The 116,658-nt window shown below is 44.4% G+C and overlaps 3 protein-coding genes across 5 annotated transcripts; 2 read left to right on the forward strand and 1 right to left on the reverse strand.

The window, feature by feature from the left end:
• Positions 1 to 12,069: 12,069 nt before the first annotated feature.
• LEXM (lymphocyte expansion molecule) lies at positions 12,070 to 53,236 on the reverse strand. Of its 2 annotated transcripts, XM_031969052.1 has the most exons (10): positions 53,101 to 53,236; positions 47,552 to 47,642; positions 45,882 to 46,046; positions 41,392 to 41,514; positions 35,160 to 35,297; positions 28,550 to 28,693; positions 18,284 to 18,445; positions 15,362 to 15,490; positions 14,113 to 14,246; positions 12,070 to 12,516 (listed from the first exon to the last, which is right to left on the reverse strand). In XM_031969052.1, exons 1-10 carry the CDS (start codon positions 53,151 to 53,153, stop codon positions 12,396 to 12,398), a joined length of 1,260 nt encoding a protein of 419 aa, XP_031824912.1. In that variant the 5' UTR covers positions 53,154 to 53,236; the 3' UTR covers positions 12,070 to 12,395. The 2 variants fall into 2 exon arrangements, with proteins under 2 accessions (XP_031824912.1, XP_031824914.1); XM_031969054.1 differs by lacking the exon at positions 45,882 to 46,046.
• A 10,290-nt stretch (positions 53,237 to 63,526) lies between these two features.
• TTC22 (tetratricopeptide repeat domain 22) lies at positions 63,527 to 89,752 on the forward strand. Its single transcript, XM_031969055.1, has 7 exons — positions 63,527 to 64,494; positions 80,394 to 80,449; positions 82,252 to 82,367; positions 84,530 to 84,648; positions 86,706 to 86,867; positions 87,429 to 87,581; positions 88,694 to 89,752. The coding sequence occupies exons 1-7, from the start codon at positions 63,853 to 63,855 to the stop codon at positions 89,222 to 89,224; spliced, it is 1,779 nt and encodes a 592-aa protein (XP_031824915.1). The 5' UTR covers positions 63,527 to 63,852; the 3' UTR covers positions 89,225 to 89,752.
• Positions 89,753 to 97,446: 7,694 nt separating this feature from the next.
• PARS2 (prolyl-tRNA synthetase 2, mitochondrial) lies at positions 97,447 to 102,879 on the forward strand. 2 transcript variants are annotated; one of them, XM_031969057.1, is made up of 2 exons: positions 97,447 to 97,666; positions 99,396 to 102,879. In XM_031969057.1, exon 2 carries the CDS (start codon positions 99,423 to 99,425, stop codon positions 100,848 to 100,850), a length of 1,428 nt encoding a protein of 475 aa, XP_031824917.1. In that variant the 5' UTR covers positions 97,447 to 97,666; positions 99,396 to 99,422; the 3' UTR covers positions 100,851 to 102,879. The 2 variants fall into 2 exon arrangements, with proteins under 2 accessions (XP_031824917.1, XP_031824916.1); XM_031969056.1 differs by lacking the exon at positions 97,447 to 97,666 and adding an exon at positions 98,018 to 98,100.
• The last annotated feature ends 13,779 nt before the right edge of the window (positions 102,880 to 116,658 follow it).

Raw genomic sequence — 116,658 nt, forward strand, 5'->3', positions numbered from 1 at the left:
TATAAAACCTGTCTGCCGGAGCCAGTGCATCTTTGTCAAAAATCAAGAAGTTAATAGTATAAAGGGCTAGATTTAGAAGTTCTCTAGGGTTACCTGTGGCTCCCCCTTTCTTTTGTTTTTGGAGGAGTGTCTTAATGCCTCTGTTTCTCCTTTCTACTATTGCCTGTCCTTGAGGATTAAAAGATATGCCCGTGGTGTGTAAAATCTTATACTGTGCACAAAAGTGTGCAAAATGTTTAGAAGTATATGCAGGATCATTGTCTGTTTTTATTGATTGTGGCACACCCATAATTGCAAATGCTTGTATGAGGAATTCAGTAACCACTCGGGCTGTCTCTTTTGCTGCTGGTATTGGAAAAGTAAATCCTGAAAAGGTGTCTACCACAACGTGGATAAAAGACAGGCGACCAAAAGATTTATAATGGGTCACATCCATTTGCCAGATTTCACTGTCTCAAACCACGAGGGTTCTTCCCTGGAGGGAGTGTAGGAGCATGGAAAGGAAGGCAAGCTGTACAGCAATGGTCCTCAAAGTGTAGTCCAAAGAATTGTTGGGGTCTCTGGAATCCTTTCAGAAGGTCTACAAATTCAAAATTATTTTTTATTTCTAATATAGTAAATAGCTATAAATATAACCCATGTGAACAGAAACTCTTTGAACAGATCCTCGATAGTTTTTTTTAACAACATGAAGATACTGAGAACAAAGGTTTGAGAACCACTGCTGTACAGGCTTTTACTATGCTCCTAGCTTCCTCTCGTTATTCCACATTGTAAACATAAAGCTTGAGCAGCCTGATGATATTTAAAATGAGATTCTTGGGTTTCTTGAAATAAAGGAGTATTGGCCAACAAAAACGGGACCCTCTAGTCCACTATGAGAGTGGACATGCAAGATATAAATCTTACCTGGATGCTTTCTCACTTGCTTTTGAAGTTTCTTAAAGAGCTGATATATATTAGAGGCTACAAATTTTATTTGGGCTGTGGCAATTCTTTGTACCACACCTACTGAATAGGCCGAATCAGATATTATATTTATATTTCCTGGATAATAAGTAAGAGCTAGAATGATTGCATACAATTCATTCTGCTGAATGGACTAAACAGGAATTCTGACTACTCTATAGTTAAGTCACGAGCACAAATATTATGTTTGGATGCATCTGTAAAGACAGTTGGTCCTTTAAGAGGAACCTTAGAAACCTTTTCTTCAAGAATCCATTGCCAATTATGTAATAGTGTGGTTATCATTAATGGATACCCGGGTGTAAAATTTGGAGCCATGGCCAATAAACTTTGCCACTCTGGGATGGTCTCAGAGTACACATTAATTTGTGAATTAGTATAAAAGGTGTATATCTTATCAGGTCTTATCCCAGATAATTGTACTGCTTGCTTAATGGCCTTCAATAAAATCCTAGCCACAAGCATGGGTAAGGAATAAGGTTTTGTTCTGGTTGTGCTGAGAGGTTCACCCACTCTGTCACACTGTCTCCTTGATGAAGGACTGCTATGGGTGCCTCTTGTGTAGCAAAAACTGATGTTTTCAAGGTTTTTGAGTTACTCTTTCAACCACATTGGATAAAGCCAGTTCAACTTCTCTTAAAGCTTTTTGAGCTTCTTTTGTAAGCTGGCATGGTGAATTTAAAGCACTGTCTCCCCCTAAAATGTCATATACTGGTTGCAAACGATAAGTAGTAAGTTTAACACTGGACACATCCATTGGATATCTCCTAACAATTTCTGAAAGTCATTTAAGGTGTTTAGCTTCTCTGTTCTTAAGGACAGTTTTTGTACTGGAAGCATCTTAGGGTATACTTCATATCCTAAATACTGAAAAGGAGCGTGCCTTTGATTTTTTTCTGGAGCTATGTGCAATTTGTGATTCCTTAGTGTTTCCATGGTCTTTTATAGACATGCTTCTAACATTTGTTCCTCAGGTACACATCCCAATATATCATCCATGTAATGTAATAACATTACTTTTGGAAATGCTTTTCTTACTGGAGCAAGAGCAGCAGCAACATACATTTGACACATAGTAGGGCTATTTTTCACTTCTTGTGGCAAAACTGTCCATTCATATCTTTTATAAGGCTCAACTAAGTTAACGCTGGGCACTGAAAAGGCAAATCTTTTTGTATCCTCCTTATCCAGAGGGATAAAATAGAAACAATCCTTAATATCTATAACCTAAAGAGGCCATTCTTTAGGTAACTGAGTAGGAGACGGAAGTCCAGGCTGAAGAGTTCCCGTGTTTTCCATCTGTTCATTCACCTTTCTTAAATCAGTCAACATCCTCCATTTGCCAGATTTCTTTCTTACAACAAATACTGGGGAATTCCAAGGACTTAGAAAAGGTTGTAAGTGTCCTTGGTCAAGTTGCTCCTGTACTATATCTAATAAGGCCTGAATTTTATTGCTACCTAAGGGCCACTGTTCTATCCACTGGTGTATCAGTTTCCCATTGGATACGAACAGGTGAGAGTGTTGGCAGGCCTTCAACAACAGCCCTCCCTAAAAAACCGAAGTACTCATTTTTAACCTAATTGTTGTAAAATGTCTCTTCTCCACAGATTGATGGGGATTTTTTCAACTATAAAATGAAAAAAAACTCCTGTTTCACCTTCAAATTTCCATCTCAAAGGGGCAGCACTAACTTCAGCTGCTATTGATCATCCTATGCCAGGCATGTAGATGTTTGCTTTAATCTTTGGCCAGTGACTGGGCCAGTTGGCACTCTAATGACTGTATGATCTGCACCAGTGTCTACCAATACTTCCAATGGCATGCCATTTATATAGATTGTGAGCATAAGTCGGTCAGCTGTCACAGCTGACCAGAATATTCCTGGATTTTGTGGCTTGGAGTCAGAATCTGGGCGACTATCACCAGGTTGCTTATTAGGAGTCTGTATCAGTAAACCTGATGCTACTACTTCTCCTGGGTAATAAGTCACACATTGTCTACCTGTCTTAGTGACTGGGATGTTATCTACACATTCCTCAGTTTCCCACATCAGTGTGTGGATGGACAATCTTTTATACATACTCTCAGGAGGTGAAATGGTCAAGCCTACTGTGCCTGGAGGCAAGGGATCTATAGGCTGGAGAGGAACAGATTTCACCTCTCTAGAGAGTATCTCAGTTGTTCCAGCTGCACACAACTCTGTTCTCCCCAATTGTAATCCTTTTCTCTCATCAGGTTGCTTTCTGGCTGGTTGATTGTGTAATCTTCTCCCATCAGATGGCTTCCTGACTGATTGGTCACGTCTGGGTGCTGGACTTCTAGGCATTCTCTGTGTGTAGCATCGGCTGCCATCATGCCTCAAGTGTTTTTTGCCTTGAGTCCTGGGGCAGAGCCGGGGCTCTTGTTTCCCCAAGTCAACCTACATTCTGAGGCTCAATGGAAGCCTCTGTTGCATTTTGGACACAGGGTTTTGGATCTTGTTCTCCTACCCTGTTTTCTCTCTCTATGCCAATATTGAGCTTTCAGATGCCCTTCTTTACCACATTGAAAGCATTGAGAAGTCTTTCTGGAAGTCCCTTGCCAAAAGGGACTCTGTCTTCCCATGTTGGGATCTTGGGAAGTCTGCATCATAGCCTGGCTATAAAAGGTATTTGTACCCACTATGGCAGGGCATCTTGTGATCTCCTCCAAAGGAGCATCATTTTGTATAATTCTTCTATAAATCTCATTAGCATTTTCTCTAGCAAGTTGTGTTATGGTTTCTGTTGCTGCATTTTCCCCAATAATTCATATGACAGCTGTCTGCAGACGTACCACGAAATCAGCAAAGGGTTCATTTGGACTTTGAGCTATTTTTGTGAAGGCTTTCTCTTTATTTTGCCTTCCTGGGAGGATGCCCCATGGTTTGATAGCAGCAACAGCAATTTGCTCATGTGCTATCAAAGGGTAATTAATCTGTGCTGAAGTGACTGCATTCTGACCTTCACCTGCTAGCTGGTCAAAGGTGATTTATATATTAACTCCGGTTTGCCTATTTTGTTGGGCTTGTAGTCTATATAATTCACTATACTCCAAAAGCCACAACAAGTCTTGTCCAGGTTCTAAGCATGTTCTTGCTATAGATTTCCAATCACTAGGGGTTAAAATTTCATAAGCCAGATTTTCTAATAGCAAGATGATGTAGACCCATAAAGAATGCAAGTCTTTTTCAGATCTTTGATAATTTCTAGATTAAAAGGAGTATATCTACTTTTTTCTTGACCTGAAGCGTTAAGCTGTTCAATCACAAGATAAGTTTCTATTCTCAAAATCAGCTGTATTTTCCCTTCCTCTTTGGCTTTAAGTGGTGCCTTTTGCAATGGAGTCATAGTGGGGTGGAGGTAGTTTAGTTGGGGGGGGGGGGGGGGGGAAGATGCTGGTTATATCACTGCCCTTCTCACTTCTCCTCCTCCCTCCACCCAGCAAGGTGAAATTGATGGGGGAAGGTCAAGAGCCTGCTCAGGTGTAGGCAGAGGTGAAGCTGAGCTGTGAGAGTGAGAATCGCCACACCCTTTAAGTTCCCTCAGTTCCCCATGCCTTTTGGTTATTTTATCAGTACCATCCCCCTTCTCTTCCTCTTTCTCCTCATGCTTCCTGTCTGGCTGTTCTCCTTAAAACTTTTCTTTTTTTTTAGAACTTGTGGGATTCTTTTAAGGCCAATTGTATTGTGTTGTTCATATAGAATCTTTCCATAGAAATTGAATCAGGACCATTATCATTGTGATATTCACTTAGTTGCTCTTCTACTACTTTCCATATATCTGCCTCTATTTCCTCTTCCTTGGAGAACCAAGGGGATGTGTATTCTAATGTTTCTAAGAGTCCACCAATCTGCTCCTAAGTTAGAACAAACTTTGCCTCTTTATTAGCCTAAGTACGGTTTCTGTAGTCTTCCCTCAGGGTGGGTGTGGGTGTGGGGAGGCTCTTTTCCTCATATCTGCCCCATTTCAGCCCTTAATAAAGTTTCCTGCTTGTCTATTTTAATACTCACCATATTTCCTGGTCACAGGGACTTCTTCACTGAAATTACAATCAAGCTTCATGTATGTCCTTAGTCCACATTGGGGTGCCAATGTATAATGTCTGGGCTAGCTCTCTGGAGGGTTTCAGGATCAGTCAGAGTCAGGATCAGTCAAAATCCTTGGTCTTTTAGGGGGAGAAGTGAAGGAGGCAGGCAAGTTGCCACTCGGCTTACCAAAAATAAATCCTGGACTTTGGAGTCTGGAGCCTTAAGTCTCTCTCCTCCTCCTGGGGCAGGGTGACTCTGACCTCTCTCCCTCAGCCCTCCAATCCTTGTCTACAATTACCTCACCACCACAAATTCAGCAAGTACCGATGGTGAGGAGAGCCATCATATCACCATCTCATCTAAATATATGTATATAGAACCATTATCTCACATCAAATAGGTAATTAGCCTTAAGTGCTCTGCTGTCCGATTCAAGTACACCTTTTCAGAGTTTTAGCCCTCTACACCTAATGGGCATCATGATGGTAGTGAAGAGGAAACCAAGCCGAGCAGCTAGTGCCAAATAAAGAGAGGACAGGAATTTGGAGCCCTCTAAAGAGGTAGGCTCTTGGAAAAGATTTTTTCTCTTCTAATAAGAAATGAAATGAGCTCTTCCAATAAGAAAAGAAATGCTAAAATGAGCCCACAAAGATAAAATAGATAACTCTGATTCTTAATGGAATTGAAAAACTTCAGCACAGACAAAATTAATGCAGATAGCATAAAAAGAGAACTGCTTGAATGAGAGAAAAAATGTGTCATTTTCTATGATAAAGGCTTGGTACCAAAGATATGACATATATACTCATATATTTTTTGTCACTCATATATATGGATATCAATATTCACTCATATATATGTTTATACATATATATATATATATAAAAATATATGACTAATGACTATGCCCACTAAATAATTTGAGAGTACGGCCACAGGGGGAGAGGGGGCAGGCCAGGGCTCGCAGGGCCATGGTGACCGCCACCCACACAAGGGCCTCCTGGGCCAGTTGGTGTGCATATGCCAGGGGACCTACAAGGGCTACATCAGGCACATGAAGGATGTGAGTGAAGACTTGGCCCACAGGGAGCTGCACTCCAGCTGTCAGACCATTTCCTTTCACCCGCAGAAACTCACCCCCATGGGCACCACGCGCCTGGCACTCTGGCCTGCCAACTTGGCCACTGCCCCCAGCTCTAGCTCCCAGACGCCCACCTATGGCTCTGGCCCCTTCATCCCCATGTATTCGGGCAGCAATTCTCCAGTCCACATGGGTGGATCTTGAGACCCCAGCAGCAGCAACACCCCCTCCTGCCCATAGAGGAGGAGGTGGTCCTGGTGCTGCTGGTGGTGGTGGTGGAGCAGGAGGAGGAGGAGGAGGATATGAATGAGGAGGAGGTGGTAGTGGTGGAGGAGGAAGAGGAGGAGGTGGAGAAGAAGGATTACACGAATAAGAATTGCAAGAAGAAGAAAGTGAGGAAAGAGGAGGAAGAGAAGGAAAAGAAAGATAAGAATTTCAAGAAGAAGAAAAAGAAGAATTGTAAGAAGAAGGAGGAAGAGAAGGGGAGGAGTAAAAAGAGAAGAAGAAAAAGGATAAGAAGAAAGAGGAGGAAAAAGTGGAGGAAAGGAAGAGAAAGAGGAAGAAGGAGGAAGTGAAAGAGGAGAGGAAGAAAAGTAAAAGGAGAAGGAGGAAGAGAAGGAAGAAGGGAGAGGAGAAGAGGAAGAGAAAGAAGGAGGAGGAGAAAGAGAAGAAGGAGAAGGAAGGAGTAACACATGGAAAAGAAAGAAGGAAGAGGAAGAAGGAGGAGGAAGACAAGGAGAAGGATAATTACAAGAAGAAGAAGAACAAAAAGTAGGAAAAGGAGAAGAAGAAGAAAAAAGGAGAAAAAGAAGGAGAAAGAGGAGAAGGAAAAAAAGAAGGAGAATGAAGGAGGAGGAGGAGAATAAGGAGAAGAATTGCAAGTATAAGGAGGAAGAGAAAGAGGAGAGGGAGGAGGAGGAGGAGGAAAAGGAGGAGAATGAGAAGAATTTCAAATAGAAGAAGAAGAAAAAGAAGGAGGAATAAGAGGAGGGAGAGGAGGCGAGAAACAGAAAGACAAAGAAGAAGGAGGAGGAGGAAGAGAAGGAGGAGGAGAATAAGGAGAAAGAATTACAAGAATATGAAGAATTGCAAGAAGAAGTAAAAGGAGGAGAAGACAAGGAGAAAGAGAAGGAGAATAAAAAGGAGAAGGAAGGAAGAGGAGAAGACAAGGAGAAAGAAGGACAAGGAAGAGGAGAAGGGAGGAGGAGAAGGAAGAAGGAAGAGGAGGAGAATGAGAAGAAGAATAAGAATTACAAGAAGAAGAATTTCAAAAAGAAGGAGGAGGAGACGACAAGGAGAAAGAGAAGGACAAGGAGGAGGAGAAGGAAAAGGAGAAGAAGGAAAAAAGGGAGAAGAATTTCAAGAAGAAGGAGGAGGTGGTGCTGGTGGTGCTGGTGGTGGTGGAGGAGGAGGAGGAGGAAGATATGAAGAAAGAGGAGGAGGTGGTGGTGGTGGAAGAAGTGGTAGTGGTGAAGGAGGAAGAGGAGGAGATGGAGGTGGAGGAGGTATTGGAGGAGGTGGTAGAGAAGGATTACAAGAATAAGAATTGCAAGAAGAAGTGGGGAAAGGCAAGGGGAAGGAGGTGGTAGAAGAAGAGAAGGTGGAGGAGGTGGTGCAGGAAGAGGAGGAGGAGGAGAATGAGAAGAATTCTAAGAAGAAGAATTTCAAGAAGAAATAGGAAGAGGAAAAGACAAGGAGAAAAAAGGAGAATAAAAAGGAGAAGGAAGGAGGAGGAGAAGACAAGAAGAAAGAAGGACAAGGAAAAGGAGAAGGGAGGAGAAGGAAGAAAGAGGAGGAGGAAAGTGAGAAGAAGAATTGCAAGAAAAAGAATTTCAAGAAGTAGGAGAAGACAAGGAGAAAGAGAAGGAGAATAAAAAGGAGAGGGAATGAGGAGGAGGAGGAAAAGGAGAAGAAGGAGAAGGAAAATTATAAGAATAAGAATGCAAGAAGAAGAACAAAAAGTAGTAGGAGGAGAAGAACAAAAGGAGGAGAAAAAGAAGGAGAAAGAGGAGGAGCAAAAAAGGAGGAGAAGGAAGAAGGGGGAGGAGGAGAATAAGAAGAAGAATTGCAAGTATAAGGAGGAAGAAAAAGAGGAGGAGGAGGAGGAAGAGGAGGAGGAGGAGGAGGAGGAGGAGGAGGAGGAGGAAAAGGAGAACAAGAAGAATTTCAAGTAGAAGAAGAAAAAGGAGGAGGAGTTAGAAGAGGTGGAGGAAGAGGAGGAGGTGGTGGTGGTGGAGGAGGAAGAAGAGAAGGAGGAGGAAGAGGAGGTGTTGGACAAGGTGGTGGAGAAGAAGGAGGAGGAGGAAAAGGAGAACAAGAAGAATTTCAAGTAGAAGAAGAAAAAGGAGGAGGAGTTAGAAGAGGTGGAGGAAGAGGAGGAGGTGGTGGTGGTGGAGGAGGAAGAAGAGAAGGAGGAGGAAGAGGAGGTGTTGGACAAGGTGGTGGAGAAGAAGGATTACAAGATTAAGAATTGCAAGAAGAAAGAAGTGGGGAAAGAGGAGGGGAAGGAGGTGGTGGAGGAAAAGGAGATGGAGGAGGAAGAGGAAGAGGAGGAGGTGGAGGTAGAAAAGGTGGTGGAGAAAAATTACAAGAATAAGAATTGCAAGAAGCTTGGGACCCCAGCAGGGGCAACACTCCCTCCCGCCCATAGACCAAGCACTGAGGTGCCTGGCACCACAAGCCCTCCCTTCCCCTGGACTCCCAGAATCCTTTCCCCATTCTGAATGGGAAAAATTGCGTCTTCATTAACTTATGTCCTCCTCTGTATTGTTTTATATATTTAGAAATGGGATTTTAAGAGGGGAGGGGATCTCTAGGCTTCCCCTGATTGTCAATGGGCTCCAGGAAACCAAAAAATTAAGAACCCTGTGGGAAGACTAGAATAAAAACCAGAATCCTAGAAGGGGTGAGGTCCACCAAGTTTGGGATTGGAGTGTCATCCTCCATCTGGGGGGTCTTCTCTGCTAAATAAATGACCTTGTATTCATCTGTAGCTGTTCTTTCTATATTAATTAATGTAGGCACTTTTCCAATAGAATGGAAGCTCACTGAGGAGAGGGAATGTTTCCTTCAAGTACTTGACAATGGTTGTGTGTGTCCCCCTTCCTCCAGAGCCTTCTCTGCTCCAAGCTAAAACACCCAGTAAGGCAGAAGTTAAAAACCTTGTTCAGGGTCACACAGCTAGTGTGTGAGCTTATATATGAACCAGCTTTTCTGCTCTTTGTCCACTCAGTCTGCCCGATAGTCTACAAAACTCCCTCTGGCTCTTGCTCTCTGTCTCTCCCTTATCTCTCTGTCTCTTGCAGGGCAGGTAGGGTTGAACCCTAACAAAAACCCAATTTTTGTGTTTCTTTATCTGTGTGTGGAATGGAGAGATAAAGTGAAGAACTTACAGGAGTGTCTAAATTCTTTTTCTGTATTTTTTATTATTTCTATGTCTCTGTGACCTGCACAAGTACGTCGTGTGCAAGCCAATATTTACTTCAAACTTTAGCTATATTTACTTAATCAGAAATGATGCCATTTCTCCTTGTTCAATGTTATCAATATTTAGATTATTCAATGCCGTCAGCTCAGTAATCTGAAGTCTGAAGGTCCGACTGATGATTCCTCTCGGAATCAGGGAAACAAAGCATTCCGTTCTAACATGCCTTTGGCACCAACGTTTAACATTCAATTAGGGGAGAAGGCCCCTATTTCTCAATGCTCCCCAACCTATGATGTAATCCTCTGTAACCAAACCTGTAAAAATTGTATTTCTTTCCTAAATCTTTGGCCCTTCTACTGCGAGCTTTCTCTCTTTCCCTCCTCGCAGTGGAATTGCTCATTCTCATGAGAATTTATTTAAATAACTTCTGTTTTCTACTGAGTGATCTCTGAGTAATCATTTTGGGTAAGGGTCTTCTGCATCCCTCACATCTAGGATCAAAGATCAATCCCTAAGTGTAATGAACTGGTCCTTAGTAGATGGAGTAGATGTGGGGGGTTGCAGTCTTGGTAATAATTTCTGGAAGGATACAGATAGAAGATCAAATTGATATTTGATTAAATTGATTAAAAAATTAAAATTGAGCATATTTTGTATCCCTGGCCACATTGTGTTTACTTCTCAAGCCCGGTTTCCTTTTGTCTCAGAATTGAGCTCTGAAGTTCAGCTTTCCTAAGTCAGAAATTCAGTTTTCCTGCTAATCACTGTCCTATTCTTCTGTCAATGAAATTGTTATCCATGAAGGATGCAGGTGGATGCTGGGAATCTGCTCTATTATCTCTGTAACACTGATGGGAAGCCTGATCTATTATCACTGCGACCTACCAGTGGACCCCACCAATGAGCTTTCCATAGTGATGAGATGGAAGGAGGGAGTGCTGCTAGTCCCTCATTTCAAATGTCTAACTAATCATATTGTTCGGGGGCAGCTAGGGGGCGCAGTGGGTAAAGCATCAGCCCTGAAGTCAGGACGACCTGAATTCAAATCTGTCCTCAGACACTTAACATTTTCTGGCTGTGTGACCCTGGGCAAGTCATTTAACCCCAATAAGAAAGAAAGAGAGAGAGAGAGAGAGGAGAGGAGAGGAGAGGAGAGGAGAGGAGAGGAGAGGAGAGAGAAAAGAAAGAAAGAAAGAAAGAAAGAAAGAAAGAAAGAAAGAAAGAAAGAAAGAAAGAAAAAAAAAAAGAAAGAAAGAAAGAAAGAAAGAAAGAAAGAAAGAAAGAAAGAAAGAAAGAAAGAAAGAAAAAAGAAAGAAAAAAGAAAGAAAAAGAAAAAAAAAAGAAAGAAAGAAAGAAAGAAAGAAAAGAAAAAAGAAAGAAAGAAAGAAAAAAGAAAGAAAGAAAGAAAGGGAAAAGAAAAAAGAAAGAAAGAAAGAAAGAAAGAAAGAAAGAAAGAAAGAAAAAAAAAAAGAAAGAAAGAAAGAAAGAAAGAAAGAAAGAAAGATAATATTACAGGCTTTGGAACTAGTCATATTGTTTCTCCATCTATGATACTGCCTTTTAACTTTTAGATGCTTTTTTTTGTCTGTAGAAATGATCTATAAAAACGATCTCATTCGAGGTCTTTGTGCTTGCTGAAGAGCTGAAGATCCCTTTTCTTAATCACTGGGGGCTTTACAAATAAATTGCTCTTGCTCAGAACTTTGTGCCTCAGTTTGCCTTGATTTCAACTGGGACAACATTTAGTCAGAAGATGGGTACGGAGGATTGGAGAATATCCTTTAAGACACAGTATTCGGTATCTCCCTTCCTTCCCCCCCCCCCCCCAAGCTGTACCAAGAGACAGCGTGGCATAGTGGAAGGAGCCACTGACTTGGAGCTGAGAACGCGGAAAGCCACAGATCCCAGCGTGAAAACTGAGCCGCCCAATCAGCTTGGAAAACTAGCATCTGGGACATCTCTTGGCCCTTTTTTCTAAGCTTCAGTTTCTCGTTTTGGGGTAGCATTCAGAGGCTCACAAACGCTTTGCTCACATGAGGCAGAGAGCTTTTGTTCCCTGGCTTGCTGAGGCTCAGGGGTGACTTACCTGAGGTCACACAGGTAAGCCCCAGAGGCAGAACTCACACCCAGGACTCTGACTCCCAAGTCAGCACAAGCTGCCTCTTGAGCCCTCCCTGTGGAACTCCTTACCTGTTTCCTTCCCCGCTAATTCTGCCCTTCCTTCCTCCCCGTGCCCCCAAGCTCAGCTTGGGTCATAAGATCTTAGTGAGGGGTCATGAATTGCACACTCACACACACACACTCACACTTTCACACACATTCACATTCACACACATACACACACTCTTCATTCACACACACATATACACACACACACTCATTCACACACTCATTCTCATTCACACACACTCACACTCACACACACTCTCTCACACACATACACACACACACATTCTCATTCACACACACAAACACACACACACACTCACACAGTTTTGCCCGACGCTCTGCTCACTCCTTTTTGCACCTGCCTAGTCCCGACACAGACTCTTTGCATTCCCCTCAATCTACACTTTAATGTACCAAATCCCAGAAAATCTGTTTTGAGAGCGGATGGCCTCTTCCCATGGACCACCAGCAGTTTGCTTGGTTGACCTTCTTTCCCAGTTAATCCCAGGGTTCCCTTTGGACTGTCCAGTCCACCGATCTCTTGAAGCAAAAGTGTGTCCCAGGGGTCCCAGCCAGTCTGGGGGGCTGGCGCCAGGCTGATGTATCGAGATGAAGTCCCAGCTTCACAGTGTCCTCTCTCTCTCCTAAATCTCCCTCCCTGAGTCCCCACATCCCTGGCTCGCCTCCTGCTTCGTACGTTAAGCCTTCTCCACAGGCCCTGGTTGAGGACATTTTTGCCAGGAAATTGAAGGAGGGGACTCGCAACTGTGATCAAAAGGCTGAAAATCCTTCCCTTTGGTGAAGGGGGTGAGCCGCTGCCTAAGAGAAACAGAGACAGAATGAAGGGAGGGAGAACACGTCAGCAGACCGGGACCACTGGTGGCCTATAAATGTTCGTTATCCTATAATGGTGCCAGTGTTTTAGAGCGGGACAGGACCTTAGAGAAGTCCCTTTTCACAGATGCTGAAACTGAGACCAGAAAGAGACCAGAGAGGTTCTATAGTCAAACACGGTAGTAAGAGGTGGGGCAGAATTTGAACCCGAGACCTCTGACTCCAACACCAGGACTCATCCATTAGACTTGGGTGCCTTCTGGCTCTATCCACCATGGCATTTTACAGAAGAACATCAGCGATAATCATCCCCTTTGGACAGAGGAGGACAACAGGCAGAGAGGTCTGGCTGGAAGCTAGGCTCAAAAAAGTGAGAAAAGCCTGTTTCTGCCAGGCAAATTCAGCAAATATTAAGTGTACACTAAGCAGCTAAGAGGAGCACAGACCTGAAGGCCCGAAGGCTCATCTCCCTGAGTTCAAATACCAGGTTCAGACACTTACCAGCTGTGTGATCCTGGACAAGTCACTTAATCCTGTTTGCCTCAGTTTCCTCATCTGTAAAATGAGCTGGAGAATGAAATGCCAACCAAATACACTGGTATCTTTGCCAAGAAGACCCCAATAGGGACACACAGCTGAGAAATGACTCAATAGCAATAACGACAAACCAGGGAGACAAAGATCCCTATTCTGGGACTTCTACTACCTACATCATATATAGACTTGGTTTTAACATGTAATATTATCTCTGATGTTTTATTTATTCTGTGGATAAAGCATCAGGCCTGGAGTCAGGGAGATCTGAATTCAAATCCAGCCTCCAACACTTTCTCAGCACATGGGCAAGTCACTTAACTCTGTTTGCCTCAGTTTCTCATCTGTAAAATGGGGACACTCTATAGAAGAAAATGGCAGACCACTTCAGAATCTTCGCCAAGAAAATCCCATAAAGTGCATGGGGTCCCATGGAGTCAGATGGGAACGAACAGCAAAAACTACATTTTAACTTGGTTCGGTGGAATTATGGCAGCAGGAAGGTAGCAGCTGCTACCAGTAATTCTAATGAGGGCACCAGCCTCTCTCCTAGTCTCTGGTTTCATGTAGGCCGCAGATAAAAGGAGGAAGAACTCGTGCCTTGTAGCTGGCGTTCTTTAGCTGGCATGTCGGGACTGACTGTGTCACCAAGGAAGAGAGTAAGATGAAACTTCCCTGTCGTACAGCAATATATTTCCTTTCCTTTCCAGAGCCCACAAAACTGCCCAAATCTGCAACCACCTAGAAGTGTGCCACGATGGACAGAGTAACGGCCTTGAAGTCCTAGTCTCAACTCTTCCAGGAACTTGCTGTCACTTGGGTTGGGTTGTTCAACCTCTCAGATATAAGACAAGGTCCTTGGACATGATGACCTTTGACTCTCGGCTCTGACAATCTATGTCCCTTGCTGGTCTAAGATTCCGTGACTTAAATCATCCCACCCGAAAGCCGATCTCAAGAATCTAGCCTCCCACCCCGCACGTTCCTCCCACGTACACCCACCCCATCACCGAGCCCAAATTCCCAGGGGCTCCGGGATTCACTTACTGTAGGACTAATTCCTTTGTACGGTGATCCAACGGATAGCGGTTCTGCTTGGACAGGTAGAGCGAGCGGTACCTTTGCCGTTTATCTTTTCCCTCGTGTTTTGTGTGGTTGTAGCGTCCGACGCCCACTGGGTTCTAAAAGGAGCAAGACAAGCTCAGGGTCTGCAAAGCTGTCGGATGCTTACGCTGCCAACGTGGACGTCCCCGGAATGACAGATTCCGAGATTTCAGGAGATTACGGACCTGAACTTCTCTTCTGGCTCCTGTTTGGCTTCTGAGGCAAAACTGGGAACCATGAATGTTCCCGTGGGATTCGGTGGGTGGAGCTGCCCAGAGGCAGGTAGATGGCTGGACTTCCTAGCAAAGAGTCCTCCCATGGCAGTACTTTTATTTGGGGGCAGTTCTAATATGCCAAGTTCTTTCCTCACATCAAGCTCGAGTATAATTCTCTAAAATCCTACTTTCTACAGGAGCCTCCCTAATTCTAGGACCTTCACTGTGTTGATTATTTTTTAATTTATCCAATCTATATCTTTATATATCCTATCTATATATCTATAGCTCAACAATCTATAGATTGTAAATTCTTTAGGAGGAGAGTCTGTTTTTTACCTCTTTTTGCATCCCTAATATTTACATAAATATTACATAATATTACATAAATAAAAATTTACATAAATAAATAAATCCCTAATTTATTTACTTGGAATACAGTAGGTACTTAATAAATGTTTACTAATCCATTTACTCTCTGCAATTCTCATACATTGTATCTGGTTCTGCTCTTCAAGGTCAAGCAGGATAAAGCTCTTTCATAGAACAAGCAACCCATCCATCAGTAAATAGTTAGGGGACCACAAATCCTGACTCAACAACCATTCCACTGCTTTATTTTTCCAACACACCAATATCCCACCTTCTTATTTCCTGACCCTTTTGAATCTGAATTGTGGGACTTTTGGCAAAGGTTTCAGAAGGACTCCCCAACTCAATTACTTTTCTCTCGGTTATTAAGAGGGTGAGGTGGTTGATGTTTGATTTCCCTCATGGAAAACAAGAATGAGAGGATTGGTTTTTGAAATTCTCCTTTAAAAGGTTATGGGATGGCTTGCCCGTTGGGGCAAATTTAAAATAGTGGGATGGTATCAAATATTCCTGGAAAGGAGTGGGATGGCTCATTCTGCGTCCCGGCCACAGCAACTTAGTTTTCTCCTTGTCCATCCACCCTCCCCAAAGTGATCCCCACTTACTGTGTTTCCAATAAAATGCTGGTAGTATTTCAGGTCCACTCTCTTAGAAGATGATCCAAATGGATGCTGGTTGGTTAACTCATATCTTGGTATAGGTTTAGGGTCATAGGTACCAGGGCCCAGGTTAGACTAGGAAGGAGAAATGGTTGATGAAGCCAACTTGGAGAAGGTTCCAAGAGGATGCTTCCCTTCCCTCCTCCCTCCTTCCTCGACAGGAGGTTTCCCACCATTGGGAGGCAACAGAAAAGTTCAGCACAGCGACTTAGGGGAGTGGGAGAAGATGAAGAAGCTAGACACATGGGAGTAACCTGATGATGGGGAGAAGAACAAATCCCCTCATGGCACATTCTAGTACACGTGGGTCCTGCTATAGAGGTTTGCTCACCACAACCCTGAGATGGACAGTAAACATATGACAATGACCATTTTAGGGGTGGAAAAACTGATGCTTTAAGAGTTATCTCTATTTTATTGATGAGAAACTGGGGGCTCCGCTTTCTAGGACTGAGGGTGATACAAGTCCATCCTCAAACATGGACCAACTCTTTCTGGTGGCATTTCCCCCCCTCTCAGTGCACAAGCTAACAGGTCAGAACTATGACAGTCGGTTAGTTGCCAAGGCTTGGCCATCATAACCAAGAGAAGGCCATTGTCTTCATCCTCAAAGCTCTTCTGCAGCATACTTCAAAGGAGACTAGCGTGGGCGATGTAATGTAGCAATGATTTGTGGGGGCTTCTGGTCCAACAATAAGTCAGTAATCCTAAATCCTCTGGCTTTGGAGTCTGCCTCAGGAAACTCCCACGTCCAATGTGTCTGACTGATAATCTGATCAGTGAGAACCAAATTTGGGAGACCTCTCCTGTGGGCCATGGAATTAGCATGCCAGTGATAGAAGCTGCATAAACGTGTCTTCGTTTCTGTTTCTTTGCTGAATTCTCTTGGCCTTTAGAATTACAATAAACTTTGCCCCTTGACAAGGAAATGGGTTCACACCTGCAAATTCTTTTTAAGACACCTTGCCACACCGGTCCTGTGACCCCAAAGTTTTGGGGTCCCCTTCCCCACCTCAACATAAGGAACGAGCTTGTGATTCCACTGATACTAGGGAAGGCCCAGATTTGGCCCTCCTCCCACCAACATGGGCTGGCACATTCTCTGTAACATAGACCGTCAGACAGCTAGCTGTCTGGAACATGCAGGGCCACAGCCAGAATCTGCCAGAGGTCCAAAGATGCTTTTTATCCATCACACCCAAACGTGGAACCTGGGCCCTCAACATTCCTTGGTGCAACTTGACCCTGATAAACATATAATTGGGAAATATTTTAAAATATAATAATAATTATAATATTATATATAATTATAATTATAAAATATAATAATAATTTAAAATAAAATTTAAAAATAAAGATACACTGACAATGTTACATTTTAAAACGTAATTCCCAGGGATCCCTCGGTACAGATTAGTGACCCCGATTTTAATCTGAGTTGGACAGCACTGCATTAACTGGCAGTTTCCTCCAGATTTAAAGTCAGAAGTGAGCCAAGAGGCGATCTGGGCCAACCTCCTGATTTTAAGGAGGAGGAAACTTTTCTGCCTCCCACAGTGTGGTCATAAGGACCTTGAGGGCATCCTGAACTGCTACCCCCTCAGTCCAAACAGAATCCACTCAGAGGAGCTGCTGATCTCTCCTCCTCCCTCACCTCCCTCTTCCCAGTGTTACCCCATCTCAGTCCCACAAAATCTGCTCCACCTCCACCCTCAGTTACAAAATCCCCAGCCATGGCTACACCCAAACTAACTATGATGTAAGTGTCAGGGGGATTGATGCTCTCAGATGTTGGGGAGGTGGAGGAAGGGGGGGAAGAGCCATGCAAAGCTTTCTATAAAGAGAAAGGAGTTAGACCCTGTGAGGAAGAAGAACCCATTTGTAGTCCACGGAATTAAGGTGCAGACCATGAGTCGATCAACAAACATTTGGTAAATACTGTGCGCCAGGTAATAAAAACAAGAGCAAGTATGTATTTAGCTTTCAAAGTTCAAAAAACAGCTGACATGTGTTATCTCATTAAATCTAGAGAAGGTGAGATTAAGGAGAAATGGCAGCAGTTGGTGACTCCTTGCTGAGGGGTGGACTAGAAATAACAGTAGGGAGTCCTGCAATTGGGCCCTTATCCAGGAAGGGAAGGAGGGTCCCCCAAGCAAAACTGGCTACTGTCCACTTCTGGGAGGGTCTTTCCAGGCACTAATGTCATGTGGTTCAGCAAAGAAGTGGGGGAACCCTGTTAATGTGGAAAAAACTCTCTCAATAAGGGCACCACAAGGGGCGCCCAAGATAATCCTTTGGCTGATGTGGTGTCTAATGAGGATGGAGGAAGGAATTGGAAGGGCAAGATGGGAGGACTGGATCTCTGATTTCACACCTTGTGTGGAACATGGCTCTGGTGATGGAGAGCGCCAATTCTTCTATAATTTCCCAGCCCAAGGTGCTGAGGAAATAAAGGGACTCCTCCAAAGTCACTCAGCCTGCCGAATCCCAAAGCCAGTCTTTTATCATCAAGCCATATTGTCCCTCACTAGCAAATTAAAGAATAAAAATATACAATATTTTGTATATTTTTGTTTGTATATTTTTATTCAAACCAGCATAGATGAGAGAGTTCGATGGAACAGTCAGGAAAAACTGAATTTCAATCCAACCTCAAGCACTCACTAGCTGTGTGACCCTGGTCAAGCTAATTTCTGCCTGCCTCAGTTTCCTCAACTATAAAATGGGGATAATAATAGCACTTGCCTCTCAGGATTGTTGTGAGGGTCAAATATTCTTTTTCTCTCTCCTGAGTTGCGGGAGGGACCCTGAAGCATGGACTTACGTGACAAGGGAAGGAAGGAGAAAAGGGCAGCAGAGACCACTGACCTGTTTGATGGGCCACTGGCTGGGAGTAGAACAGAATATCCTCTCAGAGGGGACAGTTGGATTTCGGATTAGCTTTCCAAAGACTCCATGTTTCTTCCTGGCATTTGAATTTAGCTCGTCCACAAAGCTCTTGAAGGAGTACAGCTCCAATGATGGTTTTTTCTAGGGTTCAAGAACAATGCCGAGAAATTATAATAAAGAACGGATACCTTTCCCTATAGTGAGAATGTGATATAAATAAATGGAAAAGATGCAAAAACCTGATAGATGTCAAAGCTCATGGTGTTTGGGGTCCTGGGCTTCCCTTCTCTTTCTAAATTTTCTTTCTTGAAGGCCCCATCAGCTTCTACAGGTTTAACTATTATCTCTAGGACTATGACCACAGACCAAAGTGTCCTTCCTAAATGGCTCCAAGGTCTGACCATGCTCAATTAACACCAGTGATTTCCTGTCACCTCCAAAACCAAATATAAAATGCCATTTGTCATCTAAAGACCTTGCTCATTTGGACTTCTATCTTTTCCGTCTTTTTATCCTTTAACTGTACTCTACATAATCTGTGATCCAGCAATGAGCCTCGTTATGCATTGTACTTGGTCTCCCATTTCCTAGCACTTTCTTTTTTATTTATTTGTTTGTCTTTTTGTTCCATTTTGAGATGAGTTCTCTCCCTCTTCCCTTATATATGTAGATCCATATACCACATACTTCTCTATGTCAATTCTTTCTCTGGAGGTAGATAGCATCTTCCTTCATAGGTCTTTGTAGTTGATTCAAGTGATCATATTACTCAGAATAGCTTAGTCATGGTTATTCTTCAAAAAATATTGCTGTTTGTGTATATAGTGTTTTCTTGTTTCAACTCATTTTACTCTTCATTATTTCATGCAAGTCTTTCCATGGTTTTCTAAAATCAACCAGCTCACCATTTCTTACAGCACAAGAGTATTCCATCATAATCATATATCACAACTTGTTTAGCTATTCCCCAACTGAGGGGCAGCCCAGCAATTTCCAGTTCTTTGCCACTACAAAAAAATAAATATTGTAAAACATAGAGGTTCTTTCTTGTTTTCCCTCTCACCTTGGGAAACAGATCTAATAATGGTATTGCTAGGGCAAAAAAGTACACAGAGTTTTAGGACAATTTGGGCATAATTCCAGATTGCTCTGGGAAATGGTTGGATCAGTTCTCAGTTCCACCAACAGGGTATTAATGTCCCAAGCTTTTCACAACTTCTCCAACATTTGTCATTTTTTTTCTTCTATCATTTAGCCAATCTGATAAGTGTGAGATGGTATCTTACAATGTTTTAATTTGCATTTCTCTAAACAATAACGGTTCAGATCAATTTTTCATATGAATATATATATATATATATATCTTTGATTCCTCCCAAAAATCACTTATACAAATTATTTGACCATTTGTTGTTGTTCTTGTTATTTGGTCTTTGTTCTTGTAGAAGACCTTGACAGTAGGGAGGTGATGTCATGACATGCAAGTGAATTGGATTTAAGTGAGGGAGGACTGGCTGTGCAAGGTCACCTTGCCTCACTTTCCCCTCCAGAGCCATCTGGGTCCAGTGGCCAAATGTAGATCAAAATGACTGGAAATGGCCCTAGATGCAATGGGAGACCTTGGCCTTTTTAAGCTAGGATCTTCAACAGGTCTCAGTTTGACTGAGGCCGCACCCATTCAATGATTAAGACTAGGTAGCAATTGAGGCAAAGAATCTCCTCTTTCACCTAGTTCAAAAAAATCTAAATAAATGAATAATTGAAAGAATCTGGGAAAGGAAAACCTCAGGGTTTCTGGCCAAAGCAAAAATAATTGCTATTTACATTCAATCTGAGTCATTCATAACCCAAACAATGACCAAGTGGGGCTTGGTCTAAAAACCCATTTATCAGTTAAGGAATGACTCATATTCTTATAAATTTCACTCCATTCTCTATACATTTGAGATATGAAGCCTTTTCCTTAGAAACTAACATTCCCCCCCCCCAAAATTTAGTGCTTTTCTTCTAATCTTGGCTACGTTGGGGTTTGTTGTTACACTTTTATATTCAATGCAATGAAATTATCCACTTTATAACCTACAATAAATTGTTCTATTCATAAATCTGATAGATAATATGTTTCACATTCTCTTAATTTTTCTCATGATGTCTTCCTTTATATCTAGGTCATTTTGACTTTCTCTTGGTATATTTTGTAAGACTGATGCATATATCTAGTTTCTGCCAGACTGTTTTCCAGTTTTTTCCAGCAATTTTTATCAAATATTGAATTTCCCCCCCAAACTTAGATCTTTATGTTTATCAAATATAAAGTTATAATCATTTGCTACTATGTTTTGTATATCTCTTCTATTCACTGACTCATTTATTCTGTTTCTTAGCCAGTAGCATATAGTTTTGATAATCACTACCACAGAATACAGTTTAAACCTGATTACTGTTAAACCTCCTTCCTTTACATTTTTTCATTAATTTCTTTGATATTCTTGACCTTTTGTTCTCCCGAAGAAATTTTGTTATTATTTTTCCCATCTCGGTAAACTAATTTTTTGATAGATTAATTGGAATGGTACTAAATAGATTAGTTTAGGGAGAATTGTCATTTTTATCATATTGGCTCAGCCCATCCATGAACAATTAATATTTGTTCAATTATTTAAATCTGACTACTTGTATAAAAAGTGTTTTATGATTATGTTCACATAGTTTCTGGGTTTGTCTAGACAGTATAATCCCAGATACTTTATATTGTCTATACTTATTTTAAATGAAATCTCTCCTACTAACCTTTCTTGGTGATATGTATATATATAAATGTTGCCAACTTATGTAGATTTATTTTATATACTGTTATGTTGTTAAAACTATTGTTTCAACTATTAGTTGGATCTCTAAGATTTTCAAAGTATAACATCATATTGTCTGAAAAAAGAGATGGTTTTATTTCTTCATTTTCCATTTTGATTCTTCGAATTTCTTTTTCTTAATGATATTGCTAGCATTTCTAGTACAATATTGTATGATACTGATGATAGTGAGGAATCTTGTTTCACGCTCAATCTTACTGAGAAGGCTTCTAGTTTATCCCTAGATTATGCTTGCTGATGGTTTTTTAGGTAGATGCCTCTTTTCATTTTAAGGAAAAATCCACTTATACCCATGTTTTTAATGGGAATGAGTGTTTACATATATATAATGGAAATGAGAGTATTATATATGAGGTGGGTTTTTTGATATCCTCATATGATTTTTGTTGCTTGATAGTCAATTATACTAATAGTTGTTCTAATATTCTTGGTATAAGTAATGCTACTTGATCATGGTGTGTGAGCTTTGTGATATATTGCTGTAATCACATTACTAATATTTTATTTAAAATTTTGGCATCAATATTAATTAAATAAATTGGACTTTAGTTTTTTCCTCTGTTTTTATTATTTCAAGTAATTTACTTAATATTGGAATTAGTTGGTCTTTAAACATTTGCTAGAACTTACTTGCAAATTCATCTTATGCTGATGCTTTTTTCTTAGGAAGTGCTTTTGTGGCTTGTCTACTTTCTTTTTTCTAAAACAGATTTATTTAAATACTCTATTTCCCTTTCTGTTAATCTGGGCAGTTTATATTTTTGTAAATATTCTTTTATTTCATCTAAATTGTTACATTTTTGGCATACAATTGGGGAAAATAACTCTTAATAATTACTAAGAATGAAATCTTTAATTTCATCTTCATTAGTAGTAAATTTACCCTTTTCAATTTTGATACTAGTGAATTGGTTGTCTTCTTTTTTAAAGATCATGTTAACTAAAGACATTTTATTGCTTTCTCCCCCAATCTCCAATAAAACCAGTTCCTAGGTCCATTTATTACTTCAATGGCTTTCTGACATTCAGTTTTATTAATCTCACTTGGATTTCCAGTTTGGATTTCCAGATTTGATGTTGAAATAGGAATTTTTAATTTGTTCTTTTTTTAAAAAAAAAAATTGAATATCCAATTTATCAATCCCTTCTTTATTTTATTGATGTAAAAACTTAGAGATATATATTTTCTAATTATTATTGCTTTTGATACATCCTACTTAAGTTTTGGGTATCTTGACTTATTATTATTCTCTTTAATAAAATTGTTTCTATTAGTTTTTGACCCATTCATTCTTCAAGATTAGGTTATTTAGTATCTAGTTAATTTTTTAATCTGTGTTTCCATGGTCATTCATTAAATGTAATTTTTATTGCATCATGATCTGAAAAGGATACATTTAATATTTCTGCTTTTCTACATTTATATATATATAACTACTTTCTCCATTTTATGCCTTAATATGTGATCAATTTTTGTAAAGATGCTATGAACTACTGAGAAAAAGGTATAATCCTTTTTATTTCCACTCAGTTCTCTCCAGATGTAAATCTAGCTTAACTAAGATTCTATTCATCTATTTGACTTCTTATTTATTTTTGGTTTAGGTGTATCTAATTCTGAAAGAGGAAGGTTAAAATTCCTACTATTATAGTTTTGCTATCTATTTCAACCTACAATTCATTTGGCTTTTCCTTTATTAATTTAGAAACTATACCATTTGGTACATATATGTTTAGTATTCATATTACATCAATATCCATGGTACTTTTTATGTAATGTGATTTCTCTGCTTATCTTTTTAAATTAAAATTATTTTAGCTTTAACTCTGCCTGAAATCATGATTTTAAAAAATTTATTGAAGGATAAAAAAATTCTATTCCAGCATTTTTTTTTACTCTATATGTGTGTCCCTCATTTTAAAATGTGAATCTTATAAGCAACATATTTCTGGTTTTTTGATCTATTTGCTATCCATTGCTGTTTAATAGGGTGAGTTCATACCACTCATGTTAAAAATTATAATTGGTTATTTTGTGCTCTCTCTCTGTGTCTCTGTTCTTTCTCTGTTTATCTGTGTCTATCTCTGTCTCTATCTTTCTCTACCCCCTTTTTCTCTCTTTTCTCTCTCTTTCTCTTCCCCCCTCTCTCTTTCCCTCTGTCTGTCTCTGTCGCTATCTCTCTCTTTGCCTGTCTCTATTTCCTCTCTTAAATCTAATTTACTTCTGAAAACTGCCTCACTAATCAAACACCCTTCTAAGAGTCTCTCCCTTAGCTTATCTCCTTGTTCTTCTATTTCTCTGTAAGTTAAGTAGACTTTTACAGCTGACTAGATATGTTATGCCCTCTTTAACCTAGTTCTGATGAGGATCCATGAGTATTCCATGCTGGTCACTCTCTAAGCTCTCCACTTCCATTCACACTTCTTTTGTATGATATAATTTGCTCTATTTTACTTCTCTCTACCCAATTTTAATTTTAAGATCATCCCATCACATTCAAGCCTTCCATCTATGTATACTCTTTCTAATTACCTTAATAATGACAACTTTTTCAGAATTATAAAATATCAGTTCCCCAGTTAAGACAGTAAACAGTTTAACTTTATTAAATCTCTTATGATTAGCTTTTCATAGTTACCTTCATATGCTGCTTCTGATTCTTATATTTGAAAGTCATATTTTTCAGTTTACTTCTGGTCTTTCCCTCGAGAATATTTGAAAATTCTTTAATTCATTAAATAGTTTTTCCTTTGCAGAATTACAATAAGCTTTGTTGTAGATTATTCTTGGTTGCAATCTCTGCTCTTTTAGTCTTTGGTCTTTCAATGTAAAAGTGGCTAAATCTTGCAGCAACACAGTATTTGAATTGTTTCTTTTGAGTTGCCTATGATTATATTTTCTCCTCAACCTTGGAGTTTTGAAACTTAGCTATAATGTTCCTGTGAGTTTTCATTTTGGGATCTCTTTTAGGCAGTGATCAGTGGATTTTTATTTTCAATTTCTATTTTACCCTCTACTTGGAAAGCTTTAGGGCAATTTTCCTTATTAATTTCTTGAAGTATAACGCCTAGACTTCTTTTGGTCATGACTTTCAAATAGTCTAACAATTCTCATATCTCTCCTTAATCTTTTTCTGTTCAATTTTTTTTCTAATGAGATATTGTGTTCTCTTCCATTTTTTCAGTCTTTTGATTTTATTATTTCTGGATGTCTTATGAAGTCATTAATTTCCTCTTGCCCAATTGTAGTTGTTAAGGAGTAATTTTCTTCAGAAAGTTTTTAAATCTCTTTTTCCTCTTGGTAACTTTCTTTTGATATACATATATACATATACACATGCATATATATATATATATATATATATATAATTTTCTTGAATTTCTCCATTTTCCCTCTACTTCTCTTATTTGATTTTTTAAAACTCTTCCAAAAACTTTTTGGGGGGGCTTGTGACCATTTTACATTTTACTCTGAAGCTTTACCAGCAGCTTTTCTGATTTCATTGTCGTCTTCTGAATTTTAACTCTGATCTCAATCACCAAGTTTTTTTCATTGTTTACTCATTTTTTAAACTGCTTATTTCTTTGTTGTTAACTTTATGTTAGGAGTCAGGTTCTGCTCCCCGGGTGTGGGAGATAATGTTTCAGGCTTCAGGGTGGTTGTTTTTTTTAATGCTGTTTTCAGAGCTTGTCTGGGGTGTCTTTGGCTTCTTGATTCTTCCATTGTGCTATGATCCAAGGCCAGGTATGCGCACTGCTCTTCCTACTTATGCCTTGGTTTATGAATGACCACAAATACTTCCCTACACCCCTGAGCCATGACCAGGGCCCCCACCTCATTGCTGGCACCACATATACTCTCCCTTGAGCCATCAATCTTCATCTTCCACAAGCAATAGTTTGCCCCTCTGCCCTAGAACAAGGGACTCAGCTCTCCCATGGCCTACTGCAGCTGATCTTCTCTATCTTGGAACCAGGAGCAGGGTCCCACCTCTCTGCAACCCTTACCTGGTATATACCTGCTCCTCTTCACCTGTCAATAGCCCTGAGCCCCAAGTCCAGTGGCAGTGGAGGCCTCCTACCCAGTCTTCCCCCAAACAGCCACCTCATCCCCCTCAACCATCCACGGGGTGAAAGATCCAGAAACTGAGGCTGCCACTGCCACAGCTGCCTCCTTATTTTTTGACAATGCAATTTCTCTACTTACTCCTAACCAAACTACTACCTTGTAGGTCAGATCTCTCCTCAGTTATCATGATGCTGGACAACTGTTTTACGGTGACTTTTTATTATTTCTACCCCTCTAAAATTCAAATTGAGGTAAGTTATTTGGGAGACCCAAGTAATTTCCCACTTTATTCCATCCTCTTCCCACAATCCCCTTCCTCCTAGCATTTTCAAGGGCTGCTCTCTAGACCTGGAATGTTCTCATTCCTCATCCCCAAGTCCTGGATTCCCTGGCCTATAGCAGTAGCTGTTTTCTAAGCAGGAAGCAGAGATGAAGGAGAACATTCTGAGTTTGAAGAAAAATCAGAGAAAATGCAGAGTCACTGGATCATAGATTATACAGAGGGGAATTAAAGTATAGGAAAAAGATGGGAAGAGCTTTAAAAGCCAAACAGAGGATTTTCTATTTGGTCCCAGAGGTAATAGGAGACACTAGAGTTTATTGAGTGGGGGAGTTTATTGACTAGATGCATAAAAAGCCTTTCACAAGAAACAGGCGTAGAAGGGCATTTTTGATAAAAAAAAAAAAATACAAGTATCTTTTTAAAACCCAAAGCTGACATTATATGTAATTTGGAAATACACCATCCCAATAAAAATAAAGGTAAAGCAATAAGGTCCCTTTTCCCCACTGCTCTTGCTACTGGCCATATATCTCAAAATGTTATCAACAGCCATAAGAAAAGAAAGAAATTAAAGGCATAAAGATAAGAAAAGAAGAGATGGTATTATCCCTAGTTGCTGGTAACATAACGGCTTATTTAGAATATCCTAGAGACTCAGCAAAGAAACCAATTGAGATAATTAATAGCTTTACTGAAGAGGCAAAACCCAACAGCATTTCTATATTACAATAATAAAATCCAGGAGGGAAGACGAGAAAGGAAGTCTCATTCAAAATAATCACAAAATTCATTAAACATCTAGCAGCCAATCTACAAAAGTCAGCTGGGGGTGCCATCCCATAGTGCAATGAGCCCAAAGCCTGTAGTCAGGAAGACTCATCTTCTTGAGTTCAAATCTGACTTCAGATACTTATTAGTTGTGTGATCTTGGGCAAATCACTTCTGTTTGCCTCAGTTTCCTCATCTGTAAAATGAGCCGGAGAAGGAAATGGCAAACCACTCCAGTATCTCTGCCAAGAAAACTCCAAATGGGGTCTCAAAGAGTTGTGCATGATTGGATAACAAGAAGTTAGCATATCAAGGCGTACGCCATACAACAATAATAAATGCAATCATAGAAGACATAGAATAAATACCATCATAGAAAACTCCCCAAAGAAATAAAGACAGGATAAACAATCATACTTGAGCCGTACCAATATAATATAAATGATAATGTTATCTAATTTAAGATTTAGTGCTATAACAATCAAATTATCAAGGAAGAGTATAATAATATCATTGATCTGAAGAATCAACAAACATTATTTCAAGGAAAAAAAGAAAAAACACAGGAATGAAGAGGAAATAGCATTTTGGACCTCAAGTTATATTACGAAGCAGTAATCATCAAAGCTATTTGAAAATGGTTAAAATAATGATTAATGCAAGAAATCATCGACAAGAAATAACTGAACTTTACGACTCAAATGCAATAAACTTAAACCCAAAATTAGCTAGGGAAGAGCTCCTCGCTGATAAGGATTTGGGGGACAACCTGAAAACAGTCTGGGCAGAAATTATTTGTAGATCAATATTTTATACCATCTGTAATTAGGTGGCATAATGGATAGAGCGCTCGATTTGGAATCAGGAAGACCTGGATTCAAATCCTGAGTCTGACATTTGCTAGCTGTGTGACCCTGGACGCATCATTTCACGTTTCTTGCCTCAATGCCATTATCTGTAAAATGGGAGTAGTAATAGTACTTATTTCGAGGGGTTCTTGAGCAGATCAAATGGGATAATTGATGAAAAGTGCTTTGTGGCCCTTAAACCTAATTGAAAAGCTTAATGTCGGGTTAATTCATGACTTCCAACAAAGGATAATCCACTCACTCGTGGTTCACTCATTCAGTAAAGAACAACTCTTCATGACCCCCTGGACCATAACATGGCAACAGTGTCCAGGGGGTTTTCTTGGTTAAGGTCCTGGAGTCATTTGTCATTTCCTTCTCCGATGGATTAAGGTGAACAGAGATTAAGGGACTTGACCAGGATCACACAACTAATTAGTGTCCAATATGAGACTTAAACTCAGCTTATCCCGAATCCAGGTCCAGTGCTTTATTCACTATGGCGCCACCTAGTGACCGCAATCACTTACTACCTCGCCAGGTAACCCACTGAAAGAACTGAGGAGGTCCCCACTGAAGAAGAAACGTGGCAGCTTCCTCTAAGTGTTTGGGTGGAGGTCACATTGAAGAGGAATCAGACTGCTCAAGCTGGGCCCCAGAAGGCAAAGTCCAGACCAGTCCATGACAGTCGTAAAGAGGCAACTTAAGATGATGGTAAACATTTGATAGCAATTTGAAGTTGGCAAAGCACTTGATAAATATTATCCCTGATCTTCACCACAGCTCTAAGAGGGAGGAGTTATTATCTCTTTTTTACAGGTAAGGAAACTGAGGCAAACAGAGGTAAGCCACACTGCTAGGAAGTGTCTGAGGCTGGATTTGAACCGACTCCAGGCCTGGGCTCCAAACACTGGCACATACCCCAGAAGCTTGATTTTAGCCTCCTAACAAAAGTGGAAAGTGTGTGTGTGTGTGGGGGGGATTTCTGATTCAATTAACAACAGTAACTGGCTCCCAGAGGACACATAATTCCACCTAGGAACCTCCCCGGGAATGAGACACTATCATCGTCACTACTGCATTTTCATAGGTGGGGAAACAAGCTCAGACTAACTTGATCGTGGTCACACAGCAAGTAAATATTGGAGGCTGGATTTGAATCCAGGTCTCTCCTTACTTCAGCATCCCACTCTGATGCTAACATTCAATGCTCTGGAGCTCATAACCAGGGCCTAAAGAGGGGGTGATGGGGCCCATTAATCCCTCCTGACTCTGGCCAGACCTTACCGACTTCAGAGGGAGATGCATTTCAGAAGCCCAACCATAACGAGCTGAGCCCTCCTCCTCGCCCGTTCATGAGGATGCCCTGCAATGAGTTACCTGCCCATCGAAGGCCAGAATACCCACCGGGGTAGCGAAATGCCCGTAGGCGATGGGCATAGACCGGTCTCCTGAGAAAAGGTCATAGGGCCCACGCTTGCTGACAGTCCGAGTCAGGAATTCTTCCATTCCGCTTTTGAAGGTGTAGGTCCCCGGGGATAAGCCGCTGCCCTGGAAGCAGAGAAAGGACCAAGCTTTAGTGGTCACACCAAGGAAATGCACCGTTCGGTCTGCCATGGCCAGTGTAATCTGATGAGCATCAATTAAACATCTGCTGTATGCAAAGCTCCATGCTCAGATCTGGGACCAGGAAGCTTAAAAATGAAAGCCGCTCTAGCCCTCATGGAACTGCCAGCCCAGCCAATGTCAGGATCCCTCGTGTTGGTTCCAGACCAGTGCATTTGGGAAGGACCTGGGAGTTGGAGTCAGACACGTACAGCCAGGCTTCGGGGTCACATGGAGGGAGGCCCCCTGCAAGAACTCATCCATCAGTCATCTGATAAATAAATCTTTGTTAAGCACCTCTGTGTGCCAAACTCTGAACCAAAGACCGGGGACACAAAAATAAAACAGATCCTACCCTCAAGAAGCTTCCATTCTAGCAGGACAGACGACTCTCTCTCTGTATACATATATACATATGTGTGCATGTATGTTTAAGTATACATGTGCATATTTACATATATATATACAAATACATGACATACACAGGGATACTTATAAAATAAATATGAGATAATATGGTAGAAAGTAGGGAGGAAGAGAAACCAACATTATTTTGTTAACATATGTATATATGTGTATGTACAAATGTGCTTTTTAGCATGACGTTTTCAGCAATGTTGTCAGATACCATCAATAAGGGCAAAAGTGGATCAAGGTCAGCTACTGCACTCACGGTGAATTATTTACCATGAAAAGGCTGCAAACTAAGACTAAAGTTGAGGGAGAACTGCCGCGTGTTTTTGTTTGCGGATGATTGTGCGCTCCACGTAGCCTCTGAAGCTGAGATTCTCTGCTGCTTGTGCTTGTTTTTGCCTAACAATTCTAACCAAGAAAACAGAGGTTCTCCACCATCCAGCACCACGCCATCCACACTGGTTACAGCAGAAATAAAGAAGGGTGGAATGCTGTGGAAATGATCACTTACCTCGGCGGGATACTTTCGGGCGCCGTCCACATTGATGATGAGGACTGCTCAGGGTTGCCAGAGCTAGCTAAGGGTTTGGGAGGCTCAGGGGAATATGTGGGGGAGGAAAGGGATTAGACCGACCACCAAACTGAAAGTCTAGAGAGCCTTTGTGCTGATCTCCTTGCTGTACACCTGTGAAACTTGGACAGTACGCCGGCGCCATGTTGAGAAATGGAATGACTTCCATCTGAACTGTCTTAGGGAGGTTCTGAAGATCACCCGGAAGGACAAGGGACCAGACACGAGGGCCTTTCTTGAACTTAACTGCCAAGAATTCAAACTCTGCTTCAGAGAGCGCAGCTCCATTAGGCTGGCCATCTCAAATGGCAAATGATTATTTTATGGAGAACTCCCACAAGGCTAAAGCTCACACAGAGGTCAGAAAAAGCCTCACAAGGATGTTTCCAAGCTCTAAGAATGTTGGGATTGATTTATGACATGGGAGACACTGGCACAGGACTGCCCAACATGGCGTGCCTTCACCAGAGAAGGGACTGTGCTCTCTAAGCCAAACAGAAGTGAATCAGCTCAGAAGAAATGCGAGAAGTGCACATTTAGCGCCATCTCCCTCCCCCCCGCAGTGTTCACATGGACTGTTTGTGTCCCACCCGTGGTAGAGACTTCCAAGCTCATATTGCTCGGATCAGCCACGGTCAGACAGTGGGCCTTGATCCCAACATGCTAGTGTCATGTAGGGCCTCTTCAAGAACAAAGGATTCCAAACATCCACATCCACATATCCACACACACACGTATATTTATAGATGTTCATGTACACACGCAGCAACACACAACACAACAAACACAGATGTGCATACATGTGTAGATATAATACATATACACATGCATACATAAATATACACACAGTATATTTATAGATGTGCATACACACACAGTATGTACACATATACAACACAAAATTTCATACATGTGTACGTGAAACACATATATACACATGCATACATAAATATATACATACACATATATTTATAGATGTGCATACACATATACAACACAGATGTACATATAACACACACATACACATGCATACATAAATATATACACATGCATATATATTTATAGATGTGCATACACATGCAGTATATGCACAATACAACACAAATGTGTACATGCATGTACACACAATACACACATACATATACATAAGCATATACTTATAGAAGTGCCTGCACATGCAGTACATATACATATACAACATAAATTGCATGCATGTGTACATGTAATATACACATACACAAATATATACATGCACATGTATATGTATAAATGTGCATACACACATGCAGCAATACACATATACAACACAGGTGTGCACATATATATACACACAATACACACATGCATGCATAAATATATACATGCACACATATATTTATAGATGTGCATACACATATACAACACAGATGTACATATAACACACACATACACATGCATACATAAATATATACACATGCATATATATTTATAGATGTGCATACACATGCAGTATATGCACAATACAACACAAATGTGTACATGCATGTACACACAATACACACATACATATACATAAGCATATACTTATAGAAGTGCCTGCACATGCAGTACATATACATATACAACATAAATTGCATGCATGTGTACATGTAATATACACATACACAAATATATACATGCACATGTATATGTATAAATGTGCATACACACATGCAGCAATACACATATACAACACAGGTGTGCACATATATATACACACAATACACACATGCATGCATAAATATATACATGCACACATATATTTATAGATGTGCATGGACACATGCAGCATATACACAAACACAACAAAGATTGCATGTATGTGTGCACACATACACATGCATACATAAACACACATAAGCATATATTTATAGAAGTGCATGCACATGCAGTATATACACATGTACAATGCAGATGTGTATACACATGTATACACAATACACACATACACATGCATACATAAATACATACTCACATATATTTATAGATTGCATGCACATGCAGCACATACAGGCACAATACAGTGCTATATGTGCATACACATATACATGAAATGCACACATATACACATGCATGCATAAATATATACAAATGAATATATTTATAAATATTAATGCATGCATGCAATCTATCCACATATATTACACATGCTTATATTTCCATACATGTGTCACACAATACACACATACACACAAATATTTAGATATGTAATGCATGCATACAGTAATTTACAATATATACATGTACTTATGCATGCATTACATATATAATATACACATGCACACATAAATGCATATGCATATATTTATAGACGTTCATACATGTATGCAATGTATCACATACATTACACATGCATAAGCATGCACAATACACATATACGCACATGCACATATTTATATACAGACATGCATACAGCGCATATGCAATATACCTATATGTGCAAACATGTGTATATAATGCACACATAAATGTATACATGCACATATATTTAGACACATGCATGCTTGCAGTATATCCACATGTACAATACACATGCATGTATGCATGCATGTATACATGCACTACACACAATGTAAACATGCATATATTTGTATATGTGAATACGTATTTCCATGTATATGCATACACATTCATACATGTGCATATGTAAAATGTCCATATCCCCACATGCAGACATGCATATGCATATGTATAAATGTAGGTGAGTATGTATGTATGTATGTATATGCAGAGTAGTATCTGATCTAAGTAGTGAGGGAGGTGACTTGGCCCTAGTGAGGGTCGGTGAATCAGTGGAGCTGAGTGGGATGTGGGGTTGGGGATGGAGATTTCTATCTTGGGTCTCCTCAGAGGGAGAGGTGAGGGCGGGAAGGGAGCCCTCCAGGGGGAACAGCCTGTGCAGTCGCAGAGATCAGAGATGCAACATTGCGTGTGAGGCACAGGGAGAAAGTCACTTTGGCCGGACTAAAGGCTGCATACTTTGTTGTCTAGCTGAAAAAAGAAACTGAAAAAATGGAAGTATTTCAGTAAAAAGGAGTATTGGGTCATAATGCGGTCTAATGAGGCTGACGAGGCTGGACGGGCCCCTTTTGAAGGTATGAAGCGTTTTAATGTCAAATGGAGCACTGGGTCTGCATTGGGTTTGGAGAGTTTTAACAGGCATCCCTGGAACGGATGAATGAGGTGACATGCTTAGCCCTGGAAATTCCCACCAACACAGTAAATTCAACACTGGCAAATGATGCCAAAGGAGCTGTTTACATGCCCGGTAAGGTTCCGTGGCCCAGCTTGAACCGCCAAGGAACATTAACAAGGAGCAGGGGGGAGGTTATTGTTATTCTGAGAGGTCCTCAGCTGGGCCCTAGATTTGGGAGTCTTCATCCTCAAGTCCAGAAGGAGGAGGAAGGAAACTGATATCAGGGTGAGAGGTGCCCTCGGTTTGTTGGTATGGGACACAACGGGATCCATGTGTCCCCAGCAAGGAAGCAGGAAAAGTGGGGTCTGACTGATTTCCCACCACAGATGTCAAAGGTAGGGATTTCCCAGTTAGGAAAGCTGAGAGGGAGATGGAGATTTCTAATCCATAAATATTTCTTAGGGATCTAGTATGTGTTAGCTTGGAAAAATTAATTTCGACATCAACTGATTCCAATCAGATAGTGCTCCCCACCAACGGTCCCCTAGTTCTGCAAAGAATGTTGGTCTCTGAGCCCAAGGACGGCCATTACAGTGTATCATCCCCCAAACCTTTTAACAAATTGAAAGCAGTTTGTCCAGAGGGACCTTCCAGAGCAGTTAGTCTAATGTCTTCATCCAAAGGGTGAAGTGATTTGTCCACGGAGATTCAAATTCAGCCAAATCTGGGGCAATTTCCTCTCTCCCATGACCCCTTGCCTCACAGGTGACCTACCACACCCTTTACCCCAATAGACATGAAAAGGTAGACGGGATTGGTGAGTGATTTGCAGGAGATCAGGAAGACCTGGGTGAGGGGACAAGTACTGTCTGGACCTAAAGAATAATAAGCAATACAATGCAATTAAAAAAATGCTTCTGTACCGCTTTCAAGGCAGTAAGAGTTGGTTTTCTAAGGAGGGAAATGGGGGGAAGGTCCTTGAAGGCTATGGTGCCTTCCATCTGTCATCTGCAAGGAGTATGGGACCACGTGGACCGGGACATGAAATGACTACCTTTCACATCCCAGAATTCCCCTCTTTTCTATTCTTCCCTCCGTCTCCACTCTCCAGGTGAATCCTCCCTGCATCTAAGTCATACAAGGTGGTGAGGACATCCAGAGTCCTATTATACCCACCCTGGGTTTACTTAGTATACAGTGGTGTATACTTATGGGTGACCCTCGCCATGGGAGATTTCACAAAGATTGGAACTAACCTTGGGCATGTGAAAGGAAGTTTGAGAGTCATATCGGCTAGGGGATGCTACAGTGCACAACTCACTGAGCCTGGGGTTTGGACAGGTCATCTTTGTGAGTTCAACTCCAGCCTCAGATACTTCCTAGCTATGTGAGCCTGGGCAAGTCACCTAACTCCATCTGCCTCAATTTCCTCCTCTGGAAAATAAGTTGGAAAAGGAAATGGCCAAACACCATTTCTTGGTGTTTGTATCTTGGCCAAGAAAACCCCCAGTGGGATCATGGAGAGTAGGATGTGACCAAACAGTGACAGTTCCTGTCCCCTCCCTCAACGCATGCTGACTTCCCCTTCTCCCTAGTTCCTTCTCTACTTTTCTCAGAGGAGGGGACAAGAGAGGTGACCTATGAGGCGTAATGGGGGAAAGCACTGATGGATTGGACTGGACCCGAGTTCCAATCTCACCCTGCTACTTACTTGGGAAGCCTGAATTGAGTCACCTCTGACGGCCACCATTTTCTCTTCTGCCAAATAAGGAAACTGGACCAGTTGCTCTCCAAGGTCCCTTTAGGTGCAGGCATTCTCTGATCCTCATCTCACTTTGTAGAAAGGAGTGTGAGATGCTGCGTAATTACAGTGACCCCAGAGAAGGGGAACCATTCTTTGAAGAGGTGGGGGAACATTATACCGAGACATTCCGTGTGTGTGTGTGTGTGTTTTATGAATTTCCCCTTTATTTGTTGTCACTCAGAATAAATTGGGAAATTAAGATAATACAATAAACAACTTTTAAAGAGCAATAAACAAATTTTAAAACAACAAAAACAGAGGTATTTGAGCATGTACTTTGAGCCTTCATGTCCACATCCCGAGCCTCGGAGAACAACTGAGGAACATACAGCTCCCCTCCCCCTCTAAGGGCCTTACTTCTAGTGCTAGTGCTGGGCCACGGGCCTCATACTGGGGGACATTTCATAAGCATTTGATGAGGAGTAGATGCTGAGGAAAAGAAATGGGGACTCAAAGCCCGCAGACTCACCCCAGTAGAGAGTTCAAAGCTCTTCTTGGCCTTGGTACACATAATTCCTTTGGTGTGAGATCGATCCCAGGCCTTCTCCTCCATCTCTGTATAGGGGTTCCCCCCTTTTCCATAATTCCCAGGGCCAGGATAATTATTCTGCGGGAAAGAGAAGGAACAAGTGTCATGGTGTCCCAGGCCTAGTTACTCCTTTTATTTTCATGCCAGCCGCCTGCTTTTCCACAATCAGTTGTTTCCAGGTGCCCTGTCCTCCCTTAGACTAAATGGAAGCAAGGACCAAACTAACCAAGATTAAACAACGTGGAAAGTTATGGTGTAAAGAGAATGGACTTCTCCCCTGAATTTCTGGTCAAGTCATTTCCACTCTGTGTGCCTCGGTTTCCTCCTGTGTTAAATGAGGGGCTGCTCAGATGCACATGGAACGTGTTACTCTGGGCCAGTCATTTCCCCTCAGGGGGATAAGAGCAGCACCAACTTCCCAAGGAAGCTGTGAGGATAAAAGGTGCTGAGTGAAATGAGCAGGACCAGGAGATCATTATATACTTCTACAACAATACTAGATGATGACCAGTTCTGATGGATCAGGCCATCCTCAGCAACGAGATCAACCAAATCATTTCTAATGGAGCAGTAATGAACTGAACTAGCTATACCCAGAAAAAGAACTCTGGGAGATGACTAAAAACCATTACATTGAATTCCCAATCCCTATAGTTATGCACACCTGCATTTTTGATTTCCTTCACAAGCTAATTGTACAATAATTCAGAGTCTGATTCTTTTTGTACAGCAAAATAATGTTTTGGTCATGTATACTTATTGTGTATCTAAGTTATATTTTAATATATTTTAACATCTACTGGTCATCCTGACATTTAGGGGAGGGGGTGGGGGGGTAAGAGGTGAAAAATTGGAACAAGAGGTTTGGCAATTGTTAATGCTGTAAAGTTACCTATGTATATATCCTGTAAATAAAAGGCTATTAAATAAAAAAAAATTAAAAAAAAAAAAGAGGATAAAAGGAAAGGACGTTTACAACACTCTGCAAAGCACAATGTGCAGGCTATTATTAACTATGATGGAGAAAAACATGAAATCATGCTTGTCCTCAGGGAGCTTTCATTCAGCCATTAAGCATTACCTTAATTTTCACTGGGGACCACTAGGGGGTACCGCAGTACGCAGAACCCAGTCCTGGATTAGGGGGACTCATCTTCTTGCCTCAGACACTTATAGCTGTGAGACCTTGGGCACATCCCTTCACCCTGCCTGCCTCAGTTTCCCCATCTGAAAAATGAGTTGGAAAAGGACACGGCCAACCACTCCCGTGGGTGGGAGTGGGAAAACCCCAATTGGGGTCACAAAGAGTCAGACATGACTTAACAGTAACAAAAAACACAAGCTACCACCCCATTTCCTTTGTGCATCTTTGGAAATCCAATCCTGGGACCCAGTCTTCTTAAGTTGACAACTGACTTCACTCTTCCTTCAAACCTCTCTCTATATTTCAATCACTGAAGCAACTATTCAAGCACTTCAACCACTTAGCCACTGTATCAGAAACTAGAGACAGACACCTTCTAAGTGCCTACTCTGTGACAGCCACTGTATCAGGTGTTAGAGACAGCCACTGTATCAAGCATTGGAGACAAGCACCTACTAAGTGCCTACTCTGGGACAGCTACTGTATCAGATATTAGAGACAGGCTCCTACTAAGTGCCTACTCTGTGACAGCCACTGTATCAGGTGTTAGAGACAGCCACTGTATCAAGCGGAGACAAAACCCATAATTCCTGGGACAGCTACCACGATACTAGAGACAGGCCCTCTGGTTACCCGGACACCATGATGGTGTTGGGGCAGCCACTGTATCAACATTGGGACAAGCACCTACAAGTCCTATGGGACACACTGTATCAGATTGAACAGGCTCCTACAATGCCATCTGTGACAGGCTGATCAGGTTTAGCGCCACTGTATCAAATTGGAGACAAGCACCACTAAGTCCTACTCTGGGACCTCTGTATCAGATATTAAGGGCTCCCTACAAATTTCCTCCGACACCCTTATCAGGTGTTGAACACCACTGTATCAAGCTTGGAGACAAGCACCTCTTACCTATTGGGCACACTGTACGAAAAAGGACAGGCCCTACTAAGTCCTACCTGTGACAGCGCTATCAGGTGTTAGAGACCCAAACTTATCAACATTGGAGACAAGCACCTACTAAATCCTACCTGGGACAGCCACTGTATCAGAATTAGAGACGGCCTACAATGCCTACCTGTGACACCACTGTATCAGGTTTGGGGCCCACTGTATCAAGCTTGGAGACAAGCACCCATTGGGCCCTACTCTGGGACAGCTATGTATCAGATATTAGAGACAGGTCCTACAAGTCCACTCTTGACACCACTGTATCAGGTGTTAGAACAGCCACTGTATCAAGCATTGGGCAAAGCACCTACATCCTACTCGGGACACTACTGTATCAGATACTAGAGAAACCCTACTAATCCTACCTTTGCAGCCACTGATCAGGTGTTAGAGACACCCTGTATCAAGCATTGGAACAAAGCACCACTAAGTCCTACCGGGACAGCACGATGATATTAAGACAGGCTCCTACTAATCCTACCCACACCCGTATCAGGTGTTAGAGACAGCCACTGTATCAAGCATTGGAGACAAGCACCTACTAAGTGCCTACTCTGGGACAGCTACTGTATCAGATATTAGAGACAGGCTCCTACTAAGTGCCTACTCTGTGACAGCCGCTGTATCAGGTGTTAGAGACAGCCACTGTATCAAGCACTGGAGACAAGCACCTACTAAGTGCCTACTCTGGGACAGCTACTGTATCAGAAACTAGAGACAGACACCTACTAAGTGCCTACTCTGTGACAGCCACTGTATCAGGTGTTAGAGACAGCCACTGTATCAAGCATTGGAGACAAGCACCTACTAAGTGCCTACTCTGGGACAGCTACTGTATCAGATATTAGAGACAGGCTCCTACTAAGTGCCTACTCTGTGACAGCCGCTGTATCAGGTGTTAGAGACAGCCACTGTATCAAGCATTGGAGACAAGCACCTACTAAGTGCCTACTCTGGGACAGCTACTGTATCAGATATTAGAGACAGGCTCCTACTAAGTGCCTACTCTGTGACAGCCGCTGTATCAGGTGTTAGAGACAGCCACTGTATCAAGCACTGGAGACAAGCACCTACTAAGTGCCTACTCTGGGACAGCCACTGTATCAGGTGTTAGAGACAGGCACTATATCAGGCACTGGAGACAAGCACCTACTAAGTGCCTACTATGTGACAGTCACTGTGTCTGGCATTAGAGATATTAAAGACAAAAATGAAGGAATACTGGGGAGAGACCTTGGACCACTGATTCCTCTAATGAAGGAATTCCTCCTACTATGCGCTAGTCAAAGGGGATGCAGAAACAAACTGAACTCCTCACCAATCCCCAAGATCTGGGGCCGGGATCTGGCATGTGGCTGACACAATGCAGAGAGCACTGCCCACACACAGTCAGGAGTTCCGATTCTGCCTCAGAAATTTCCCCGTGAGCCTGGGCAAGTCAGTTCCCTTGTACCCATTTCCTCATCTGTAAAATGGACATAATCACATTCTCTCCCTTGGGGAGTTGTCAGAAGGATAAAATAATCTGTCCGGGGCTTTGTCAGCCTTGCGGTGCTACACGAAAGCTGGGGGGGAGGGGGGTAGAAATCTCAGAGCAATGCTCCTGGGTGGGGCAGCCGCTGCCCAGAGCCGGCCCCCTCCGCTGGGGGCTTTTAGCCCGGGCCCGGCGCTCCGGGGGATGCTGGGGGCAGGTTTCTTGCCGCTCCGGGTTCGAGCCCCACCCGGTGCCGTCGCCAGCTGTAGGGGGCCCTAGCCCGGAGCGTGAGGGGCGGTCCCGGCAGCCCGGGGCCCTTCGCCTCCAGGGCGCCGCTGTCTGCTTCTCAGTGCACTGGCCGAGGCTGCTCGGTCCTCCCTCACTCTCCCACTCGCCATCCTCCCGGCGCCAGCTCACGCCCTCAGAACCAAACGGTGTCTCCGCCCCCCGCGGCCCGGGCCTGCTCTGGGCACCCTGTCCAAACGCAGCGTAGAACGTTAGAACACGGGAACCGGCCGCTGCCGGCCGTCCCCCAAACCCACCCACGGGCGACGGGGAGCTCAGTCCTCCTCGCGTGGGCTGCAGAAGCCATGGAGGGGAGCCCGGCTGCCTCCTCTTCTTCCTTACCCCTCCCAGCTCTGCCATTCCCGGTTCGAAGGCTCTCCCATCCCTGACGTTCCGCGTTCTAAGCTCTCTCCCCGGACCCTCCGTCCGGCCCCTGGCCCCTTTCGCTTTCTCCCCCGCTGCCGCTGGCCGCCCACGGGGGCTGGAGGCGGCCCTGCTGGAGAGCATCCCCGGCCCCGGGCCGGCCTCGGGTCCCGAGCGGGCAGAAGGCGCCACTTTCCGGAGCCCGGGGGAAGGAGCGGCGGCCCCGGGCCGGCCTCCTCCGCGCCTGCCGTTCCCTCCATCCCCACTGCAGGTCACTGCAGCCTCACAGACCAGGGAGGCGGCACCGGCCTCCCGCCCAGCGCCGGGGAGCACGGAGAAAGGGACAGCAGCAAAGGGGGGTGGGGGTGGGGGGTGGGGAGCGGAGACCGGGGGGAGAAGGGGGGAGGCGTTAGAACGAGGAGCAGAGATTGGGGGCGGGGCGCCGCGGAGGGCCCGCTGCCTCTGAAACCCCGCCACTCTTGGGAAAGTTGTCTGACTTTGGGGAGGCTCGAGGGCCGCAGGGGATCGTGGGAGTGCCGGCCCCGACGGCAGGGAATTGGAGGGAGGGGGGCTGGCCAAGGGCACCACTTTCCCCTCCCGAGCCTCTGGGGCCAGAGACAGAGCCGGACACCTGGAGGTGACCCCAAGCAGTGGGAGACCCTGGTCTTGTCAGGCTAAGGGCTCAACAGGTCTCAGGTCATTGAGGCAACACCCATCCAGTGGTAAAGAGTGCACAAGAAATAAGGTGGAGAATGGCCTCTTTGCCCTCGTCAGAAACAAACAAATAGGGAATGTCAGAGCTGGGAGGGAGCTTAGAACAGGGGATGTCAAGGTTGGAGGAACCTTAGAACAGGGGATGTCAGAGCTGGGAGGGAGCTTAGAACAGAGAGTTAGAAAATAGAAGTCAGTTCACCAAAGAGGAAGTTTGCCAGGCCCTCGGAGTCCCAGACAGCAGCCGGGAGGGGCTGTGGTCCTTCTTTAGTCTGACCCCTTCATTTTACAGATGAGGAAACTGAGGCTGAGGGAACTCAAGGGATGCCCTAAAGGTCACAGAATCACCGGTGTCCTCTCTGTCCTCCTCTCACAGAAGGGGGAGGAAATGAGGCCCAGGGAAGTTACAGGTGGTGACTCAGGTTGAGATGCCAGAGCTAAGGACAAGATTTGAATCCAGATCCTCTGACACCAAACATGTCACTGCACTGTCTCAAGAGGCCTGAGTTTGGGATCGTCCCTTCCCAGAGAGAGGAAGGGGCTCATCCAAGGTCAGAGGGGGTCTCCTATACCCGCCTTGCCTCCCCCAAGCCATCTCTTCCCAGCATACAGTACCAGGTGGAGCTGGCACACCCTCACACTCACACTCACACTCACACACCGTCACACAGTCACACTCACACATACACTCTGCTGGTGTTTACAATGCAATCCCATATGGGAAGAAAGGCTGACTTTTCCCAGCATTCAAGGCTCTGCAGAGCGAGGGCAGGCCGGCTGCTCCGTCCAGTGGTCCATCTGTTCAGAGGCAGCTCTGGCCCTCTCCTTCTCACTCCCAAGGCTACGTGGCACTCCTGGATGCAGAGTTGGGAGAAGGGAGCTGGGTGCCAGGCTTATAGCTGCATGCGAGGGAGCTGGAACTGCTCAGAAGCCCTTCAGAGGCCACTGAGTCTCATTTAACAGAGGAGGAAGAAGAGGCCCCAAAGTTAGAGAATATGGTTTCCAAGCCCCGCCAACCATCCGTGTCCCACAGAGATTCTGGAGCCCTGTCTTAACTCCCCAACCAGCACCCTGACCACTGCACTGCCCTGCCTCTTATACCAAGCCTTCCCTCTCTTTGGTGTGGTCTGCTGCAGCATGAGAGTGGGGGTGGAAGCCCAAGTGACCCCCGAGGCCCCTGTTCCAAGTCTGGCCGGTTGTGCCTGAGAACGGAGGGCGCCGTCCCCGGAGGCTCCGCTTACCCCAGCCATGTAGGGGAAGCGCTCTTCCCTCGCACTCAGAATGCCGATGTTGCTGGATGGTTTTTCCTTAGCCAGTTCCATAAAGTCTTTGTAGTCATAGGATCCTGGACCGATCTTTATCTCCTTGTTAAAGACAGGAGAAAAATAATTAAGGGAGACATTGGGAAGCGTCTGCGGGGTGGCTGGGAACAGTCTAGGGGACCCTGGGGCTTTTGCTTCCTGTTCCCAAGAGAAGCCAAGTCCAGCATCCGCCCCAGCTCGGGCCCGGCCTCCCCCACCATCCTTCTGGGAGTGGCCAGATTGCTGAGCACGAGCCGGGCCGGGATCGGGCCGGGACCGGGCCAGAACCAGGCCGGATGTCATCCCTCGGCCGCTAACAAGCAGTTCCTACCAGGAGTGAAGCAATGGGCTAAGCACTGGGGAGACAAGTGTAAGGAACCCAAGTGATCCGATTTGTCTGCTATTAGGAGAGAGAAGCACAGCGAAGGTTACACAGTGCAAATGGAAAATCAATAACTAGAAATCGATATCAGATAGCGAAATGCGGGGAGTTTGGGAAGGGAAGACCCAAGAAGGTGGGACTGGGAAAGGCTTTATTCAGAAGAAAGTACCTGACAGTTTTCAGAAAAAAGGCTCTAAATCATATTTATTAGAGAAATGCAGATTAAAACTCTGAGGTATGGCCTCAGATGGGTTAATGTGACCAAAAAAAAAAAAAAAAAAAAAAAATGACAAATGTTGGAGGGAACGTGGGAAAATTAAGGCACTGATGCATTGTTGGTGGAGTTGTGAACTGATCTCATCATTCTGGAGAGCTATTCAGAAATAAACCCAAAGGCTTTTAAAACTGGACCCTTTGACCCGGCAATACCACTAATAGGTCTGAATCCTAAAGAGATCAGCGGCAAGGAAAAGCCCCCATCTGTACAAAAATATTCCTAACAACTCTTTTTGTGGTGGCAAAGAACTGGAAACTTGAGTCGATGCCCATCCGCTGGGGAACAGCTGAACAATGGAACATAATTGTGCTTTAAAAAATAAAGGGTGGGGGGCCGCTAGGTGGCTCAGTGGATAGAGCACCAGCCCTGAAGTGAGGAGGACCTGAGTTCAAATCTGGTCTCAGACATTTAACACTTCCTAGCTGTGTGACCCTGGGTGAGTCACTTTAGCACTATCTAGCTGTGTGACCCTGTGTGAGTCACTTAACCCCAATTGCCTCAGCCCAAAAAAAAAAAAGGAAGAAAGTACATTCAATTGGGAGATAGTGGGTTACCTTCTATTAAAGTTGGGGGAGCCTAGAAACTCTACTAATTACCATGATTTCTCTAAAAATATCTACTCTGGAACCTACTTGCTCTACCCAGAACTCATTCTTGGTTTCATGTAGGGTCTGTTCCCTGGGAAGATTTAGTCTTGAGATGTGAAGACTTAGTGGAAACATAATTGTCATCCATCAGGTATCTGAAGGCTGCCTTGTGGAAGAAGAATTAGTGACATTCTGCTTGGCCCCAGAAGGCAAGACAAGGAACAGGACAGGAAAGTTAGGTAAAGGCTGATTTCACATCTATAGCAGTGGGAGGGGCTGTTTCTCAAAAACGAGGGATCTATTCTAAGATTCCCCGGGTCACAAGGGGAAATTACTACAGTACAGGAAGTCTTTCTTGATTCCCCTTAATGCTAGTTCCTGTGTTGGTTACTTTCCAATAAATAGCTTTCCATTAGACTGTGAACTCTTTGAGAGCAGGGAGTTTTTAGTTTTCTTTGTTATCTCCACTCCTTAGTACAGTGCCTGGTATACAGTAAGTACTTAATAAATGCATGTTCACCTACAAAAAAAATGAGGGATCTAAAAAAAAAAAAAAAAACAGGTATTTTGCGATGCAGAAACATTTACGGTTACTATTGTCGTTTCAGACCCAACAGGAGAGTAGGACTTGGAGACAGAAAGACCTCCACTCAAACCCTGTCTCTGACAGTTAGTAGATCTATGAGTCAGTCATCTAACTCTTGTCTGTCTCAGTTTCCTCACCTGTGAAATGAGGGATTGGATTTCATAACCTCTATGATTCCTTCCAGCTCTGGATCTATGATCTGATGGCCTCCCATAAGAGATTCCCACGGTTGTTAATTCCCTGAAATGACTGTTATTCTATCTATGTTCTGTATTTGGAAGAAGGATCATGGTCCACTTCCTTACTCAATAAATTCCAATGACTTCTGATCATCTCTAAGATAAAATGGAAATTCTTCTGTTTGACTTTTAAAACTCTTCACAAACTGGCCCCAGTCAACCTTTCCAATCTTATTAATTATATTATATTTTCACATTTTCTATTTTCAATATATTCTCTTGTCTTCTCATAATGTAGACAACTGGTCTTCTTGCGATTCCTCACACATGATAACACATCCATGAGGTGTTTACATGAGGCTGTTACCCCCATGCTCCTCACTTCTGCCAGAGATGTACCTCACTTGCTTTTTTCAAAATTCAGTTAAATGATGCCTTCCACATGAAGCCTTTCTTGACCCCTTTAAGCCCACCAAATTCTAGAACCCTCCCTATTAAAAACAGAACAAAACTATTTTGTATGTAATTATTTGTGTTATTTCTCCCTTATAAAATATGTACATGGAAATATGAAATTTCTTGAGGGCATCTATTTAGTGGTGGGGATCTTTATTTTCCAAGTCCCCAAAATTGACTGGCTAAACTTTATTAATTGAATTAAAAGGCTTCAGAATGTCAGGTCTTTTAAATAAGTTTAACTCTTTGAAAAGTTTTTAAAATACTAGACTTGCTTTGGATGCACACTCGCCCAATAAAAGAAAAATTTAGAATAAATAGATTGCCTTGTTAATGAAGATTTCAGTCATACATTTTGAGAGAAACCACTCCCGCTCTACACCTGTCCAAAAGAAATTTGGCTTTATGACTCATTGTAGGGGCTGGGAGGGACCTTAGAAGTCTTTTACCTAACTTTCTCATTTTACAAAGGGGAAAACTGAGACTCAAAGAATTTGAAGGACTTGATGCACACCTTCTTCCCTAGTAGAAAAGCATTCCACTTCAGCTCCTTTGTGAAGATCACCTTTGTAAGAATGACTAGAAGTATCTGGAAACAAAATAGGATGGGAGGTCCTTATGAATGAAAGAAAAGTTAGGGAAAAAAGTAAAACTACAATAATCGACCTCTTTCTGACTTAGATAAATGCAATCAAAAAATTAAACAAGAATAAACTAAAGGACCCTAAGAAAATTTTAGAAAATCTAGATAAAATAATTGGCTGGGCTGGGGGAAAACAGGCTTGTCTATGCCTTGTGGATGGAGCTGTGAGCCAGTACAGTTATTCTGGAGGGAAATCTGAAACTACCAAAAAAGGTTATTAAACTGTATATACCCTTAATAATGGTTAGATCTATATCTCAAAGAAATCAAAGAAAAAGGAAAAAGAATCTATGTGCAAAAAATATTTCTATAAGAGCTGGTTTGTTTTTTTCAGTAACAAAAAAATTAGAAAGTGAGGAGGTATCCATACATTTTTGTTTTTCAGTCATTTCTCTTTTCATGAACCCAACTGGGGTTTTCTTGGCAGGTTGCCATTTCCTTCTTTAGTTCATTTGACAGATGAGGAAACTAAGGCAAACAGTGACCTGCCCAGGGTCACACAACTAGGAAATGTCAGCAGCTGGATTTGAATTGAGGTGGTCTTGACTCTAGGCCAGGTGCTATATCCACTTTGCCACTAGCCTCCAATCCATCGATTAGGGAATAAATAAATATGGTATAGGAAACTGATAGAATACTATTGTACTAAAAGAGATAGTTACAGAGACATTTAGGAAGACTTATATGAAGATATGAAATAAACTAAGTTGAACCAGAACAACATTTATACAATAACAACAATGACTAAACACAGAGGACTTTGAAAGGGTTAGAACTCTGATCAACACAATGATCAGATGCAATTTCAGAGAATTCATAATGAAACATGTCATTCACCTCCTGAAAAAAGACAATGGGCTCAGGCCTATTTTGAGGGACATGGTCAGTGCAAGAATATGTATTGCATGACTGTACATGTGGATAACTGAAGTTTCATTGTTCTTTTTTTTCTTAATGGGAGATGAGAAGGAGAGATTTTTCAATGACTGAAAAAAATTTAAAATTTCACCATAAAAAGAATGAAAGGGAAAATTCCAAGAGAATTGTAGAATCACAGAATTGCAAAATTGAAAGATCTCTTTTCACAACCAACTAGTCTAACCCATATGTAAAAGAAAACATCCTGTTGCAACATTCCCGAGGAGTGGCTTTAGTGACATTCTGAGGCAACTCATGTAACTATTGGTCAATTTCTAGGAAGTTTTCCCAACATTAATTCACATCTGTGTCATTTCCTAGTATGTGATCGAGGAGGAATTAATCTAAGATCATGGATGAAAAGAAGAATCTTTATGAGGAAAGGGAAAACAAGGATCTTACAAAGAATTTCTTTTCTTTGATGATAGGCTTAAACTGGAAGTGAGGCAACTGGGTCAACCTGGTGGCCTCCTGAGCCTTGGCCCAACCAGTTCCAATGGCTTTCTTCACCTCCTCCTCATCGAAGCATCCATCACTGAACTTGTACATCCCAGGTCCCAAATGGGCCTAAAAGTCAGAACAGCATTATAGAATTGGCTCTCCAGGGTCCTGCTCTGTTTTACTCGAAAAAGGCAGAATTATAGACACATAGAATGTTAGAGCTGGCAGGGAGCTTAGAACAGGGAATGTCAAAGCTGGGATGGGCCTTAGGACAGGGAATGTCAGAGCTGGAAGGACCTTACTTAGCACAGGGGATATCAGTACTTAGAGCTGCTTAAGAATTGAGAGGAACCCAGAAGTTAGAATGTTTATATCTGAAGGGACCTTAGTGACCAGCTGAAGCAACCCTTTTTGCAGGTGAGGGCATACCCAAGATCAGAAATAGGAAGTCTTTGGCAGGGCTGGGACTGCATCTCAGGTGTCACAGTACTCCCGCCTCCCCCTCACTACAATCTTCAGATGGGGCTGCAATGTATTGAGTTTAGGCAATGTACTGAGTTTAGGCTTAAAGTACTAAGATCCCCTTTCTTGTGCAACAAGAGAACTGTATAAATATGTATACATATATTGCATTTAACATATACTTTATCATATTTAACATGTATGGGACTGCCTGCCATCTAGGGGAGGGGGTGAGGGGAAGGAGGGGAGAAGTTTGAACAGAAGTTTTTGCAAGGGAAATTGCATTACCCATGCATTGTATATAAAAAACTATAATAATTTTTTTTTAAAAGTACTAAGACCCCCCCTCGGCTCTAACATTTCCCTTTTCTAAGCTCCTTATCACCTCAACCCTGGACTTTTTCAACAGATAGCTTGTGGTCTGACTGCCTGGAGTCTCTTCCCAATCCCAATTCATCTTCTACTCAGCTATCAAAGTGATGGTCCTAAAGGGTGTGGACCATACTCGGTAAACTCCACTGGCTCCCTTTTACTTCCAAAATCAAATCTGGAGGAAATGTAGAGTCCTCTGTTTGGCTTTTAAATAGCCTGGTGCCTTCCTCCCTTCCCAATCTTCTTATATCTGTTTCACCCCTGAAATCTGGTCTTGCAGAGTCTGGTCTCCCCCCACCCCCAGACATTCCCGTTTCACTGATTACACCCACCCCCACTCCCACCTAGAATTCTGTCCTTTATGATCATCTCTTAACCTCCCTGGCTTCCTTCAAGTCCCAGCAAAGTCCCACAGTCTGTTGACTCTCTTCACTTGGTCCTGTTTCTGTCTTGTTCGTTCAGTAATTTCCATGTCATCTACTCCTGAAGCTCTCTGAGAGCAGGGATTGTCCTGTGCCTCTCTTTGTATCCCCAATGCTTAGCCCAGTGCCTGGCACAGACTAGTCACCTGACATGATTAGAACCACTCAAAAAAGGGCTTTTCGGGGAAATTTGTCAGGATGATCTGGTAGAAAAATAGGGCTTTGACTTGGGAAAGGTCCAAAGTTCCCTTTGGTTTTTGGCTGTGCCCTCCTCCTCCTTCTTGCCAAATTCACCAGGTTGGGAAACATCCCCCGGCATCCCCTGCTCCCTAATTCCCTTCTTTAGGCCTTTGATTCTAGGATAGTCACACTCACCTTGCTTTCCAGATAGTACTTGGAGTACAACACTTCAGGTAAGGTGGGGCTTACATTCTTTGCGTGTACCATAGCTGCAGACACATCAAACCTAGCCCGGAAAGAGAGAACAAAATCTCCAAGTGAAATCCTCCTGCCATGCTGGACTTGCCGTGTGATCTCGGACAAGCCCCCTGCCCTTTTCTGGATCCCTGTGAAGTGAAGAGCTTGGACTAAATCAGAGACTTTCAAACTTTTTGATATCAAAGACCTTTTTATACTCTTAAAAATGATCGAAAACTCCTCCTGCCTCCAAAGAGCTTTTCTTTACATGGGTTATAGCTATTGAAAACTATAAAAGAAATTAAAATGTGGTAGGATTGTTATGAAAATGGTTTTGGACACCCTATAATAGCCTCAAAGACCTTGAGGATCCTTTGATCACACTTTGAGAACCACAGAAGTGGGCAATCTCTATGTTTCTTTTCCAACACAAGTACTCTGAGATTCTTACATCATCATCTACTACTAAAACAAAAAAAAAAAAAGAGGAGGGGAGAAAACACTAAAAATAAATTGAAATAATAGAATGTTGGCATGAGAGGAGATCACAGCTTCAACACCTATCTGAAGCCTGAAAAATCCCTGTTACAACACCACAGAGATGGGAGCCTCTTTTTGAATATCTCTAATAACAGGGAACTCACTCCTTTGCAAAGGCAGCTTACTCCAACTTTGGATAGTTCTGATGCTTGGAAACCCTTCCTTCTATTGAACTATTACCTGCCTTCCAGTAATGCCTTCACTTAGGTGCTGGTTCAGATCTCCAGGGCCAGACTGATTCAATGTCCTCCTTTGTCACCATATTGGCCTTTCAGATAGGTGAAGGGAGGTGCAGGTTTGACCCAATACGCCTAGTGGCAGAGGTTCTTGATAATCTCCAAGAGCTAATTGTAGAACAGAGGCAGAGAGGATACTCACAGGGATGACTCTACACCCATAGAGGGAACAAAGTTAATGAAATGAGTAATAATTCATTTCAGCTCCTCTGCACTAACTGAGCACCTGCTATGTGCAAGGCATTGTACTGGATACAAAAACTACCTAGAGAAAAACAAACCAATCTTTGACCTTGAAATCACTTTACCTCTTACTAAGAGAAACAACATTAAAAACCCAGATGAATAAAACAAGATAACTGATGATGGCAGTCATTACTTGAAACTAAGGGGATCAGGAAACACTTCCAACAAGAGTTGGTACCTGAATTCTTCCTTGATAGAAGCTAAGTAGTCTACAAGGTGGAGGTGAGGAGAAAGAGATTTTCAGGGATAGCCTATGCAAAAATATTGAGGTGGGAGATAGTATTCTAAGTCCAGAGAACAGCAGTCTGGTAAGAGTGAAATGTAGAGTAAGAGGAATAATGGGAAATCTTCCTGGAAGGTAGAAAGGTTCCAGGTGGATAAGGGTAACAAGCCAAGGAGGGTTTGTATCTAAATCCTTGAGGCAATAGAATCACACTAAAGATTGATTTATGGCCTAAGAATGAGAATATTCATATTCATACCCCTTAACTCAGGGTATATCCCTCTCTTCAGTGTTCTCTTCTCTTTTCTCTTTATTATTTTGTTTGAAAATGTCATCAGCACTCATGGATTTAATTGTCATCTCTATGCTGAAGATTTTCAAATCTATTAGCCCAATCCTAACTTTTCTGCTGATCCTTAGTCTCACATCTCCATCTGCCTATTGGAAACCTCAAGCTGGATGTCTTGTAGACATCATAAACTCAACTTGTCCAAAACTGAAAGCATTATCTTTCTTTTGAAACTCCCCTTCCAAATTTCCCCACTACTGTAGAGGGTAATATCATCCTCGCAGTCCTTCGGGCTCACAACCTAGAAGTCATCCTGGATTCCTCATTCTCTCTCATCCTCCCCATATCTAGGCTATTGCCAAGGCCTGTCAATTTCACCTCTGCAGCATCTCTCACCAGTTTCACCTGTGCAGCATCTCTCACCAGTTTCACCTGTGCAGCATCTCTCAATTTCACCTCTGCAACATCTCTCACCAATTTCACCTGTGCAGCATCTCTCACTAATTGCACCTGTGTAACCTTTCTCAACAAGAACACCTGTGCAACATCTCATAATTTAAACTGTAGAGTATCTTTTCGATCTGTCTCCTTCTTTCCTCTGACACTGTCCTTACTCTGGTTCAGGCCCTCATCACCTCATGTCTAGTCTTTTGATTAGTCTCTCTCTCTCTTAAGTGTCTCCCCACCCCAATCCATCCTCCACTCAGTTGTCAAATTGATTTTCCTTAGATGTAAGTCTAACCATGTCACTTTCCTATTGAATAAACCCCATTGTTTCCCTACCACTTCTAGGATCAAATAAAAAATCCATCATTCAAGATCCTTCATACCTTAGTCCCCTCCAACCTTTCCAGTTTTCTTACACACTATTCCCCTTAACCCCCTTTATACTCTGCAATCTAATGACACTGGATAACTGAATGTTCCTCCCACCAGACACTCCATCTCCCTGCTCCAGGAACAGCCCATGCCTGGAATTCGCACCCTCCTCATTTCCATCTTCTTGTTTCTTTCCCTGGATTCCTTCAAATCCCATCTAAATCTTCTTCAAGATCCCTCTCTGTAATGTTCTTCTTTAAATTATAATATTCTCTGTGAGCAGGTTTCTTTGGGGGCTTCTGGAGACAGCCTTCGTTTCAGTTCAGTGTAATAATCACCCAAATGCAGCCAGGAACTAAAGTCCAATCCTTTATTGTCTCTTCCAAAATCTTATCTCCTTCACTTGGGGCTCGGCTAGTTTTCTGGAGGCTTCCGGGTCTTGGTTTCGGTGTTCTCCACAGGACAACCTGCCACCACTTCTCTGTCTTCCTTTGTTCTGCCCGACTACCTTCCTCGACTGAATCCTGGCTCGTTAATCTCCCGTAGTCAATCCTGGTTGAGGCTCCTACTTATATATGCTCTCTTAAAGGTGTGAACTCTAATAAGTACTATGTAGATTTAAAGAACTGTTAAGCACCCTGTTGAACAACCATTGTCTCTATCAATTCCATTGATTTAGCACCTTGTAAGAATTCTAACACCTTTCCCAATGTTCCTTAATCTTAGTGCCTTCCTTCTAGAATTAATCTCAATTTTTCCTGCACATATCTTAGACAAAGAATTGTTTGCATGCTTTCTCCTCCATGTTTTGCCTCTTTTTTGAGTTCCTGACTTAGCACAGTTGTTAGTGACAATGTTCAGTTTCAGTGGCATCTGAGTAACCCCATTTGGAGTTTTCTTGGCAAAAATACTGGAATGGATTGTCATTTCCTCCTCCAGCTCATTTTACAGATGAGGAAACTGAGGCAAACAGGGTTATGTGACTTGTCCAGAGTCACACAGTTAGAAAGTTTCTGAGGCTAGATTTGAGCTCAGGAACATGAGTCTTTCTGACTCCATACCCAGGACTCTATCCACTGTACCACCTCACTTTCTCTAGTACACAGTAGACATTTAATAATTGCTCGTTGACTAGTCAAAACAAATAAACTCTGACATTGGTCATGTCCACAAACATATATTTGACACTTTTCTCAATCATCATCCTTCTTGGTCTCACTGCAGCATTTGACACTGTAAATAATTCTTTTTTTCTGAATTAAAAAAGTATTTACAAACATGTGCTGGTTATTCCTTCTCTTCCCCTGCCCCCTCATAGAACAAGATTTTAAAGTGAAAAATAAAATCTGTATAACAAATGTGCAGAGTGCATCAAAACAAATTCTTCTTATTAACCATGTCCAAAAGGTAAGTCAATCTGCATTTTAAACCTCTCTAGAAGGAGGCGGATATGGTCTTTCATCTTCAGTCCTCTGGACTTGTTAATGACTTTTATTCCCAGGTACATCCACATCATGTCCATTTACCAAGTCTGTACCCCTGGGCCTCTTCCCTTCTTTCTCCTCTGTATTCATTCTTTTAGTCACCTTATTGATTTCCATGGATTAAATTCTCATTTTCAGGCATATGAGTCACAATTAGGAGGATTGTGGGTAAAATGTTAGAGTTGGATCCAGATTAGAACCGTTCCTCACACTGGCTGTGTGACCTTGGACAAATCACTTAATCTTTTCTATAAAATAAGGTCCCTTCCTGCTCTAAATCTATGATTGAAAATATCCAACCATACCCTAAACTCTCCTCTAAGCGCTAGTCCCAAATCATCAATTGCCTATTGGACATTTCAGACTAGCTCGATCCAGAAACATCTCCATCTCAACATGTCCAAAAGAGAACTTATCTTTTCTCCAAGAACCTGCCCTCTGTGGCTCGATCCTCCCACTAATGTTGACTAGTTGTCACTAGTGCCCTTCCCTGATTATAAACTCAGTGTCATCCTCTGCCTCATCCCTTTTTATCCCATCAAGTGTTAAATCTTGTTGATTCCACCTTCTAAAAATCTCCCCTTCAGTCCTCTCTCTCTCTCTCTCTCTCTCTCTCTCTCTCTCTCTCTCTCTCTCAGACCTTCCTGACTTTTGCCTGAGAACCTCCCAGCTGGTCTGGCTGCCCCAAACTCCCCTTTCTACTATTCATCCTCCACACAACCAACAAAGTAATTTTGCTTTTTCCCCCCTACTTGATCCTTTCTAGTGGCTTCCTACAACTCTTGGACCAAGTACAAACTCCTCTGGTTTACATCAAAACCTTCACAATTTGGATTCAACTTCATAAAGCATCACCCTCCCCCACCTAATTCAACCAAATTAGCTTCCTTGTCCTTTTCCCCCTTTCCCTCCGTCTCCCAGTTTCATGGTTTTCTGTAAGTTTCCTCTCATACCTAGAACACACGCCCTCTTTATCTCACAATAGAATCCTTAGATCTTTAAAAACAAAAACATACCAAAAAAAAAAAGTCTATGGTCAAACTTCACCTTATCTACAACAGTTTTTTTTTTTTTAACTGAGGCAATTGGGATTAAGTGACTTGCCCAGGGTCACACAGCCAGGAAGTCTTAAGTGTCTGAGGCTGGACTTGAACTCAGGTCCTCCTCCGACTTCAAGCTGGGAAGCGGCTGCAGATCCCAGAGACCCCCAACTAAAGGGATGGAGCTGGGGGGAATTAAGGGCTCCAAAGTGGGGGGGGGGGCGCGGGAGGAGAGGCCAGAGAAGTTTAATCTGGATCTGGAGAGGATCCTCCATTAGGGTTCATTTCTCGGCTTCTCCGGGGCGGCAAACTGAGGCCAGGTGGGTGTCGCGAAGGCAGTAAGGAGCCAAGTTGCTGGCGCTCCAAACCCTGCACTCTCCACGCTGTTTTCTTAGGCAGGGCCGGAGCCCGGTTCTTAAGGAAGCGCATTTAGAAATCCTGGACTCTAACGCCCTCGTATTACAGAGCGGGAAACTGAGGCAGAAAGGACTAGCCCAGGATGACACTATCAGTCAGTGATATGGGATATGATTGGAACTCAGGGCCGAGGACGGCTGGGGGGGAGTAAGGGGTGGGGAAGAGGAGCTGCCGCCCAGCCCCCGCCCCGTCCCCTGGACTCCCCGACCCCACCTTGCCGACTGCACCCCAAAGGGCGCTCCCTTAAAAAGCTTGATTGCAGCCATGGCGAAAATCCGGAGAGACGTTTCCAGACGTGCAAGGAGTTCTGGATCCACTACAAGTTTTCGAGCACTTCTGGGGTGGGGGGGGTCTTACCCTGAGGCCCGCCCCGCCCCCCAGCTGCCAGGCAACGCCCTCTAGGCTCTTGTGACCTGGGGTGCCGAAGGGGCGCGGTGAGAAGGGAGGAAAAGAGAATGGAGAGAGCAGCGGGGAGGCAGGGAAAGGAAGCGAGAATTAGGAAATAGAGGAAGAGAAGGATTGTGCGGGGAGAAGGAAGGAGGCTGAGTGGGAGAACGGAACAGAGGAGGGAAGCGGCAGGGGAAGGAGAAGGAATCTGAGGACAAAGGAGAAGGGGAATGAGGGGCTGGGAGGGATGGGGAGGGGGGATGGAGAATCACCGCTGGTTTTCCTCCTACCCTGATAATGCTTGTTTTTATAGCCCTCGATGACTTTCTTTCCTTTATTGTTCTTTTATCGATGGGTATTCCCTATCGTCGGGTTAAAAGGAAAATTCTTTCTTTGGGCTTTATTATTATTATTATTATTATTATTATTAAGAAGACAAAACTCAGGAAAAAGAGAACTAAAAGGAGTTTCTTTTTTAAAAAAAGACATCAAGGTAGCAATATGTTGATGGATAGAACCAAAAGGGTTTCAGGATGAAGCCAGATTTTATTGATAACTTTCTAAGGAGATAAAGATGATTCGGATAGGTCCACATCAGCAAAAAGGGGCGGGTGGTTGCGTCTCAGCTCCTCCCCAATGGCCAATCGTGTCGGCGGGAGGGTGACCCACCTTGTGCAGATGATGTAAAAGCTGCAGTTGAGCAACTCCTCCTCCAGCACTGATTGATCAACAGAATGATCCCCGAGTCAGCAAAACTTTCAATACTTGCTCCTCTCTTGTCCGCACTCTGCTTTTACCTCCTCCTTCATCTTCATGGTTTTCATTATCACCCAAAGAGAGATGGCTCTCTCAACTCCAGACTTGGGTCTCCAGCAAGCATAAGGGACAGCTTCACCTGCTTGTCCCACCAGCTCCAAACTCAAGGGGTTGGAAATAGAGCTCCCTGCCCTCAGGGGGGTTACACTCTGTCAAAATAAAATCGAATACACAGAATAGAGTGGAATAAAGGAGGGAAAGAGGACACAGAGAGGAGAGAGGAAGAAAGGAGGGAAGGGAGAAGAAAAATGAAAGGAAGGGAAGATGGGGAAAGGAGTAGAGTGACAACTGATAAATAGAGGCAGGGGTTGTAATGGTTTCCATGTTTGAAGTTGTTCAATGCTTGCTCTTAGACAGCTAAAAACGTCTCCCATTGGCCAATTTTTGTCCTACCCATCCATAGGCTACCTTGCACCTTCCCAAACAAAGCTCCCCATTATAGAAGCTGGGGTGAAGTGGAGAATGTCAGGAGACCCGGGTTCTAGACTCAGCTCTGCCTCAACTCTGCTGTATCCAATCTAGGTGACCTCATGGGAGCAGCTTGCCCAGCCTATTGCCCATGCTCATCATCTCCCATGAGATGATGAGCATGGGCAATAGGCTGATGTTATCTCATCAGGAAAATGCTCCCTTCCTGGAAGGTCAGAGTTAGAGGGAGAATGAGATCCCAGAGGACTGAGGGTAAACTCTTTCCCTCCATTCCTCCCCGACAGCATCCCTGCAGCATGACCGCTGGGTCTCCATGACAGCTTAACAATAATATTTGCACCACCCGTCTCCCAGACTGGTTGTTCCAGAGGCAAGCCCTCGCGACTCGGGCAGGGCAGCTAGCGTTCATGATAGATGGAACTCTGGGTCTGGACCAGAAAGACAGTTCAAATCCAGCCTCAGATACTTACTAGCTGTGTGACCCTAACCAAGTCATATAACTCCTGCTTGCCTCAGTTTCCTCATCTGTATAATGGGGATAATAATAGCACACCTACCTCACAGGGTTGTTGTGAGGACTAAATGAGACAATAATTGCAAAGTTCTTAGCACAGTGCCTGGCAGATGATAAAAATGTTTTTATTATTTTATTATTTATTATGTCTATATAATATTTTATTAATATTTAATATATGGTTATATTATATTTGTATAATATAGTATTATATCATTAATATATTAATATTTATTCTATATTTTATTATTATTATTAGTGGATTTGGAGGCAAGGTAGGATATACTGGATCCAACACCTATTTCATGGACTAAAGAAGGCAAAAAAAATAAATTTGTCCCAGCACCTAATTTCCATGAATACTAATGCCCGCTGAGAGGTTGTCATGTTATAAACCCATTCATCAAGCAGCGTTTCTCTAAAACACTAGAGGACGGATTGACTGGCCCCCAAGGCCACTGCGGATCCCGAGGTCCCTTTCAGCCTCCAGCTTGGCAGACCCAGGTCCTTCCCCATCTCATCTCCGGGGCTGGTGGGAAGCCCCCTCCCTGGGCACAGCCCCTCTTGCTCAGCCATCAGCAGGGCTAGCTGACCTCTGGGCTTCCGGCCCAGATTCTGGGACTCCTCCTCAGAACCTCGGGCTCCCTCCTCTCCAGAGAGAGGTTCCACCGTGACCCTGCTCCCTTTGCCCTTCAGAACCTCAGAACCCCTGGGCTGGGAGCTCCCGGAGCTGTCCAACCAGCCCCTGGACGAGAGCCCCAGCTGCAGCACGGAGCTGGGTGGTCCTGCTGATCCCCTGCTCCTCTTTGGATCTGTGTCTCTGTCTTTTCATATCAAGAAGCTTTTACTGTTTTTAGGAAAAATTCATTGACAAATATTTTACTATTATTTCCTGTTCTTTTTACTTTTGTGGACAGCAGGGGGCGCTATCTTCCTGAGTTCCAATCCAGCCTCAGACACTTTCTAGCTGTGTGATTCTGGGCACGTCCCTTTATCCTGTTTGCCTCAGTTTCCTCATCTGCAAAATGGGCTGGAGAGGGAAATGGCAATCCACTCCAGCATCTTTGCCAAGAAAAGCCCAAGTGGCATCAAACAGTCAGACACGACTGAAACCACAAAATCACCTTTATATTCAGTGGGGTTCAGCTAGTTAAATCAACAATAGCCCTACTATGTGCCAGGCCTGGCGCTGCTTTGGATTTGGGATGAAATCCCAGCTCTTCCACTTGCTGGGCAGGTCATTTCCTCTCCCTGAGCCTCAGTGGAGGTTGGATGCAATAGAGACCCTCCAGCTCTGCACACCGGGTCCCACCTGGTCCTAGCACTGTCACGTTTCACGTCTGGCAGTTGGTGCAGAGATGTAGCTGAGGACACCCGCTGGAGAGTGGGCACACGCCATGGAGTCCCCGAAAGCCTCTCCCGGAGGTCCCGTAGCCGCCTTTCTGTCCCAGGACTAGACTGAGGATTTCCTCAGTGAGGAAGCTCCCCATTCCATCCTCTTCTGAGTTCCCTTGCTTCTCCCAAGGAAAACCCCGGCTTTTCCACACCTCGGTCCTGCTTCCAGGACCTTTAGTTTGGGGGCTTTTCCTCTTCAGATAAAATAGGCTCAACCCTGGAAGGACCTAAATCCCCAGGCAGGGACCACTCCTTGGAGAAGCCTCAGGGTCAAGGCAGTATCTGAGCCCAGGGCTCCTTAGGTATAAGGCTTGCTCTCTGTGCAATACTGCTATTATGGATGTGATTATTACTAGCTTCTGCTTCACACTGTTGACCAGATTAAATCTTAGGTCTTTTCCACAATGATCAGTGTTCTTTTCCCTTCATCTTCTCTGGAGCGGCTCCTTCCCTTTTCCCAATGGAAAACCCCAACTTTCCTAACCTTTCAGGATCCTAAGAGGAGTTTTCTGAAATTTCCTTCTCTAGCTCATTTTACAACTCATTTAACTGAGGCAAACAATGTTATTTGAACTTGGGTTTCCTGACTCCAGGCCCAGTACTCTGCCTACTGCACCCCATCTTGGGCTTCTCTTGGCAGAGATATTGGAGCACTTTGCCTGTTCTTTCTCCAGCTCATTTTGTAGATGAGGAAACTGAGGCAAACGGTCTCACAACTAGTCAGTGTTTTAAGACCGGATTCGAACTCAGGAAAATGAGTCATCCTGAACTTGGATTTTCTTGGCAGAGATGTTAAAGTGGCTTGCCACTTCCTTCTCCAAGGAGCAGAATGGGGCTGTTCATTTGTTTTTAGGACAGAACCAGCCGGGACAATCACAGAGTCGGGCTTACTCCTTGCTCCCCCTGTTTCCTGAATTTCCCCCTTCCCTTGGGCACAGGGATCCCGCCTTATTCCTTTCTAGTCTGATTCCCTGCCTTCCTTTGTTTGAAAATTATAAATATCTTGCTCTTTCCAACTGGGTTTTGAGCAGACATAGACCCTGCCTCACTGATCCAGCTCGCAAGCTCCATCTCAGGCAGCGAATGAACTTATAATCTGTGCAAACTGTGATTGGACTCATTTCAGAGCCCCTCCTTGGACCTGGGGTTTCTTCCATTCTGACAGTTCATAGGTTTTAATTTAACGAGCACTAGAGACAAAAATGAATCGGTCCTTGTCCTAGGAGGGCTTATATTCATTCAGAGAAAACAAGAAGAGGAGATACAAGATACACAGTGCCCCCAAAGTCTTAACACACTTTTACTCTATTAAAGCATAAATTGATACAATAAACAAAACAAAGTAATCAAGGGAGGGAGGGAGAAGGAGGAACCAAGCTTCAAAGGAAACGAAGGATTCTGGGTAAGGTAAGGAGGGAAAGTATTGGGGAACCACTTTTGAAAAGATATGATGGTAAGAGATGGAGCCTCAGGCATCTTCAACAATGAGAAGAACCAAATCAGTTCCAAAAGAGCAGCAATTAACTGAACCAGCTACGCCCAGCGAAAGAACTCTGGGAGATGACTAAGAACCACTATATAGAATTCCCAATCCCTCTATTTTTGTCCACCTGCATTTTTGATTTCCTTCACAGGCTAATTGTACACTATTTCAAAGTCTGAGTCTTTTTATACAACAAAATAACTGTTTGGACATGTATACTTATATTGTATTTAACTTATACTTTAACATATTTAACATGTATTGGTCATCCTGCCATCTGGGGGAAGGGGTGGGGGGAAGGAGGGAACAATTGGAACAAAAGGTTTTGCAGCTGTCAATGCTGAAAAGTTACCCATGCATATATCTTGGAAATAAAAAGCTATAATTTAAAAAAAGAGATGGAGCCTCAGGTATGAAGAAGAGAAAGGAGGGCAGTTTTTTAAAAAATTTATTAAAGCTTTTTATTTTCAAACATATGCATGGATAATTTTTCAACATTAACCCTTGCAAAACTTTGTGTTCCAATTTCTCCCCCTTTCCTGGGGGAGATGACTCCATTACAAGATTATTGGAACTGGCCTGAATCACCTCAGTGTTGAAGAGAACCATGTCCCTCAGAAGTGATCATCGTATAATCTTGTTGCTGTGTACAAGGATCTCCTGGTTCTGCACTAGTTCATGTCTCTTCAGACCTCTCTGAAATCATTCTTATCTGAAATCATGATCGTTTCTTACAGAACAAATGAGATTCATTTACTGTAACTCATTCAGCCATTCTCCAGCTGGGGGCATCCACTCAGTTTCCAGCTCCTTGCTACCACAAAAAGGGCCGCCCCAAACATTTTTGCCCACGTGGGTCCTTTCCCAAGAAGGGGAGTTTGTGAAAGAGAGAAAGGTGCAATGAGTCTGGCAAGGGAGGCTGGGGACAGATTATGAAGGAGCCCCATGTCTATTCAAGCCCTGTTCAAGGTCCTAAAGGACATAGGGAGCCAGAGTACTTCTTGAGTGGCAGAGCAGGGCTGGCAGGCTCAGAAGCAGGCTCAGGGATATCACCGGCAGCCACAGTAAGGATGTGATGTAGCATCCAGAGGTTTGGAAGAGAATCACAACGTCCACGTTACAGGATTCTAATAGATTAAGCTGTAAAACTGGGGCCACACAAAGTCCACAAAACTCCTGAGCAATCAGATGAGAATGTCCTTGGGAAATGTTAAATAAGAATACACAGAATTCTGGTAGCACTAAGCTGTGGCTCTCTGAGTCCCTCAGCCCAGGGCAGAGGCCCAAGCCCCCTCTGAGACTCACCTAGTCTCGAACAGCCTGGCATTCTGACATTATAGGGGAGCTTCTAAGATTCCATGTCCATAACCCCAGGAGACCCATGACTGTTTCCTCCTCTCAGTGTGTGTTTGTTGATGGAGGGACCGATGGGAGCTGCTTGTCGCCCGCTCCTGGCTGCTGATGCTGCGTGGGAATTCTCTCACCCTAATGATAGAGCTGGGAAGCTCTCTGCAGCCCTCCATGGGCCCTGTTTCCCTCTTGTTTCCTCTGCTTCATCCTCCCTTTATTTGTCAGTCTCTAAAGTACCCATTCCATGCGTGTGGGTGCCAGCTAAAACAGATTCCCCGCTCCTCAGCGGAGTCATTTCTGCCTCATGATGGGTTTTAGAGTCTCCCAGCCATCTCCCTTTCAGATTATTTATCTGGGGTTCCCTGTGGGTTCTTCTCTTTCTGCCTCTCCCATCCCTCCCAGATCCCAGAGGTATCTGAACCTGGGCTGTTTCAGTGTTCCATGGGGTATGAGGCATGGGGGTTGAAGGAAAAGGGGGTCAGAGGGGAACAGAGATCAGAGAACAACAATCACCATAAAAGGGGAGCTTCTAGAGTCTGTGAGGTTCCCCCCTTCTTCCCCTCACTCTTTCATGTCAGTGCTTCTCTTCAGAGATTGCCCAATTTTTCCTTCTGCCCTTTATTGTTCTATCTTGTCTGTATCACTGGACTGTGATCTCCTTGAGGGCAGGGACTGATTTTTGCTTTTCCTGGAAATTTCAGGGCTCAGTCCTATGCCGGACGGGCCCCTCGTAAGTGCTTAATAAATACTTATTGACTGCAGGGGGGAAATCGAGTAATGACTTTCTCTGAAAGAAGGGAGGGCACAGGAGCTGAGACTTGGCGGAGGGAAGGAAGATGTGTCCACATCTCCCACCAAATAGGTGACAAGGGGTCCAAGTGCCTCCAGAGCTTAAGAAAGGCTCGCTGATTACTTGCTTGATTGCTCTGTAAAATATTAAACTGATTAATCTGGAAAATAATAGCACCTTGAGAGTTTGGGCTGTTATGAGGCTCAAATAAAATTTAGCCTGTAAAGCAACACTCTGCCAACCATAAAAGGCAACATGTACACAGCTGCGTATATGTGAACACTGAATGTGTTCCTTAGTTTTACTCAACTTCTCCCCCCTTTTGTTTTTGTTGTTATAAGGGATGAATCTGGGGAGGGGAAGATGCAGGGTGTTAAAAATGATGGCAATATAAAAATAGAGGGTATCTATAATTTTTTTTAAAGATTAAGCACTCTTAGGGGCAGCTTAGGCAGCACCTAAGCAGCTTAGGGGCAGTGAATGGATAGATCACTGTTCTGAAGTCAGAGGACTTGAGTTCAAACCAAACCTCAGACACTATTAACTGCGTGAACCTGGGCAAGTCACTTAACCCCAATTGCCTCAAAAAAGAAAAAAAGATTAAGCCCTCTGTCAAGGTTAGTCCTTATTTTCAGAGGATTTAGTCCTGGAATAGTAAAGGCTAAAAGCTAACATTATAAAATACTTTATGGTTTAGAAAACACTTTTTTTTAAACAAGTTATTTCTTTTTATTTTTAATAACAATGGAGGGGAAACTAGGTGGCCTAGAGCGCTGAGCCTGGAGTCACAAAGTCCTAAGTTCAAATCTGGCCTCAGACACTTACTATCTGTGTGACCCTGGGCAAGTTTCCCCAGTTTGCCTCAGTTTACTTAAGGGGGGAAACAAAAGCTGAAGAAGGAAATGGCAAGATACTTAGCTTTGCCAAGAAAACACCAAATGGAGTCATGGAGAGTCAGACATAGCATCCACCCTGGGAAGAAAGTGCTGGTATTGTCCCTTTTTATGACTGAGAAAACCTTAGCAAATCGAGGTTCAATCTCTGGGTCTTCTTGATCCCAATGCACTGTGGGACCTAGCTAGAAATCTGAATGCTCATGGTTTAGAGGTATCACAAATTCAGTGTTGCTGTAATTCCAGGAGCTGGGATGCCAGGCCTTAAAGGCAGGAAATGGGCTCCATGTTGGGGCTCCATGGAAGCAAGATTGGGTCTAGGCCAGTGGCAGCATCTGGCCCTGAGAACAGCCAGAACCAGATTAAAATGTAATTGAGAAATATTTCTAAAACAAATAAAAATACAATAAGACATGGCTGACATTTTAAAACTAAATCAATATGCAGCATCAAGGATTTTATGTATAGATTAGTGGCCCATGTTTGTATTTGAGTTAGACATCATTCCTTTCCAATCATGAGGACAAATTCTGCTCAGACATTTACAAGGTGTGTGGTCCCAGGCTGGTGATTTAGCTGCTCTGTCCTCAGTTTCCCCATCTGTAAAATGTCCCCTTTTTTGGCTTTTATGATCCTTTCCCAACTCTAGATCTCTGATTTTATGATATACCCCATATATACCCCACCAACAAAGCACAGGTAGGTAGAGCATCCTTCTTAACTGAATCATCCACAAGGAGGTTGAGAGAACAAAATCTTCCTAGTCACTCTCAGGACAATCAGGCGTCTTTGGATGCTAATAATCTATATCTCAGATCATTTCAGGTTATTCCATGATGGGCATCAACTAGCATTATTATCCCCAATTTACAGAGAAAAATCTAGGTCTCAGAAAGGCCAAATGACCCATGTTATAGGTGTCAAAGCCATGAGATGAAGCCAGGCCTTTGGCACCTGTGTATTTTCAGCCCCTGGGCCAGTGCCCCTGGCAGTCACCAAATAAATAAATAGACAAATGAATTCATGAATAACTGAACAAAGGAACAAATGAGTAAATGAATGAATAAACAAATAAATAGGATTTTATGTTCTAAGTCACTAGTCAACAGGGAAATCTGAGGCACCACTACACACCTCTCAGATTGGCCAAGGTAATGGGAAAAGATAATGCTGAATGTTGGAGGGGATGTGGGAAAACTGGGACACTGATACATCGTTGGTGGAATTGTGAATGAATCTAACCATTCTGGAGAGCAATTTGGAACTATTCCCAAAGGGCTATCAAACTGTGCAGACCCTTTGAACCAGCAGTGTCTCTACTGGATCTATATCCCAAAGAGATCATAAAAGAGGGGAAAGAATTCACACAAGCAAAAAATATTTGTGGCAGCCCTTTTTGTAGCAGCAAGAAACTGGAAACAGAGCGGATGCCCCTCAGCTGGGGAATGGCTGAATAAGTTCTGGGATATGAATGTTATGGAATATTATTGTTCCATAAGAAATGATAAAAGAATAATTTCAGAGACCTGGAGAGACTGACACAAACAAACTGATGCTGAGGGAAGTGAGCAGGACCAGGAGAACATTGTAATAAACAAGATTATACAATAATCAATTCTGATGGACGGGGCTCTTCAACGATGAGATGATTCAGACTAGTTCTGCTTGTTCAGTGATGGAGACAGCCATCTGCACCCAGAGAGAAGCCTGTGGGGACTCAATATGTATTTGTATTTTTACTCTTTTTGTTGTTGTTTACTTGCTTTTTTTCCCTCTTTCTCACTTTTTCCTTTTTAATCTGACTTTTCTTATGCAGCAAGATAACTGTATAAATATGTATAGAAGAATGGCACGTGTTTAACAGAGATTACTTGCTATCTGGGGGTGGGGAGAAGGGAGGGAGAAAATTTGGAACACAAGGTTTTGTAAGAGTGAAAGCTGAAAACTACCTTTGCATATATGTTGAAAATAGCACGCTATTACTAATAAATAAATAAATCAAATTTTGGATTCCCAAACAGTGCTCTTCCCAGCATCCCACTGCTTGGCTTCCCCTCCTTGCCGGCTCTGTCTTCAGGTAAGCTAAGTTTCCATTGGGTTTTTTGGTCTTGTATTCCACTAAGACCCTCAGACCTTTTCAAGGTACGCTGCTGCTTAGCTAGTCCTCCCACATATGGTTCTGTCCAGCCATGTCCTTATGCAGTGCCTTTCTTTCTTTATTTGTAACAGCCATGGAAGACCTTCACTTGTTCCTCTTATAGAGAAGGAGACAGGCCAGTAAGGACAAAGGGCAGTGTAAGGTCATCCTCTGTGTCAGGGCGAGAACAGGCCGGGACCTGCTGGTCCAGAAGCCTGGGAGCTTCACCTCCCCATCATTCCTCTCTTTCACAATTGCCCTGGCTCGTCCAGACTTCAGTTTGCCAGAAGAAAAAGCGAAACATGTTGCTGCTCAGCCCCACCTTCTGCCTCCTTGGGAATCACCCTGGGAGGGGCCGTGGGGAGGGTCAGCCTTTCCCACCCACCTGGCTGGAACCCAGGCTCACTGGGTGTTCTCAGGCGCTTTCCCACCTCCGGGTGTGTGTCCCCGCCTATAAAGCAGAACAGGGAGCAGAGGCTGCCACGCGCCCTCCTGAGCCCCCCTGGTCCGGCAGCGCCTGGTCCCAGCTGCCCTTTATCTCGCATTCCCTGCAGGGAGCCTCTCCCCTGACAAGCTCCTCCTCCGGACGGACAAACCTGAAGAGCCAGGTCTGAGGGCTGGGCTCTCAGCTGGAGGAGCCGCCGTTGCTCCGGGCGGAGCTGCAGCAGCAGCAGAGAAGCGAAGGCCGGGAGGACCCCTCGCTTTACAGATGGGGGCCCAGGCCCAGAGGTCACTCAGCTAGGAGAGCAGAGCTGGGCTCCCTTCCCCCGCATGGAGGGCTCGCCTCCCCGCCCCACGTCCCCGGTGCTCCCCGAGGCTGGGGCGCTGCCCCCGGAGGACCCGGCCGGGGAGATGCCAGAGGAGGAGGATATCGAGGCCCTCCTGGAGGAGATGGATTTCCTCCCCGGCCACTTCCACCTGGACCTGAACCTGAACTTTGAGCCAGGCTCCGGAGCCCCCTTCCGGGGCCGGGACATGAAGCTCCAGCGGGAGAGCCTCCGGACCGAGCTGGAGCTGGAGGCCGGGCCTCTGCGGCACGCAGCTCGGAACCTGCTGGGCGTCTTCAGCTTCTACCTGGAGGAGCTGGAACTGGCTCGGGAGCTCTTCCTGCAGGTGACCCGGGAGGCCCCGGACAACCTCAACGCCTGGGCCAACTTGGCTTATGTTTACGACCAGCTAAGCCTGGAGCAGGAGGGGGCCCGGTGCACCGAGACCCTGTCCGGCCTCATGGGCCTGGAGGCCCCCGAAGAAGGGGCGGCCGACGGCGACCTCAAGCTGCGCGCAGCCCGGTGCCTGGCCGAGCAGGGCTACGCCTCGGCCTTCGACGTGGGCCTCCTGAGCCAGAGCGAGCAGGCCCAGAAGCTGACGGCTGGCATCGCCCTCTACGACAAAGGCCTGGCCTACGGGCAGAAGGTCAGTGGTCTGCGCCACCCACACGGGGCTCTGGGGCTCGGGGGGCTCGGGGGCTCTGGGGCTCTTGGAGGGATGGGGGATAAAGGCAGGAGCATGGGGGGAGGTCAGGGAAAGAGGGAGCCAGTGCTCCAGGAAGCAGAGAACAAGCCATGATTAAGCACCAACTGTATGGATTAGCCACTCATTCCTTTACTCATCCAACACACCGAGATTCCTAAGATGGCCAAGCTGAGAGGGATGGCAGGACACGGAACGTCCCAGCCAGAATCTGGTCAACTGGCAGAGCTGGACGGGTCCTTGAATGCAGAGCCGGGAGGGATCTCGTAGCACATTAACCTAACTCGTCACCGGCTTTGGGAGTCCTTATATTTCATCTTTCACCAGAGACCCTCCAAATAGTGAATACCTTTGGTGACAGTGAGCTCACTCCCTCACAACCAAGTTTAAATCGGGCTCTGCCGTTTAGTCCCTATGTGATGTTGCATGAGTCTTTTGAGCCCCTCAGGTATCTAGCTTCCTAACTTGTAAAATAACAGTAACAACAATAACGTTTCTGTAGCACTTACTTAGACTTTACAGTTCTCATTTGATTCTCACGGCAACAAGACTTTAAGAGACAATGGAAAGAGTCCTGGCTCTGCAGCTGCAGGACCCGGATTCAAATTCTGCCTCTGGTGTTCATGTCCTGGATGACTCACCTCCGAGTCTTCTCATCTGTAAAATGGGGATAATAATAGCACCTGCTTCTGAGGGCTAATTTTTGTTTTGTTTTGTTTTTTGAGGGTTATGAGGATTTAAAGAACTAATAATTGTAAATTGCTTTGCAAGCCTCAGAGGGTAAATTAAGACTAGCTGTTGCTATTATTATCACTGCTCCTGACCTTCCCTTCTCTCACTGAGGGCACTGCCCTTCTCCTGGTCACCCAGGCTTGAAACCTTCTCTCATCCTGCCCCCATGTCAAAGCTATTGCAATGACTCTTTGCAATCTCTCTCCCATACGCCCCTCCTCTCCTCCGACTCTGGTGCAGGCTCCCATCCTCTCACCCTTGGATCGCCGCAATGGCTTCTGGGAATACAGTCTCCCCCACTCAGCCTCCAAGTGGAGCAGAGGTCTCGGTGACCTCCAGCGCCTTCCTATCATCTCCAGGATCAAACTTAACATCCTCTTTCTTTCCCAACCTGGGCCCTCCTGTCTTTCTGGGCTTTTCGCACCTTCCTCACCCCCATGTACTCCGGGATCCAGTGGAACTGGCCTGACCACTCCTCCCCCACCGCTGGGCGCTCAGCTCTGGCTCTTCCTCTCATTCGGCCTCCTGCCTCCCCGGCGTCTTTCAAGCCCCACTCAGTCTGGCCTTCTCCACGACACCTTTCGGTGGGCCTGACTCCCAGCCCCTGCCATGGCCAGAGGTCATCTCCAATTTCCCTCAGACGGATCCCCGCGTGTCTCCTCCACTGGGCCCAGGGACGCTAAGCACAGTGCCCGGCACAGAGCGGGTGCCTGTGAGCTCGCCAACTGTCACTATGACTTTTTAGGCTTCATCTCCTTGGGCCTCAGTTTCCCTTTCTGTAGAATATGATAACAGGACTAAATGGGCTCCGAGGACACGTCCAGAGCCAGACCTGGGACCTAGTGACTGACTCTGGTTCCCTTCTTAATTCTAAACCCTAGGATAGATCTTCCAGCCTGTGAAGGGCTTGGGGTCCCAGGGCAGCTGGGCTGCTCTGATTGTGGCTTGGTCCCCTCACTTCTGTGACCCCCCCTTGGGGATTTCTTCATAGCATACAGGGTAAAGCCCTAAAACGGCCCCTCCTGCCACCCCAGAAATTTTGCCGTTGTATCTCCGACATGCTCAAAGGACCCTCGGCCCCTTTGAAATCAGTGTGTATTGACTTTGTTTATATTGTGTGTGTAAATATATCCATGCGTGTGTGCTCGTATGTTGTTTATATGTTATTTCTTCCATTAGAGTGTAAGTTCCTTGCTTGTGTCCTTGTAACTCCAGATCGTAGCAGAGTGACTGACACATAAAGAGCAGGCGGTTGGATGCTCGTTGATTAATTAACTAATTTTAAATTCTTAATTATTTTTAATTAAATATTTAATTAATTAGACTTATTAACCACTTAGCGTGCACCAGGCACTGGGCTACGCTATGGGTATGATGGGTATGATGAAAGGCAGACCCCCTAAAACCCGACACTCTCTTGGGGTGTCACAAGGTGTAGACAGAAGAGATGGAGGGAACCTGAGGCTTTCCTTCCTCACATTTATTCGGCCCCTTCTGGATGCTTGTTCTTGATTCTGGGTGCCCAGTTTTAGAACGCCATTGTGCTTTACAATCAGAGCTTAGAACCCACAGTAGCTTCCTTTAGGTTTGTGGAAGAGAGACGAGACACGTCCTTCCAGTGCACAGAGGGCAAAACCAGGAGCCACAGGGGGGAGGTTTCCGAGAAAGAGACTCAGTCTGGTTGAGAAAACTGGTTCCAGTTATCCCCAAAAGAGTTGGGCTGCCTGGGAAGGTAGTGAGTTCCCCATCCCCAAGGATCTCCAAGCTGTATCTGGGCTGCTCCTCCTCCCCGTCGGCTCCACATTCTGAAGATGCTGGCCTGGAATGAGGTTCTCTGTCCAGGTCTTGAGTCTGAACTTCACAATCAGATAATAGAATAATAATAAGACTAAAATACGTGTAGTGTACTTATAAAACATTTTATATTTATCATCCTTCCCCCTTCTCGTGAGCACCTTTCCTCTGGGATAATTTCCCATTTCCTACAGATATACGTGCATTTATGAATGCATGCATGTGTATGTATATTTATTTACAACTATCATCCCCTCACAGTTGTTTGCATGTTGTCTTCCCTATTAGACTGTGAGCTTGTAGAGGTCAAGGACCATTGTTTTTGCCTTTCTTTGTATCGGCAGTGCTCTGCACAGTGCCTGACACACAGTAGGAGTTTAATAAATGCTTGTTGACTTGATAACTTGATTCTTAAACAGATTCTCTTTAAGTCCTGCTCCTATTCTTATCCAGGACTGGACAAGCTTGCTGAGACGTCACTTCCAGCTCTAAGATGCTTGGATTCTATTGGGGAATACATTTTGCACAGTTACTGAGGCCTTTCCTCCACCACCAAGGGCTTCCCTGTTTTCTCTGTCTGGTGAAGAGCTTTCCCGTCACTCAGAGCTCAGCTCAGAGACCTCCTTTTCTGGGAAGCCTGCCTTGATTCTCCCCAGGCAGCAGTGATTTTCTTCCTTCTCAGAAGGATTTGCTCTGTCTGGGTTTCTCTAGGGCTCATTTTCAGCAGACACCCACGGATTGTGGGAAAATCTTTGCTCATCTGGAACAGACTGTGGACTCCTAAAGGTCCCACGTAGTCTCCTTGCTCTGCTCTGAGCCCAGGGCCTTCACCATGAAAGTAAGACCCATTGATGGAAATAAATGTGCCGTGATCAGTTTTCTGGGCCTAGGGACCGGACCTGTGATTTCACCAGAACAAGGTACTCCCATAGGAGGAAAGTCCCACTACGGAGGCAGGTTGCACCTTCTCTGAATGGTCTGAGGGAACTGCGTGGGATTTTGGAAAGTTAAGGGACTGACTTACAATCTCCTACCCAGATCCCACCCATGATTCCCGGCTGCCTTTCCATCCCGGGTTCTAAGCCTCCCGACCGGTACAGAGCTGAGCACATCATAAGTGCCTTATCAGGTCTGACATCTTATGAGTCTCCTTTATAAATATTAAGCAGCTTAGAACCGGGACCACCCCTCTGCACTCTGAAGTCCTGTTGCGTTCCCCCCCCCCACCTCGCCCTGGGTCGCCCTGTCCCCAGGGCAGAATGGCAGGAGCCGGGCAGCCGGGGCAGCAGGCAGGCCTATCGGGTGAGGGTCGCTCGGCCGGCCGGTCCAAGAGCGGTTAGGGGGTGCTAACTGCTCACACTCACAGGGGTTTCAGGGACGATCAGGCAGAAGGTGGGGGATGGGACCCTGTTGGGACTCAACCGATCACTGAATCTTTAGAGGCTGCTCAGTGCATAGCTCTTGTTGGTGGGGAGGGGGGCGGGGGGAGAGAGTGGAGAAACCTGTTTGCTGTGAGCCCCATGGAGATACTGGGGAAGTGAGCTGAGAAAAGCTTGGTGGGGTGTGTTGCTCTGGGGCCCTGAGGGAGGCTGACTCAGGCTGGGCGGTATCCCCAGCATCATCTCTCCAAACTCTCTGGTCTCCCCAGAAGACCTGGCTCTGAGCCCCGGCTCTGACAATGCAAGGCCCCGGAAGCTCCCTGAGCCTCAGTTTCCTTGTCTGTAAAATGGACTGCAAGGCCATGAAAGTATTTCAGGCCACAGAAATGTGAGTTATCACTTCAGCTCCTGCCATTATTATTCATAAGGCGCCAAAAAGAGAAGGGGCCGGAGACTTCTGACTTCCCTATGAACTGGGAAGTGAATCAGGTCACCTGGCAGGTGGGTTAGAAGGGGCAGGATATGACTAATACTTAGTCTAGCTGAAGGGTGAGAAGGGCCCGAACAGTGGCAGGGGCCAGTGAGTCCATGGACTGGAGAGGTGTCCTGCCTCCGTCCATCTGACCTAGCAGTGATTGGTTGTGGGGGAAATAGGAGGGAGACAGAAGGCGAAAGCAGTAGAGGTGTGTGTACGTGGATGTCTTTTCCAGCTGGACTTCTTCCTTTCTCCCCCTTTCCCTCTCTCCTCCCACCCTTCCATTACTTTCCTTATCAGTAAACACAACAGGTAGCCCGGCATAGAGGGTAGAGAATTATCCTTCCATTGAGGAAGACCCACATCCAAGCGCTGGCTTTGATTCTTGTCTGTTGGCTGGATGACCCTCGGCAAGACCCTTAACCCCCAATGCTTCCAGGCCATTCTAGGATGAAAAGCTGAAGGGTTTGGGAAGGAGACTTTCCTGATCCACTTAAACCAGGGAAATGCAAAACTGTGAAAGTGGCATTTAAAGGTCTTGGTTGGATTGACTGAAATTAGTCTTGAAATGACATCATCCCATTTGAAATCAGTTGACTGAAACACCTCTTATTTTTTTCATCTTTGTGTCCGAGGGAGCCACAAGGCAGCCCCTGCCCACAGCCGCATATCCCAGCATATCCCTACAGACCCTTCTCTTCCTTTCTGTCCCTTGACCTTCTCTTCTCATAAATCCTCCATGGAAAATCCCCACCATGCCCCCATATTGGCGACCCGGCCCTGACTCTTTTAATGGACACTTGTATAGACATCACTGCTGCCCTTAGAGTGTCACGGGCACAGCTGGTCACCTTCCCCTTCTACTCACACACTTCCTTGAGAAGGACTTTTAGTTACTTCTCATGGAAATTACCTTCTCACAAGTAACACTCCTCCACCCATTGACATCCCCCATGTCCTTGGGTCATTTACGATCCTTTAAAAATGTTAATACTTTATTTTTTCCAATTACACATAAAAACACATTTTAACCTTTGGTTTGGATTTGGAGGTCGGTTTTATTTATTTATTACAATTTTGAGTGCTAAATTCTCTCACATGCACCCTCCCATCTTCCCTGTCCACCCTCCTCATTGAGAAGTCAAGCATTTTGATAAAGGTTATCATACATGTGTAGTCATGCAAAACATGCTTCCACATTAGTCATGCTGTGAAATAAAACACACACAAAATCCCAAGAAAAAGAAAGCTTAAAAAACAGTACGTTTTGATCTGCATTCAGATTCTACCAGTTCTTTCCCAAGAGACGGACAGTCTTTTTTATCATAGATTGTTTAGAACTGTCTTGGATCTTTGTATTGCTGAGAACACCTAAATCATTCACAGTCAATCGCTGTTTGGTATGATTGTTTCTGTGTACAGTGTTCCCTTGGTCCTATTCACTTTGCTTTGCATCAGTTCATGTAAGTCTTTCCAGGTTTTTTTGAAACTATCCCCCTCACCGTTTCTTGTAGCACAACAGTATTCCATCACAATCATATACTACAAGTTGTTCAGTCATTCTCCAATCGATGGGCATCCCCTCTATTTTCAATTCTTTATCACCACAAAAAGAGATATCATAAATATTTTTGAACATATGGATCCTTTTCCTTTTTAAAAATCTCTTTGGGATGCAGACTTAGTAGTGGTATTGACAAGTCAGATTTATAACCCCTTGGGGATACTTCCAAATTGCTTTGGATCAGTTCACAACTTTACTAACAATGCATTAATTTCCCAGTTTTCCCACATCCCCTTCAACATTTGTCATTTTCCTTTTCTGTCACCTTAGCTAATCTGATAGTATGAGGTGGTACCTAAGAGTTGTTTTAGTTTGCATTTCTCTAATCAGTAATAATTTTAGAGGATTTTTATGTTACTGTAGATATTTTTGATTTTGAAAATTGCCTATTCATATCCTTTGACGATTTATCAATTAGGGAATGACTTATATTCTTTTAAAATTGACTCAGTTTTCCATATATTTGAGAAATGAGGCCTTTAACAGAAACTTGCTATAAAAATTTCTTCCTTGCTTTCTTTCTAATCTTGGCTGCATTGATTTTATTTGTGCAATACCTTTTTAATTTGTTATTCAAAACCCTCCACTTTACATGCCATAATGTTCTTTATTTCTTGTCACCTACAATTTAGATTCTTTTCAGATATTATGCAGACATAGTTTAAAAGCTGGAAGGCATCCAGAATCCATTTTACAGATGAAAAAAGTGAGGTCCAGGAAAATTAGTTGACTATCCAGAATCACACAGGTAACAAAAGGCAGAGCTGGGATCCAAACCCAAGTCCTTGGACCCTAAATCCAGCATGTTTCCACTGTACCATGTTATCTTTTCATATTACATATAGAGAAGATCAGGAGCCATATGAAACAACTGTTTCATTCATATATGTAAACAAAAATAAAAATTTTCACTTGTTTCTTATTTGTGAGGAACCCCACTTTGGTCTCCCGGCCTCATCTCTGCTAAGAGAACGGCTCAGACCCTGTTACTGTCGGAGGGTGAGTCCTGGAGGGGACAATCAGACCCTCCCGTTTGGGGCCAGTGGACTAGAGAGGGGAGCAGAGCTGGGGTGGGGGGAGCAGGAAGGAGCTGTCAGTTGGATTTCCAGCCTGCCTCTGGAGCTGCACAAATAAAGGTGTGGCTGCACCAAACACACACAGCCAGTCGGGGAAAGCTGGAGTCAAGGCCCTCTCGGGGTCAACGTCCCAGTGAGACAGACTCTGACCTGTGGTCGTCAAGGAAGTGCTTCTGAGCTAGGGGAGTAAAGGTATAACAGAGACGTGGGTATCCAAGGAAGAGAGAAGCAGATGGAAGTGAGAGAGAGAGACGCATGTAGAAGGGGTGGCGATTGTATGGTTGTAAAGATGGCCATGCAGTCTTTGGTTTCCAAGAAGTTGGAGAAAGGACCCTTAGAATTCAGAATGTCAGAGACATCGAGTTCCTGGCCAAGAATCCCCTCCAAGAGTCCCCAGGCAAGTCTCTAGTTAGAAGCATCCAGTGGCCCTTCTAGTGGCCCCTCAGCCCATGTTGGAGCAGCCTTGACTGCTATTGGTCTATTATGATGATTGGTCACTGGCCAAGTATTTGCTTCATCTCAGAACCAGAGCAGTGTGTCCTGCACCCCCAAGCTGCTGAAAACCCTATTTTAGGAGTCTAAGTTGTCAAGTGACCTTCCCTCCCTTTGAGGACTTTTAGTGACGGGGAGCTCACTACCATTAGTTCCATTGCTGGCCTGCTCTAATCAGTAAAGAATGCAAGTAGCATAGCTTCTCTGTGGCTTTCCTCCCCTTCCCCCCTGCCAGCCCATTATTCCTGGCTCGGCCCTCCAAAGCCTAACAATACTGTTAGGCTTGTGAGTCTCCAGCCTCAGTTTCTTCATCTGTATCATGACAGAGCTGACTGAATGATCTCCAAGGTCTCTGAACAACAGCAATGCTCACTTTATACATGAGGAACTGAGGAAAATAGGGGTGAAGTGCCTTAACAGGGTCACACAGCTAGCAGTGAGACTGGATTTGAACTCAGATCCTCCTGACTCCAGACCCAGCACTCTATCCACTGCAGCACCACTTAGCGGCCCAATCATCCACAAGATCAACACTGATCTGAACCATCCTCCTGCAGATCTTTTTTTTCTAGGTCAAATGGTCCTGCATCCTTCCATGCACATGGCACTGTGTCAAGTCCCCTTATCATCAGTCAATCCATCAGTGAGCATTTATTAAGCCCCTACTCTGTACCCATCAAAGTTGTCCTCTCCTAGTTGCTCTTCAGCTTGTCAATAACTTCCTTCCAAAGGCTCACACCTGACCAGGGCAGAGAACAGAAGGACGGCCACATCGCCGCTCCAAGACATCACCCCTTTCTTCTTCGAAGGACTTCAGAGACGCAAAGAGGGGGAGGGAGAACAACTGGGCCCAGGGAGAAAGAACATGGCTCTCCTTACATATGGTGTGGAGGTATTCCCGGCTCCCTCATGTGTGTCGCAAGCATTCCTCCCTCCACAACATCCTTCAGTCCTCAGTATTTTCGTATCTTGGCTCATTTTTCTGGCCTTCCTTCCTGGATAAGGCCTTCTGTCACAGCTCGGCCCTGGGTCCTTCTAGAAGAAATGAGGGGGACCTTCTTTGACACAGATCTGTGTTATCTGGGGCTGGGGTAATGAGGTAGTGTTCTTCAAGGACATCGGGGGAGCCTCCAGCCAGGGGACAGCGCCCTGTCCTCCCAAGCCGGCTTTTCCGGCCGAACCTCTCTCTTACGGGTCCCCAGACTCTGGCTGCTTCTTTGTGCTGACCTCGGCTGGAAAACATGCTTACCCGAGTTTTCCTTGGCATTCTGGGACATTTGTCAGTCCGGTGGGCTTTCTGTATCCTTCTACAGTCGGTGAAATCCTCGATTTATTCTAGTCTAGTCCCCTTTGCCACCTTAGGGAAGAGAGCTGAGGAACAAAGTGTGCGCGAGGGCACAGAAATAGCACGTCATGGATGTAGAACCAAAAATAGATCGTTTCAGCTGCGGCCACAAAGGAAAGAAAACCAGGTGGAAGCAGGTAGTTGGAATCCAGTTGGGAAAGATTCTAAAAACCAGACAGGGGAGTTATATTTTTTCCAATTGTTTCACTTGGGGTAAAGGGAGCCCTCAAGTTTTTGAAGAAGGGAACATGATTAGACATTATTATTATTATTATTTTGCTGAGGCAATTGGGGTTAAGTGACTTCCCCAGGGTCACACAGCCAGGAAGTGTTAAGTATATGAGGCAGATTTGAACTCAGGTCCTCCTGACTGTGGTGCTCTATCCACTGTTCCATGTAGCTGCCCCTAGTTAATATTCTTTTAAAATTTTTATGTATTTATTTTTAATTTATTATTATTATTTGCTAAGGCAATTGGGGTTAAGTGATTTGCCCAGGGTCACACAGCCAGGAATTGTTAAGTGTCTGAAACCAGATTTGAACTCAGGTCTTCCTGACTTCAGGGCTAGGGCTCTATCCACTACACAACTAGCTGCCCCTAGACTTATTATTCTTAGGAACCTCCATCATAGAGTATAGCCTGGAACTGATCACCAAGGGGTTAACTTCCTGGGAGAGAGCCTCTCTGGCCTTAATTTAGCTGCATTAACTCCTCATTTGGCTGAGCTCAGATCCAGCCTCGGACTGCTGTGTGATTTTGGGCAAGTCACTTAGCCCTGACAAAATGCGGCAGGGAGGTGGTCGAGAGATGCACGGGAAAGGTCCCCCTTTGAGAGGCGCCGCTGCAGGTGAGTGACTGAATGACCCTTCACTGTCACCCGCCCAGCTCTACCTGCCCCAGCTTGTGCCGCTGACTCTCTAAAGTGAACGGGCCACACCCAGCGCGTCACCGGCTTTCACTCTTCAGCACATCCATTTGGTTCCCGGCCAAGGACCTCTTCTGCCCTAATGACTTCACAAGGTGGAGCAGGAGGCGTCTTCCCATCTGCTTTTGTGGACCTGGGGAGTAGGATAGTAGATGGCAAAGTCTATTTACCCTGAAACGAGGGAACCTAGGTTCAAATCCTGGGTGACACTGGGGAAATCACCCGCTCTTTCCAGGGCTCAGTTTCTTCACTGTATGATGAGGGAAGGTGATTGATGACCCCCCCTCCCCAGGATCCTGGGCCCCCAGCCCAGGCAAGGACTCCTAGAATGCTTTTAGAAAGCTTTTTGAATGGGATGGAGGCCAAGTCCACACACGAGAACAGTTCTCTGCTCCTTCCCTGTCATCTGCGAATGAGTGACCCACCCCGTGATCACTTCCCATCTGGAGTGGCTGCAGGTACCCAGCCAGAGAGCCGCCTCCAGACCCAGACGCCACCTGTTAGGAGGAGACATCTTCTGACTTTGGGCAGGAAGGTTGGTGAGCACCCTCTTGTTCAAAGACTGACTGGTGGATCCTTCCCGAGGGTGCTGGCCAAGAGAAGGCTCCAGGGAGGGCTGGTGGCCGATCCCTCCCCGGAATGGGAGGGGCGTCTTTGGGCAGAGGGGCACAATCGTGCCAGGGCCCAGAAGGCACAACTAGGGAGGGGCTGAGATGCAGAGACTTGCTCTTCACGGCTGTCCAGCAATCATTCAGTAAGAATCAATTCAGCGCCTACTGTGTGCAACAATGGAACAGACTGTTCCTGGAAGTAGTGAGTTCCCTCCCATCGGAGGGCTTCAAGGCAGGCTTGGGTGACCTCTTAAATTTAACAAACAGTGACAAGAGGAACTGCCAGCTGCCCAGTGGGTGCGGACCTTGGTGCCTGGTCCCGAGTGGAAAACAGAGATTAGATAAAGGGAGTTCTCAGCTAGAGGTACCTGTGGAACAATACTGGCTCTTCTGAAAGGTTGTCCTGGCTTGTTCCAGGGGGGTGTGGATTCTGTTGCCCCTCCCTGGGGCAGAGTCTGAAAAAGCCCTGGCACCGAGGGCCCTCCTGCTGGTTGGCGGATGGCCTCCAAGGTCTTTCACCCAAGTTTCCAGGATTCTTGGTGATGCTAGATGACTTGTTTTACATTCTGACTCAGTTTCTTTTTTCAGCATTTCTTGATCTCCCTCCCTCGTGCAGTTGCTGAATCAATCAATGAACAAGCATTTATTTAGCTCCTTCTGTGTCCCGGATACTGAGACCGTGTCTATGCCAGGAATTGAGAATACAAGTTCAAAGAATGAAATATCCCCTCCTCCCAAGGATCATGCACTTTAATGGAGGAAAGACAGGCACATATGTTAGATCCTAGAGGCAGGAGGCATAGAACAGTCACATAAAGTTCTATACAAGCAGAATTTATTATTGTTATTGGAAATAAAATCTTTCCTTTTTCCTCATGGAGCGTCCAATCTTGTAGATAAGCAGTCATCAAATACCTCATTTAAGACTCACAGATGGTAGATGCTGTTATTATCCCCATTTTACAGGTGGAGAAACCGAGGAAAACAAAAGCTAAATGATTTGGCCAGGATCCCCAACTCGTCTGAATTTGGATTAAAATTCAGGTCTTCCTCATTTAGCTTCAGTGCTCTATATTTACCACCTAGTGGTCCCTAATTCTAATTCTAACCCTACTTCAAAGAAAATGTGCCTTTAGAGTAATCTCTAATGAAACACCCTTCCCAGCTAACTCAGCTAGTCTCATTCTCAAGTGAACCCTCCTGTCATAGAAAGAGTTACATTACCCACAAACCCCCATTCGAATATTAACAAGTAAAAACGACTCTGAATCTTCGCTTCGTGTGGAAGCCTTTAGCTACTTGTGCTTAGCTTCCGGAGATTCGTGTTAACTTGACATCGAGGACTCTATGGAGTTGTTCGTTCTATCCCATAACATCTTTCTTCTTCTAGCTTTTCTCTTAGATGCCTCCAACCAGAGAGGTGCGTTTCTTGAGCTCCAACTCTCCGAGAGGAGTGAAGCCGTCCCCGCCCATCTCTCCTCCTGTAGGGTCCATTTGGCTCAATGTGACCCACGAGAGCTTTTGAGTTATGTAATAGCTGCTTCCCGATTGTTCTTAGTAGCAATTTTAGCTACAAGTAGAAATATTTGTAAAAACAGAGTTCTACTGGAAGAAAAGACAAGCGTTCAGTTGGAAATCTAAGACATCTCATCCTTAGGATGGAGTTGAATGGGTAGAAGAGCTTCGTTAACCTGGCTGTGTGACCCTGGGCAAGTCACTTAACCCCAATTGACTCAGAAAAAAAAAAGAACTTCATTAAGAAAGTGTGAATGTAAAAAAAAAAAAAAAAGAAAGAAAGAAACTGTGAACCTTTACGGCCCCAGGCTGGAGAATCCAACCTCAGGCAGCTGCTTAAAGAACCGAAGGACCCTCAATGGCAAGAGAGCATCCCCTCTTTTTACAGAGGGAGAGACAGGAGCCTAAAGTCCCACAGACAACCAGTGGTAGAGTAGGGCTTAATGCTGTTTTGTACAAAGAGTGAACTGATAACGCAAGCAGGCTTGGGAACTGTCCCAAAATTTGTCCCCTCTTGCTGCAGAAATGTCATTTTTCAAGGGATATTGCGCCCGCTCCTGCAATTCAAGCATATTGCCACCAGGTGGCAGTCAAGCATGCGCCATGTAAACCAAAGTTTACTTTTTTGGAAATGATTCCCAGAATTCTGCCCCCTTGTGGTGATCAGGGCAATCTTGTCTACTCTGTTCAACATCCACATTGATTGCCCCTGCCTCATGTCAGGCCCCAAGCTGGAGGCCGGGGAGGCTGGAATGAAAACTGGCAGTTTCCTGCCCTGGAGAACAATACGTGGTGAGGATTACCGGGGATCTGTGTTGGGAGAAATGCCCACGGATGTGTAAAGTCGTAGCATAAAAAGGAGCGAGGGGACTGTGGCTGTTTAGCCTGGAGAAGGAGGAAGATGCAATTGCTGCTTTAAGTGTCGTTGTAAAGGGCTGGCTTGGGCCACAAAGAGAGCAGGGGCCTATGGGACCCAGATGGCCAGAGATCCCTCGTGACAAGAGTTAGCATTTACATAACACTTTTTAAATGGGGATTTGTCCCCGGATCCATTTTATCCTCTTCTTTCTTCTTCCTTCCCTGAATCTGATCATTAGCCTGGTCTCCCTCTGGGATCTTTTCGGGGCTAATATGGAGAGAGAGAGTCCTGGGAGGTGGGATAAGCCTTTGATAAGAATGATGTTTAAAAAAAAAAAAAAAGAGTTTAGTGCTGGGCTTTGGCTCAGAATTGATATTTTTTAAAAGATTGATGAACTTTCTCACTTAGTTTAGTCTAAAAGCTTCAAACTTAAATATTAGAGAAAATTTGCTCTATTAATTGTTCTAAAAAAGAGGAGTGGGGTAGGGCAGAGGAGTGGTAGATGGATCTTAATGCGCTGAACCAATCTGATGAGCATGCCGTGTGCTCTTTAACAAGAGATGAAAACCGGGTACCCACAACATCCTTTCGAGTTTACTCTGCATAATTAATATTTTCGCCTTTCTTAAGTTTAGACAATCGATAGAAAAATCAGTCAAGCCTTGATTTGTAATATCTGCTGATTTCTGAGGTATAAATGCTCACACTGAAAATTTAACAATCAGCTTGTGGTTTGGGCTGTTTCTAGCACATCCCTACATGTGTGTATGTCCTTATCCAAGTCATCAATAAAAATGATCACCAGTTCAGGGACAAGCATAGCTCCCTCGGGCACTTCACAAGAGATCTGCCAAGTTGGAATGGCCAGTTCTGAATCCATTTAATTATATAATTATATAATATTATTATATAACATATACAATAGTATATATTATTATATGTTATATAATATATTATATAATTAAATGTTAATTATTATATAGTATATTGATTATATAATTAGTTATATTAATTATATTCTGGTCCTCTTCTCTCCATATTATCCACAAAAACAATTCTGCTGTTGTCAAATCCTTGATAAAGTCTCGGTAAATTTCATCTTTAGCATTATCCTGACGTAGCAGGAAAGTAGGAGAAAATCCTGCACCTGAATCAGAGGATGTGGATTATTCGAACCTTAGCTACTTACAGATTTGTATGAATTTGGAAAATCCCTAGTTCTTCGAGCCCCTGTTTTTTCACCTGTAAAACGAGGGGCCTCTAAGGTCCCTTCACATTCTGACACTGCAGTCCTACGATGCTGGTTGAGTTAACTTGTCAAAAACAGGTGAAAACATTCATCTGAAATAATCGGATCTGGACAAAGCCGGGCTGGCTCTGTGTGATTGTCGCTCTTCCCTTCTTAAAGGTTTAATAAAAAGGACTACAATTTTCTCAAAATCAGTTAGGATCAGGAATCTCTTGTCTGGAGATTCTGTTTTCTTCCCCCTGTTTGAAAACTGGAACAGCTTTTCTTCACCATCCTGACATCATTCTCCAGAGGCTCTCAGAGCTGCCCGATGGGGGCTCAAAAATCACAAGAGTCTTTTCCTTGGGAGAGAACATAGATGAAAAATGAAGATTGAGATATCCCACTCTCTGTCCCACATCACCACTGGCCTTATACAGCTGCACTCTTGGAGGGGAGATAAGTTAATCGGTCAACGAGCATTTATTAATCACTTAATAATAGTAGTAGCATCTATATAACATTTAAGGTTTGCAAAGTGCTTTACAGATATCATCTCTTCTGATCCTCATAACAACGCTGGGAGGGAGGTGCTATTATTATCCCCATTTTTCATCCGAGGAACTGAGGCAGGAGGAGGTTAAGTGCTGTGAGGGTCACAGAGCTAATACGTGTTTGAAGCAGGATTTTAATTCGGGACCAATGTTTATCTGTGCTGACACCTAACAGGCTTTGAGCTCAGCATTGAAATACAAAGGAGGTGGAGACCAGGAAAGGTTTCTTGCCAGAAGGTGAGATTTTAAGACATGAAACGTGAAGGAAGAAAGAAAGAGACAAAGATGGTGTCAGATACTTCTGAGAAGCTGAGGACGAGGACTTAGGAAAGACATCTGGATTTAGTTCTGGGAGGCCACTGATGACCTTGAAGAGAAGAAATGGGGAGGGATGGGAATAAGCATTTATAGAGCACCTATTATTTCCCACACACTGGGCTGAGTGTTTTATATAAATGTCTCACTTGATCGTCATCAAACCTGGCAGGTATCTGCTATTATTATTCCCATTTTACTCTGCCACCTTCAATCTGACCTTAGGCAAATCATGTGCCTCAGTTTCCCCATTTGTAAAATGGGCAGCTTGCCCCAAATGACCTCTGAGGTCCCTTCTAGCTCTAGACCTAGAATCCTATGATCCCTGACAAGTGGCCAGCCCCTCCTTGAAAATTGCCAGTGACAGGTAGCTCACTCCTTCCTGAAGCAACTTTCCATTTGAAGATAGCTCTAGTTGTTAGAAGATGGAGTCAGGAAGGGATCAGAGCATCAGAGATTGAGAATGGAAAAAGCTTTGGAGGCCATCTAACTCAGGTCAGATATTTTATAGATGGGGAAACTGAGGCCCAGAGGTTAAATAACTTGCCCAGATCTTACAGCTAGCATAAGGCAAAATCAGGATTTAAATCCATGGCCTGTGATTTCAAATTCTTTCTGCTATACAATACCTAAGTATTGTATACCTAATATGAGGAAACTGAGGACCAGGTATATAGTAGGAGCTTAATTAATACATGTTTGATCGATAGGACAAATGACTTTCCCAAGTCACTCTAGGTGGCAGGGCTGGGATTTGAACTCAGATCTTGAGACTTTAAATGTAGCACGGAACTTTGGGGGAGGGAGGATTGCAGGAGATAGGTTTGAAAAATGGGGAGGCTCATTGCTTTCCCTGACAATGAGGAGAACAGGGACACAGGGACATCATTGTGGAAGATGTGGGAAAGTATGAAGAGATCTCACGGGACTCAAAAGCAAAGGCAATTGTTCATTTGACCTACCTTTGTCAATGCTAGATCCCACTGGAGGAGAAGCGGAGCTGGTACTTCACGATGGCGACTCTGTTCATCAGGTAAGAGGCCACAGACCAGCAGAGGGACGAAAGTCTGGATAAGGTGGGGTGCTACATGCACATAGCCAGGGGTCAGGGGAGCAGCCGGTGACCAGGTTCGTCTCCCACGGGCTGCCCAGAGAGCCAGGTTAGATAGAAGAGGCTCCCGAGTAGGCTGGAGCACACTAAAGATCTTCCTGGCCCCGGGTTTTGGCTATCTTCTGATCATCTTTTGAAAAGCAGGAAAAAAACAACAGTCCAAAAAGAGCTATTCCAAGGAATTGGGCTATCCCAGGGAACTGGGCTATCCCAAGGAGTTGGGCTATCCCAGGGAATTGGATTATCTCAGAGCATAACAAATCATCTTCACTGTCCTCAATTTTAGTTCAGGGTCCAGCACTGGGAAGGGAATTTTTAATAAATGTTTGTTAATGGATGGATGGATTGGCCAAATGATGGAGGGCGGAGGTTCTGCAGGGGTGAAGAAAGCTTAGAATCTTTCCCAATTTTTGGAAGCCCAGGAAAATGAAATAAGACTTACAAACAACAAAGTGTGACCGTTTGATTTTTTAAAATGTATAACAACTCTGTGTGTGTGTAAAATATGAGGCTTAGAAGACAGACCATTGGATTGGAATCCATTTGGAATCTGTCACTTGCCTTGGGCAAGACCCCTCCTTTCTAATGAGCCTCAGTTTCCTCATCTGTAAAATGCAAAGATTGGATTAGAAGGCCTCAGTGGTCCCTTCTAGCTTTACAACTATTATCAGAGTAATATATGTAAAAAGCCCTTAGCACAGCACCTAGCACATGGTGGGTGTTTTTTAGTCCTGTTGAAATCTTCATGATCCCCTTTGGGATTTTCTTGGCAAAGATCCTGGAGTGGTTTGCCATTTTCTTCTCCAGCTCATTTTACAGATGAGGAAACTGAGGCAAAGCAGGTGAAGAGTCACACAGCTGGTAAGTGTCTGAGATCAGATTTGACTTCGGCTCTACCTGACTGCAGGCCCAGTGCTCTATGCCCCGTAATGACCCAGTGAGCACTTGATAAATGCTCCTTTCCTTCCCCTATTTCTTTCTAGCCTTAAGTCTATCTTATAATATATGAAAAGGTTGAACCAGATCAAGATTTCTTAACCCAGGGCCTATGAAATGTCTTAAAGTCTCAGGCTAACAGTATTTCTCTATAATTGGTTTCCTTTGCAATCCTGTGTATTTTATGTCATTCATTTACAAACAAAACCTGATTCTGTGGAGGGTTCCATGGCTCTTCTAGGTTGCCAAGGGGGAAGGGGAGACACCTGACCCAAAACTTTCAGGATGCTCCTCCAGAAGTCTCCTGCAGGGATAGTGTACATTGTGGGGAGAGAGTAGAGGGCCCTGGGGAGAAAGATAACTTCATTTTTACCTTTGAGGCCCTAATATCTAACTGAGGGCCTGGAAGCTAATAGGCAATCCGTAAATGTTTACTAAACTGAATAACTGAGGGTAAGCCAGCCAAGACCAAACAAGGGCCCTTGGCCTTTACTTGTCCCATGGCACCAGGTGGGTCACTATTGGCAAGGCACTTTAAACCCTCTGAACCTCAGTTTCCCCAGCTGTAAAATGAATATATCACCACTTGCCATAGCGGCTCTCCAATGGAAACCCCCTTTTTACAGATGGGACAATTGTGTTAGGTAGAGAACTGTGTCATTCTCCTCCTAGAACTGGACCCTAATTCCCAAGAAATACAGTTGGAGGGTCCAAGGGAAGGAGGCATGTTTCCTGCTCAGCTCCAAGGGAGAGAGAGACTGACCAGTGGTATCCTGGTACCTTTGCAGGCTGGACAGCATCTTATTGAGCCAGGGTGCTGAGGAGCAGAAGAGGCTGCCCGCTTTTAACCGCACCCTCGGGTTGCTCCGAGAAGTGGTCAAGTCCTCCAGCACGCACCATCGAGGTAACCAGAGTCCTCCACCCCCGGCCAGTCCTAGACCCTTTCCTCTCATTGCCTTCCCTCTACAGCCCCTGCCCTGCTCTGTCTGTACCTCTGCCCTCTCCCCCATCTCTGCCTCGGACTCGTGGTCTCTGGATTACCAGCCCTGGCTCAGGAGTGAGATATTGAAGTTCTCCCTCTGTAACCTGCACACAAATAAGACACTTTGCTGTGCTTTAATCATTTTCTGTTGGGTCCAACTCTTCATGATCCCTTTTGGGGTCGTCTTAGTAAACATACAAGGATTGTTTGCCATTTTCTTCTCCAACTCATTTTACAGATGAGGAAACTAAGCAAACTGGTGAAATGACTTGCCCAGGGTCACACAGCTAGTGTCTAAAGCAGGATTTTAACTCAGGTCTTCCTGACTCCAGATCTAACTGGAGAGCATCCAAAGGAGTGTAATCAGCCTCCTATGTGGCCCTGAGGAGAATCAGCCAAAAGAATTGGAGGTGCTGGGTTCTGAGAAGAGAAGACTTGGGGAAAGAGCAGAGGAAGCAGGATTCAGGCTTATTTCATTTGGTCTCATTTTGAATGGAGCCAGGGATGATGGGTAGAAAGTGCAAAGAGACAAATCTAGGCTGGATCCCAGCAAAGACCTCCCACATGAGCAGAGCTGTCCCAGAGAGGCTGAGCTGCCTGGGGAGGTAGTGAGTTCCCCCTCCATGGTAGTCTCCAAGCAGAGGCTGGATGACCACTGAAGGATGCAGTGAGTAAGGGATGATTTTCCCCTTCTAGCTCCAAGATCCAGCGATTCTCACAGCCCCTTGGCCATGGTCTGGACATAGGAAAGTCAGTCTGTAACCCGTCTCTGAGCGTTTTCCCGATCATTGGGCAGCGCCAAGACTGGGGCCAGCCAGGCCTGGGCAAGCCTGAGGTGGCTGGCTTAGTAGCAGGGTTATCTGCATGATGTAAGTTATCACAGCAAGAGCTAAGTGAGATGGGGCACATCAATGCCCTCTGGGCTCTGTCCAATGGCTGGAGGTTATGAGAATCCAGAGACCAGCCAGTCAGCACCACGGCCAGGGGTGGGATGCTGGGAGCTGGTCTCTGAAAGTGGCCCCGGGCAGGAAGTCTAGGGGCTGCCCTGGGGTCTTATTTCCCTCACCCAGTACCTGGTGCCGAGGCTGAGAAGCCAAAGGTCCAGAAGCACGCAGGCAATCTCCAGTATGATGCCCCTCAAAGACTTGTGCATCCCCTATCTTATCAAGAATCCTGCAGCCCCGTGCCAAGTTTTCCTCCCAAAGCAAATCTCCCAGATGGCCAGGACTGGGAGAATGATTGTCCTGCCCTCCCCGTGCTGGCCAGACCACAGCTGGATGATTTGTTCCATTTGGAAGATCGAATTTTAGGAAAATGCACTGATCAGCTGCAGAGGGTCTGGAGGAAAGTGATTGGGATGGGCAAGGGCCCTAAGCCTGTGTCTCGGGACCCCTGGCTGAAGCAACTGAACATGTTGCTCGGGAGAAGGGGAGGTGGGATTCGGGAGTGAGGAGGAGTGGGGGTGAGAGCTGACCCTCATATCTGAAGGGCTGCCACATGGAAGCAGCACCACACTTGCTGTTTAGCTCCAGATGACAAGACTAGGAGTGACAGGTACACCTTCCAGAAAGACCCCCATATCCAGAGCAGTCTCAGCAGAATGGGCGGCTTCTGGAGATGGCGGCCTCCTCATCCCTGAAGGATCGGCCATAGAGGGCCATGGATCCCACACCCACGATTCTGGCTCTGGATGCTGCCTCAGAAACACAAACCCTTGATGCCTTGGGCCCTTTTATTATCCCAGAGAATGGAGGAGCAGGTAGCTGGCACTCAGTCCTCGAGGAGTCTGAGGGGCTCCCAGGAGGCAGAGACCATCACCCTTTGTGTTTGTGCTTTTCCAGCACCAAGGACAGCCCCTGGCACCTAGCAGCCAATTAAAATCAACGTGTGTTTGATTGATTAGTGTGAGAGGATAAAGGCGTCTATTAAGCACTTACTATGTGTCAGACAGTATCATGGGAAGACCGTTTCTTCAGAACTGAGCTCTCAGCTGCTTGCATGTTCCGTGGGCCTTTGCTGGAGTGTGGAGCGGAGGTCAAGATTACATGGGGTCTCCTTTGCTGAGGTTCCTTTCCCCCTTTCAGCTCTGGCCTGGTGCTATCTTGGGATGCTTCTGGAAAGGAAAGACGCCTTCTCTACCACCCCCATGGGCGTGCATGACTACGGCTACTCAGGGACCGACCCCCTGGACTGCTTTGGCAAGGTACGTAGCCTAGTCTGGAGGAAGACTCGGGGAGGGAAGGGGGAACAGGACCAGGCTGACTTGCTCACCATCCATGGCCATCCTTAGCCTGTCTGCCCTTACAGGGCGGCGTTCTCTGGGGTACTTTGTGAGGAAGGCCATCACTGACTTTAAAGTCAGAGGGCTTGGTTCTGAGGCTCAGTTTCTTCATCTGTAAAGGGAAGGACTGGTCCCTCTCAGTCCTAAGATGGGTCCTGCTCTACTCTTCCTCAAGTGCAATTTGTGCCAAACTCATAGCCCAGAAGCACACACGTGCAATCCACACCAGACTGAAATGTAGTCCTATTTGGTTCGAATGTGTTGAATTATTGGGGGGAAAGCAATAGATAAACAAACACTTGTGGTTCTCTAAGTCAACATGTGCCCCCCCCAACCTTTCTGGGCAGTTTAGCAGCCCCTGCTTCCCCTTCAGTTTGACCCCCTACTCTACAAACTGGGCCCGACCAAGTAAGTCTTTCCCTCACTGGGGAGGGAATCCCCTCCTACCTCATCTTGATCTGTCAAACACTACTCATCCTTCCAGTCACGCAGAAATGAGCGCTCCTCCTGAACACTCTCCTGGTATCCCCGGCCAGAAGGGAGCTCTCCATCCCCGGGTCTGAGAATCCCAGAACCTTTAGGATTCTTAGGATGAGGAGGAGTTTGGGAGCTGGAAAAGGAAGAGGGACTGCTCCCAATTCACCCAGAGAGGTGGCACAGTAGGCAGGGTGCTGGACCTGAAGGCAGGAAGATCTGAGTTTTCAAACACTTATTAGCTCTGTATGGGCAAGTCACTTAGCTCTTGTTTGCCTCATTTGCCCCAAATGTAAAACGAGGAGAAGAGCAGCATGTACCAACATAAGATTGGTGGGAGGATAATATTTGGAAAGATCTTATCATAATGCCTGGCACATAGTGGGTATTTCATAAATGTTTGTTTCCTTCCTTATGGAAATTCTATAATTTCTGGATTCCATCACATCCATCCAATTATTCTTTTTATATAATAAAATTTACATAATTTTATGTAAAAATACATAAAATATATAAAATAAATATTTTTATTTATTAAAGACTATATAGAGATCACTTGTGTTTATAACACTATGTGTATATTTTATTAATTATTATTATATAATTATATATCATATTATATTAATATTATTATTTAATAGCTTATTGATTGATTGAGTCACCACAAAATAATATTCCCAAGCCATTTCTCTGCTTGAAAGTCTTCAGTGATTTTGTGTTGCTGCAGATAGAGATTCCTCCTTCTGGCCTATCAGCCCCTCCAACTGTGACTCCCACCTACCTTTCCAGTCTGATTTTTCACTAGGTTCCTTCCTATCTTCTCCCTTCCAGTCCCAAGTTCTTCCCTAACTCAACATGCCCTATCCCACTTTGGTGTGTCTGCACAGTCATCCCAAGTTTGGAAAGCCCTCCTCCATCCCTCCCTCTTAATCTGCACTTCTCAGGTCCTTAAAGACCTCCCTGATTTCCTTCCTAGCAGTTAGTGCCCTCCCTCCTCAAATGTGCATCCCTTTGTACACATTGCACATCTGCTCATCTGGCTACACTCTGTCAGCTTTCTGCTGCTTGTGGGATGCAGCCTGACTGGAATATTCCTCTCCTAGAATGACACAGTTCTAGGCTCCTGCTACTACTCAGAAAACAAGGCATAAGCTCCATGAGAGGAGTTTCCATTTGATCTTGTTTTTTGTACATAGCACTGAGCCTTACAAACAGTAAGCATTTAATAAATGCTTGTTGAATTGAGTTCAATTGCATGACTGTCCCTTATTAGATCAGAAGCTCTGTGAGGACAGGAGTTGTGTCTCATCCTTGTGTCCTTTGGGAACTAGCACAGAACCTCACATATAGTAGCAACTTGGAAACTTTGTGCTGAATGAATGAATGAACGAATGAGAGCGTGAACAAATGAATCCCGGCTTCCTTCCTCGAACTTTACACCCTTCTGCTGCTTCATCTGCTTACCTTCCCAATTAATGGCCGTTTGTCTACATTGTCCTCTCCAGGCCATAGAGATTGCCAAGGACCACACGCCCACCTTGAATCGACTGGCTAAGATCTTCCATTTCCTGGGCAAGCAAGACATGGCCATTGGCATCTGCAACATGGCTCTGGACATCCTGCCAGATCCCGAGCTCAACTGGCAGGCTTACTGCACGAGGGCCAAGGTACAAAGCAAGAACTTCCCAGGACTCGGGGCTACAAGCAGGGTGGGCGAGATGGCGGAGGGCCAGGGGCTCTGGGATGGTCGAGGCAGTGTTTATAGGCTGGATGCTCACAGGCTCAAAGGAGGTGGGTAGGACATGAGAAAGCGTGCAGGTATCTGCCCTCGAGAAAGGAATCATTCAGCCTTTGTTAAGCCCCTCTTCCTATGGGGAGCTCCCTACCTCCTAATGATCACTGGGAAGACCACAAGCTCTAATCATTAGGAAGTTTTTCTCTGGTATCAAACCTTAGTGAGTTTTCGGAGGGTTTCTCCTGGTTCTGCTTTCTGGGGTCAAGCAGGACAAGTCTAAACCTTCTTCAGTAGGACAGTCACATCAGACATTTGTCAAATTCTCTGTCTTTGTCTGAACCTTCTGTTCTTCCAAATCACAAAGGATCACTGAAAACAGATTTGGGAAGCTTTTCTGGAATGGGGGGACAGAATGATGTCACCCAGAGAGGGAGTGGGTGGGCAACTGTAACCACTCCCAGAATTCCTCTGAGTTAATCCTGTTTACCCACAGATCCACACCAAGGCTTATCTGCGTGACTTGGAGCGGGCCAAGGCCGGGCTGGGAGGTCTGCCGGACAGGAATCACCTCACTGTGGCCAAGGCTGATCTGGAGGAAGTGGTCAAGGTGTGTCCAGGCCTAAAGACCTACCTGGACATTGGTCAGGTGAGACGATAATCAGGATGTCTCCCACACCTCCCCTTCTCTGCAAATGAGAGTTGCCCAGAGGTTCACACAGCCAAGATGTCTCAGCACCTTGAACCCAGGTCTTCCTGGCTCTGAGACCATGTCTCTATCCATTAAGCCATACTGCCCCAAGGTAAATAATAACAAAATAGCTTTTCCTTACTTATGTTTCAATAAAGTGCTGTGGTACTGAGTGACGTGCTATCGACCTCAAAGGCCACCTGCTCCAAACCTAAACCTGAACAGGAATCCTCTCTTCAGCAACCCCAGTGAGTGGCCAACCAGCCTCTTCTTGGATACCCCCAGTGATGGGGAACTCACTACTCTTCAGCTACTGGAGAGGCAACATGGGTCATTGGAAAGAGCTCTGGATTTCCAGGGTAAAGACCTCAGTTCAAATCCCAGGGCTGCAAACTACTACATGTGTGACTTGAACCCTCTAGATCTCAGCTATAAATGGGACTTGGACTGGATAATCTTGGCCGTCCCTCTGGCCGTTCTTCCAGCTCGAGATCTGAGATTCCATGATTCTCCCTATGGAGACAGTGGGTCCCTCTCAGCTATAGACTAATCATTTGGTAGTTTCTCTTCAAATTAAGTTGAGATCTCAGCTCCTCAAGCCTAATAAAGGATCCACATTCACTGATGTTCTGTGGGTATCAAACAAAACAACAAGAGAGATGACTGATTCCCCCACTGGAACTGATGAAATCCATGTGGCTGGTTAATCCACAACCATGGTCCCCTTCTGGACCCAAGCAAAGAGGGTCCCCAGCCCTTAGCACAACGCCTGGCACACAGTAGGCACCCTGACTTGACTGTTCTAAGCACTGGTATCTTCCCTGACCTTAAGGAGCTTACAGCCTAATGGAGGGTGGGGGGAACAACATCCATACAACTGGGATGTTAGAGGTCACCTCTTCCAGCCCCCTCAGTTTAGAGGTAAGACAACTAAGGAGCAGAGAAGTACCTCAGCCAGGATGGCCCAAGTAGTAAATGACCAAGGTCTCCTACCTCTAAATCCAGCTCTTTCCCCTCCCCTCCTCGCCTGACCCTTGCACGTCTGACTTCCCTCTGGCTCCCTCCTCCAGGTCTACTATTACATGGGGGTGGACGCCGTGCAGGAGCTGCTGGCCGTGGACGAGTCGGCCCTGAACCAGGCCCTGGTCTTCTTCTCCAAGGCCATGGAGTTGGACATGGGGGAGACGCTGCCCGAGATCCAGCTGCTGCGAGGCAAGTGCCTGCGGATTAAGGGTGAGGAGCCCAACGCGGTGGAGTGCTTCAAACGTGCCATTGAACTGGAGGAGAGCGGCTCGCGCCACACGGAGGGCTTCCGCTGCCTGCTGGAGACCCTGCTGGCCCTGCTGGGCCAGGCGCGCCGGAGCGCCAGCGAGCTGGGCCTCGAGGTGGACCTCTGGCTGCGCAAGGCCGAGGGCAAGTACCCGGCCGAGCGAGTGCGGCAGGAGCTGCAGCGCGTGTACCGCAGCCACACGGCCGAGGTGGTGGCCCTCGCCAAGGCCCTGGTGGCGCAAGGCCGGCTGCAGCTGGTCCGCCTGCTCTTCGACAGCATGGAGGACCAGCGGAGGAAGCCGCGGCTGAGCGAGCGGTCCCTCTCCCTCTGAGCCCCGGGTGGGCCGGGAACCCCCGGCTGTCCCGTCCGGTTCGTGGGCGGCTATCGACAAGTCGGATGTGTCTAGGGAGCACCTGGGTAAATAAAGAGCCAGCTGGTGTGGAAAGAACTTGAAGGTTCCAAAGTATAATCGGTGTGTTGGCAAGACTGAGCCCGGCAGGGATTAGAAAGACTGAGCCCAGCGCGGAAGCCTTCTAAAAGTCCCACAAGCCATTGCTGTCCTTCGGCAAAGAGACATTTTCCACTGTCCACCTAGCTGAGCAGACGTCCCATGTGTGGAAGGCCCTTCCTCATCCCTTCTACCTTTTGGAATTCTGGGGGTCTTCCAAAATAGGGTGGAGGGGCTACCTCCTCCTGCCTAATCTCAGGAAGTTACTTGTATTTCTTTGTTTGTGTCTCATGTACTTATCCCTGTCTGCGGCTGTAAGCCACCTGAGGGCAGTTTGTTTTTATCTGTGTATTGCCAGTGTCTTGTACACAGTAGGCACTGAATAAATGTATGCTAACTTGACTTTATACACTCCTGGAGCCTCAGATCTTGCAAGGGTCTTAAAAGCAGTCTGCAGCACGATGCTGGGAAAGGGGAGTTCAGATCTATAATTTCATTATCTTAGAATTCCTGGCAAGGAAAAATTATTACTGGATAGTTACCTAGTGCCACTGAGAAGCTGAATGACTGGTCTGGGGGTGACACCGCCAGTGTACAGCAGAGGCAGGATTTGAACTTGCCCCCTTCTGCCTCAGAAATCACCCTACCACACGAATTCCATCAGGGCACCTTCTCTCACAAACTCCCTCTATTTAGGAACCTGTGCAAGTATAACATTATCTTTTGACAGATGAGGAAACTGAGGCTCCTAGAAGAGAGTTCATACAACTAGGAGAAGACAAAGCCAGGATGTGTACCCAGATTCCCCCATCTCCAAGGTCATTGTGCTGCACTACTAATCTCTCACTTTCATATACAGTTTCAGGATTCATAAATTGCTTTCCTTACGAGGACCCTGGCTAGTGGGATTATTTCCATTTCTTCAGAAGAGGAAATAGACAGTGGCAGAGGTCAGGTCCCGTCCCCCAGGATCCTCCATGTGCCTTTCCCTTCTCCCTCCCCCATTTCCCCTCTGGGATTATCTCCCATGGGCGCTATTTGCATGGTGTCTCCGCACTGAAACGTGACCTTCTTGACGTGAGGACTACAGTTTTACCTCTTCTTATCCCCAGTGTTTGGCCAACAAAGTAAATTCTCAATTAGGACTTGGTGGCTAGAACCGACAATTTAGGCCCAAGGGATGTGTTCTTGGGCTATCTTGGGGAGCCCCCGCCCCGCTGCACCTTCCCCAGTCTGGGTCGGGGACTCTGTGTTCAGTGACATTTCCAGTGTTCCCAGGATACCCTTGGGACCCGTAACCGGGCCATGCTTGGTGGAACAAGGGAGCTTTGCTTGGACAAGAGAAAGCTTAGAGGGGACTGGATTCCTGTCTTTAAAACTTGGAGGGTTACCATGTAAAAGGTGGATTATTGCTCTTTTTCTGCTGGTGCTAGAAGGCAAAATTAAGAGTTCTGGGTGGCAGGAAGACAGATTTAGGCTTAATGTCAGCCAACACTTCCTAAAAATGCATGGTGTCCCAAAGTGATGGGGCTGCCATGGGAAGTTGTAGGCTCCCTCCTGCAGAGGCTGGATGCCCAGTTCCTAGGGATGTTGTAGCGGGGCCTTGTTCAAGTCTGAGTGACCTCTGGGGTCCCTTCTAAGTCTGACTGTGCTTCTGCTGTCTTTACTTTATATGACATCAGTCTCCCTCATGTGATTTTTAAGGAAAATCCTTGTTAAACCTCAAAGATTTTATAGAGATGTGATTTCTTCCTCTGCTTATTGCACAAACTGTCAGAGCTGGGCTGAGAGCATCTGGATCCAGGATATCTGGCTGCCCCCAGTGTATCAGAGGCTTTGGGTCCTGGGATCATTAAAGGAAGCTGGCTGGGGGGTGGGAGCAGAGTAGGGTGGGATGGGGTATTCTTTCATTACAACTGAGAAAACTTCCCAGCTTCCCTACCCACCCAAACCTCTAGGGAACCTGCTGTCATGCCTCGTTAGGCACCCAGAAGCCTCCTAGGAGTTGCCTTATGAAACCCCTAATAATAGAGTAATTAGTGTAATGATGATTAATGACACCTTGAATTTATCTCTCTCTCTTACATCCCTCTCTCTTCTGAGATCTGCCCCTTCAAAGTCTCGAACAGGTGGGATGGGGCTCTGGGGGCCTTTGAATTTGCCTCTTCTTCCTAGATAGCCAGCACATTCTAATACAATCCAATTAGACATTAGCCATCTTGATGTAGTGGAAAGGGCATTTAGAGTTAGTAAAATTGGGTTCAGATTCCAACTTTACTACTTACCAGCTATGTGACTGAGCAAATTATTTTTCTGGGCCTCAGTGTACTCATTTGTAAAATACAGGGATTGAATTCAATGATCCTTAAGCTTGAAATCTGATTCTCTGATCTATATGTAATATAAAATAAAATCTAAAGATATAAGTAAAATATGAGATCACTTCCAAATGTGGAAATCAGAGGAAACTTTATGGAGAAGAAAAAAATGGAAAGATGACTAGGAAATCAATATGGGAAGATTAGAGTTAGGGAAAGAAGGGGTGAATGAATGAGTGCCCAGTTCAGGTATACTGGCAAAAGAGACACAGGCAGAATCCCTATTTTCCATTCATGAAACCCCAAGGTTCTATCTCTCCATGGTCAAGCAAGTCAGGAAGCCCTACAAACTCAAAAGATTCAACATGGCAGACAAGTCCCAGAACAATGGAGAGATGCATGGCAAGCATTAGGAGGCCGTGGCCTGTTACCAACCATGATTCACATGCAAGAATCGGTATCAGATTTCATGGGTCCATGAAAATGGAAATTTAAAAATGGGGAATACCCCATCCCACCCCCCAGCCAGTTTCCTTTATTTTCACTAAATTCTAACTAAAAATTGCCATTTCCTTCCAATATGAATGTAGGCTACAAAACATGGCTTTGATTTTTTTTTTCATTTAACACTTTCTTTTCTTTCTCTCTCTTTTTAAAAATTGTAATTTTTTATTTTGGTAACAATAGTATTTTATTTTTCTAATTTTATGTAAGGATAATTTTCAACATTGATTTTTTATAAGATTTTGAATTTCAATTTTTCCCTTTCTATTTCCCCTCTCCCAAAATAGCAAACAATCTGATGCAGCTTATACATGGATATCATGGATACATATTTCCACATTAGTCATATTGTGACAGAAGACTCAGAAAAGGGAAAAACCACAAGAAAGAAAAAAAAAGGTGAAAATAGTATGCTTTGATTTGCATTCAGATTCCATAATTCTTTCTCTGGATGTGGATGGTATTTTCCATCATGAGTCTTTTGGAATTATCTTGTATCACTGGATTGCTGAGAAGAGCTAAATCTATCACAGCTGATCATGGCACAATATAGCTATTACCATACTCAAGATTCTCCTGGTTCTGCTCACTTCATTCAGCATCAGTTCCTGTAAGGCTTCCAGGTTTTTCTGGGATCATCCAGATTCTCATTTAATTATGGTACGATAGTATCTCATTATATTCACATAGCACAACTTGTTCAGCCATTCCTCAATTGATGGGCATCCCCTCGATTTCCAATTCTTTGTCACCGCAAAAAAAAGTTTCTATAAATATTTTAGTACATGTGGGTCCTTTTCCCTTTTTTAAAAAGTGATCTCTTTGGGGTACAGACCTAGTAGTTAAAATGCTGGATCTAAGTATACGCACCTTTGGGCATCGTTCCAAATCGCTCTCCAGTTCATAACTTCACGAACGATTTTCTCACATCTTTTCCAACATTTATCATTTTCCTTTTCTGTCACATTAGGCAATCTGATCATTGTGTGGTGGTACTTCAGAGCTGCAAAACATGGCTTGGAAGGATTCCATAGGCCACCATAGTGGTCCATGACACATAAAAAAGTTAAGGATCTCTTACACAGGAGCCTTACTTTCAGAACCAACATACTCTCGTCTTTGAATGGTTTCTAACAAACTTGGGCCAGATTGACAAGAATAAGGGCATAGCAGTTGGAGCGGTGGGGATGATAGTGCTGAAACCCAGGGTTTCCAGGACCAAAGCAAAAACGTTCTCCCTTTGTGACTGACAAAGAGTCATTATTGTTCAGTCTTGATGAAATACACAGAATCCAAATAGGAAAGGGATATTTCCCCATGAATGGTAAATCTCTCCGAATGCTCCCCTATGGGGATGATATTGAGCCTCAGAATAATATAACATATCCTCAGTGACATACATAGTCACTTTATAAATGGGCCTAATAATACACACCGGAAAAATCAAGTGGATGAGAAGTCTCTGTTGTCCAGACTAAAACATGCAGTCAGGACACTCACAGTGTTAGTCCATCGGTACTTGCATTTCAGAGCCTACAAATGTACTAAGCTGAGCCCAGTTGGTGGAAAAGAGTGGGTGGGATTACATTTGAGAAACTTTATGGCATTTTGGGGCAGCTAAGTGGCGTAATGGATAGAGCACTGGCCCTGGAGGCAGGACCTGAAATCAAATCTGGCCTCAGACACCTCCTAGCTGTGTGGCCCTGCTCAAGTCACTTAGCTGTTTGCCTCAGTTTCCTCATCTCTATTAAATGCACTGGAGAAGGAAATGGCAAACCATTCCACTATCTTTGCCGAGAAGACCCCAAATAGGGTCACAAAGAATCTGATATGATTGAATGACAACGTAAGCTTACCCCAAGCTGCTTTCTAATACAAGAGTCCATCTTTTTTCCCCTAAAATTCTCCCGGCCACAAATAAGGCCACAAGTCAGGAAGCCCTACAAACTCAAAAGATTCAACACGGCAGACAAGTCCCGGAACAATGGCGAGATTCATGGCAAGCATTAGGAGGTTGTGGCCTCTTATCAACCATGATTCACATGCAGGAATGGGCATCAGATTTCCCATGGAAGGCATCTGCAGCTAGGAAAGGAAGCAGGCCAGTCTTGTAGTGAGAATGAAAAATAACAGATGGACCGCCCCAGGGTGGCAATGGAATCCATGCATGAGATGCAAAAAGACCCAGAAGAAGGCTTCTCATGCCTTGGGTAGATGACCTGTGGAGGACTAATGGAAAAACATTGACAAGAATTACCCAACTGAGAATGTGCTGAACTCCCTCTGGGCCTTGGAGGGAGCAACAATGACAAAGCCATTGAAATACTAAAAGGTGAATACGGATGACCTGACGCAATTGTTTTTCTCTCTGAGCCTTAATTTTCTCCTCTGTGAAATTAGAATAATCATCTTTGCCCTCACTCCGTGAAAACACTGTCTTAAGAAAAAAGCACTTTGTCAAGTCAACAAGCATTTATTAAGCCCCTGCTGTATGCCAGGCACTGTGCTAAGTGCTGGAGGACCATGAAAGGCACAAGACAGTCCCTCTTGCCAAGAAACTCATAATATAAAGTGGGAATTCAACCTGAAAACAAAAAAGGTATAAACAATTTATATGAAGATATAGATATTTTTATATATGTAGGGCTAATTGCACATAATCCCAGAAGGAAGAGGCTCAAATTAAGAAGACCCAGGAAAAGTCTCTTGCATATGGCAGAACTTTAGCTAAGACTTGAAGGAATCCAGGGGGGTTATTAATCAGAACAGAGGATGGAGAGCATTCGAAGCATTGGGGACGGGGGGTGGAGGGGTAGTCCATGAAAATGTCCAGAGCCAAGGGATGACATGGAAGAGCCAGGAGGTCAATGGCCCTGAATCAAAGAGAATGTGGGGGAGACAGATTAGAAAGGGAGGACAGGACGAAGGACTTAGAAACAAAATTATAAATGGTGAAGTATGTTGTCTTCAAGGAACTTGGGAATGAGACTAGCCAAAGATACCTTGGCTTTCTCCTCCTCCCCTGCCCTCCTCCCATCCCCAGAAATACATGGCATCGGTTCTTAAGTGCCCCAGGATGCTTGTTTTAGCACAGGTAACAGATCCACACGATATGGACTGTTCAGGGATGGAGAGCGCTAAGGCTGAGGAGTGTTTATACATCCTAACATCTCTAAAGCACTTTAACCATGGTAACTAATTAATCCTCATGACCCCTTTGGGAGGCAGCAGAGAATAACATGCTGCCTTTTATTAGGTGTTTGCAAGAAGGTTCTTTCAGTTTTCCAGTGATTTCTGGAGTTAGCTTTAGGCCAAATTTCCTATCCTTGAGACAGCATGGAATAGGGGATGAACCCTGGGAGTCGGGCAGCATAGACTCTGGTCCCGGCCCCACCCCTTGGTAGTTGTGTGACCTTGGCCAAATCCGTGACCTTCAGAGTGCCGATCTATGAAAAAAAAGCATGGGATTTGATGATCTCTAAGATCTTCACCAGCTTTTAGATTCTGTGGTTTTGTATGTTTTGTCATTCTCTCCATATCAATTTGGTTATTGCTGTATGATCTTGGGTAAGTAATTTCTGTTCTGTAGTTTCTTCATTCGCAAAACGAAGGGATTGATCTAAGGTAACTATAAGGTCACTGCCATCTTTAAAGTTTTTCTGTCCTAAGGTCCCTCCCTGTTTTAAAGCCTCTCGCAGATTTGACATTCTGTCCTCACTGTGATATATTATTATTATTAATGACATGGTCAGAACTCCAAAGAGTCTCCAATTTAGCAATATTATTGGGACACTTTGGGCTAGGGGTAATGAGGCCTGGGTTCTTACCCTGGTTCTGCCAGTAACTCAAGTCAGATCAAGCTGACAAGCATTCATTGAAGAATTAAAATCTAGGGTCACTGAAAGAATCTTATTTGGCTGTTAATACATTACAACAGAAGAATAACTATAATAATATCAAAGAGTTCAAAGTGGGCTGGTCAAGTATCAAGAGTTTGAGACAATCAAGGCTATTTTGGTATTTGTACAATAATAAGGGAAATAGAAAAAGATTCTCAATGCATTGATTGGTTGGACCTCCTGTGTAGGATTTACTTAATTTCCTTAATTTCCTTAATAAGTCAGTAGTCTTTGATTTGGTCCAGATTTGGGCGATCATCTCTGAGTGATTGTAAATAGCACTGGTTTCTGTTTTCATCAGAAAGCCAGAGGATCTTTCTCTCCCAGATTAATTACTTTTTTTTTTTTTTTGACTAAGTAAAAAAGGCCATTTTTTGCCTCATTTCTTACCTAGCTTTAAACTGAATGGGTGTTACCTATTTAAGTCTTTAGTTTAAAAATTTCCCACTGCATTCAGGGTATCTTCAGTCATCTGGCCACTGCACCCAGATGATTCCAGAGGAGAAAGTAAGACAGCTGATCTTGTACAGCCCTCCCTCATTCAAATCCAGTTCACTTGCATGTCATGTCATCCTCTCCCCAATGTCATTGTCCTCTTCAAGAACATAGGACAAATGACAATGACAACAACAGTCAATAAGCGTTTGTTATTTCTTGTGCACCAGGTACTGTACTATCAAAGGGGTTACAAAGAAAAAGGGAAAAAATGGTTCTTATCTTTGAGGACTTCATTTTCTAATGGGAAAAACAGCAGGGAAAACACTGAAAATGAATCAAGTTGGGATAGACCCAATGGCCTGAGAATATAATAAGAGGTTCTAAAAATGGAGAGTAAAGAGGAGGGCAATGAATAGGTGTGAGAGGAGGGAAACTTAGGGAGAAGGGGAAGGATGGGAGACTGTGGCAGATGGGAGAAAGGCAGAGTCTGATCAGAAAGTGAAGTCTTCCTGCTCATGGTGAGCTTTAGGATGGGATCCTGTAGGGGGCTGAGGAGGAGGGGAGGTCACGGAATTGAAGGAGGTTGAGGAAGGAGAGGTCAAGGAGCTGCAGGGAGCAGCCGGGGCCTGGAGGGGCTCTGGTGGAAGGGTAAGGGCTAAGAGGAGAAGATGGAGAGCCAGGCGCTGAGCTCCAGAAAGGCGGAAAGGCCCGGGCGGTCACTCGCCCATTCATACGTTGTCCTTTACGGATTGCGTCATCCTAGGGGCCTCCCCCCATCCAGCTACCTCCCCCATTATGTCACTGTCTTGTTACCCTATAAAACAAACATGGATGACTTGGTCCCAGTAAATCTCTCGGGCGTTACAGGAGACAACCGGTCCGGGAGAAGGAAAACCAAGCAAAACTCCCCCAAAATGAGGGGGGGAGGGAGGGGGCGCGGGGGGGAGGGGGGCGGGATTGGGGATCCCGGAGGACGGCAGCAGGGCTGAGGTTTGCGCTGGAGGACGGTGTCTCGGTCCGTGAGAGCACCAAAGTCTTCTCTCTCCCAGAATCCCCCTTTCCGAGGGTCGCCCTCCCAGAGGCAAGAACTCGGGCCCTGATCTCTTTGTTCCTGGGGCTCAGCGTCACATTTTAATGGCCATTTCTGGTTTTGTGTAAATCCTGAGGTTCGTAGCGAGATTTTGTTTTGTTTTTCTAATAGAAAGAAAAAAAGAAATAATTCCACGAGGGGCGGGGCTCGAACCCAGAGCCCTTGTCCCGGGGCCCGCCCTCCGCTCAGTACGGTCCCGAAAGGGGCGGGGCAGTGGTTGGGAGCATAGATAAAGGCCTCCGGCTGCCTAGAAGACACTTCCGGGGGCGGTGGGGTGCATTCTGCCGTACAACTCCTCCCTCCGCCGCCTCTATGGTTCCGGAAAGGGCCGGCTCCGCTACTTTTTCCCCGGTCTTTTCCTCCGAGAGCTGGGGGCGGGGCGTCTCTCTGGATCTGCCTTATGATTGGTTGACCCTGCGTGAAAGGCGGAAAGTTGTCCTGCTTCGACGGCCCCGCCTTCCACGTCCCGCGCACGCGTGCTCCGGCTGGTACAGCGTTCTGCGGCATTCGGTGGGTGAAGCGCGGGGCGTGTGGGCACGTGGGGGCGGAGCGTCGGGGCCAGCCTCGGTGGCGGGAAGAGGAGAGGCGGGAGCGCCCCCTCGTGCCTCGGTTTCCCCGGTGATTCTAGAGCCGCCGCAGGCTCGCGCTGTGGACGCCGAGGCCCAAACAGAGGCCGGTCCCGGAGTCTCGTGGCCGAGCTTCGGGGGGAGTCCGACGGGCCGCTTCCCTCGCCCCATTTCTCCCTGGGGAGACTGAGGTCGGGAGCAGCTGAGCGAGTCCTCTAGAAACGGCCCGCGGAGAGCGCGTGTGCGCCAGTCCGGGGAGGGAATCCAGAATTCCCTCCTCCCGTATAATGAAGGACCCCACAAGGGCCTGGGACAAGGGCCGGGAGCTTCCCCAAGTCGGGCCTTCTTGCACGTGGGGAAACTGACCTGAGTGAAATTAACACCTTCCGCCGGTCCCGGACTTCCGGTGGCTGCGGACTTCCGGTGGCTGCGGACTTCCGGAAACGGGGGACTCTTCCTTTCTGGGGCAGAGAACTGGGGTCTGGGCCGCGCCTCACTGCTGATGGGCAGATCTGCGGTGGGGGAAGAGGGGGGGGCCCTAGAGGGCCTTGGAGGTTCCTTCCCGCCCGGAACCCTACGATGGCTTCACTGGTCCGTGCCCTCACCTCCCCCACAGAGTAACTTGGCTGGGACTTCCATTTGTGCGCCTGAGCCTGTGGTCTTGTCTGTGGGGGAGGGGCTACCGGAAGCTGGGGGGTTGTAAGCGACCTGGGCAGGGGCACCTGGCTGGTCACGGAGCCAGTGTGGGACCAGGTTCTCCCGGACCCCAGGGCCGGTGTCCCTCCTTAGGTGCCTCGTGTTCTCAATGGGAACAGCATTTTAAGTTTAAGTGAGAGGAAGGGAAACATGAGGTCACTCACAGCGAGAGGGGAGGCCTGCTCGCGTCAGAAAGAATGAGAAGGAAAGAAAATCGGTTTATTAGATGTTCTAGTTGGGTTAAGCGTTGCCCCGGTTCCAGATTCGTAGCCCTGTGAAGGAGAGGTTCCGATTCTGTGGTGCTGGTGCGGCTGTGTGCCATTCTTTGTATCCCCATTTTTTCTGGGCAGGGACACTGGAGTGCTTTCCCATTTCCTTCCCCAGCGCATTTTACTCATGAGGAAACTGAGGCAAACGGGGTTATGGGAATTTGGCGCAGCTCCCACCGGCGCTAGGTGCCTGAGGCCGGGTCGGAACTCTAGTACCATCCACCGTGGCCTCACGGTTCGAGTGCTTAATGGTATCTACCTCATTTTCCTACAGGTCTGAGGGGTTCCTTCCTGGGGTGGTATGGAAAGGCTTCTGAGAAGATGGAGAAGCTTTTCCGGCCCTCTGTTGTCCCGCTGCCCACCGTCGCAGCCTCCCCTTTGCAGGGCTTACCATCACCCCCCAGGCAGAGTGAAACGCCTGGCCCTCTCCCGGTTTTTCCAGCCTCAGAACCTCAGGGAAGATCAGGTGGTCGGGCTGGAGAGCAGGGTTTCTGAGCTGACCTGCAAGAGCCACAGGCTGATGCTGCAGACTGGGCTGATTCACCCCGCTGGCCCTGGCTGTTACCACTACCTGCCCTTCACCGTTCGAGCCATGGAGAAGCTGATCCGGATGATAGACCAGGAGATGCAGGCCATCGGCGGGCAGAAGCTCGACATGCCCAGCCTGTGCTCGGCCAAGCTCTGGAGAGCCACTGGCCGGTGGCAGCTCATGGGCAAGGAGCTCTTTCAGCTGCAGGATCGACATAACAAGGAATACTGCTTGGGCCCAACGCACGAGGAAGCCATCACCAGCCTGATGGCCTCTCAGAAGACCCTGTCCTACAGGCAGCTCCCCCACCTCCTCTATCAGGTCACACGCAAGTTCCGAGACGAGCCCCGGCCCCGCTTCGGCCTCCTGCGGGGCCGGGAGTTTTACATGAAGGACATGTACACCTTCGACTGCTCCGCTGAAGCCGCCCACCAGACCTACGACCTGGTGTGCGACGCTTACGGCAGGCTCTTTGACCGGCTCGGGCTTCGCTTTGTCAGGGTGCAGGCAGCCGTGGGGAGCATCGGGGGGACGATGTCTCACGAGTTTCACCTGCCCTTGAATATTGGGGAAGATACGCTTACAGCCTGTTCCAATTGCGGTTTCACAGCCAATGTGGAGACGCTGGACCCGAAGCAGCCAAATTGCCCAGTGTGCCAGGGGAAGTTGGCAGAGACCAAAGGTGTTGAAGTGGGGCACACCTTTTACCTGGGCACTAAATACTCCTCTGTATTCAACACCGAGTTTATTAATGCTCAAGGAAAGCCCTCGCTGGTGGAAATGGGGTGCTACGGGTTAGGTGTGACACGGATCCTGGCCGCGGCCATCGAAGTCCTTTCCACAGAAGAGTGCATCCGCTGGCCCAGGCTGCTAGCCCCTTACCAGGTGTGCCTCATTCCTCCAAAAAAGGGCAGCAAGGAAGAGATGGCGATAGAGCCGATGGAAACGCTCTATGACAACATTGCCGAAGCCTTGCCCCAGCTTCAGGGGGAGATCTTACTCGATGACAGGACGCATTTAACCATTGGGAACAGATTGAAAGATGCCAAGAAACTCGGCTATCCCTTTGTGGTGATAGCGGGCAAGAGAGCCTTGGAGCAGCCCTGCCACTTTGAGGTCTGGTGTCAGAACACCGAGGAGGTGGTGTTCCTCCCTAAACAGGGGCTGCTGGATTTGCTGCGCAAAGTACAGGTGGTCTAAATATCCCGTCTCTGATCCTTGTAGGTCCCACGTTCCATCCATTTATCATTAAGTGCTAGAAGCAGTGCAACTGGTAGAAGATGGATGTTAATTAAAAGAGCAAAATTTCTCTGTGACCCTGGGCAAGTCACTTAACCCTAATTGCCTCAACAAAAAAACAAAAAAAAAAACACAAGATTTCATCATTCATTTAGTTAACATTACTCAGTCACATAAAAAGAAAGAAATTTGATTTCTTTTTCCACTGACTGTCTACTGATCTGCTCTACTTGAAATCAACAGAAACTTATGGGTTGTGAGGAGAATGATGTTCATGGCAGGCAATTTGTAGTCTTAAAGGCCTGGTCTTCTTACTCAAAACCAACTGGAAGGTTGAGATGATTAGATGGGAGCCCAAATGAGAAACTTCCCCCAGAAATCTTAGCCCTAATTAGGCTGAACTAAAAATCTGAGCTCATTTTCTCTTGATTCATGAGGCCAAGTTGATGGATTATGAGCCTTAAATATAAGAATGTTCACTTTTAGCCTACATAATGTTTAGCCATGTTAATAGGCCAGGCTGAATAATAGCTCAGGAAGATCTGGAGCCAGGATCAGAGAGCCAAAGTCTTCTGACTCCGTACCCAGTTCTGCCATCGGCTCTTATTACTACTGTGAAACCTCAAATCTTGTTCTCTTGGTAATGGCGACTCTCTGCCCACCTCGGAGTGCAGTGACCACAAATGAGATGCTGTCTGCAAAATGATTTCATTCCCTTAAAGGAGTCAGAAGGAACACATACACTGTGTTCCCAAACCGTCATTGTCCTGGACTTGCTGACTCTGTTTCTTGCCATCGATGGATGGCATGGGCGTGTTGGCAAAACACCAGGTACAGGCTGTATTATTCCTTCCTTGTTCCTGAGGGACCTCTGAAAGGAGAGGCAGAGTGAATATTTAGCAGAATTAACAAAGAGACAGAAATTGGCTAGCATTATCACATTATGGATGGACTCATTCTGCATTTTAGTGGGAATGAAACTTGTGTTGCTGTGATGCTTTCAGGCTTACAAAGCACTGAACTCACAACAACCCTGGGAAATGTAGGTTGTGTAAGGATTCATGTTCTTATGTAGAGATGAAGAAACTGAGGTCCAGAGAGGACAGTCTCCTAATGAGTTATGTCAGAATTGGGACTGGAATCCAAATCTCCTGACCCTGACCAGGACTACTTTTTATTTTGTGTGTTTTTGACCATTTAAGGGCTGACCTTTTTCCTCCCCCCTTGGAGTCCCTTCTCCTGTCCTTTGTTTGCATCTTGGGTACTTGAAATGATCAGTGAAGGACACCTAAAGGTTTATTATCTCTGAGGCAGGTAGAGGGTTTTGGAAAGAAAATGAGATAATTTCCTGTTCTCTTATAAAGGGCCATTGACCTTTATGGTTTACAGCACAAACTGATGACTACGAGAAGCTCGAAGGTGCATGCTACAAATGAGGAGGTCCTTCAAACACCATTATAGGACACCTGGATGAAGGGCACCATTTTTAAGGCTTAACCACTGAGCAACCAGAGCTTCATGCAATCCCATATAGCAGACCAAGTTCAGACCTGAGGCAGCTTAATTGAGGAAAAAGGCAACCCAAAAAAAATCCTGTTTGCTCTCTCCTGCTTCCTTTTCTATTTCTACAAATATGTATAAGTTATGTGTGGCAGTCAGCTTCATGGTTGAGGAAAAATATCATGGAAAAGTGAATATTGCTGGTAACTAAAATGTACTCTTAATAGTTTTATTACTATGTGTGGGAATATAGGATTATTTTTCCTAATTGATTTTGTTTGGTTAAGTTTTTTGATTAAAAAAATGATAATTTTAATGTAAGAGATATTCCAAGATACCATCAAAGAATAGGAAATTGTGAAGTATAATTGTTGGAGAGACCTTCCTTGTGTGGAGCCAATTGGTATTAGAGGTTTTAGACTTTAGAAATTATTTATAGGGGCAGCTAGGTAGCGCAGTGGATAGAGCACCAGCCTCTAAATCAGGAGCACCTGAGTTCAAATGTGGTCTCAGACACTTAACTCTTCCTGTCTGTGTGTGACCCTGGGCAAATCACAACATTAGGCACCTCTCTGTGCCTGGCACTGTGCTAAGCAATGGGGATACAAGAAGGAGAAAAAGATAATCCCTGCTCTCAAGAAACTTGCAAAGGAAACTGGAAAGGGGAGCATCTTCTTCCTGGAGTTCAAACCAAGCTTTGCAGGTGGAAAGAGGCTGAGAATGGGGGAAAGGGTGTTGTGTGTCCATGGTCGAGTTATATAGTTTGAGTATTTGAGGTTTGAGGTGATGGACGTATCCTAAAAGGGCAACACCTATCTGGTCCAACCCCCTCATTTTATGGTGGAGGGAACAGAAACCCAAGTTTTTGAGTAATTTATCCCAGGTCACACAGCTAGTAAGTTTCCAAGGTGGGATTCCAGCTTGGGTTGATTGACTCCAAATCCAAATACAGTTCTTTTGACTTCACCGTGTTGTAATTGTCACCTTTTGCCTCGGCCCGCGAGGCAGAGTATGTGGACCCTGGAAGAAAAGAGATAATAAAGGCAAGAGAGAGGGGATGCGCAAAATGGAGGCAAGGCAAATCCATCTGATCAAGCCTCATTTTAATGGGTGCAATAGTACAGATATATATAGCAGTAGAAAAGAAGGCAGGGTTTGTTCAAACACAGTACAGGGTGGGGGTCCTAGACAAAGGGTTGGTATCCCACCCAAGGATGAGCTGCTCAGATGTTTCTGGTGGCAGGAAGCTCTATGATGCGATTAGGGGATGCCTAGATATCTGCCTATTCAAAGTTAGGATGTGATTAGGAGATTCCTATTCAGGAAGTCTTTGATATAATGTGATTAGGAGATTCAACCTATTCAAGGTTGGTCTTATGTGGCTGTAGATTAGTGCCGGCTCCCCACAACCTTTCACCTTGAACTTTCCCTTTTTAGATCATGCAGAATGAGTACCTACTTTAAGACTACTATCTTGTCCCCTTCATTTCTTCTTTTCAGTTAAATATTCCCGGTCTCATGAAATGTAGTTTTGAATCCCAGCCTCTTCCTGGTCACTCTCTTGGTCTTGGTGCAGTTTATTGGACCATATTGCCCAAAAGTTCATGCTGGACTCTACATATGGGCTGGCCTGGGTGCAGAATAAGGGGGTAGCATCCCTCTCAGCACAAACTCCAGCGTCCTGTGTCTAGAGCTAGAACAGCCCTTTAGAAGCCATTGATAGAGGAAGAAACCAGGACCCAGAGTGTTCAATGTCTTCCCCATTATCACAAAGTTAATAAATGTTATAGGTGAGATTTGAACCTGGATCCTTCCTGATTTCTTCACATATCTAGCATCTATTAAGTGCCTTCTGTGTGTTTTAAACTCCTTGCTCTTGAGAGGTTTGCATTCTATTGCTAGGGTCCACATGTTCATAAATAAGTAAATATACAAAATATACAAAGTAATGGGGCAGGGAATGGGAGATGGGGAGGCCATGAAGCACAAACTGGGAGAATCAGGAAGGGCTGCTGTGATCCCTTCAGTGCTCCTACTCCATACTTGTCCAAAGGCCAAAAGGCCTGTGAGTGAGGTGGAGAATGACTGGGACCCCTCAAGAAACAGTGGTCCAGGCAGCCTGAAAAATACGGACCTCCATGAACTGATGCCGAGCAACAAGGACAGAACTGGGAGAGCACTTTGTCAGTGATAACACAGAGAAACCAGCTTTGATGACTAGATCTCTGATTGCTGCCATGATGAACTGGGAGTCAAAAAGAATGAAGATGAAACATGCTGTGCACCTCCTGACAGAGAAGGGCTGAATTGGAATTGCAGAAAGGGGTGCAGATTTCTCGCACGGTAAATATGGGACTCTGTCGTGCCTATGCAAGGATGTAATTTTTTCCATTTTAATAGTTTATTTTGCTTTTTTTTTTAAAATTAAAGTTTTTTATTTTCAAAACATTTGCATGGATAATTTTCAACATTCACACTTGCAAAACCTTTTGTTCCAAATTTTTTTCTCCCCTCCATCCCCTCTCCTAGATGGTAAGTAATCCAATATGTGTTAAACATATAATTCTTCTATACATATTTCCATAATTACCATGCTGCACAAGAAAAATCGGATCAAAAGGGGGGAAATGAGAAAGAAAACAAAATGCAAACAATAACAAAAAGAGTGAAAATGTTGTGTTGTTATCCATACTCAGTCCCCACAGTCTTTCTCTGGGTGCAGATGGCTCTCCATCACAAGACCATTGAAACTGGTCTGAATCACCTCATTGTTGGACAGAACCATCTCCGTCAGAATTGATCATCCATATAATCTTGTTGCTGTATACAATGATCTCCTGGTTCTACTTACTTCAATTTTTCTTACAGAACAATAATACTCCATAACATTCATGTACCGTAACTTATTCAGCCATTCTCCAACTGATGGGCATCCACTCAGTTTCCAGTTTCTTGCCACTACAAAGAGGGCTGCCCCAAACATTTTGGCACATACAGGTCCCTTTCCTCCTTTAAGATCTCTTTGGGACATAATCCCAGTAGTAACACTGCTGGATCAAAGGGTATGCACAGTTTGATAGCCCATAGGGCATAGTTTCAAATAGCTCTCCAGAATGGTTGAATCAATTCATAACTGCACCAATGGTTTATCAGTGTCCCAGTTTCCAACATTCATCATTAGTTTTTCCTGTTATCTTAACCAATCTGAGAGATATGTAGTGGTATCTCAGAGTTGTCTTAATTTGCATTTCTCTGATCAATAGTGATTTAGAGCATTTTTTCATGTAACTAGAAATGGTTTTAATTTCTTTACCTGAAAATTGTCTGTTCGTATCCTTTGACTATCAATTGGAGAATGGCTTGCATTCTTATAAATTTGAGTCAGTTCTCTATTTTAGAAATGAAGCCTTTATTAGAATCCTTAAATGTAAAAATGATTTCCCAATTTATTGCTTCCCTTCTGATCTCTGCATTGGTTTTGTTTGTACAAAAATTTTTTTAACTTAATATAAACAAAATTATCTATCTGGTGTTCAATAGTGAGTTCCAGTTCTTTGGATAAAAAATTCCTTCTCCATAGATCTTAAGTTTTTCTAATTTGCTTATAATATCACTCTTTATATCTAAATCATGAATCCATTTAGATCTTATCTTAGTTATGTGGTGTTAGGTGTTAGTTGAGCCCTAATTTCTTCCGTAATAGTTTCCAATTTTTCCAGTAGTTTTTGTCACATGGTGAGTCCTCATCCCAAAACCTGGGGTCTTTGGGTTTGTCAAACACTAGATTTCTATAATTATTAGTTATTTTGTCTTGTGATCCTAACCTGTTCCACTGATCAACTACTCTATTTCTTAGCCAATACCAAATGATCTTGATGACTGCTGTTTTAAAAATGAAGTCTTATCAGAACCCTTGAATTTAAAAATTTCCCCCCTGTTTATTGCTTCCCTTCTAATCGTGTCTGCATTGGTTTTGTTTGTACAAAGACTTTTTAACTTAAAATAACCAAAATTATCTATTTTGTATTCCATAATGTACTCCAGTTCTTTGGCCACAGATTCCTTCCTTCTCCACTATCCTTTGTTCTTCTAATTTGATGCAAGGATATATTAAGGGGTCTGTTTGTTGCTTTTTAATTCATTCAAGCAAGGAAAAGTAGCAAGAGGGACTGAAGTAGATCTTAGAGCCTCACCTTTCTTGTAATGAACTCCCTCTGGGTTTGTTTCTTTTTTTTTTTTTTTTGGGGGGGGGGGAAGAGTCTGTTTTTTCTTTCCTATCTTGTGCATTACACTTGGATTCAGAAAATCAGTCTTAAGACTTTATTTACATTTATCCATATTTTATTTTATCAAATTCAGCCCAATATTCTAGCTTGCCAAAATTTTGAGTCCTGTTTCTGTCATTGGTGTGTTAGCTATCCCTCCCAGCTTAGTTATCTGCAAACCTTTTAGCATGCTATCTTGTGTTTCTCTAAGTCACTGATAAAAATATTCACAAAACCCCAAGCACAGATGTTCCTCCACTAGAGACCTCCTGCTAAATGGACATTAAACCATTAATAGCCATTTCTGGGGTCCAATCGTTTAACCATCTTTTTAAAAATTGCATTTTATCTTTCCAATTAACAGCCATTTATTTTCTCTTCCCACTCCACAGTGAAAAAAATAAAAAACCAAATCCCTTAGAACAAATATGCAAAGTAAAGTAAAGAAATTTCCACATTATCATCAGCCCTCTGGTATCGGAGTTGGTCATTCCTTTGATCGGAGTTCTAAAGTCTTTCAAAGTTGCAGTGGGGGAGAAAGTATTGGATTTGGGATACAAGGACCTACGTTCAAATCTTGGCTGGGCTCCACACTCCCTGTAGAACTTTGGACGGCCCACATAATCTCTCTGACCCTCAATTCCTCCCCTCCCCCCATAAAATGAGGGGGTTGGATGAAAAGATCTCACCCCAGACCTGATGATTGGAGGGTTACCTGTGGACACTCAACTGTTCTTTGGAGTGTGATCAGAGAACTGCTATCTAAGGGATTAATGGACATCTCTGTCAAGCAGCAGTGTTCATGGCTGCTAATTAGCTCACACAGTTAAAGCTTAATTGAGCTCAGCTAATTAAAATGGTGTCAAGGCCAAAAGGGTTTGTAGCATAGCAGATTCCTAACTAAGGGGAACTGAGGCCCGTGTACCTACAAGGTTGGAGCCACCTCGAGGGCGGCCTTTGCCAAAGCTGGCTCACTCTGGCATGCTAAAGTTAAGTCACTGGACATGGCTGGAACATTTCTGTGGCTGGTCGTAAAAACACTGGCCACACTGGTAGTATGAGAGTGAGCTAGCCACTTCAGCTCAGCCTTGGTCTCCTCATTTGTTATATGGGAAATTCTAAGTTTATTTCCTAATTATGGAGTTGTAAAGAAAGCATTTTAGGAACCTGAAAGTACTGAAGAAGTGTGTCTTCTCATTATTCTTACTGTTAGAATTTACGAGACTGTTACAAGAGCTGGCCTTGGAATCGGGAAGACTCCAAGGATCTTCAGGCCCTGTGAATGTCACAATGGCTACTTCCATTTTGGGGGCTCAGGGAACACTCTCAGGTGCAGAGCAGGTGCTGACCTGCTCTGAGTTCTCACACCAGAAAAGTCAGATAGTGCTGTCAGAGAAGCAGTTACTCCTGTGAGTCTGGGACTAAATCCTGCTTCAGATTTGTGAAATTACTCTTCCTCCCACTATCCCTTCTTCCCTTTCCTACCACTGAGACGTAAATTCAAATCCAGCCTCAGACACTTAAAAAAAATTTAAATAGTATTTTATTCCAATTACCTGTAAAGATTTTAATCAATTTTTATAAGATTTTGAGTTCCAAATTTTTCTCCCTTTCCAAGATGGCAAGCCATTTTAGTCCCTTTTAATAGCATCTCACTTAACTTCTGTGTGCCTCAGTTTCCTCAAATGTAAACATGGAATAATAGCACCTACTTTGCAAGATCCTCTGCTTATAAGGACCAAATTAGGTAATGATTGCAAAGTGCTTAGGACACAGTAGGAGCCATATAAAGATTAATCCGTTCCCACCTCAATATACTGCTGCATAGTCCCCTATTAGTTATGGCCGAAAAGGTCTGCCTCTCTCCTCTCTGTCGGGAGGTAAATGGCACGATGCATTGATAAGTGTTCCAAAGGCTTCCAAGTTATTTTTCTCTATAATGCGGTTGTCATTATCTAAATTGTTCTAGCTCTGCCCATGCCTCGGCCCGCAAGGAAGAGTGTGTGGACCCTGGAAGAAAAGAGATAAGGGCAAGAGAGAGGGGAGGCACAAAATGGAGGCAAGTCAAATCATTCTGAATAAGCCCCATTTTAATGGGTGCAATAGTACAGATATATATAGCAGTAGAAAAGAAGGCAGGGTTGTTCGAACACAGTACAGGGTGGGGGTCCTAGACAAAGGGTTGGTATCCCGCCCAAGGATGAGCTGCTCAGATGTTTCTGGTGGCAGAAAGCTTTATGATGTGATTAGGGGATGCCTAGATACCTGCCTATTCAAAGTTAGAATGTGATTAGGAGATTCCTATTCAGGAAGTCTTTGGTATAATGTGATTAGGAGATTCAACCTATTCAAGGTTGGTCTTATGTGGCTGTAGATTAGTGCCGGCTCCCCACAGGTCCCCCTTTTTTCATTTATATTAAAAAAAAAAATGTAGAATTTTTCATTTCTCGACCTGTGCCTGGCTTAGGTTGTTCCTATGGGGAAAAGCCTTACCCGTCATAGGAAGGATGTGCAGAAACGTCTCTTCCTGGCTTAGGTCGGCTAGTCCTTGAGGAATCTTACCTGTCACTGGCTAACCAGATCTTGATGTTTGTCAAAAATTTCTATTGCTTATGAGCATCAAGGGGGTCATCACCAGTCTCTAAGGCGGTGATAGTGTACATGAGTGGGTTTGGCCAGCGCACTATCTACTTGGGACAAAAGCAAAAGAAGGCCAATTAAAGGCCCTTTGAACTTCTGAAACTGAAGTACTAATTAAATGAATTGTAAAGCTTAAAAAATAATCCCCAAAACTGAGTCTGCCAGGGCAATTTTAACAAAATAAGGGATTCTAAAGCTAAAGCATTCAAATTCAATCTGAACTAATGAACTCTTCCTCCCCCTTTTTTTTTTCCTCACAGAAAGGAATTATCAAATGACTATTACCCATATAAATCCCAAGAGTGAATTTAAATCCCTATACATACTAGTACAGTAGCATTTCCTAAAAAGCCCTCAAATATAACAGCAATAATTACAGTTTTAACAAATCCCATCCCAAATCTTAGAGTGATAGATGATCCAGGCAAGGTTCAACAGTCAGTCATCAAACATTCCCAAAGTCCCTCATATCAGTCCAAAGTACAGTAGATGCAGGGTCCAGTCCATGGTCTCATTTTAAAAACTACTGCTTCAGGCTGTGAAGTGTTAGGAGGCTCTCATTCCATGCAGACTAGGTGTGCCATGCTGACAATCAAAGCTGATCAAGGTTCCAAAAGCAAGCCAATATCTGTAATTTGACCAGCAATTTAGATCAGTCTCAGATGGAAAGACTCAGTTCACCAGACTGCTGCAAAATATGAGGAGGCCAAAATAAATTGTTTCCTATGTGAAGAGATGAGTTTGCCAGGCAAACGGCTGCTGTCTTATAGACCCCTATTAATTGTCCTCTTATCATGTAGAAATCTTAAAAGAAACAAAACACAAATATCCAGTAACAGAGAGATGACCAGGCAAAATACTTAGTTGCCCAAGCATTTACGATACAATGATTACATATAACCAGACTGAAAATAGCAAGGTATGACATAAGTGAATTAACAGTTTCTATTGATCATTGCTCTGATCATAGAGATCAGTTACAGGAGGAAAAAGTATAACATAACATAAGCAGTTAAAACTCAACCTTCAGCACATACAGGATAAAATAGTCTTAACCCAGTTTTATTCCAATCAATTGTCCCAGTAACTGTCAGAGGGTGGAGCTTTAAAATTCCCAAATAGCATTAACTAATTATTAAGTCCGAGAAATTTTACTTCCAATAACAAATTTCATTAATCAAATCTGATAAATCTTAAGACTTATCATAACCTTATAGTAATAACAGGAAGAAATTTTGTCTAAGTTCACAACTTAAAAACAATTATCATATCTAGGTAGATGTCACAAGTGAATGTTATATATAATATTGTCCATAACAAACATTTCCCAAAAGGACAAAGAAAAAATTATTTTCAGAGGCCCTTTAAATAACCTCAGGATGATCCAATACATTCAATTTAAACTTATACAGACTACCCAATTCCATTATAAGAATTCAAGAAAATAGTAATTAACATTTAGAAATATTCTTACCAAAGTATGGATCACATTTATGACCATATTCCTCAACCAAGAAAACTTATGTATCAAGAAACAAATATTCAATCAAGTAACCTAAAAGTAAGCATGTTCCTTTAAATCACTTTGCTGCACTGTGGGGAGAGAGGAGGAGAGGACTCTTATCCCACTCCTGTCCCCTAGGAAAAAACTTCTCAGGTTCTCCGCTCAGTGTCCTACATAGGGATCCTTTTCAAGATTTAGCCCATCAATTTTATTTACTTTCTTCCCAAATCTACCCATTTCCAGTTTTCTCTTTCTCCCTAGCTATATACCTGAACACTCAGACGCTCCTTTGGGCTGGGCTCTGTTTCAAGGGGAAAAAGACTTTCTGTCTGTTTAAAATATTAGTACATCAGGTTGAAAGTTTTAAAATCACAAGCAGATTTTCAAATAACCAATTCCCAAATTCCTTAATCATTGTTCTTAAAAACTTAAAGCTTTTACATCAGCAAACAGACTAGGTCCAAGACCTCCGCCCTGGGGGAGAAGTTTGTTTCACCTTGAATTCCCTTTTTCCCTTCCAGAATCCAAAGAGTCTTCTATGAACTTCCAAGCCCATTTTGTGCCTTCAGAGAAGGCCTAGATATTCCATTTAAACTTCTTTTCTTTTAAATGTTAGCACACTGCTCTTCTAGATTTTTTTTTAACTTTCCAAACTTTCAAATCCCTTTTTTTAATTTTATTTTGTTTATTTCATTTATTTATTTTATTTATTTCATTTATTTATTTTTTAATTTCTTCCCTTCTCTCCCTTTTTCTCAGGCTACTGCAGTCAGCCAGAGAAAAACACACACACACACACACACACACACACACACACAAGAGACGAGAAAGAGAGAGAGAGAGAGAGATTTTTCAAACTTCTTGATATTTTCTAAGCCTGAAACAGAGGCTGAATTCTTATCTTTTACAAACTTGCTAACTTTTAACACAGACACATACAGACACACATGGAGCTCCATTTTACTAAGCACAGTTGCAACGGTGTACTTAAAATTTTTTCAACCAACAAAACAAGACAAATCACACAGAACATAGAACACAGTTACAACATTAAACATATAACACATACCCAAAGGATATTTTCCAGCGTCCCAGAAAATACCCGTTTCAGAACTTTATCCAGAACAGAACCAGAATAACCAGAACCAGAACCAGATGGGTACGCCAAAAGGCACTCAGACAGACTTACTCTCCCAAATGCCCAATCAATATCATTGTCCACTGTAGGCCTGATTGAAGCTGAAGAACCGCTTCCTTCAAGTCAGCGGAGATAAAGGCTCTCACTTGGGGAATTGTCCTGAATTACATAAAAATCATTAAAGCAATCTACAACTCTTTTTCACCTTTTCTCATCAATGGTTCCTTCCTGCGGGAACCATGGGCAGACATCTTCTAAAAACTTTTACAAATTCATTTTTTCTTAACCTTTACTCTACGCGTCCTTAATAAATTCTTGAAATCCTCAACAAATCTGTCATATACACTAATTTCTTCTCTCTTGGTATCGAAACCTCTTACCACACCCAGGTCTGTTCCTGGGGGCAGGTGGACCCGTGGCGACCTTATTCTCTAAATTCTTCAAATTCTCCGGGACTGCGCAATCTTCTTATTGAGAGGTTCGATCTAGCAATGGCTACTCCTTTCTCCAAAATCTTCCGGGCCCCACATTGGGCGCCATTTGCCTCGGCCTGCGAGGCAGAGTGTGTGGACCCTGGAAGAAAAGAGATAAGGGCAAGAGAGAGGGGACGCGCAAATTGGAGGTAAGTCAAATCATTCTGATCAAACCTCATTTTAATGGGTGCAATAGTACAGATATATATAGCAGTAGAAAAGAAGGCAGGGTTGTTCAAATACAGTACAGGGTGGGGGTCCTAGACAAAGGGTTGGTATCCCGCCCAAGGATGAACTGCTCAGATGTTTCTGGTGGCAGGAAGCTCTATGATGTGATTAGGGGATGCCTAGATATCTGCCTATTCAAAGTTAGGATGTGATTAGGAGATTCCTATTCAGGAAGTCTTTGGTATAATGTGATTAGGAGATTCAACCTATTCAAGGTTGGCCTTATGTGGCTGTAGATTAGTGCCAGCTCCCCACATGCCCACTTCTCTCCACATTGGTTCACAAAGGTTTTCCCAGTTTCCTCTGAATCCACTTAATCCCTTATGGTCACATGCCAGTTTGGTTAGCCTTCCCCAACAGGAGGGCACCCCCTTCATTTATGGGCTGCCATAAAATGAGCTGCCTTAGACATTTTTGTACATATTCTTTTCCTCTTTCTTTGATTTCTTGGAGTAGAGGTCTTAGAACTGGGTCTAACTGGGCACAATTTGGTAACTTTCTGGACAACTCAGTTCTGACCTTAGATGAGTCACTTAACTCTCTAAATCTCATCGTCTTTATATGTGGAATGAAGATTATAATAATTCCCACCCCACCGGCTGGGGAACAGATGAGACCATGCATGGGTGTACGTAGTTCAACTTCCATATAAATGCAGACATTCCTCTCACTGAACAGACCAATATTGTGGTGACAGTGTTAGCATGGACCCTTTATACCTCTGGTAAGAGTAGTCAGGGGTAAAGATCCTACACCTCATTTGTCCATGATTACAGAGCCAGTAAGTGTCAAATCCTGGTCTTCTGATACCCACAGGATAAGTGGGCATTCATTTACGCTCGGCTAAAAATCTCCAGAGAAGGGAAGCCCCAGACAATTCTATTGTGGAATAATTTTTCTGGGGAGTTTATCAGTACAATTGTAGAAATATTAACTAGTCACCACTTTGTCTGATGTTCCTCTTCCCAGGTAGAGAGAGATGAGAAGTGCCTCTCCACCCCCAATCCCGATAAAACTTTCTCAGTAAATATCTCAGTAAGAGTTTATTGATTTCAATTACTTATCAATGTTACTGAGCAGATTAATGTTACAAAGCAGACACTAACAGTACCAGTCCAATATCAGTCACTGGCGGGGAAGACAGGGGCCTTGTCATGCAGTATCAGGATTCATTTGGGGTTACCCCTAAACCCTGAAATGATGTCACTATAGAGCTGTGACCTTGGACAGATTAATCAAAAATTATTTTTTTAGGCTCCAACCAAGTGCCTGCCATTGAGATACAAGATAAAAAGAAAGCTGTTCCTGTCCTCAAGGAACTTACATTGTTTTGGGGAAGAGAAATGATCACTTTTCTGAGTCTCAGTTTTCCTTAGCTATGAAATGGGAATAATGATAATTTGTAATCCCTGCCTTATAGAACCACTGTGAGAAAAGTGCTTTGTGAGCTATAAGCCTGTTAGAAGTAAGAGCTAGTATCTTTTCTATCCCCGCATTGTGCCTAGTCCTATGCTAGGAATATAGCGGGAATTCAGTAAAGATCTGATTATTAAAGAGAAGTAAATACAACAATAAGAGCTCACAGATTTTTCAGACTCTAAGGGTATAGAGTAGAGGGACCAATATTCATGAGCTCATTTCATCATCACTACCTCTTTGAAAGTGAAATAGATACTATCATTATCTTGGCATTATCCATTCTCAGAGGTAGAAGGAATCTCAGGTGCCAGAGAGGCCTTAAGAAAGATCCTGTGACTGGCATTTACATAGTGTTTTAGGATTTACAAAGTGTTCTCCAATAGATGAATGGTTAAAGGATATGAACAGGCAGTTCTCGAGAAAGAAAAATATGAAAACATTCCAAATCACTGATGACTAGAAAAATGAAAATTAAAACAACTCAGAGGTCTCATTCAACACTTACTGGACTAATAAAGATGGGGTGTGGGAGGGCAGGACAAGAGTTGGATGGCTTGCATGGAAATAATCATACAAACATATACATTATTAGTGGAGTTGTGGATTGGTCCAGCCATTCTGAAAAGCAATTTGGAATGATAACCTCAGATCTCTAAATTGTGTCTGCCCTTTGGCCTGGCTATAGAACCAGTAGATCTATCCCCTGGAGATCCAAGAAAAAGAAAAAAACTATGTATACATACCCATTTTGTGGTGGCAAAGACTGGAACCCAAGGAGGTGCCCATTGATTGGGGAAAGGCTGAACAGAGCATGGCATGTGAATTAATGAGGTGGTCTTGGTCTGTGAGGAGCGATCCTAGAGATAAATTCAAAGAAACTCCGGAGGAGTCAGACGAAGAGATGAGAAGTGAGTCAGGAGAAGAGTGAAGATGATAAAAATTCTAAAGGAAAACAACTGTGAAACTTCTAGAATTGGGATCAAAGTGATGACCAATGCTAACTCCTGAACACTGATGATGAAACTCATGTCCCACCTTTTGGCCTAGAAGATGAACAGAATGTGAGGAAAGAGCTGTCCATTGACCAACAGAGCCAGTGAATGAACATGTTTTGTGTGATTTAGGAGGGCTTTTCTTTGGAAGTGCATAGGGCAAAGGAAAGAAAGGATGTGTGAATGAGAGGAGACAGGAAGAAAATAAAGAAAAGGACGTCAATGAGTGATTAAAAAATAAATTGAGCAGGACAGAAGAAAGTTCAGAAAGGAATCGACAAGCAGGGCGGTGTTAGAAGGATCCTGTTATGTTTGAAGTGTCTACTTTGAAATCAGCTACATATTAATGGAGAGGCAGGTGTTCATATGCAGTCAGTCATTTTGTTCTGTTCTTAGTCTAGGGAAATTGTTACGTTTGTCGATGTCTATCAAGTTTGCCATATTTTCTTCGAAGAGCATTTTAAGACATACAAAGTGTGTTATATCCAGGATCTCAGCCTGTGAGATAGTTATGATAGGTATTATTACTTTTTACACATGAAAAAACTAAATCACCTCATTTGCCCGAGGTTACAGAGGCAGTAAGTGTCAGAGCCACGATTTGAACCTTGGTCTTGTGATACCAACAGGATAAATGGGCATTCATTGGATTCTGCTAAAATCTCCAGAGCAGGGAAGCTGCAGACAATTCTATTTTGGAATAATTTTCCTTGGGAGTTTGTCAACGAGCATTGATAAAGGATCTACTATTCATTCATTCAAGAAACATTTCTTAAGCATCTCCCTGGGGCCCGGTGATTCCAAAAACATGAAGCAGTCTTTTGTTCTCAATGAACTTGCTTTTTTACTTGTTTTGTCTTTAACGTTGTCACTTTTTCCTTGTGTGCAGCCTTAATTTACCAACATACATCTTCTTGTTTCTAGTTTATTAGAACAGTGATAACTCAGAATCAAACCACTGCTGTTTGCACATCCTCTTCTTCCATGAAGGGTCTTTAGCTCTAGAGCCATACTGCCCCCCCCACCCTGAAACCTGACCTCCAAGAAGGGGAAGGCCCTTTTTGTCAACTCTATGGTTCTTTAGACCCCCAGCCCCCCCTGCAGAACTTTGGGAATTAAGTATTTGTTTCGGTTCATATCTAAGGTTCCCCCAACAAGAGCAGTTGAAAAGGTCGACAGTTTTCTTATTCCTCCTCTTCCTTTCCTTTGAACTTGGTCATATTTGAGGCAGGAGAACAAGATGGACCCCTGAACTCTGCCATAAACCCCGCTGCTACATCTTCAGGACTTGGGAGTGGGAGCTTCTCCACTGACCCTGCAGCTAGATTGTCTTATAAATGGTATTTTTTTCTTCTAATTAAAGGGTGGGAGCTGGAAAAACCAGCTCCGTTTGCATTCCTAGTGCTTAGCACGGTGTTGGCACATGGGCAGTGTTTAATCAAATTTTAAATCATTCATCTGCTCGCTCAGAGCAGGCTGCTTCATTCACACACACACACACACACCAGAGCTCATCCTGCTTTTGCTGCTCGTCTTCTACTCCAAAAACTAAGTAGCACAAAGAGGGAAAGGAGGGAGGGAGAGAAAGGCAAAGGATGAGCTCTCCTTTC

Source organism: Sarcophilus harrisii, chromosome 4 (genome assembly GCF_902635505.1).
Source record: "Sarcophilus harrisii chromosome 4, mSarHar1.11, whole genome shotgun sequence".
In the NCBI taxonomy this organism is placed as follows: Eukaryota; Metazoa; Chordata; class Mammalia; order Dasyuromorphia; family Dasyuridae; genus Sarcophilus; species Sarcophilus harrisii.

Bases quoted from the DNA above. Each gene is read 5' to 3' on its own strand.
- LEXM (XM_031969052.1), bottom strand. From the start codon at position 53,153: ATGGCTGCAATCAAGCTTTTTAAGGGAGCGCCCTTTGGGGTGCAGTCG. The intron at 46,047-47,551 runs GTGAGTGTGACT...TCTGACTTTTAG, and splicing joins AGTACTATCTGGAAAGCAAG to GCCCATTTGGGACCTGGGAT. The intron at 28,694-35,159 runs GTGAGTCTGCGG...CTCTGCTTCCAG, and splicing joins GCTTTGAACTCTCTACTGGG to GGCAGCGGCTTATCCCCGGG.
- TTC22 (XM_031969055.1), top strand. From the start codon at position 63,853: ATGGAGGGCTCGCCTCCCCGCCCCACGTCCCCGGTGCTCCCCGAGGCT. The intron at 80,450-82,251 runs GTAAGAGGCCAC...GTACCTTTGCAG, and splicing joins ATGGCGACTCTGTTCATCAG to GCTGGACAGCATCTTATTGA. The intron at 87,582-88,693 runs GTGAGACGATAA...TCCCTCCTCCAG, and splicing joins CCTACCTGGACATTGGTCAG to GTCTACTATTACATGGGGGT.
- PARS2 (XM_031969057.1), top strand. From the start codon at position 99,423: ATGGAAAGGCTTCTGAGAAGATGGAGAAGCTTTTCCGGCCCTCTGTTG.